Source organism: Myripristis murdjan, chromosome 14 (genome assembly GCF_902150065.1).
Source record: "Myripristis murdjan chromosome 14, fMyrMur1.1, whole genome shotgun sequence".
In the NCBI taxonomy this organism is placed as follows: domain Eukaryota; kingdom Metazoa; phylum Chordata; class Actinopteri; order Holocentriformes; family Holocentridae; genus Myripristis; species Myripristis murdjan.
This window is the reverse complement of record NC_043993.1, coordinates 21,056,059-21,171,238: the sequence shown is the minus strand read 5'-3', so window position 1 is coordinate 21,171,238 and position 115,180 is coordinate 21,056,059. Positions and strand designations below refer to the sequence as shown.

At 41.0% G+C, this 115,180-nt stretch overlaps 7 protein-coding genes across 15 annotated transcripts; 4 read left to right on the top strand and 3 right to left on the bottom strand.

Moving 5' to 3' along the window:
- Positions 1 to 3,630: 3,630 nt before the first annotated feature.
- Positions 3,631 to 39,120, bottom strand: phldb1a (pleckstrin homology-like domain, family B, member 1a). Of its 8 annotated transcripts, none has more exons than XM_030069440.1 (24): positions 38,967 to 39,120; positions 30,452 to 30,544; positions 29,069 to 29,192; positions 27,647 to 27,817; positions 25,997 to 26,122; positions 23,595 to 24,769; positions 18,796 to 19,047; positions 18,516 to 18,647; positions 17,287 to 17,424; positions 16,185 to 16,313; positions 15,483 to 15,638; positions 15,271 to 15,381; positions 15,034 to 15,123; positions 14,772 to 14,912; positions 13,853 to 14,011; positions 13,259 to 13,399; positions 12,012 to 12,131; positions 11,717 to 11,795; positions 11,244 to 11,388; positions 10,784 to 10,874; positions 9,402 to 9,548; positions 8,691 to 8,910; positions 5,276 to 5,361; positions 3,631 to 4,733 (listed from the first exon to the last, which is right to left on the bottom strand). In XM_030069440.1, exons 2-24 carry the CDS (start codon positions 30,509 to 30,511, stop codon positions 4,593 to 4,595), a joined length of 4,134 nt encoding a protein of 1,377 aa, XP_029925300.1. In that variant the 5' UTR covers positions 30,512 to 30,544; positions 38,967 to 39,120; the 3' UTR covers positions 3,631 to 4,592. The 8 variants fall into 8 exon arrangements, with proteins under 8 accessions (XP_029925300.1, XP_029925301.1, XP_029925297.1 ...); XM_030069441.1 differs by lacking the exon at positions 38,967 to 39,120 and adding an exon at positions 38,380 to 38,441; XM_030069437.1 differs by lacking the exon at positions 38,967 to 39,120 and adding an exon at positions 34,528 to 34,639.
- Positions 39,121 to 43,066: 3,946 nt separating this feature from the next.
- Positions 43,067 to 43,739, bottom strand: h2ax (H2A.X variant histone). Its single transcript, XM_030069478.1, has one exon. It carries the CDS (start codon positions 43,668 to 43,670, stop codon positions 43,242 to 43,244), a length of 429 nt encoding a protein of 142 aa, XP_029925338.1. The 5' UTR covers positions 43,671 to 43,739; the 3' UTR covers positions 43,067 to 43,241.
- A 2,194-nt stretch (positions 43,740 to 45,933) lies between these two features.
- On the bottom strand, positions 45,934 to 71,565 carry c2cd2l (c2cd2 like). 2 transcript variants are annotated; one of them, XM_030069390.1, is made up of 15 exons: positions 71,355 to 71,565; positions 69,673 to 70,112; positions 57,174 to 57,269; positions 56,100 to 56,219; positions 54,821 to 54,931; positions 53,810 to 53,923; positions 53,520 to 53,619; positions 53,308 to 53,440; positions 52,267 to 52,331; positions 51,882 to 52,003; positions 51,240 to 51,411; positions 51,023 to 51,121; positions 50,178 to 50,311; positions 49,235 to 49,448; positions 45,934 to 48,305 (listed from the first exon to the last, which is right to left on the bottom strand). In XM_030069390.1, the coding sequence occupies exons 2-15, from the start codon at positions 70,036 to 70,038 to the stop codon at positions 48,058 to 48,060; spliced, it is 2,094 nt and encodes a 697-aa protein (XP_029925250.1). In that variant the 5' UTR covers positions 70,039 to 70,112; positions 71,355 to 71,565; the 3' UTR covers positions 45,934 to 48,057. The 2 variants fall into 2 exon arrangements, with proteins under 2 accessions (XP_029925250.1, XP_029925249.1); XM_030069389.1 differs by lacking the exon at positions 71,355 to 71,565 and adding an exon at positions 70,410 to 70,691.
- Positions 71,566 to 71,920: 355 nt separating this feature from the next.
- On the top strand, positions 71,921 to 77,128 carry dpagt1 (dolichyl-phosphate (UDP-N-acetylglucosamine) N-acetylglucosaminephosphotransferase 1 (GlcNAc-1-P transferase)). The gene is made up of 10 exons (XM_030069510.1): positions 71,921 to 72,037; positions 72,124 to 72,389; positions 73,132 to 73,252; positions 73,340 to 73,553; positions 73,881 to 74,027; positions 74,397 to 74,481; positions 74,597 to 74,785; positions 74,903 to 74,990; positions 75,895 to 76,050; positions 76,143 to 77,128. The coding sequence occupies exons 2-10, from the start codon at positions 72,223 to 72,225 to the stop codon at positions 76,206 to 76,208; spliced, it is 1,233 nt and encodes a 410-aa protein (XP_029925370.1). The 5' UTR covers positions 71,921 to 72,037; positions 72,124 to 72,222; the 3' UTR covers positions 76,209 to 77,128.
- Positions 77,129 to 77,434: 306 nt separating this feature from the next.
- hinfp (histone H4 transcription factor) lies at positions 77,435 to 86,088 on the top strand. The gene is made up of 9 exons (XM_030069521.1): positions 77,435 to 77,964; positions 79,301 to 79,524; positions 80,127 to 80,238; positions 80,376 to 80,528; positions 80,647 to 80,724; positions 81,579 to 81,699; positions 82,074 to 82,212; positions 82,685 to 82,809; positions 82,903 to 86,088. Exons 1-9 carry the CDS (start codon positions 77,802 to 77,804, stop codon positions 83,258 to 83,260), a joined length of 1,473 nt encoding a protein of 490 aa, XP_029925381.1. The 5' UTR covers positions 77,435 to 77,801; the 3' UTR covers positions 83,261 to 86,088.
- Positions 86,089 to 86,370: 282 nt separating this feature from the next.
- Positions 86,371 to 89,068, top strand: LOC115371684 (sushi, von Willebrand factor type A, EGF and pentraxin domain-containing protein 1). The gene is made up of 5 exons (XM_030069159.1): positions 86,371 to 86,429; positions 86,514 to 86,713; positions 86,845 to 87,012; positions 87,861 to 88,061; positions 88,256 to 89,068. Exons 1-5 carry the CDS (start codon positions 86,371 to 86,373, stop codon positions 88,267 to 88,269), a joined length of 642 nt encoding a protein of 213 aa, XP_029925019.1. The 3' UTR covers positions 88,270 to 89,068.
- A 4,384-nt stretch (positions 89,069 to 93,452) lies between these two features.
- Positions 93,453 to 114,396, top strand: abcg4a (ATP-binding cassette, sub-family G (WHITE), member 4a). The gene is made up of 15 exons (XM_030068676.1): positions 93,453 to 94,081; positions 97,349 to 97,568; positions 103,739 to 103,856; positions 104,060 to 104,192; positions 105,686 to 105,736; positions 105,838 to 105,983; positions 106,122 to 106,245; positions 106,464 to 106,578; positions 106,687 to 106,826; positions 110,305 to 110,403; positions 110,513 to 110,681; positions 110,777 to 110,877; positions 111,573 to 111,731; positions 111,929 to 112,047; positions 112,870 to 114,396. The coding sequence occupies exons 2-15, from the start codon at positions 97,358 to 97,360 to the stop codon at positions 113,093 to 113,095; spliced, it is 1,911 nt and encodes a 636-aa protein (XP_029924536.1). The 5' UTR covers positions 93,453 to 94,081; positions 97,349 to 97,357; the 3' UTR covers positions 113,096 to 114,396.
- The last annotated feature ends 784 nt before the right edge of the window (positions 114,397 to 115,180 follow it).

Below are 115,180 nucleotides of genomic sequence, written 5' to 3'. Positions count from 1 at the left end.
AATTGCAGTCTAATGCATGTGTTGTTTTTTAAGGCTCAGGGTAACGTGTAATGGGTAATATGTGTCATTCAGACATTTTCATATATAAGAACTAAAGTATTGCTAGTGGTTGACTTTGTCTTGCAGGAAAATATTTGAGATAAATGAGCATGTTGATGATCAAAACCAAGGACATTTACTGTCTAGGTATTATAAATTTATTAATTTATTTTATATTTGCCATACATTTTAATAATTTAGCTGGTGATCATATTCAGATTGACTTAACAGTGAATGTTGCAGTAAATCAGCATTGAGTCCTCTGAAAATTTCACAAAAAAAACAAAAAAAAAAACAAAAACAAAAACTAAAAATGACAAGCGTAAAAGTCAAGCCCAGGTGCCTTAACAATACTCACGTGTCCCTGAATGTAAGTGTAAGTAAGAAGAAATAAAAATGGAGCTTATGACAAAGATAGAAGGCAGCTGTCTTAATGACGACTAAAATAATCAATACTTGATATGCTTTTTTACATTTTTAAAAAAGCTATATGCAAATTAGAATCTGGGTGGACAGAGAAAGGATTTAAAATATTCACTGTTACATTAAGTGATACAATATTGGTATTGGAAAGCTCATCTCTTTTGTGATTGTCAGCCAGTGAAATGCAAAACTATCAAAAATACAGTGCTGTTGTGCTGTGGTGTTCAGATGGATGAGGTTTTGTTGGCCTCATTAGGTCAGTGCTGGCTCTTTTAGTTCTGTCTTTTTCCCTCTGGATATTTTTCACACACATCATTGTTCTGCTTGCCATGAAAAAAAAAAAAAAAAAAAACGCAACATGTTTCTTGTATTGTGCTTTAATGATTTGTATATGTGTGCCCTCTTTTGGTTTAATGACTGTCATTTGACATTCCCCTAAAAGAGAGTGAAGATGAGTGGGTGAAGATTTGTTCAAAGCAATGAACATTTGGAGTAAAACTTTGGTTGGTTTATTGGATGCATTTGATGAAAGATACTTTCATCTGCAGTGTGTGTTTGTGTGTGTGTGTGTTTACATGCTCATGCATGAATGTGTATGTGTGTATGGGTGTGGGCGGCAGATTTTTCTCTTTTATCTCTTAAATTACTCTGAACTCAAATATGGGTATCAGAAGCTATTCATTAGTAAATGTCTAGTCTTACATTTACAGTACTAAAGGCAGTTTCACAGAAGACGTTTGAAGGATGTGGGAGTCAAAGTTTTTTGACATGTGACGCTGTACACTTGCTGCATGAGCGGGGATGTCTTAATTTCATCAGATTTTTTGAGGTTGTTTTCAGACACACTTAATGCCTCCCATTAATATTGACAAAATCATGTGAGATCCTTGCTAATTCGCAGCCAAGCTATCCCATTTAAATCGCTCAAGACCTGGGGAAGATGCCAGCCTGCGTGAGGGTAGATCACCCTTTGCTCGTTAATATTTCACTAACAATGAAGCTGGGTGTCACTCACACCCATCACCGTGGTAATGAGCTCACACTGCTCTCTTAAAGATCTGTTTATTATTCACACAGGCACTCCACAGACTCCAAGGTACTGAATAGAATGATATGTGAAAATCTCTTTCAAGGTCAGACAAATACAAATGGAGGTTATGTGCCAACTTTGTCAATGAAGCATCAAAGAGATAAAGTCCCCTCTGGTCTCTGTGTTGTAAAGCAGGGACACAGCACCGTTACCTGTAGTGACTTTGAAGGAAACAGATAGGAGATGTCCATCAAATTCACTGAGGATGTTTTCCACTTGAAGCCAGGGAATGAAAAATTAACCATTAAACGTAACTCTAAATGTAGTGGAACCTTACCTGTCATGAAGCCGGTATGTTTCCGTGATCGCCTGCATCTCTGTTTAATATTGCAGTGATTTCTGCAATGAATTAGTCAAACGCAGCCCAGCCACTTGACTCTGTCAGCTGTATGCTCCAGTTTTTCACTGATATGATTTGAACCTTGAGGAGAATGCAGTGACATTCAGAGTTTGCGTGTGCTTTTATGTTTTACAGTTTTTTTTTTGATTGCTTAGGCACTATCTTTCAAACTACTGGCTATTTTTTCAAAACTCTACATACTAACCACACAACCTTGCATCAAAATAGCAAAATATAGATCTCTTGTAAAAGCAAACAATTCTTGCAAAACTCTTCAAACTCTTTTAAAAATGGTGTTTTAGTGTCAACACATGACACACAAGCCATCATCTGAATAAGCGCAAGAGGCACAAACCACGCACTGATGGAAGAAATGAAAAACGTGGCTTTCTCTTTTTCTGTCCGCAGGGCAGCAGTTTGCAATAAAGTTTTATCATACATGTAGTAAACACACACACACACACACACACACACACACACACACACACACAGTATTCTGAACATAACACACTATCACTCTATCAGCACAAATAAGGAGTTTTTTTTTTTCAAAAGTAACACTCCTCAAAATCAACAAAATCACAGCAGAAAAAAAAAAACACTTGTGCTAGAAAAAAAGACCAAAAAAAAAGAGGCCAAAATCTCGCCTTCTTTTTTAGTCTGGCCATAAGACTTCATCCTACTTCTTCACCTGCTCATCCTCCTCTTCCTCCTCCTCGTCGTCAGCCCTCTTCCTCTCTGTCCAACACTGGCCTCCACTGGTGTCCAAATCAAATGTTTACTTGTGGCTCAAGCTCTGATTTGTAAGTGAATACATTATTTATGTAAAAACGTTTTCACGTCCAAATGTGGAAAAGCAAATGACAAAATAGTGTAGTGATGTAGAGAGCAGTGTTTACAGTTTTTCCAAAAGTGTGTTATTAAATTACAAACTGAGTGTAAAGCAGAGAATGTGATTTCAGTTCATATTCTCACCTGGTATAATGCATCGGCTTCAAGTGTTAGTAGTTTCACTGTTAGAATCACTAACAGTGAAACTGCAAGAATCACTGTTAGTGTTATAACATTCAGAAAAAAAAAAACTAACAGTGTTACTGAGAAGGAAAATCAGGTGTTCGCTTATTTTTTTGCTGGACCACACTGACAAAAGTGGGATCCAGATTTTTGTTCTTTACCAAGGAACCTTTGGCACCACAGATTTTCAAAATAAAATTTCACACATTTTCAAATTTCTCGACATTGAATCATGTTAATAAATTGCATGTAATTGCATTACATGATGTTTTGAGGCTAGATTTATTTCTGTTTGTTTGCGTAGCCTACCTAGTGTAGGGCAAAAAATAAAATTAATTACATTGTGTTGACACAACTGGAGGATGATGAATGCTGAATGCGGGGCATGATTTCAATAGTTTTGGAAACAGCTTCTGTAGATAATCAATGTTAATACGCCGATTAACTAATTAAACCACCTGACTGTTCTTAAGCAAATAGGCAAGTTGCAGTGTCTTCAAGGGAGCACCTATTATTTCCTCTCTCATAAGTGTGCATGCAAGTAGCTCATTAGGCCAATTGGGGTTATTCAAAGAAAGATGGTAATTAGCTTGTTTGTGAGGGTACTGAAATACTAATTAAGGACCCAAGAATTGGTCTGTAACTGAATGTATTCAGTTGTGCTAATTTCTCAGAAACAAGCCGCCAAGTTTATCAGGGACAAAACAAACAAACAGATGCATCATACATTTTTATTTAATAGATGTACATGGTAGTGTTACAATATTACTACAGAATTGTATCAGCTATTTGTGATGTTCGTCAAAGTACTAACAGAATGTTTTCTCCGACATGAGATTATTTGTGTAAAATACGGATGCATTAATGCTGTGTTATCTCCCTGTATGAAAAGCCCTTGGAACAATATAAAAACTGATATTAACATTTGCATGGTAATAGTCCAACTAAACATTACAATATTTGGCACCAAGTAATGTTTCAGCTGAATAAGTAAAATGACTCTTGATTAATAATTTCTGTGAGAGGATTTACTAAAATAAGTTCACTGGTAATCATAGTCATATAGCGTGTTAATTAACAGACTCGTTCATTTTGAGCTGACACAAAGTTGCAGAACTCAAGGGAAAAAGTACAAATGTATCAAAAAGAAAAATAAAAGCATAAATTAGCGTGATATACTACATGTTTAAATTGTTTAATTGCTTTAGAAGTGTAAACAGTTTGAACTTATGATAAGAAGTAAGAGAAATTTTAAAGGTGTTCTTCCTTAAACTCCTAAATAATAATAATAAAAATATTATTGATAATACATTTTGGCAACTGAAACAGAATGTGATTTATTCAGTCTATCTATACACAGCTCCCTTCATAGATCCGTTGGCAGGTAGTATAAACTCTCTTTTCTCATTCTGGCTGTAAGACAAATGCAACTCATAAATCCTTTAAAATGCGGCTCTTTCATTATCAAGTCCTCATTTGCCGGAAGGCATCAGGCTTTTTCTGAGAGCCCCAGATTATTCATCCCTTCAGATGTCCATCCATTACACACCGTTGAGCCGTATCTCATCGATTTGAGCTCCAGTTCCACTTAACAGGCGGCGGCTGGGAGCAGCTCAGTGCGGCTCGCAGGTGTCTGGGTGCTCGCTCGGTCCCTCCCGTCATCCAGATCTGTCACCCAGTGGTCCCTCAGCTCATGAACTGCGTGTAGCCCTCGGCACCTGTTACTATGACATCCATCCAGATCCTCATGGCCTCTGGAGATGGGGCCACCATGTAGTAAAGGCGGTCGTGAGTTTTCACACAGAAGGTCAAAGACGGGTTGGGGCTCTGGAGGATCACAGGACACACGGGGAGAAGGGAAGAAGATTTAGACCAAAGCCAACAAGCTGCACCTGTTGCACCTTGTCCTCAGAGACATTTGTTCTAACAATGGGATTTATAACATCACACACAGATCAACAGAAAGACACACACTTGGGCTGGATAGTCCTGTTGATTCAGAGAGACCTTATTTCGACTCTTACACCCTGCACTTTTAGCAATGAAGATGCCTAATTTAATTCATATTCATATTTTAAAAAATCATTGCATTGGAAAAACAAATTAATCCATCCTAACCTGGATCTCTTCCATGTCTCTAAAAGTATACCCCAATTGAAAACAATGCTATATTCATGAAATGTAGATGAATTTGGCAGCAAGACATTTTCAGTGTTAAATATTTTATTGCTGCTCACAAACCACCACTGTTCTGACAGTATTTAGACGGTTAAATATAAATGAGAAGTGATTGTACAAATATTATTCTAAGAAGTTCGTCCATAATAGATTTGAGAATTGTAAGAGGTGAAAGAAAGAGAGTTTGTTACCTTGGTGGCACTACGCAGGTGATCGTAATAAACCTCCTCAATAGCCTGAAAGTAAATGAGCCCTTTCAGCTTGGTCTCATGCTTGTCTGAGGGGAGAGAAAGAAGATATATTAAGATACAATATATTACGTCTTGTACTGATGCAATACCAAGACCTCTGTCAGCCCGAGCAGGGATCCTGTTACAGTAGAATCAGCCGGCACAATGCAGGATGCATTTTTTATTTGTTTTGACTGAAATAATATTCCAGTAACAAAAGTCTTCTTTTTTATATATCTATTTGTTATGGTTTTCTGACCCTGGGCAAGATGATCTAATCCAGACGGGCAACAGCAGAATAGCCTGAAATTCCTATGCCTGCACCGTTACAAGTAGCCGGCAGAGAGAAATCTAAAAATCAGAACGACAGCTCCGAGGCAAAAGAAGCAATAAATATTCTAGTGTCCCCTGAATATTTGTCTACAACATATAGGTGTGAGATACAGAAATGTGAACCAGGTACAAAACTGCTTTGTGTTTGTCTTGTCAGGTCAGATGTAAGTTGGTGAGAAAAGTACACGGTTGTGTGAGGGATTCAAGTTGTTGCTTGAAATGACTTTTCAGTTCATATGAAAAAAAGAAAAAAAAAATGGAGCAAAGTCAATCTACCACTGTGGTTTTCAGATCACAGTATGGTGTCCAGCCTGTAGGTCTGATCAGACAGTAGGATGGCACCAAAAAATGTAGAGTGTTCAGGAAGTTTTGCATAAGCTGGTGTTTTCCTCTCCCCCAAAATGAAGAACAACTTGTAAACAAACTAGAGATGTGATTAAGGTTACACAGTAGCACTTCCAATTTTACTGCGATTCAGCTAAAATGAATCCTAAACTAATAGCGAGCTGTTTTGAACAACATTAATTTTGAGAGCATCACTAACTTCAAAGCCATAATCAGTGATGCTAATTTGCAAGTTAACAGCGGGTAATTCTCTCTGTCTATTTCTGTCTCGATAAGCTGCAAAGACATGCGGCTCTCCATGGTTTTCAATTTCAAACTTAAGCAAAGCATTTTAGTTTTGACGAACCTTTCTCTGCTCTTCAAATATTAGTGAATTGGCTGGACATATTTTACTCAAGATGCCTAAACTGCCCAAGGATCGAAGAGATGTTGATCACTGTAGATATAAAATCATTTGAGTTGATCCAGCTCAACTGATTAGAGGTAAGTTGTATCTTTCTTTTAATATATTGTTCTTTTTTATGGAATAATTCCTAAAAAGCAATTTGCAGTAATGGGGTAGTTTCACTGCCAACTGCTATAAAACAAAGAGCAATAACTTTCATTTTGCTTCTGCGTTTCTCTAGACAGAGAAGCCAGACACAAAGACAAGTTGAAGGTGATAGATCTCAATTCGCAAATCACAAAAGATTTTTTTTTTTTTTCACTCGCAGCAAGACAGAATTCATGAATAGATATGAGCACCATTGTATCAGAATAAAAGTTAAGTAGAAGGGCAAGTCCATTACAAGCTAGGCCTAAATTATTTCACATTTTATTTATTTGACTTTAGTTGGTCATATAGTTTCTTGATTTTCTTACTTTTTTTTCCTGGGCAGTGTTTCACTACTTGAGAACTTTTGCAGTAGATCTTTAAAAGAAATCCTTCTTTTGTATATCAGATTTGATCTTCCAGTTCAAGAGCATAGACCTTTTCCTTCAAGTCAGTCCATGACTTGAAGGAAAGGAGCCATTCTTATGACCGTTCCTCTGGATTGCCGTTTCATGCTTACAAAATGTCTTTCAGCGTTCTGCCATTGTGCCGTAATGAAACACTTGGCAGTTGTATTTCAGAGAAGACCGAGGACGCTGGAAGGCTGGACCTCATCGCATATCATTACTTGAAGCTTCTCTTATTTGCGGCTGTACTGGAGGCCTTTCAGTGAGAAGAAGCTTTTTCCCTCGTCTGAGATCTCCTGCTCTATATTCTCTGCAAATGAAATCAGTAAAAAATGTTTTTTGAATCCCAATCTTGTTCAAATAAACAGTGGTCTTTTGTTTTCATCTTTTCCATGTACACTGAAGTGCCTGGCTAAAAAACAAACATCCAACAACAATTAAAGGCAATCTTTTGAAATGCGGCCGACATTTGCTCTTGCTCTCCCTTTTCCGTGAGTCAAATCTGCTTAGTAATGAGATAAATGTTTTTGAAATGTGAGTTTCGTTTTGTTAGTCACGAACAAGCCAGGAGCTAGCCTCCTCCCCAAGAAAAACACATCTAGAGAAAGTATTGCATCTTATTTCATCACCATCATCACCATCATCTTCATCAGGAGTGAGGGGGTGAAAAGGCTAGGCAAGTGAGTAGAGAGAGAGGAGCAAAGAGAACAGGGGCCCCAGTAATGAAAATGTACTTGGATTCCATTTTGAACTTGATAGTAATTTAATTTCTCAAAACAGGCTCACGCATGATTCAGAAAATCAACTGGCCCTATTTAGAGGCGCAGACTGAAGCAGGATCGACGTGTCTAAAGTCAATTATAAACTGTAATCTGAACACACTAGAGTGCTTAAACCTGCCTTAATCTGTGTCATTCCCAGATGAATAGATCTTTGCCGAGACAGTAGTGAAATCTATTGTTTCAATATACAACAAAACAGCGTAGTGTATATTCGTGTGCAGCTCATTCCTCTTGCAAGGCAGAGGTAGCCTCAGCACTGCTGCTGAGAAAAGTGAATAAATCAGGTCTGGGCCTGGATTAAGCTGGAAACATTTCTACATGAAATTCAGAGTTTATTAAGACTTTATATGATTTGATTTGATTTATGACTTACAATTTGCTCAAAATCCTGTTTGATCAAGTCTGTATGATCACTTTAATCAATCCATTTATAAATAAGACTCCGGGCTAAAGAAAACCGATCAAGTCTAGCAGAACATACTCTTTGTACAAGAGAAAATAGTGAAGTCAATAGCGCATTCATTAAAGTCATTAAAAGTGATACTATTAAAGCCACTACCACTCTGTTTAGTCCCGAGGATGCAGAGGCTGCTGTGTGGCAATTAGTTTGATTTAATGACTGTCACTTTTGGGCTCCAAAGAAATGAAGCAGTAGATGGGAAGGAGCTCTTGCTTAAACTTGTGCTATAAATGACTTTGATTGGGAAAAGAAAAAAAAAAAAAAAAAAAATTTGTTTGTTTTTTTTATGATGATGGTGGTATATTTTGTTAGTTTTTTACTTGAGCTACGCCTTTTTGTTTGGGTTTCTATAATATGATGTAATATTGTTGGGTCTGTTGTTCGTATCATATCATCATATCATATCATATCATATATCACTGCACACTGTATTTTATCTAACTAACCAACCATATAACCTTTTTTAAAAAAAAATCAAAAGGCATCTCTTTCAGTTCTGTTAACTGCAGGTTCTCACCAACATAGTAGGAGAAGTTCCTCTTGAGACGGTCGAAAACAAACCAGCGCTTCTTCCAGGATTTGATTTTGCCGCCCATCTTGACCAGATGTCCCTTGCACATCTTCTCGGAGACGATGACGTAGGGGCAGGTGTCCACATTGTGGCCGGACGACTCCACGTGGGCCCGCAGGTCAAACTCCTCCTTCCGGTTCGGCAGATAGCGCGTCATTGGACGGGCCTGCCAAGAAGACGTGTGATATTTCTCTTATGCCACTTACCAAACAATGTGAGGCGGTGAATTTCAACATCTTAATATGTATGCGGTGAGAATTAATTACTTGAGCCAGGTGTTGGTTTATTTGCTGGTTTGAGGATATTTGTTTGCTTCCATTATTCATACCACAGAAAACTGACAATTAAATACAATCAGCCAACATTAAAGCCGGGATGATGTGTATATCAGACTTTACAGTGAATTCCCCCCCCCTCATCCTTGCTCTTCTTTCACCCATATTTCTCTGTTCTTCCGCTCTCACTCTCCACCACTCCCCCCTGCTTCTTTTTTTCCTGCTCTTTCCCTTCCCTGACACTCTTTGATCTTCCTCATATACCCGACCTCGCTTTAGTGTCTCGTCTCTCATCCTCTCCCCCAAGTCTCTCTACCCCTCCTCCCCCCTCCCCCTTCACTCTCCTCTTCCCGCCGTCGTCTCCTCCTGCTGCTCCACTGACCTGGGAGAAGTGCTTCTCTCTCATCTTAACCTCCTCCTCCACAAGCCTCTGCCTGTGGGCCGTCTCATCCTGAAGCCTCCTCTCGGCCTCCTCTCGCCTCCTCCGCTCCTCCTCTAACATCTGCCGCCGAGCCTGCACCTCCCTCTCCTGGGAGCGTGGAGAGAGGAGACAGAGGAACAGATGGAGAGAAGGGAAGAAAAGGAGAGGAAAGGGAGACGGGGAGAATATGTTAATGGTAGGCAAATATTGCAATACAAAGTGAGTGAGTGTCAGAAGAGGCGCAGGAGAATTGAAGTCCCAATCCAGGGTTTTGTAAAATATATCCCTAAAGTCTATATACAGAAGACTAACCTTTGCTGATGTAAAATGATCTTTTGCAGCTTTCAGACACTTACATACAGGTCTACTTTGTTCTAATATTTGGAAAGGATACCAGCATAATCAAAGTTTTTATGGCCTTGACATACATTTGATCACACCTTCAGTTCTTCAGTCCTTTTTCAAGAGTGCAATCAATCTATGTGAGAATATTTTCTATCCTTTGAAGTAATGTAATACAGGAGATAAAATGGGCTCCAACAATAGGAAAAAATGTACAGCGACAAAAACAGTGTAGCAGCACAAACTGAATAGGTGCTAGGGCTGAAGAATTAATTAAAATATTATCAAATTGCAATATGGCTGAGTTAAAATATCCAGATTACAAGAGTTGCATTTTTTTTTTGTATATGTAAAACATAATACCATAATATCATAAATACCATTATAAACAAAATATTGTTGTGCCACAAAGATGCCTTGGCCTCCAGACACAGGAAAACAGCATAATATGTTTTTTCTAGTGAAAATGAAAATTATGATGCAAAAATTATCATAGCCACTAAAATCAAATCACACTGCAATATCTGTCGACATAATTGCAATATATCTGGCTGTCGATCTAATCTATCTATGTATCTATGTGTGTGTTTTTTTCCTTCTTTTTTTTTTTCTTTTTACCATACCGTTCAGCCCTAATGGGTGCCATCCTGTCTGTATTAAAAGTAATCTTTAATTATCTAGAGAATACTAAAAGCATGATGTTTTGGATAACAACATCTTTACTGGGTGGCCAATTCTGATCCTCCTTGGCTGAAAAACGTGACTTAAATATTCTCTGGAGAATATTAACCTGTAGTGGCAGAAGTGTGGCTTGTTTCTATTTAGTGCGGAGGTGATGCCGGTTTGAACTTTAAATGAGGTTAAAGGAGAGGGAGGAGAGGAGGGTTAAGGGCTAATGGAGAAGAGAGAACTGGACGTCAGGGTAAAAGGGAGTATCCATTTCAAATATATCTGTTGCTGCATCAGTGTTGATGTGGAACTTAGTTGGTGTAAGAACTCACTCGGTTCTCTATCAGCCTGGCTTTCTCCTGCTGCGCCTCCTTCAACATCTTTTCCATCTCTTCTATCCTTTGGGCTTCCAGCCCACTGGCGCTACAACACACAGAGGGAAGGAGCGTCTGATGACACAGGTACGACAAAACTTGGGATGAAAAGTAAAAATAGACATGCCTTGAAACCAAACACTGAGAGCAGTAAGAGCCAGATAATAATACAAAGGTTCCTTTATAAATACCAGTAAACTGAGCCTTTGAACTTTTAACTACTCCACTTCATGAAACACTAGAAAAAACTTCAAGAGGTTGGCATGGCAACAGACAGTGTACTAGTAGTCAGTGGAACAGACATATAACAAAACAAGTTGCCAGGGGAACAAAGCACAGTGACCCTTCTTCTGGGAGACGGGGCAGACTTGAGTGTTCCCATGGAAACAGAGGAGTTGCTCGTCTTCCAGTCTCTCACCTTTCTGGCGAACAGGCGGAGTTGCCGGTGGAGACGCTGGTCTCCATGCTGTCAGAGCTCTCCAGGCTCAGAGTGTCATACGCCTGGTTTCCGCTAGGTGGCGTTTGATGGTGTAGGATGGAGTGGTGGACTGTGGGAGAGGGACCTGTGCAGGCAAAGGGGGGTGTTGAGGTGGCTGTCAAAGACTCATGGTGCCCTCTACTGCTAGTGAGAAGTCATTGCCAAGTGTTTACAATGTGAGTCCACTATGGTCCTCTGAACATGTTGTCAGTCTGTGTAGATATAATAATGCACTGGTGATACACCGTTCCCACTAATTTGAAAAAGTCAAGGCTTTACCATTTCCTCCATGTTGTAGTATAAATGACAACAGCTCTGAATACTGCTTCTTCCAGTGGCTTTTGTTGTGAACAAGAATGATAAGGGTGTGTCCGCGTATTAAAAGGATTAGAGGGTGTGAGGCACCAGAGTACCTTTACTCTGCAGAGCCAACTGCTTCATAGAGTCCAGGTCTGCTGGAACTGACAAATCTCTCAACGCTAGCTGCAAACCCTGGGGAACATACATGGAAATGATCAGACAATTAAGTAATTACAGAGAATGGATTCCATCTATGTATTTATTTATGGATTATTTGACAGGGACCGATACAATGCGTATAAACAAACTGAACAGCTATCCAATGTAAGTATCATAGTGTTTGTAGCAGACGCTAATTTGCAACACCTGAACATGAATTTCTCACACGTGTTAAACTAATGTGCTCACCTTTGTGGGTGCAGTTTTCTCGTGTGCAAGTCCATTGGAGTGTAAAGTGGCTGCAGCACTACTGACATGTGCGAATGATGCTGCCTGTCCGACCTCACCATCTGATTTGGACTGAAACAACTGAGAACAGAATCAATTCAGTCAGCTTTGCCAGTCCTCTTTGCTTACAAGTCTAATGAGTTATTTTTGCACAAAAAACATTTATTTTCCTCTCTGATGTCTCTGATGTTTTTCTTGAGATCCAAAAGAAGCCTGGTGTCACAAGGTTAAAAACAGTTTCACTGCTCAGCATTGTTAATGTAATGTGCCTTAAAGATTTCATTAGATGCGTGTTTTCTCTGTATATGTTTTTTTTTTTTTTTTTTTGCCTCACTGCAGCCAAGTTTCCCATTTGGGACAAATATGGTCTTCAACTAAAACATTTAAAACTCACCTGGTCAGTTACACAAATAACTGGATTAGGATTGTCTTTTAAGTATTCGTCTAAAAAATAAAGACCCAATGTTACTGTATAAGCATGGTGTAAAGGTAGATGAGGGTGTGGGTAGTGTGTTCTGTTTCAAAATATTCTGTTTCTCCTCTTTCACACCTGCTGGGTGTTGAAGGAACAGGAGGGATCTTGTATGCCTTGTGGACGCTCTCTTCCCCCAAGTTGTACCCCTAGTACCGTTCTTGCTTTTTCCCTGCTCTCCTAAACCCCAAATCCAAAACCATAGTTTGGTTTCTGACTCCACTCTCATCTACCTTGGCTGTCATCATCATTTGTCCTGTCCTGCTCTTCTTCTGTACACCGATTTCCTCTCACTGTGATTCACTCTAGTTCTGTCCTTGATGGAGACATTAGTGGTATTGCTGGGGTGGGGCTCACACATTGTATCCACAACCTTGGATGGAGCATGTGGAACTTTTTGATGACAACAGAGAGTGGTGGAAATAAATCAGTACAAGTACATTGATTTTTTATTCTTTTGTCCACAAGAGGGCTACCTGGTCTTGAAAATATGGGAAGCCGAGTGGTGTAGTGAGTAGGCAGACCACCCTTCAACCCGGGGACCTGGATCAAAGCCAACGTTTTGGCAAGCATCTGTCCTGCTGAAGTAACTTTTAGCAAGACACTGGATCCCTACCAGCTAGCTGGTCTGTGGCTAACCCTGAATCAAACAAGAGAATTTCCTGATGGAGGTTTGCAAAGAAACAGCTAAAGAGGAGAGTACAAGCCAATGAGTGAGGAAGAGCAGAGAATTTACCTGCCCTTGCCTGCGCGTGGCAAAAGACTTGGCAGGCAGTGGTGGAGGACATGACTGGGTTTCTCCAGCAGCCATGATGTCTTGGTACCAGCGTTCTAGGTTAAGAGCAGGCATGGCATTCCTGCTGAGCTCAGGCTGGCTCTAAGGTGACAGAGAGCATCCAGCCAAAAGGAAAAAGGAGCAGTAAAGCAACAGCATCAGTATGAGATGCATCAAACAGGTAGGAAGTACTGGCACATCTTAGAACAATATCAAGCCAAGAGAGCACAGGCCTGCTATGTAAATGGTAATTGCCATTAATTACCATTATACTAACAGCCCTGGCATAGAATAGCATTACAGTACAAATTCAGTGGATGTGCCATGTTGGCAATATGGCTGGGCAGTAAATCATTATATATATATATATATATATATATATATATATATATATATATATATATATATATATGTTTGATGCTTGACTATATCACCCAGCCCTAGTTGGCACTCTTGTCATTAAATGGCGAAATTAACAGAGATTAACAAGCAGGGGAAAAAATTGTCTTGAAAAATGGGGTCAGCGGCCTCACAGGATAGGTAGGAATAACACACCTGCACAGAGAGGAAGGGAGAGGGGCCACATGCAGTGGAGTGACATGAGAAGACGGGGTCAGAGGGGGCACGCTGGAATGACTGGATAGACGAGGAAGGGGGGGGATCAACTTTCTGCCCCCCGAAGATCTGGCTCAGCTGATTGACCGTGATGTATTCCTTTGCACAGACAACCAGCCGACACAGACACACAGAAAAGGAGAAACATACACACATTTGAGACAAAGAGAAAGCAGTGATAGAGAAGAATGTCAAGAGGATTCATCTATAAGAAGGTCTTTTAAATATACTGTCAGTGTATTCAGAAGAAACAGAGAGAGTGTCACAGAACAGGTGAGGTTTCTACCTCGCAGGACAGAGCTGGAGCAGCAGTGAAGGATAGGCAGTGGAGAGCAGCAGGGGAAGAGGAGCGAGGTCGGACAGAGGAGTTCCCATACATCTTATAGACATCACACAGCCTGAGGTACTCCTGCACCGACAGCCGAAACACAGGGATACAGAGGGTAACCAAAGGCTGAACCTGGAGCAGGCATGTGGCGCGCAACACCCAACACCCAACGATATGCAAAGATTGACACAGCAGACACCCAAGGACCCCACCCTTGAAATGAATTTGCATTGCGCTTACTTAGTAGCTTAGCCACCCCAAGAACCAGCTCCAAAGTTCTTGCCAAGTCATTTAGCTTGCAAGGTTAAAATTTTTCTAAGAAATCATCTCCAATGGCTCATTTCCAGCATGAACACCATGCACACCAGGGCTCAAACAAACAATCACTTTGACCCACCAAGAGATGCACCTCAAGCCGGCTGTTATTCCTCAGTATTTTCTAACACACCATCATGCCCATTCACCAAACTTGAAGACAGGAGTTTAGGTTTTGTTAGGTTTTGTCACAAAGAGGATTTTGTGGAGATTTACCTCTTGTGGCCTAACAGGATAAGGTTCAGGACAGAGTTCAGGGGAGGGGATGTGAGAGGAGAAGGAGGCAGGTGAGGGACAGGGACTGCGAAGAGGACCTTCCTCATAAAAAAGGTCAGGTTCGCTGATGTGAAGCAACTCCTGTTTGAAAAGTTCAGTTAATTTAAAAAGCCCTTTGCTTGCAGTCTATTTCACTTGCAGTACTAAGAGAGTAGTCTTTAAGGTAGGCCAGCACAGTGATGTTTCACATGTTCCCACTCACCTCTTTTGTACCGCTGTTTGGTTTGGGGAAGCTCCTCCCTCCTGTCAAGGTTTGGTACCTCTTCTCCAGGGCACACAACTTGTCCTTCTCCTAGGATTAGATTAGATTTTATTAGATTAGATGGACAGCACTCTGGAGGGTGCTGTCACTGCCAGCCATGGCTATTGGCATCAGTGGTGTGCATCAATGCTCAGTTGAATACAGTTCAGCTTAGATGATTAATGATAAGGGACTGACCTTGTGCAACAGCTGCAGAGTCAGTGTCCTGTCTTTTGCCATCCTCTCACACTCCTGAGCTGCCTGCAATCCCAGCTGTTTGACCTGAGCTTCCAGAGCAGCCATCTTCTCCTGAGCAACAATTCAAATCTCTTGTCACCATGCTCGTGTCAATAATGACGGTTGTTTTGTTGGTAGTAGTGAATACGTGTACTGTTGTGTGTGAGACCCACCTTCCTCTTGGCCACGCTGCGGTGATACTCAGCTCTCTCTTGGAGAAGCTGCGAGCTCTGAGTCTCCTTCTTCTCTTCCAGACTGCTCTCCTCCTCCAGCTGACAGAACTCCAGGTCCTCAAACTGCTTGGTCCCAGACTCCAGAGCTTCAGCCTCCTGTCCACATTCAGACGTACACCCAGATTATTCACCCTATTTGACCTCACTTAAACAGAGTTATTCAAGACCATGATGACAAAGCCTCAGTGCACACAGAGAAACATTCCTTACTGACAAATTCCGTTGTCTAAATTCAGTGACGACAGGCAATCATCATTTACAATGAACATTTAAATGCAAAAACCATGCAAGCTATTGAAGGAAAGCTGTTAATAACATTATCAATTAATCACCAATTGCAATTTGCAAGCATATAGAATTAGAGAGCAGAGGAGATGAAGCAGAGAAGCAAAATGTGTACTGTATGGTCATACCTACAAATGGCATAGACATAATTAACCTTTAAATCTAACATGATCTTTTAGGAAATGAATGGCAACAGCAGGAAAGAGGAAAAGCATGATCAGCAGATTGTGAGTTGTTCCGAATGCTTCAAACAGAGTCAGTGTTATGTTTGCACCTATGTCTCTGTCCAGAACATACAGTACTGTGGTATTTTATAACTCACTGTTGCCAGCCAGTGGGCTGTGTGAGAACACTGACCCTGCAGAGCTGCTCCTGTAACTGTTCCCTTAGAGACAAGGGGCACTTATCAAACTGCCTCTTCAGCTCATTGTACTTATTCCTCTGCCTTTCCAGGGCCTTCCGCTCAGCCGACACATTAGCCCTCCCCTAAAAACACACAGAAACACACACATACATGTACGCAGCACCCACATACATTCACGCACAGACACACACACACACACACACACACGTGCGCGCGCAGACACACACACACACACACACACACACACACACACACACACACACACACACACACACACATTCACATTCGCACACACATGCACGCATGCACACACCACCCCAAAGGGAAACAAAAATCACAGGTAACTCAAATCCATGCAGCCAAGCTTTACAGCTAACAAGCCAAGGCAGTTACAAGCATGTTAAGAACGAAGCAGAAGTTAGGCTGTAAGGAGTGTTAGGGGTTGCAACATTTGGTGGCATCAAAACGAGAGAAAGAAATCGCTATCTGTAGTTATGCATCAATATTTGATGTCAGTTACATCCAGGCAAAAGCCTAGTACACATAAGCAAGATTTCTGCTGCTTATATTTATTTACTGTAACACAAGAGCAGCTGGACACTGCAGAGTGAAGACAGTTTGGGCTTTGTGTTTAAGAAGAGCCAACTTCTTTACTGAATAAGCAGTGCAAGTCATTGGAGATCTGAGAAGAGAGTCTATAGATATTACAGATATATTTAGACGGTGTGCACATTTTGAGTGGACTGGTTCCCCAAAGTCATGGTTCACACCTATGTTTCTGGGGGTGTCATTTGGTATATTTGTAACGCAGCAACAGAAAACCAATTTTAGCATATTCACTTTTTGCTGAGATATGTGTAAAAAAAAAAAGGTCCATGACAAAAGGTTCCTCCAAGTATGCTTTTAACATGTGCCATTCCAATCCAAAATGTGCATACTGATATGACAGGGTGTGAGTGTATTCAAACACAAATTCGCACCTCACATGCCTGACATTCACGTGCACACACTTGTCTGTGGATTTTTCACCACTGGTATTGAGTGCACTGACATATAATATGGATTGTATTGTATTGCATTGTGCTGGGTGCCCACCTTGTCCTTCTCTTTCTGGGTGGCCTTGTCCAGCTGACTGAGTTTGAGCTGCAGCTGAGAGATGATTTCGCTTTCAGCCTCCACCTGCTCCTGCTCTGCCTGCCGCTCCGCCTGCAGCAGAGCCTGCTCCATCTCCACCTGGGCACAAACAAACAGGCGATCACTGGCTGTCAGTCAAATCAAGACCAGCATGATAAATAAGAAAAAATTGAGAAATGCAATTAAGACATTTGATAAACATTCTGCTTTGCAATTTCACCTCTGTATGCCTTGTGTAATATGGATTATTGTGCTATGGTACTTTTGAGATAATAATTGGAATTAAAGAAACAGTTCCATAAATTTTGACCCAGGCTATATTTAAATGTCGAGTCCCATCATTTATAAACTGCTAGTTTTGGTAACCAAAAACTTGGCTTGCACTTTGCTGCAGCTACTTACAGGGCAATTCTTGGCCTCTAAAAGACATCATAAATGTCCTTTTTGAAAGCAGAGAACTCACAGTAAAGTTGTGTATGTCTTTTTTTTTATTTATTCAGAACAAATTTTGTCTGCAAGTACTTCTTACATTGACCACAGTACATCCCAAACGTTCATAAACTTCCACAGAGTTACCACAGAAAGCAGTTCAGGACATTAGTGCACTTAGCTAAGCTTGCTTTGGAAAGTGTGAGTCAAAAATGCTAAATAATACTTAGAAAGTAGTTTGCAACCATTTTTTCCATTTCATTTCAAGATGCATTCGGTTGTACTGTGAGTTTTATGTTTTCAAAAAGCACATTCCTGATAGTTTTCGAGGCTGAAAATGAATGTTTGACTGTGTGTAAGCCTAGCCTAGCTGCAGCAGAGAGGTAATGCTAAGTTTATCATCAGTAAAGCTAGCAGGGAGCTTGTGCCACTTTATGTGCATTTATGAATGGTGTGTATCAACATTTTAATATGGCCCGGCTTGTAAAAGTATCAAACCTATCTGTTAAGAAGCACTCTGACAAGCTAAAAACGTGCTGAACACAGACAGCTGCCAATCCTCTTGCCATATAACAATGGTAAGTTGATTTAAGAGCTTAAGGGCTAAAATGTCATGCATTCCTTTAACATCTGTCTGCTAATAGGTCTTTACAGTGCAAATAGGAAACATTTACTGAACTGTAGTGCTTAGTGTAAATGGCCATGATGTATGTGTGTGTGTGTGTGTGTGTGTGTGTGTGTGTGTGTGTGTGTGTGCTGACCTCCTGTCTGGTCTCCTGTAGCTGCTGCTCCAGTTCACTGACTCTGTGCTTCATGTCATCGACCCGGGCCAGGACCCTGTTCCTCTCCTCCTCCAGGTAGATCTGCTCCTGACCGGCTAACAGCTCCTCACACTGAGCTCAGAATGAGTGAAGAACAGAGACTTTGCTATAACTTCCTTTGATCGAGGAGAACACAAATAATATGCACTCTGGCAGTGTGTGCATGTGTGTCCATATGTAGGCCTACTAAATTGGTGTTTACTCTGGAAGATGGTCCCACCTCTTGATGAGTGCTCTCTGTGCTGCTAGACTCCTCTCTCTGGTTTTCCTCCTCATTCTCTCTTGCCCTGTGGGGTCTCTCTCCCCCATGAAAAGACATCCCGCCTCCTGTGTCTGTGCAGGGTCCTATAGCGCCCTCCTCGCCTGGCTGAGGGAACAGTCCTCTCCTCACGACGTCGCTCAGCTCCACGGCACCATCCTCCTGGTTGTATCCTGCGCACAGATTCAGGATTGTCTCCAGTCTCTGTCGCTCCTGCAGAACAGATCTGTCATGTTAACATAGGCATCAACAGTGTAGACCACATTGCAGAGCAGATTGATATGTCCTTGTGTGACATTGTCCCGTTTAGGCAGCTGTCCCTCAGCCGTTGGCAGGGGACATCTGTAACCCGATAGCAGGAGGGCCGATGCTGACATAGTTTGCCTCTCCAGAGGGGGATCATAATAACTTCTGTTAGGGCTGGTGCTGTTTGTGAAAGGAGAATCTTACAGTAGGACTGTAATACATGGCAGAGAGGGTGTTGGATTATGTCTGGAGCAGATTTCAAAGACAAGCACATCAGAGGAAATTGGTTTTATCATGGTTGATGGTTTTGGCTCTTTCTTTTGAATTACACTGTGATGACAAGAAAACAACCGTGTGACATGGGCCCATTCTGGTCCCTGACTTATAACTGACTGGAAAATCAAATAAATTCAGATTACTATTCTGACAGTGCTACAATATACCAAAGACCACAGCTGTGGTTTTGTTCTTAATTTGGGATTAGAGATGCTTTAAATGCTCATTTTAAAGCCCAGCTGCTTCTTCAATCCTGATTCTCTTCTCTGTCACTCCATTGTTTCCAGTCACTCTAGGCAATTGGGTGCTTATCCTTTTATCTAGTAAAATAGCAATGCAGTTATATAATCATTATTCACATTGTACCAAACGGCTATAATACCTCATTAGGAATCTGCCAAGACCTAGAAAAAAGGTCCCTGATGTGCTGATCAGTGCAGAACTGTTGTTCCACCAGTCACTGTTCCTCTGGGCTCTCTGGCATTTAAAACATCCATGTAGTTAAAATAACCTGCCATCTCGGTCCTAAACATAAGCTACAACTACACAATTTACAGCTTAGACAGTTGTTTATCCTCATGCTGTAGCTTTAATTAATGCCTTGAATGATAACTTTTGAAGGCCCCCAGAGAACACATATATAATACCTATAATTAAGGAAAAAAAAAAAAAAAAAAACAACTCCTATCCAGCATTTCCTCTGCTACAGTGACTACTGAAACTTTTTAGAATTCAAGACTTGCAACACAACTGGTTCAGGAAATACAGATATCATATTAATAGTAATAACGATAATCAGCAGTAGTAAAATTAACTAATCATATTGAATTCTCCAAACAATAAATTAAACACTTGCATTACTTTAGCCACTAAAAACAGTAGGACCCCTTTTATTTCAGTACCTTGGAAATGCAGGTGCTTTGGGTTAAAATGAAATAATTTTAAGAGAAAAATAACGACATGCTGAAGCAAGCTTATTCAAATTATATCTACATTCAAACACCATCTGAAATGATATGGACAGTTTAATATGTTCTTTGTTCCATGTATCCATACTTTATTCTCTAAATTGACCACATCAAACTGATTTTTTAAAATTTGCATTATGTCATATTTTATGCTTATTATACCCATCAGGGTGGACTGATGAACCGGGTCCCACTGAAACCGGGTCCTGCTGTGCCTCTGTTTGTTCAGATACACATACTTGGACGTGTAAAAGTGAATTTACTGTTAAATGCAGACAATGAATTCTACATAAATATATTCTCGATATTAGAGAGACATGAATGGTTACCAGTTCATTGTCTCTGAAATCCATAGGGATTGTCTTTTTGGAAATCAGTGACAATGGAATAAATGAGACAGGGCATTTGATGTTTAACTGATTCACATTCCTCTCTGCTTTGTCATATCAGGTTATTGTTCCTGGTTGGGTATGAGTCAGTAACTATGTACATCACAAGGACTATGACTATGTAGATGCAAATGAATCTTAAAATTGACAGACACGGCCTTGTACTGGCAGCTTCTGGCCTGATCCTGGTCCTGTTCCAGCAGGCTAATTCTTTTAATTAAATTTGCTCCATGTATCTCTATGAGGAATCAGCAGTGCGTACACTTCACTCTAAATAGCACTGAGGTACAGAATATATTTGGCTAATGCAAGCAAGGATGTGAGTTATCAAACTAGCCTCCTGCTCCTGCTACAGAGATGAACACTATAAAGGAGAGTCTGGGAGTGTGTAGTTTTTAAAATAGCTGATATTTTAACAGCATTTGGACCTCCATGTACACATGAAATAGGATATACGCTGTGCCAAATATTGTGTACTGGACTGTTTGGATGGAAAGTCGCCTGATTTAAAGCTAACCGTTCTCATTAGTGCTGGCAGACACTAGCACAATGAAAGCGTTAAGCCCATGCAACAAAGCCATTTGTGAGAGGGTAACACTGCAGCTATCAGTGAATTCTTGTCAAATGACTGTGTGTGGAGTCTGCCCTTTTCAGCAAAATTATGAACACCCAATAGACTTAATGTCCAGTCAAAAATAGGTGTAGGTGGACTATATGGCAAGCAGGCAGTTAACTTCTACCCATTGGAATTGGTGCTAAAATTAACTTTTCTGTTACACCTCTTCCTCCTCAGCTGTGCCCTTTACTTTTCAGGAGAGATAAAGCGCTGTGCAGCAAGCATTTTTGACAATCTCAGTGTGTATACTGTGGGTTTTGATTGGATCAACTGTGATAGAAAGCCCAGCATAACTGTGCCAACTGTGCCAAGAGAACAATGTGCCAAATATAGAGCATTTATCTCATACAGAGGAAATCCTCTCTTTCTCTCTTTGATCTATACAACATGTAATTCTCCTTCTACGCCTCTGTAATCTGTCATTATAAAGAATCATAAAGAACCTGTCTAACAAGTGTAATCCTTAACAAGGTAAAATGGATTTCTATGTCCCATTTTTTTTTTCTTTGGCACACAATTATCATGTGCAGTTGGTATTTGTGTCAAATGTGTCTTCTCATGTTTATAGAATAAATAATATTAAACAATTGTCAGACACCTGGAACAGACACATAATATAACAAGGAGGCTACAGCCTCCATGACAGTTTATGTTTGTGCGTCATTTGTCTACTAGATTTGATTCTCCACCAAAATTGCACCTTAATACGATGTTTAACAGCCAATTTAGAAATCTCAGATTCTGACGTTCAGACAAGCACATGAATGCAGTTATGGAAAAAAAGTGAAAGCTGTTCAATTTTCGGATATCCCAGATCCAGGTCACCACCAGACTGCAATCGACTGGGCCAATCTCCTCACCAAATTTCAGCCAAATACACTTCTTTTTTTTAGATATCTTCGCTAACAAGCAGAAAATAAACAATTAAAAACATAACCTCCCTTTTTGTTTACAAAGGTAATCACTTAGATGGTAGTAACCTCTTGAGTATCTGCACCTGAAGATAGTGGCATTTCAAAAGAGGGGACAGTAGCTTTGACGTAAACACACACATCTCTAGGCGTCAGACCCCTCCCTGGTCAGTTGCATGTTGTCACTACCTCTCTTATTTGCTACCAGAAACCTTTTGGTTCCTGAAATAGCCCGTGGAGATGGAAGGCTGGGAATTGCCCCCCTCTGTGGTCCCTTCAGCTGTCAGGTCCAGGCTGTGGTGGGGGTTGAGGAATGGTGGGGGGCTGGTGGGTGTGCATTGAGGATGGATAACAAGTATGCATGTTCTGGTAAGGACTCTATGAATAAGTGACAGTTTCCAGTCAAGAGAAGATAGTTGCGAAAGTGAATACCACTCCTCCTTTTTGATAAATGGACTGGTGAGTAATAACTAGTCACACCCTCTGGGCTGGACCCCAGACCTCCTAAGGAATGTACTCCAGCGTGCCACTTGGGCCACGTTGGCTTGCCCTGGCAGTAATGCTCTAGGGAGATGAACAAGTGGCTATATGCCAGGAGACGAGGTACATCAGTGCAGACATGATGTCTACCAGCAGTCCTTGTGCCGCTTATAGTCACAGAAACACTCACAGTACAGTGACCAACCATGACTAGGACATCGCCCACGACTGGTGCAATTTGCCCCGAGAGTCATCTTTATTTATTTATTTATTAATTTGTGTGATATACAGTGTCTGAGACATTGCTGCTTGAAGCATAGAGACTTTTGGAGCTGCTAGTGGTGCTGTGTTGGGCCAGTCATTTTCAATTTGTGGGTACTGGATATTAATGTAAAAGAGCATCATAAAAAAGGTCCATCAAATTTGACCTAGAAGTGTCTGAGAAATTGAGCATGAAGCTTATAGCCCTCTTGGCCTGGTGGTATTGGGACAATCAGATTTATATTCAAAATGCCAGACCCCAGTGTGTCAAAATCCATAATTCTCTCAAGTTTTGTCCAAAACAAGACATCAGAGGCTCAGAAGTTGTATGTCACAGACAGATACACAAAGGGACACATGGATGAATGAATGGAGCCTAATCCATAGTGCCCTTCCTGATCTTTGATCATGGGGTACAAAAACAAGAGGACAAGCACAACACAAACCAGAGCAGTGAATGTATCTTGAAGACTGCCAGAACAATCCAAAATAAAGTCCTACTATAAGTTCACATTAACATCTAGATATGAATCAGTTCATTTATATCAAGTGAAACTCTGTCAGATAAGTATATTCTCACACCTAACTCATATCTGAGGTTGTAATTCCTTACCAGTTTCTCCATCTCCTGCTCACGGAGCCTCTCCTCTCTCTGCCAGCGATGGTATTCCAGCAGCTCATCCTCATTGTCACTGATCTCAGAGATGCTGTTCTTGCGTTCCCGGGTACGAGGCTTCAGACTGGCATCCCTGTTGGAGGATCCTGTAGCTGTTGCGCAAGAAGCCTTCCTTTGGCTGTGAGGACTAGTTAGAGGAGATGAACCAGACAGAGAAACCAGGCCTGGGAGGGTATTGGTCCTCATCTGCCTATTACTGAGCCCAGAGATTTGCGATGGGCTCGGTGCATTCAGTGCCCTCCCGGCCTCCTCTTTTGAAGAGGTTGTGTGTTTGCGTTGGACCTGAGGGCTCTCAGAGGCTGGTTTAGCTGTGGAGGTGTGTGAGACGATGGAGGACGCAGAGCCCTGTGATCCAGGTGTCCCTCTGCGGGACATGTAAGGGCTACGTGATGGTGGTTCTCTCATGCTAGTGGACCCATCACCCATGGGACTGGGCGATCTTTTCTGGAGGGAAGAACCTCTTACTCGAGGGCTGGCTGGGGTTGCTGGGGACATTTTGGAACTTGGTCTTTGATTAGAAATAGGGGATGGACTGTGACTTGAACTACAGTTTTCTGTGTCCTGACCTGGCCCTCTGAAGGGGGGCGTTGGGCTTGATGTGGTCTCTGCTCGGATGTTCCTCAGAGGCTTTGGACTGCCCTGGGCCCTCTGACCACTGGTAGCACCACTTGAGGCCACTGGAGGAGAAGTCCGAGGGTGGGGTACAGGTGTTTGGCTGGCACGAGTGGATTTGATGGAACGGGCGGGTACTGGAGGGGTTTTGTTGCCGAGGCTCTGGCCAGAGTGAGTGGCAGTGTGTGTAACTGATGAGGGGGAGGAGACAAATGATGAAGTGTTTTCATAGATGGAGTCATGTGTCATGGCTGCTGCACTGGTTTGAGGAGAGTGCAGGGTGCCATCTCTCCCATTGAGCACGGCTGGAAGAGGGGGCTGAGGTTTAGGGTGCTGGGCCGGTTTCCGAGACCCTGATAATGACGATGCCTGGGAGTCTTTCAACACCAGAGTGTCTTGGAGGTCCTTTTCTATGTTGCTGGCCCTGGATCGTGAGCCTGGGTGACCACCGCCCTCACTGGAAACAGATTGGTGGTTTCCATTTAGAGCACTATGGGTGTCTGAAAGAAAGAAGAAGGAAACACTTGTGTTCCTAGTGAATAAATGAAGAGGACAGGCACACTTAGACAGACACACATACGCACACACCCACCCACACCCACACACACACGCACACACACACACACACACACACACACACACACACACACACACGTCTTGAGTACTATAGTCTAGATGGTGATTAATGTCTCAAAGCCCTTGTTCTCTGTATGGATTCTGACCAAACCCAGTGGTCAGGATGTTTTGCTTCTCAGTTGTGCTTCAATCCTATAGGGATCTGGAGCTGCTAAATATAAAAGCGTTATACTTCAATCAGGGCCGACACAGGGCCGACGCAATCAGGGACTGGCCAGGAAGAGTGGGTCATACACACTGGACTGGGTGTGGTGGCTCATACTGTAGGTCAGATATTATTGATGGCCGAACCAATAAGGTCAGAGGAGAATGGATTCGAAATAGCATTGGCAGTGTCAGTTAAGGCAACAGTCATCACCACATGCAGTCACCCAGATAACATATGTCACATATAACACTTAAAATCTCATTCAGAAAACAGAGGGAAAAAGAATTTCTGACTCCTCAACTCAGCACCTAAATATAACAATCCTCCTTCACAATAGGGTCACACCTTCAGCAAGGACCACTGATTTGAATGAACCAGGTTATTATTTAGGCCACAGATAATTAGTTCTGAACAAGCTATTTTTGCATTCTGTCAAGGACAGTTGCCATTTTTTTTTCAGGCAAGCCACAAGACATGATTCTGATTAGAGATGCATAAATCAAGAGTTAGTTAGTAAAATGTCTTTTCTTGGTAAACAAAGAGTATACAGTCAGCCCCAATCAACCCCTCATAATCTCAGTGAGGCCTAAAAGATGGATATTTTTCATCATACATTTACGCAGACAAAATGTCATCCTACTCAAAGACCAAACACTCGCAGCTTCCCTTGATTTGAAAATGTGATCCTTGGAACTCAAAAGGTTATAACAACCTGAGTGTATTTTGAAACCTACTGGCGAAGCATTTGTTCACAGCTGTTAATAAATAGCTCCCAAGAGTCGCTTGATTTCCCTCTGCCTGATTAGTGAAGCATTATCTATATTTACTCAGTATGAACACAAGATGTTAATGTATTTTGAATGTGGGGGGTGACAACAATTTTCAGCCCTCATCATGGAGTAAAGTTGTGCTTTACTGTATTATATAATGATGGGTTCTTTACCAGTATGTTGGGTTCTGCTGGTGCCAAGTCCGTGGCTTCCTCCAGGCAGCATGCTCTTCATCCTCAGGGCCTCTTCTGGATGGTTGAAGCGGAAAAAGGCAGACTGACCAAAACACAGCATGCACCCTGCCAGGGGGAGAAGACCATGTGGGTCGCAAGCTGTCAGTGGTGTGGCATGGCTATCACCTCTTCACATTAGTGCCATTTGGGAGGAGAGGCAGCATGTACGGCTTAAAAATCATAAATGCACGACTACCCAAAAGATTAAAACTAATGGATTTATTGATGCTACCTACAAACCTTGATTTTAGTGTTTCATTTTCAGTACCATCATTATTGAAGTTTTAACTTCGTCCAGGCATCTGATTCTGATTAAAATTCATCACTGAAACAATTTAACATCACAAAGGATTAACAAATAAAATATGTTCAGTATAGCTGCAATCAATTTGCTTTTTTCCACATACAACACAAAAATAGATATATGCAGAAAAATTTCTTAATGCTTGTCATATGGACTTTTAAACAATACCATCCATTTCAAAACAACAGAAGACGGATGTACTGAATTCTTCCCTTCTTTTATGGTGTGAGTTATTGAGAAATGACTTCAACCAGTGTTCAAGAGGGGGAACGTGTCATAGTCCAGCATGTGTGTGTAGAAATAGGAATCCTTCATTGATAGTGCAAACTGATAGAGGACAGGAGGACATTTGTGGCTCTACAGATTAAATAAGAGCTGCTTTATAGTATACTGTATGTCTGCTCTGGGAAAAGTCATTGGTATGTTGCTGCTTTAAGTAGGAAACCTGACCACTGTGACAACACCCTATACAACACAGTAACAAATGGCAGTGCATAAACAGTAGGAAGCTTTTGGACTGCCAAGCTGACACAAATTAATTGAGTAGTTTAACTTACGTGCACTTAACCAGTAAGTGAAATCAGCTGTTTCTGTTTCCCTGCATTTTCAGGGGCTTTCGAGAATGCCTGGCGCAGCTCCTGAGAGTCATACAGCAAAGTTTTGTCTCCAGTTGTGGGTATTCACCCGGTCCCCTCTCCAATAGAGTCAGAAGGCCATGTTGGTAATATTGATAAAGTAAACGCTCCTAACAGCTGAGAATAACCCTTACAGTCCAAAATAAGCAGCTCCTTCCATTCAAAGGTTTCTGATTCAACATTTGATAGTAGTCCTTTCAATGAAGCAAAGCTTGGAGTATTCTTGTTGAGCAGCTGCTGCCTCCGCACACACTCACCGGCTGGTCACACTGCTTCAAATGACATTATGGTGTAGCTGTTGGCAGGGACCTCTTGGAGAGGGAACTGAAGGGGGTGGGAGAGTTTTGCCTTTATGACAGCAAGTATGCATGCTATTGAAAGCACAAGGGACTGTTTTACCATTGTTAAATTGTGCTGTTCTCCACTGCCTCAACTTTAGTCACCTCAGAACTTATTAGGACACAGTTTATCTGCAAAAGAGCTTTGTATTGTCATTCTTCAGTCAATCAGTCAAGCTGCCCTAATGCTTATTTCAAAGATTAAACTCAGTGGTAATTCCCTTAAACTGGTTCGGCACCATTTTTGTCCATTATTATAACACTGATACAGTGAGAAAAACAGTGGTCACTTTATAGCATGTGATTGTGCTACCTTGGGTGAGGCGGACCGGCTTGGTGACGGGGAGGCCATCTACAGAGCACTGGTGTCCACATGGGTGCAGGGTGATGCTGCCTGCCTGGTTTTCAATATAGCAGTGATGGGGGGCGATGCCGGGACCCTGGAGAGGGATATCTGTCCCCTCACTGCCCAGTGTTGTTCTCCCTGCAACACGAGGAAACAAACATCTGAGCATCAGACACTGGAGATACTTATGGACCTGCAAATAGCTTTGTGAAGTATTCTTGGGCCTGGGGTTCAAAGCCATGGGCTGAGAGGTGCTGATCTCAAAGTTAAGCCACATCGAGGTCATGGCCACATGGGCGGAGTCACAAATGGAGCTGGACTCAGCAAGTGGCTGAATGTGGAACAACAGGTGTCGGCCCCAAGAGATGTGTTTAGCCTAGTAGATGACAGGCATATAGCCAGAGGGGATTCATAAGGTTAAAGACTATATTAGAGTTTCAAAATGTGATTATCAGTAGTAGTGTATGATATGTCTGTCTGAGAGAAATGATGCAGTGCAAGACATCTTGCAACATTACCAAAACATCAAAAATTTTCCTCACCAGAAACCACTGTGACCCACCCCACCACCACCACAACCACACACAAACACTCTCTCTCACAAAATAGCAGTGAGCCACAAAGGAAAGGAAGCACAGAGAAAATCCCACAAGGCTGCGCTTCAGGTTTCCATTCCTCCAGGCCTCCACTGTCTGTCACCCTCCTCCCTCTCTCCCTGTGGTGTCTAGACAGATGGTGCAACAACAATCACAGACATGGGTGCAGTTGCAACTGTGGTGCACTATGGCATCTATGACTGGAAGAACACCAGTGGTAAGAAGGCAGGGTGTGGGGCTTTGTGTTTGTGCCATCATGTGTGTCTGCTAATAAGCACTGAAAACTGCATTTCTATTCATTTTTTTAACTGTCAATGCATCACCAAAGGCAGGACCTAAATTGCTATTGCTGCTATTGCTGACTATTTGGTGTTATAAGTAACTCAGGTTCAACAGAACACCAGTACAAATGTCCATAATGCTCATAATGCTCATGAAACATGAAAAAAGTCTCAAGAAGGTTGTCTTATTGAAATAGCAGCTTTTGGAGTAGCATACAATTCCCTTTAACCAAAGCTAATAGGGCAGCTTATGGTTTTTTCAGCAGGATCCATCAAGTTGTTACTCAGGTGTGTGTAGGTGAAAGGCCAACAATCAAAAACATCAGTTCTTTTTGAATAATACATGAGGTCATCTAAACTGAGCGAGTGTTAGATGTTTAAAAAAAAATGGATCAGCAACTAGCACATTTCCATAGTAATTAACAATTAAACATTGTTTACATACACACACACACACACACACACAAACTCGCACACACACATGCACATGGACTAGCCCAGGCAGCTCTTACCTTCTGGTAGGGGTAACAAGGTGATGGCTGTGCTCAAGCGACCACTCCCCAAACTAACCAGGTGGGGGCGCTCTGCCTGGACTTTCAGGGACTTGCCTGTCTCAATCAGGTCCAGAGGTGTTCCCTGTTGATACAAAATCCAATGGAAATGTCAGTGCTGACCTTAAGACCTTTATCGTTTATTAACAACATATTATCACTTAGGGCATTTAGATTACATCATGTTTTAGGACACCTTGGGAGACAAAATTTGTTTGGAGGTTTTCCACATAAATTTTATACACAACCCTAACAGTCAATACTGGAGTACAGCATCTGCTCTAATAGCACTGTACCCGGTTCATGTCTACTTTTTAGAAAAAAAAAAAAATCTTCGTTTTAAATTAGAGGGTTGATACTGTATACTTGATTCAAATCATATTTGAGGGCAAAATACTCTTGTGTATCTTGAATCATATTTTCTGTGATTAGTTCATTTTCCATCTTGCATATGCACATCATTATGGCTGGTGTCTCGGTTAGTGTGGGCTACATTAGCCAGAATATCAGAGAGTTATTTCTGAGTATTTCCAGCATGTTAACTCTGGACTGAAATTGCATTCTAGACTATTTTCAGTCCCAGTGCACTGAATATTTTCACTGATCAGCAGATGAGGGGTGAAATTGTCAGACTGATTCTAAGCTGTCTTTTTAAGTCTCTCATCTGTACTATCATAAATGTATTCAGTGTTTAAATTCTCTAGGGTTGCTGGAGTCAAGCAGTCACTGTTAAAAAAATGTGATCGACTTAGACAAATGTGAAACAGGCTCTTAGTTTCTGTGAATGAGTGAGGTATTCAGCAAAGAAATTGTCCTCAGGTTCTATGAGTTTGAGATTAAGCACAGTTTACAACATGTTGAGCAACAGTGATGAGACTAGAAGAGTATCTATCCTATCACAGTAGCATGAAGTACCACATCTGACTACAGCAGACAGTTGCAGCTCCAACCTGCTGAACCACCTAGATTTCATGATCGGGACAGTTTGTCTGCAACTGGAAGCCGGGACAGTCGATGGTGCAAAGTGGGACTGCAGAATTGCTCAACACAAGTGACAAAGACTGGCTAAAAACAACAGGGAGAGAGAGCAATGTATTTCATAACACAAACAAAAAAAAAAGAAAAGAAAAAATACAACATCAGCACATAAAGCTGCATGTACGACAGCAGCTGAGGTATGAGAGCTTCATCCCCACTAACTGGCAAATTCATTAATACATTTTTACTGAGAATAATCTAATCTACTTTGAGTGACAAACTGACACACTGCAGACATTTATTTTTTTAAAAAGCATCCCAGTCAACAGTAAAAGGTCACTGGCCCAGAGGTAAGTGATGACTAACCTGTAGGACCTGGTGTGTCTGTCGCCCATGTTCCGCTTTATTCCTGTTCAGACGGTCCATGTCGGCTGCAGAGCTATCTGACACATGAAGATCCTGCAGCACACACACATACACACACACAGAGAGAGAGAACAGCACGAGGTTGAATGGGAGCACTGGGACTACTGCTACTACAGCTGTACTACAATGGGAACAGTGCTTTCCTTAGAAACCCCTCTGTCCCAATTATGTGGCCACGTGACGGGGCGCCGTGTCAGAACCACCATACTGGCACATTGTTCCTCCATAACAAGCAAGACAAAATGATACATCAAGAAACTGGCACTGATTTATGAAGGATTCCCAATTCCCAATTCTTAGGTCGTTGTGTCTTACAACTCTGTGTTGCATGATTTATGTGGGAGGTGTATTTTATCATTTTACTAACTCATAACTTCGATTGGTTTTAATCTGCTCCAGCACTCTAACTGTTTTCTAAATGCCCTTCACCACAATGAAGTGTGTTATATATATTGTATTATTTTGTTGGATGACTAACAACACGGAAATTCACCTTTTGGCAAATTTGGGTATATTTGCTTTATTCCTTTATTCCTTTCTTTCTTTCTTTCTTTCTTTCTTTCTTTCTTTCTTTCTTTCTTTCTTTTGAATGCTGATTAACGTACATTGTCCCTTCTCGCGTAAACAATAAAATAGATTTAGAGAATCACAAAAGACAAGGACAGTTTTCTCTGCTGCCACCTTCTGACGATATTTCAGCAGGTATTATGTGATTATTTGATTATTACCACAGGTCTGTGTGTGTGTGTGTGTGTGTGTGTGTGTGTTTGCTGCAGGTGCTATAGACATCAAGGGGTCACTGCGCCTCCTGACCATGATTCACCATGACTCACACACACAGCTGTCACAAACACACACACACACACACACACACACGCACACTTCATGTTCACAGACAGATGCTACAGATTAGATCCAGCTGCAGGCAGACGCTCACACCAGTTAAGAGGAAAACAACCCACGACCAGACATGATTTGCACACACACACACACACACACACACACACACACACACACACACAAGCAGCCCAAATGACTCACCTTGTTTGCCTGCTGAAAGCTGATATCCATGTCTTTCACTATCTCCCGTTTGAACTGCTCGTCCTGACAGCTGTTTAGTTCATAGCTGATGTATAAACTCCACATTCCAAACAAGACTGAAATAGACACAACTGTCTGGCATTGTGTCTACACAGACTGCAATCTCTGTTTTTGGAAGAAAACCCTCCATCTCGAAAATGTTGACTTTTCAACAGCGAAGACTACCAGCCTTGTTTCCAGCTGGACCGCTGTGCATTTCTCATCTAACTGACTTTGTCAACCCACACAGGAGCAGTAAACCTTCAGATGAACTTAAAACTTGAGAATTCACAAAATCAGAGTTGCAATGTCTTCACTCAAAAGTGCCAATACATTAAAGGTGGACTGTGCCAAAGCTGCCCATGATTGATTTAAGGGAGAACCTTGAGATGCAAATGATAAAAAAAAATATGGAATAAGGACATAATCTAAAATGTGATCAGTGAGTCAAGCCCATCATGAGAACCATGTGGAGTCAACCATCAAATAATGTGCTTGCTCCATGCTTTTTCTCAGTTGAGTCCAAATGGTGGTGGTGGTTTCCTGTGAGTTGTCTTTGCCTTTGCCGGTGTTTCTTAAATGTGTTTTACTGGGATTTATGAATTGTGTTTTTATAGTGTGAATGGGTTTAGTCCTATGTGACAAACTGTGCGCTTTTAATTCCAATGTGTTGAAACTCACTCTGGTCGTCACTCCCGTCAACCATCAGCAACTTTGAACCGTGCAACATTAAAAGTTTGCAAATGAAGATTAAAGGATCATATCAGTGATTTTGCATGTTTAGTGTAATGCCTACAAAATGTATACACATTTCTGCTGATCTTTTCCCAAAGCAAGCAGCTGTATTTTAGATCGCCGATATCATTTTGTCCCTACTTTTTATCATGCCATTGGTTTCCATTCATTCCACTAAAATATGAGAATGAACCTTCAGAGACTTCAATCTTTCTTCACTCCGGTATTCGTCCACATTAGTTTTCCTAAAAGCTGCAGCATTGTTGTGTTTTGATGACTTGAAATTGGGTGGAGTGACACGGTCTCTCTGTCAGAAACTAGTCCCCAGGGAAACATTTGCTTTACAAAGCTAATTATTAGTTCTATTGTTTATGAATGTGGTGAATTTGTTAGCCGTAGCAGCAGAACATTACAAGGTGGTTGCTGTGACTAAAAATTCAAATTTGAAAATCAAGGGATTTTAATTAGATGTTGTGAAACCTTTAGTTCCCCCGCATGATTTGCAAAATGTTTTGTTGCGGTTTAAAATGTGGGTAAATCAAAATCATTGATATGGTCCTTTAACTAATTCATCTCCACCCCCACAGGTTTCCATAAAAAACTATTCAGTTGGTAGATACAAAGGAATTTATGTATTCCAAAGATCTGTCTCTCCCCAAAATGTTGTGAAATGAGCACTAAGATAGGATTCTTCAACCCACTCACATGGCAAATCATGACTCTTACACCACAAAAAAACGCCCCTCACAAAAGTCATTTGAAGCGGTGACATCACTGGTCACTTAAAATTGTTGAAAATGCAGCGATAAATCATATTCAGCTGTTCTCCAAGTTTAGCCCTGGTTGTTCAAGACAACAGGGCGTTCTCTCCGTGTGTGATGTCACTTTGGTTGAGGCTGCTGGGTAAAAGTGTGAGGCCGAATGTGACAATCATGTCCAGTGTGTGAGCCTCAGAGGACCCAGTGACACAGAGAACAGACCCTCGTCCTGTTCAGCCTGACACTGGACCCCACGCCTCTACGCTCAGCCCACACTGGCTGTCAACACCAGCCTGCTCTCATCCACAGACACACACACTCAGACTAGAGTTTAACCGATACGTTTTTTAAGGCCGATACTCATTGCGATTTTTTTTCAATAAAAGCTGCTGATAGCTGATATTTTTGACAATATTCAAATCTTTATCTATTTCCTGTCAGTGTATATATATATATATATATATTAATTCTGTTTGTTGTCCTTTTTGTCTGTATTTTTTTGGGGGGGGCCAAGCAAAATTTGGAAAGCACTTCAGTAAGTTTTTAAATCTGACATAGAAATTAATCTGACTTGACTGGTGCAAAAGGTGCATTCTACAAAACTGTCAAGTGTCGACTGACATGAGGAGCCATGCATACCAAAGTAATTGGCAGAAAATTTGATGGTTGAGCCTGCACGGTTCTCATCTTCTCCTTGACTGATAAATTGCATGCTGATTCCATTTTTTTTTTTGTGAGTTGAGTCAAAATGGCCCTCACTTGAGCCCCAATGTACCTTTTAATTTGAAAATTGCAATGCAGAAAAAATAACTACTACTTCTTTTAAAATATATAAGCTAGAGAACACCTCTTTCACATCAGAGAGGAAAGACATGGAAAAAAAAAGATATTGGTTCAGTATATTGGTAAACCAATAAAGCATTCCAACCCTAACTCGGACCCAGCACAGGCTATGGGACAGTGTAATGTGTCACAGTATGTCCCTCTAACTCTCTCTCTCTTTCACACACACACACACACACATATAGACACGCACACACATATGCTTATGCAGCCACAAGCCTCACTGATTTCATGTACTGCACACACCCAGCTGGGGGAATAGTTTCATGCCTCCAAATGCAGGGCCTTCCTCTGTAACCTGTGATTATGGGGGCAGTTATGCCCTTTAGAGTTGCCATGGGCTTCTGAAAATAGACACCAGCAGCCACATAGTCTGGCTTGCTGCTTTTAAAGAGAAATGACTTTGATTGAATAAACAGAGGAAGATACACAAGGCTGTATATATAAAATGATGCATATATTAATGTAAAAGAGCATGTTATTTTATATAGGAGAATTACAGGAACAACAAAAAATGATAATATTGTCTGACATAATCTATTGTATTGACAGGTACAGCCAACACTTCACGGACTTCGCAGACAGACATGAAGCTCTTACCATTCTTCTAATCTCAGAGAGTCCAGGTAACAGCGAGGTCCATGGGTTTGTCTGCAGAATATTAATCCATAGAGCTGTGTCCACATTGTTGTTTATGTCCTGCTCCTGGCTTATTTCATTCACTCACTGAGCTCCTCTGCTATTTCCCTCCTCCCCACCCTGATCCTGGTGCAGGGTTACACCCCCGACACACACACAGCAGAGGGGGACACAACATCGGAGGTGCCCTCCAGAAGCGTGGCCTTAAAGGTCATCATTTTTATTTGCTTCCTCTGATTTTTCTTTGCAAATAATTCCCATGGGTAAATAATTTTGAATTGCAGTTTCAAAACATTTCAGAATAAACAGGCTTTAGGTCAACTTCAGCTCCTCCGCAGGGTTGTGTTTGCTCTCACAGGAATTCCACTGATAGAAAAATCAGATGGACCACCACCAGCATGCTGTGTGTCTCCTTAATGCTGCCAGAGTGGATTGCTAAAGCAGGTATTCACTCTGGGGCAGGTTACGGGACCCACAGTGGAAACACACGTGGCGTAGGAGTAGGAGGTGGAAAAGACCTCGTGTCTTCCCAGCTGACTTCCTGCTCTCTGAGCTTTGTGCTGCTGAAGAGAAAGGGGCTTTCCAATCTGGAAAACTGTTGAATAACAATTCAGAATAAAGTGACCTCGAGTGGAGTGGGTGCATTATCAATGGCTCTTGGACTCAGAATACCAAGAATACTATGTTCCACAGGAAGTGAGCAAACACATGCGGGCCATCTTTTCAGACGTCCCACAGGAACAATTTGGCTGAGAGAGAGAGAGAGAGTAAGAAAGAGAGAGAGAGAGAGTGTGGGAGGAGAGGAAGAAGACGGAAGACTCCACTATTGATCTCTCAGGGTTTTTTCCCATGGTCGAGGCCAGGGAAGAGATGGAGGAAGTGAAGCAGTTGAGATGATTCACTGAGGAAAATAAAAAAAACAAACAAACAGAGGCAGCTAAGTAACCAGATGGACCCTGACTGTGTCAAGCAGTGCCAACAGTGAAGGTGGATTTTCTGTGAGTCAGCTTCAGTGATGATGTGGAAGTTGAGGGCTTGGAGGGTGACTGATGGTGTCTCACATTGTGATTTTAAAGTGAGATCAGGCATTTGATTGATTGGTCTATGGCACCTATAGCAATTTCGCTGAATAAATGATATAATTAGAAGCATTTTGAGGTTTGGTACCTAACTCACAGCAACGGTTTTAGCTCATTAATTCAGTTTATCAGATATACATGTGTTCTGTATGTATGTATAATAATGAGTTCCCATGCCAGTAAACTATTCACAGGACCATCAAATTTAGCAAATAGTTTCTTGGCTCATTAACTGGATCGCATGCTTTGGTATGCATGGCTTTTAAGTCCCAGTCAGGACTTTGCTTTTTGTTAACAGCGCAGTGAAGATGCTTATTATTGTAAAGGATGAAAGATGAAAGATGCTGTTTTCAGATGTAACAAGACGTCAGAGGTCACATTGCACTACTTTTAGGCTGATACTCCTAGTTAGGAAAAGTGAACTAGATTTTAAATGAAAAAGCTCTGGTTGGAAGTCCCCAAACCCCTTGATTCTGTAACTCTTACTTCCTGTGGTTCTTAAAACGATAAAATGATATGATCTTTCCGAGACAATGTTTTGTTTGTTTGGCTGAAACATGTCTTGTATCTAACATGTTTCAACCAGTGAACTCAAGCAGCTCGGGAAGTGGAATTCACAGTGAGGTTTTAAAAGTGCTTTGCAGCTTAAAGGACATTAACTAACTGAAACTAACTCTCAGTGGTCAGTATTGTAAGTAGAAAATTACACATAAGTTCTATATATCATTCATGTATATTACTCATCAAACACAGTAAGGTTATAAATAATGTATATGAATGTGCATTAACTTTTGCCATCTGGCCTTAATTATTATCCAATTATTTTCCAATATAATTGTTCAACATTTTGTTTGCTCTTAACATGAAGTGCTGCTGGTTTCCATCATGGTGTTTAGTCTGAACTGCCTTCAGTGGTGCCCTCACCTTCGAACATGCACAGGTGTAAAATAGTAAATATGTACATTTCGTCAGCTCCATGGAGTCACTGTGTGTATTGACTGGTCACACTCACTTGAGGTTTTCTCCCAGATCTTGATTTATGTGCTGACCGCTTGTGGGCGGCACAGCTGGCACTCTACCACAGAGCCATAAATCATGTACCTGCACACCACAGTATGATGTCTGGAGATAATATGGCACCAGACAGATGGAAGAATGCAAAAACTGCATTCTTGGATGGAAGAGACCAAGGAGAGCAAAGGGTATAGTGGCTGAGGGAGAAGGTAAAAAGGCAGTATGACTAGAAGAAGTCAGCACATGATGATCTCTTGATATATAGATGAGTGGGAGTCTGGTGCACAATAGAGAACAAATTCACAATTGTGCTCTCTGAGCTCATGAGCACGAGAAAGTCCAGAGCGGTTCTCTCATGTCAGGTCTCAAGCAGATGTGATGAGTGAATCATAGATAGATGAGTGAAACCACCATGCTGCTGAAAGACCTATCTGTAAAACAATCAGCGGTGGAGAGAGGACTACAAAGTGTTACTCAGGTAGAGGTTCTGTTACTTTGCTGATATTTTACTTCAGTAGAAGTTTTGCTGTAAAAATCTACTGAAGTAAAAGTGACTAAGTTACTTTTTCAAAACAGCAACTGTGTCAAGTGTGATCTTTTCCATGCAGTTATAAAAGGATGAGAGAACAAGGTTCCACTGAGATTCTTTTAAAGGTGCATTGCACAACATTTTCAAGGTGCAGACCCTGTAGACTGCTGACAATTGTGGCATAATATGATGGTCGAGTCTACATGGTTCTCACTGTCAGGTAACTCACTGATATTATTCCACTTTCCCCCACACTTATCACACAGTTGAGTCCAAATGGTCCTCACTTCCACTGATCATATGCAATTTTTCATCATGCACCTTTTATTGGAAATTTGAAAATGACAAAAAGTAGACGCGACAAAGTAGAAGAAATAGTAGTAGGAAAAGTTCCTCTTCTCATCTCTGCTGACTGACCGTTCATTGTGAAAGGTTCCACAACCTGTCATTGATTTGTACTCTGTAATGGATTTGATTTAAAATGAGATATAACACTCAAGCAAAAATGTAAGTAAAAGTAAACTTACTGACTTAAAAAATACTTCTTTAAAGTACAAGTACAGAAAAAAGCTACTGACTTAGAGTAACATGAGTAAATGTAATTAGTTACTTCCATCTCTGCTTCTGATACAATATAGTCATATATAATACTATATACACAACACTGTGGCACTCAGTTAGCTGCATTGGAAAACATGGACATTTTATGCTGTCTTTTTTTTTTTTTTTCAAACAAATTCAAACTGACTCAATGATTATTTGGAAAATCACAATCCCTGCAGCACATCCACGACACACCAGTGCCATTGGCATCCTTTGGTTTCTTCTGCAGGATTTACCTAACACCCATGTTCACTTATTTTGTAACTGTAACATGAACAGACACAGAAAAATGGCTGCTAACATGATCAAACAAATACCACAGTGACAATCTATGGCTACAAACAAACAAGAAAGAATAAGAGATGAAACAATAATAATAATAATAAAAAAAATCCTGATATTATGTCATCTTTCTCGCCAATCTTCCATCCAGCAAGGACACATGTACAGATTCCTCAAACTACCTTCCACATATCAACACTTATCAATCACCCAACACTTCTTACAAGGAGATGTTTTCCCTTCTTGAACACCCAAATGTATCACAATAGAAACTTTATGGCATCTTACAGTTAAAAATATACTCACTCAGGCACATGTGCACTTCTCTCGTCTGTCGGGGAAATTATTCATCAGCCTGTGATTCTACCAAAAGCGCTTTTACGATACGTTCAAGCCCCAGAGGCAAGCCTGATCTCACTCACACACATAAAAGTGTCCATTCACAGCCTGCTGGGTTTGGCTCAGAATCTCTCTCTCTCTCTCTTTCTAGAATCGGCACATTGCGTCCACCTGCTCTGACCAACCCTCCACCCACATTTATGTTAAAACTTGGCTGGGCTCCTGTGTTATTAAGCGATTTAATGTGGGAAATGAGCACTCAACAAACTCTCTGATATGATATATGTGTTGGTTGACAGACAAATAATGGCATGAGGAGACACACACACACACACACACACACACGCACACACACACACAATGTGAGGAATAACTGGGCCACATGAGACTGGAAACCCTCAACATAAAAAACCACAATAGCCCCATTATCTCTCTCTCATTCACTCTTGTTCTCCCTCTATTACTCTCTCTCTCTCTCTCTCTCTCTCTCTGTCACACACACACACACACACACACACAAACACCATCAAGCAAACAGTTTTGTTTCTCATTACCAGTGCTGGTTAAGAGCATTTTGTCGTCTGTGGAATGATCCAATCCAAAGCTCCGCTGAGATGAGGCATTCTCCCAGCTCCTCGTGAGAAAAGGCTCCCAGCTCTTTTCTCTGGAATTTAAATTTCTTTTTTTTTGTTTTTTTTTTTTTTTGTTTTGTTTATGAGTTGTCTTTGCTGTCAGATGTTACACTGTTGTGCAGATAGTTTCCAAGAGAAACGTCTACATGCACACTTTTCCATCAGGCCCAACCCTCTTTCCGTCTCTCTCTCTCTCTCTCTCTCTTTCTCTCTCTGTCTGTCTCCACTTGTCATTCTTTTATTTTATCCATTTGCATCTACCCACTCTGTCTTTCCCTGACTGCACACTGTCACTGTCTCTCTCCCACTCTCTCTCTCTCTCTCTCTCTCTCTCCCTCTCTCTCTCTCTCTCACTCTCTCCAGAGTTAATACAAGGCATATTTGTTCACACGTCTTCTTCAGAATCTCAAACCATATCTAGCAAATATTTTCTCTCTACCCCTGTTAATTACTGTGTCTTATGTTTGCAATTGCATTCGCTTCATTAAACAAATGTATTTAATACTTTGCATTTGATTCACACACACTATAGTGAAGGCTGTGGGCAATGCTATTTTTTCACATTGCCTTTTTATAAAGCAATGATCACGGCAGTAGAGAACAAGTGTCTTCTGGACAACAGCACTTCTAATTCATCACTGATAGCATCTGTACAGTCTTGGTTTTTGGCTCACACTTGAGGAAAAGCACTGGTTTTCACAGGTTCACTTAATCCCCAGTATGTTTAAACACACATACATTACAACATGACGCTACTACATTTCCTCTCTGTGTCACTTCATGAAAGACTTCATGAATGAAAGAGGCATAAATATGATCAAATGTGACATTATTACTGTAGCTCCTACTGCAGCCATAACCACAGCAAAAGCAAACTCCTGAAGTGAGAAAGTAAAATCATTATGATAAACAACAGAATGGCTTTGTCACATAGAACTGAGAAAATGTGCTTTTTTTTTTTTTTTTTTTTTTTTTTTAAATTTAGAGGCTTTGACACAGCGCCATCCAGGAAATTATAGTTATAACAGCCAATGGACGTTCAAGTTTTTCCTCAGATGGAATTTTTAGTCTGGCTGTTGATGTTGGACACGTTGTCTGGGCCGGAGTAATTGGTTCAGTCTGTCCTGGGCTGGGTTCAAACTTGGTGCGTCATGCTGCTTTTTGCTGCAGCAGTCAAAGTAGACAGAAATATCTGCATGCTCCCACCCTGCTGAAAGGTTATGGGTTCTTTTTAGAAGCCCATGTCTGAAAAACAATGAGCAAATTGTTAGAAAATACAAATAATCCACGCCTCAGATGAAACGAAGTTCTAGAGTTGCTGTAATAAAAAAAAAAAAAAAAAAAATCACCCCTCTCCTCCTGTGTAGGCCAGACAGCAGATGTGTGGAGAAGAACACAAAGGTGATGACAGTATAAAATTATTATATTTAACTGTTCATGAGACTACCATAATAGCTCCAGCAGCTTTTCACATGGTCTGTTATTTTACATCATGTTTTCACCACTATCGATCACTCTGAACAGGAAACCTTTCATCTCCCTCTCCGGCTCATGGTAAAAGGGAAATAATTGAATGAAAAAGCACGTTAGAGATGAAAGAACATAAGGTCACAGAAATTTTCTACTACCTTCCAAAGACTGTAAATGGTTTGGATTGTGGTGAGGAAGCATGAGGAGAGGCATCGGTGTGTATTGTGGAGTTGTTGTTGCAGTGGGTCATTGATTTCAAAGAATCAGACAGGAGGCTGATAGAGTCTAGAAGGGAAACAAAACAAAACAAAACCCTCCTCTTTTTCAGTGTTATGTGATGTTGAAGTGCAGCGGCATCAGTGAGGAAAAGTGCCACAGAAAACCACATGACAACAGCTCCCAGCTCAGTGCCAGTTAAGGGCCACTGAACTGATTAAAGCACGTTTTGAAGAGATGCTGTTCGAGTATATGAAACTACTGACCCCTAGTGGCAAACTTCTGAATTGAATTCCAATTCATTAAAACTTTTTTTTTTTTTTGAAAAAACATTGCAGTTGTTTACATCCTGTGGTCACCATGATTGTTCTGGTATATGCTTAATGTCATTTTAATTGATTGATAATGTAACTTTGCTAATAATTTTGATGAAAAATCGACCATAATGTCTAGAATTAACTGAAAACATATCTTTATAAATTCCTTGCAGGATACATGAGAGGCCAGTCTGGTATTACTACTGCATTCTGTGCATTTATCCAATTGCAATTAAATGACATGATCTCATGTTGTCACCAGCTGACTCTTTTCAACCCAACTGATTTTTGGGCATCCCATAATCCATACTTTGAGACTGGATTACAGTTTGTTACATTTTACAAAGACCTCTGCACAGTGGTAATTCAGTTTACTACCACTACATCTTATCTTATCAAGGATATTAAGTGCTGTAAGCTACACTCATACATGAATGCACAAACTGTCTAATTTAGGTTTTAATTTCTGACACCGTTGCCATATGCAAAAGTCATGACTGACCCCATGACGTATGGTGGCACTTTCCAGGCCTTCACAGGCAGTGGTCTGGCTTCCATGCATAATTTATCTCTATTTATCTACTTCTAGCACACATCCTGCACATTAGCTGATAACGCGTTTACAAGAAGAGTGCCTTACTATGCAGGATTAAGTCGATTAACTTCCCCAACACTTGCATGCCAACTGCTGCAGTGCTATATCTTTACAGGATGTCATATATTTCATTCAGTCCTTTTAATATTATGTTTTAGCTTTTTGGCTTCACAAGAAAAGGATAAGGAATTAAATGTTATTCTAACCCCAGGATGCCTCAACCATCTTGTATTCACCTTATATACTGATTTGCACAGTGTTTGATCAGACTTGTCTTTGCACACATACTGACAAACTGTCTCCTAGTTGATATATGTACCAAGGAAACACCTGGTGTGTCAGCAGCAACAACCGTTACTGTGCAGTACAGCATATAACCACACATGTGCACGTGCACCCTGCACAGGACATGGTTTACCTGGAGACAATGAACAGTGGGAGCCATGCCTACATCACAGACATGGTGCACAAATCCTGCAGATCAGTAGCTACTACTCCCACATACTGAATGTGAAAAATGTGTGGTAGGTGCCTGCTGAGGTATAAAAATGCAATAAATTGGAATCAGCCTGTACCACAGTGCACAATATAAGAGTGCATTGTTGGTAAAGCCTCTACTTACTGGCTTGTGAGTGCACTGTCTAAATTTGGACAGAAAAGCCAGGCAGGGCCCTCCAATTATCTGCATTACATGTGGTTGCTAATGTTAGCTGACCCCATCTCACTATATTTTCTCACTATAATTTCTTGATACCTTTAAAAATCTAAACCTCTCTCAAACTCTGGAAATTGATCAACTGTAGCCCTGTGTTCCCTGCATGGTCATGTAGAAAGGGACGTGAGGGGCCCACATAGGTAAGGAACATGGCATTTGTGAACTCTTTGTGCCCCGTGATAGCGTCCTGCTAATGATGGAATGACTTTGGTTTCTACAAATAAGCCTGTTGCTGGCTACATCGAATCTGAAACCAAATTTCATCCCAGAATATAACTTTAAGAGCACAACTATTATCAGTTAACGTTATGTCTGTACTAGGGAGATTCCCCAAGAAGCAATTATTTAAAACCCTCAAACATCATCCAGCTGAGTGTGAACCAGGCTCCCAAAAACTGGACCACTTGCTGCAAACAGTCATGGCCTACAGAGATGAGCGCATGTTGCGGCCAGGCCTTTAGCCTAGCATGAGCATCCTCACATCTTAAATCACTGGTTAAAAGGTTTGAGACTACGTTCACAATTATAGTAGTGCAGATATTTTTAGCAACGAGGCTTCCACTGAGCCAGTAGCGAGGCTCATACAACAGCGTTTCGTGCCATAGGCCTATAAGTTGTAAAATAGGGATTTAAATCAGTTTATAGCTGGTGGTCCTCCTGCACTTACACCCAGTTAGCAGTGTTACAGCTAGTGAAATGAGGATAGCCATTTTACAAAACACAAACGTTTTATTCATCAAAATGCAGGCGCTGAAGTGAATTAACAGATAATGCAACCAAAACTCAGAGACGAAAATGTAAACAAGGAAAGCTACTCTTTTGAGAAGAAATGGGTGGCCCTTAAAAGGGCCGTTGGGGGTGGTGAGAGTTCATTAGCTAGCCCGCTAATACTCCTGAGACTGGGACGAGGCCTTCTTTCCCGCCTTGCCGGAGCTTGGTGCAGCCTGTCCGGTCTTCTTGGGGAGCAGGACGGCCTGGATGTTGGGCAGGACGCCTCCCTGGGCGATGGTCACTCCGCCGAGCAGTTTGTTCAGCTCCTCGTCGTTGCGGACGGCCAGCTGGAGGTGGCGGGGGATGATGCGGGTCTTCTTGTTGTCCCTGGCGGCGTTTCCGGCCAACTCGAGGATCTCAGCGGTGAGGTACTCCAGCACCGCGGCCAGGTAGACGGGGGCCCCGGCGCCCACCCGCTCCGCATAGTTACCCTTCCGCAGGAGACGATGCACACGGCCCACGGGGAACTGCAGACCGGCCCGGGAGCTGCGGGTCTTCGCCTTGGCACGGGCCTTCCCTCCGGTTTTGCCTCTTCCAGACATTATCGATAACAGCGAATCTTCCACGAAAGACACTGCAGGTACAGATCAGCAACAAATGTGGTGTAAACCAGCGAAAAAACCTGCATATAAACACCGCGCCTGGTCCCGCCTTACAATGTGATTGGCTTACGCAGTTGAAGTAGCTCGGCGATTGGCTTCGAGAGGTGAATGGGAGCGGGAAGTCTAGTGACTATTGGATTAGGACCCACCAATCATGAGAGATTTTCCAGAGGACGTTAAAGCGATTGGTTTGTGTTTTTCCTTCTTGTTGTGAGTGGATCGCATGTATGTCCATCAAATCTGGGCGGAACAGCAGGCCTATCAAGATTTTTCCCTCCAGTTTCAAGTTTTTACCGCCCTTGCAAATGCTGCATTGATAAAAAATAAAGCCCACAATTCCTAAAATTTACCCCTTTCCATTGTAACCCACGGAGACAACCATGCTTTCAGTTTAATCAGATCTGCGTTTGTTAAAAGAAATAATTGTCAGATCAATCAAGAGGAGCAATTATCTGATGCAGGTATCTGTTTGCTGCAGTTTATTTCAGCTTAGAGATTTAGGCCTTTAAATGTACCTGACCAAGGAGATCACTGTGTGTTGTGCAGATTCCAGTGCTACTCCATGTAAATTATACATGGGGGAAAGGAGGAATGTGCTATGTGAATTTTGCACTTAAAAGAATAATGAATAAGTTACAGAAAGTGTGTATGAAGGTAAAATTTACTACATTGTTTCATTGTTTTCATCCGTTTACACTGCCACTTCCTCAAACACTTAATCACTGCAGCTGCTTTCAGGCATGTCAGCATCACGGCTTAATCCTAATAGGATTATTGGGACTTAACTAAAAATTAAAAGTCAGTAGGAAATAATGGCAGAAGGATTTTCTATTGTGCCTTGAGCTCCAGCCTTTCAGGAGGACTCAGCCATGTGCCGCTGGATCAAACAGTCGACCATGATTTTCACTCCTTTTTGCTGCAGATGTCATAAAAATGTGCATATAACTTGCACATAATCGTGAATTAGCTTTCTGCACATTATGTTTACATCTGACAGCAGGCTGCCTGGCTGTGTGTTCACCTGTTGTCTGTGAATTTATTTCTGAGACATCTGTAATGTACAGTAAGTGTAATTTCAACGTGTTGCCGTGTGGTTTGTATGTTATACGAAAGAAAGACCCTATCTTTGTTACATAATAAGTAGCATTGCACCAATGGGGAATATTCCACAAAGGGTTCTCCAGGTATTCCCCAGGATTAACAAATTAGCCAGAAAAACTTTAAAATGCTGCAAAATCTGGTCTCTATCTCTGTCTCATCCAAAATAGGCCCCTTTCCACCAAAAGGTTCCTTGTAGTTTAGGGGGCAGGAGCTACTACAGGAATCTCGCTCGGCCCTCTCAACTGCCATGCCTCCACTGAGAGGGAGAAGTGGGAGTAAGGTTCCTGTAAAGTTACCGGGCGGTTGCGCGACCATGACCGGGGCATCAAAAAGTGTGTTGTTAGCGTTAGCTAACGTCCGCTAAAGCTAACGTTAGCGTCCCTAAAATGTCAGCTAAAAAGTGTATTGTTAGCGTTAGCTAACGTTAGCTAGCACGTTAGCGTTAGCTTGGTAGTGTTGGCCGTGTTGCTAGGGACGCCTAACGTTAGCTAAAGCTAACGCTAGCGTCCGGCTATTTTGTTGCTTTCTGTTGACACCACATCACGCCTTGAGTAAATCCAATCAGCAACAAGTAAACCCCAAGCCCCATCCAGGAGTTTTTCGGGCCGCTCAGAGTCCCTACCCCGAGGCAGGGCCGTTTTTTAGCCCCTGTAAAAGTTCAGGAACTCTCTCCTTCAGGGTGGTTCCGGCGGTGGAGACACGCGACAACGGCCCCGGCCCCGTAAAATTACCCCGAAGTTCCGGCAGTTTATTGGCACTCCTCAACATCGAAGACCGGATCATATTCCTCAAACTACATCATATCACTGTCACCAGGATATAGCATCATCCTCTCCATAGTCATCTGGCTAATTTTCTATTCTGGGATATTGAGGATATATCCCTGCTATGGTTAATCAGGATCAGAAATCATGTCACATCATCATGCTTCCTTTCACATCATGCTCATTTGACTTGCACCTATCAAATACAGATGTGTGCTCTTAAAGCATTCAGCAGTGTTTGCTTAAGGTACATTCCTGCCCGGTTATGCCATAACTCAGAATTATGCTATTTTAAACAAAAATAGGCAAAACATCCATAAGTAAGAGTCATGACTGAATGAGGCTTCAAAAATAATTTATTGCAATAAATTAAACATTTTAAATATCACAAGAATTGAAACCATATGTAAATAATCTCTTAAACCAGGTTTCACCAAGACCTTAATTCAGGTCTTTCACATCTAGGCCGAATTATATATGCCATTACACAAATGAGTAACTTTGTTCATTTCTTAAACAGTTTAATTTGGTTGCAGTTTTCTACAGTAAAGCACAAATCCATCTGAGTCCTGGGGAAGTCTCTACTTGCACCAGTGGGTGTGTTATAGCTACTGTAATCCCTTTAAAACAACTAGCCTATAGTTTAGTGATACAAAATAAATCTCAAAATGAAATCCCAACAGTTTAATTTGGTTGCTCTGAAAGATACTTAGAACACACAGTGAAAGATTTTTCATTTTTTCTTACAAAACATATATGCCAGAGTAAGTCTCTTGTACATTTTTACATATTGAATCAGTTTGTCTTTGAATGATGGAGCATGCCCCTTTATTAGAGTCTGAGTTTCAGTTTTGTATCAAAAGGACCACACTGAGTGTTTTCCCTAAATTTCTGGTTGCTAGTAGCCACTTTATAGCCCTGAGAACTTGAGCTCCACCCATCACCTTGTTGTAAACTTCAAAGTCAGTCCTGTAGCTCCCAGTGCCTCCCAAGAGCATCTAAAACACTTTCCAGAGACTTCATTTTTTTCCTGCCTACACTGCAACTAAACGTCATCCCTCTTAATTCACTTGATTGAGGTTTATTTCTGCAATAAAAAGGTTTACCATGTGAAAATGCTTCTAAATGTTGATATAAGTTTGTATCAGTTTGGCTTGTTTCAGCCTATGTGATGTGTGTCATTTGCTCAGCCTCCAGCCTTTGTGTGAGATATTTTTTTTCCCTAAACTGCAATATATGCGAACATGCTGTACAGTAATGAAAATGCAAGTTTCTGAAATGATGAAATATCCATGCATGCATTGGCTGAAGACTCTACGCTGTGTTTTAAATGCACTTTTGAACGAACTGGAGTCAACAGGAGCCACAAGGAAAGTAGGACCTGATAATGAAACTTAAAATCACACAAAGCTTTACTGATGCTTTATTCTCTGACAGTATAGTAACAAAAGTCTGAAAGGCTTTAAATCATTGCCCTGCTGGAAGAGTCAGCTGGAGATCCTGTACAGTATGCATTGATTTGTTTATTTACAAGTCTGCTGTATCTGAAGAGGAGGCTCTAATGAGAAGGCTGGTTTAGGTTTTAGCACAGGCAATTTCAGAATGAAGTGCATTTATGAGCTAAAATTCCAATAATATTCTGCTGAAAATCCCTTTTATGAAATGGCAAAAATTAATAAAGTAAAAACAGACATTATCTGTCTGTTCCTACTTCTTATTTAAGTTAACAACATTACAAAACCGGTGTATAAGTAAATCTGAAAGAGGATTATAGCTAAATTAAGACTGGCTGATTTTGTTCACTTGCTAAACTATTTGTTTAAAATTACTTTTGCATTGAAAAAACAAAAACACGCACACCAGTGTCTCTACTACATAATGCAATTATTATAAATCATATTCTGGTGGGTAAAATAGCATTTGTTTTGCGACTGAGCAATAAATAATGATAAATTACCTCTATGCAACACAAGAATAATTTTACATGTGCTGTAAAAAAGTCCAAAGTGCAACCAATAGTATCTTACTGGCATTATTTATATCTTTAAATAATTTAAGAGCAATTCCTCTGATAAGGGTCACAGTCACTCTGTCTATCTACTGACCTCGTGTGTTCAAACATTTGGTTGTTCCCGTTTGCCTCACCTCTCCATCCAGCAGCAGATCTCCCCTCCCCACTAAGCAGGCTGGATAAGCACATTTCCACTCCAGCAGTGTGAGTCAGCTTTACTCCGCTTCTCCTGAAACTGCAATTCTTTCTATCCAGAGGAAAGCCCTCCCAGAGGTATGCTTTAATTAAACACACATGACCACCCACCTGGGGTGTCTCATCTGTCCAAAAATGGATTCTTGCCAAGATAAAGATCATCTGATGATGATGATGTTAGAGGTAAGTGGGCCACACCGTGAAACAACCCTGCCAAACAGTTAAGATGACCCACGTCCCGCTCCTCTCATGGCAGTCACTTGTCCAGTGCACTCGCTCCTCCGTTGGTGGCAGCTTTGCCTTTCGATTTGCCCGATGAACGGAAGGAGAAGCGTTTGATGAGCCGCCGAGAGAAACTGCCAGATTTTTTGCGGCCAGCAGCTGCGGCGGCGACACAGTTATTGCCCAGGTTGGAGATGTCTTCATGGGACTGGCTGATGCAGGGGTCTTTGTCTCGATGCCTCCTGCGGAACAGCAGCTTTGTCCCGCTCTGCAGAAAGCCCACTGCAGGAAGTGGAGATGTTGCATCATTTAGTTAATCACCAGTGTGTTGTATAATATGTGATAAGGTTTGTTTACATTCATAATATGTCTAAAAATGATTATTTACATTGCTGAATGATTATCAGTGGGTTACCAAAACTAAAAAAAAGGTATTTTACATGTTAAAACCAGGGTTCGGTGATATCAACAAAATGAAATACCATCATATGTTTGAACAAATACCTCAAAATCAATACTGTGCCGATACTGTAGGATGATATGACTGTTGGTGCTTTCATAAGATAATTACAGGCAAGAGATTTTGATAAACAATAATAAGTAATGTGGATATAATTACCAAGCAGGTGAAGGCAAATACCAGAATGGCTTCAACAGTCTAATAAGTTCAGAAAAGTGCACCTCTTTACTATAATGGAGCTTTTAAAACCAGGAACAGGTAATAATTATATCACCTTAATACGATATCCAAAATTCCAGACGAAATCTGGTCTTATAGCAAGATTTTGACAACATACTCTTGTACCACACTGCCCAACTTCATTTATATATTTTAAAAAGTTAATAGACAAATTCTGTATTGGAAATGGATGTGGTGATATACCATCAAACAATTTGCAAGATTCACTGAATAATGTTATCAAAAACCCTTTACACTACCCGAGCATGCGTTTTTACTGTCCTAGGCCACAGTGCAAATCAAAGCTTCACTCCTGTCAGGTGCTGTGTTCGATGCATTGACTTACATAAGACCACATGACAAGCTGTTTGTGCCACTGTGTGTAAAATATTCATGTTATTTTCCAAATATATTCTGTGTAATCCAACATGCTGTGGCCTCTGGTGTGTGTTGGGATCCGTTTTGAAGCTGACATTAAAGCTCTAGTATTTGGGCCAGTGCTGAAGAGAGTTATGACAGACAGTCATGGTACCTTTATGGTCCTTGAGGCTGCGGGTTTCCAAGGCACCAGTGGAGCCAGTATCTGATTCCACGTCGTCCACAGAGGGACGCTCCGACACGTCAGAGGGCGTGGTCTCATCTGGGTCATGGTGATGCCCCGCCCCATAGTGGTTGCTGTGCATGGCTGCATCCATGGCTGCAGCGTAGCCCATCGACAACGCCGAGTCATCTTCTGCCAGTGGAACCTGATTGAGTGGAAAATCAAACATTATCAAATCATGTCTGAGTATGAATGATGAGCAGCGTTCACAGCTAACAGATTATTTTGCAGGAGGCATGCTGCTGGCAGAGAGCTACTGGGTCACAGGGCTTTTTGACCTAAAAAGGCTGCTTATAATAAACATTTCAAATAGTGACATTTCCATGCTCAGACAAAAAAAAAAAAAAAAAAAAGATGTTCTCTTATCGGCAATCTTCAAAAAAAAGCTTGTTTTTAAATGTAGTTTATTCTAAAAGTGGAGCAGTTATTGAAACTCTTACACATCAAAATCATTCCAGTGAATGTCTTTTTTTTTTTTTTCCTCAAGTGCAGCCTCTTGAACTCAATACCTTTCAATGGGCCTTTTGATACAGATTAAATAATAAGACCCTGTGGACCAGCTTCTGATGCTGACGGTTGACTGTTCATGTGCTCCTTTGGAGAAAAATATGGTAAATTAAGAAAATGCTATGCCAAGTTGATACATTGCTTTAATTTGCGGTGCAATAATTAGATAATTATAATTAGTGACACAACATTTTCAGAATAAAAAAACACTGAAATGATCATTCAATAAAAGCAGCATTTATATGAAATATATTTTTCTTAAAGAATCTTACTGAAAAACTGCTCATTACTTGTGTAATTTATGTTTTCCCAGAGATGGCGGTAATCCTGCAGGGCACTGAACTAAACATCTCATATAAGCTCTGACCTTTGACACCCCGGAGATGATGAGCGTGCTTCTTTTAGTCGGCGTCTTCCTCGCTACTTTGCAGGCGGACTCTGTTAGCTGCCGAATGGCAGTTTCTGCAACAGGATCCAGGCCATTCGAGACGGGGCTGTCCTCTGAACAACAAAAACATTACAAATATGTAAATAAGCACTGTACTAGTAAAATGCAACACATAGATATTCTGAAAAAAATTATGCAGCTTTGACCTAATTGTGTTGCAACACAAAGCATTTTAAATGCATTTAGTACTCAACTATATCATGCAGAAGACAATGTCCTTGAAAAAAAAGAAAAACATAAACAGTATAGTGAACTTTGTTTCAAGCATAGAACTGCTACATTTGTTCAACATTTCATGTCATATATTACTTAGGCTTGAGTGACGAGATTTTAACAATATGTTCCATTCACAATAGATTAAATAGTTCTAAATTAATAACAACAGCTTTAATTTAGTTTTTTTTTTTTGTTTTGTTTTTTTGGTTTTTTTTGCCAACAAAGCCGATACCAACTTCTGACAATAATTCTACACAGGATTTTAGGGTTAGTCACTAAATAGTGACATCATTTGGACAGTTCCTAAATTTTGCAAGAAAATTAAATTATCGCTCTCCCATAAATATATGTAAGAACACATTGCATTAATTGTAGCTTGTTTATGTAATCCTGTTATGGAAGTCAGTGAGGTCACTGGTCAGGAGAAGCTGCACCCTGCATTCCTCTCATCTCGTGTTACACAGCTGCTCGGTGCTTGTCCTATTTTGCATCTGTTATGCAAAACAGTGGGTCTGGCCTGGGAAATACATGTCTAGTCCAGAACTCACTGCTAGGATTGGGGCTGGTGCTGCCTCTTCCATCAGACAGGATGGTGGATTTCTTCTCTGTCACCTCCACTTTGGACGGGGAACGCAAGGGGGAATCACCTGAAAGTCACCATCGCTATCGGTTTCACTTTATGTCATCGTTACGGTTAAATCTCTTATCTCTCATTCATTGTATACTCTCCCTGTTGCAGTGTAACGGCTTCAGCCACAAGCTAACCTGGGATGCGGTCCAGTTTGGGTCGGGACTGGATGGTGGTGACAGTGGTGACGATGGTCCCGTCTGGCATTATAGTTCGGTCCACGTCTACCTTCTTAGTGGGGGTGAGTGAGGAGCGAAGTGGCACAGTGTTGTGGCTGCCGCGAACCTCCTCTGACTCCACATACAGAAGCTGGAAGAGTCAAACAAATCCAATTAAGTGGGTCTCTGCATGTTCATACAAAGCACTATGTCAGATGGTCCTGTCCTGTTGGTGCTTTCATTAGACATTTACACACGAGAGATTTTTGATAAAGTCAAAATGTGGACATGATGACCAAGCAGGTAGAGGCAAATAATAGAACAGCTACAACAGTTTAATAAGTTCAGAAAACTGCATCCCTTGACTCTAATGCAGCCTTTAAAACCAGGAAAAGGCAACACTTAATATAAGCTGAAAAGGCCAGAAGTGGAGATAACCTCTCTGCTTGGCTTCACAGTCTTTTGAGTTCTGTATGACAATAGATGATGGACTGAGTGTTGTCCAACCCTCTGTCCCTCTTTGTAGTGAATGTTTGACTGAAATGTAAGATAAAAGAGCTTGGTAACTTAACTTGTAAAAGTATTTCAATAGAGTTGTGCAACGTGTGAAGTGGAACTCACCTCTAAGGTGACAGTGGCGTTTGGCGCCAAGCCGTGGCCTGGGCTGACAGACAGGACGTGTTGTCCCGTGGGAATTTTACATGGGATGTCCAGGTTTATGGAGGCGTGGCCAGGCAAGAATTCTACCAGAGAAATAATGAAATAAATAAATAAATACATATATACATAAAAACATTCAGCCTTATTCCTGAAATAGCAGAGTAGCATTCGTATAGACAGCATGAAAAGATTTGTTCTCTCACATTTTTTTTTTTTTTTTACATTTCACATCCCATTCTAACAGTGTGCAGTATGGCCATGATTTTGCTTTGCCAGTCTTAACAATACTGCTGATCTGGTTTTTGAACAGCAGCCAGTAGTAAATTGTTATTGAGTGGTGCCTTACGTTCCCTTTTGCTGTTCCGCTCCAAAAGTCTTATCCTCAGCTCTTTGGTTTCTGGGCCCAGGTCCCTTCAACACACACAGCTGCGTTAGACTTAAAGTGAAACACCACCATAAACATTATCCAGACCCAGATTCATTCTTTACTGTCCTCTACAGAGAAAATTTGTTTTCACAGTCTAAGCACAAAATAACATTCAAATCATGGTATGAACAACAAGAACTACATCACATACAGTGCTAAATATTAGTTTATACTCAATGTGAAAATGATGTAACAGTTGGTGATCCATTAACACTGATGTACAATGAATCTTCCCTGCATGTAAAAACTCAATGCAGAAAAAGGAGGCAGACACATCCAACAGCAGCAGAGGTGCTGGACCATTATAGAAACAATGTAAGGAAAGTGTGCACACAGAGTGACTCCATGTTCTCTCAGTTTATACCCCGTGAGAAATAACAACAAAAGGGAGAGTTACTCTGGGTTACTGTGCTTCTTTTCTTACATTTCTGCAAGCAAAAGCTAAAGTTAAAATTGATTTAACTTCTGCTTTGACTCACTGTTATGTCAGACTCACTTAGGCAGTGGGCCGCATCCACTCAGATGAGACCTCATAACGCTGCAGTGGTCAGAGCAGCAACTAGCCTGGTGGTTTTTCCTTTAGTTCCAGCCGGTACTACTTACCAGCTTATGGATAGTTTGTATTTCTAGGTCTAATTAATTTATCATCAACATTAATTTATCATTTTATCATAGAAACCTCTCATTTTGCTTATAACACATAGTTAATAATTTGATGCAAATGAAATAAAAAGTTCAAATAATTAAAAAAACAAAACAATTAAAATTAAATTTAAAAAAAATATATTTTGATTTAAAAATATGCTTGTTTGTTTTTTTCACCTTTCCCTCCAAAACATCTTGGGTGCTCACAGGCCACATTTGGCCCACAAATCAATTTGCAGGGGAATTTGTCTTTAATGTTTGACTGAGTATAGATATTTGTGAGACACCAGTTTGACACCGTAGGTGCCGTCTTACAGAGTGACGTCTTCGCTCCATTCCAGCGAGGCGGCAGGGTTGCTGGGGACAGACAGGAAGCGGGTTCTCCTCTCTGTGGCGGGTTGGTCCAGGCTCAGGACGCAGCACAGCTCCCCTGGTCGGGACCACTGACCTGCAGACACACAGTGACATCTTGTTGATCGGTGGTAAACCGAGTGGAAGTGATGTAGAAGTGAGGGAAGATCGCTGACCTTTATGGGAGGTTGCCCTGAGCTGCCGGAGCAGTAGTCGCCGTACAGGAATGCTCTGGGACACAGAGTTCAGCCCCACTGACAGATGCTCCATGGGGACCTGGGAGCATTCAGTGGACAGGACACAAGGTTCAAAGGCCAAATCACCTCTGGACAAGATCTATCATCCAGCATCCAATCATAGCAAAGCAATCATTTTAGAAACCAGGTCGCAACTTCCCAATCGTATCGCTGCTAAGTGGCTGTGAAACTCTCACAGAGCAAAACATTTCCATTTCAATGTTTCTCACCGCAGGGCTGGACACACAGGTTTTGAGATTGAGGACCATGGCTGGCTGAGTGTTGAACAGAGTGTCCTCTACCAGTCCTTTAATCATGTCCAGGTCTGCCTCACCCTCACCGCCCTGAGAGAATGAGAAGAAAATGACGCTAGTGATAAAACAATGCAAGTCAAACTGAATGAAACTGAACTGTAAAGTTCCTGGGGGCCCATTTAAAAATGTCGTCTACTCACAAATCAGGGTGAGAAAAACTGGGATGTCTAAAAATAAAACTCAACACGAGAATCTGTGTTACAAACCAGTGAAATCAAATAAAATGTTCTAGTTAGCTATCAATTCTTGTCCCTATGTCCCAAATCAAATTACACATTACACATACATCTAAAAATAATAATGATAATGATAATAACAATAATAATATCCTAGAGGAGGATACATGCCCCGTAGATTTATTTGTGCCATTACTCTGAAAGCGAGTGAACCCAACCACACACTTAAAAAGTATAACAACCTTAAGAAACAAAATAGGACTTTTCAATTCTCATTTTCAGATTTTGGGGTTATGAGACAAAGAAGTGGCTGTGGAGGATGCCCGCATGTCCAGCCTTACATCTTCAACGCACCCTGTGAAATTTCCCACTCTGTGAAATTTCTTTTTTTAAATCTTGCACCCTGACTTTGTCACCGTCTCACTCAAAGAGCGTGGAATGACAAGCACATTTATATGCGCATCAGTATGTATGAAGAGCATTTTATCAACCATTTAAGGGTAACTGTGTGAGATAAAGCTCTTTGACATGCGCAAAATTACAAGTTGACTGGGGTTTAGAAAAGGGACACTAGCATGACAGAAAGCCTCAGCACAGTTTAATGAATCAGATTACTTTTAGCTATATTCACTTTATCTCTTAGTTCATATGTAACCTTTTCATGAGGAATCACAGTTTTATACACAAAGCCCCCGCTGACTGCATAACAGGGCTGAGCAATGATAGTAGTAACAGCATCGGGTCTTCTGACCTGTCTCTGCAGCCGGCATGGAGACACGCTCAGGATGAATGACGGCTGCTTGGACAGAGTCCAGGAAACCAGCAGTCCCTCCTCCTCCATCTCCTCCAGACACACCACCAGCTGATGGAGACAGACATGGGGTGAAGGGGTGACACACATTAGACACAGAGGTGGAAAGTGGGTTAAACTGCTGCTTATGTCCTTTAACCATTAAAGGACATGTGCAGCAGTTCTATTACATCTATTCTATTACAATAGATTAGCATGGACATATTAACATTAAAGGTGCCCTGTGCAGCATTTTCATTATCACCACCATTAAATTTGAGACAAGACCACCATAAGGAAGACTGCCAGCCTCTATTAGACTCAACACTACATTTTACACTTTGTGTCACCTGGTTAGTTATATCTGTTGGTTTACTTTACAGGAAAAAACAGAAAGAGGGCGCTGGTCTACCAGTGTAACAAGCTTTCAGAGTTGGGCTGGATGCTAGCAAGGATCTCAGGATGCAATGCGTATCATAACACATAAGTCAAGAACAATTTGTATCATGATACACTGCAATTCTCTACAGAATTGACTGAAAATGTAGAAATAACATTTGCAGTGCAACCTACTACATAACACTTGGGTAAACTAATAAAATATACAAAATACATGATACATTAAGTGATTAAGTGAAAACAGTGGTTTTAAAATTCCCATTCCAATTCATTGAACCAGAATTAGCACAACACTTACTTAAGACAGTGAACTAAAATGTAGAAGTCATAACATTACAAGAAAATGAAGTGAAGTGAAGCATAAATAGCGATTCAAGGAGCTAGAGAATTACTGGAAAGTATTGCAAAAAAACAATATGATTCTTAACATTACTAGGTAGGTAGTGCCATAATCTGTGTGATAAGAAGCAATGGGATTTATGTAATGTAATCTTAATTTTGTAAAACAAAAGCGCTAAAAATGTTACTAAGCGATAGAAGCTACCACTCATCCCTACCATGGCCTAATTTGTTTACAGTGACTATACTAAGGTGTCACATTTAATTTGGCAATGATATACAAATGTTTACAAATCTGAAAGGTAGCACTACCAGATTGATCTATGAATGTGGGACAGAGCATTAGTGTTCCTTCCTGTGATGTGGTGGCAGGACCATCACATGCAATTTACATGTAAATTTCCACATTTGAATAACAATGCAAATGAAGCCCTAGCATTCTGGCTGATTTGAGAGGTGTGCTCAGCGCAAACTGCAGGATCCAGATGGTTTGCAATTGTACCTTTGTCACCATGGGCTCTATAGTGACCTGGTAGGTGTCCATGGAAACTGCAGCGGGTGACTGCTGGGTGACTGTCACTGGAAATGTCACAGTGTCCACCCAACACTTACAGTGTAAAATCTGGAGAACGAGAAAAGGTTTTTAAAAGAATGAAGCTAGAATGGGTGAAATCCACTGATGTATGGAAACATTTTCCAATAAATTTACCCAGTACTAACTCAGTCAATTCTAATGTTAAAATCAAAGGAAATGCACCAGAGCAAACTAAAATAAATGTCCTTCTGTCTGAGGCAGCGGCAATACCCTTATATCACATCCAGGAATAAATAAAAAGTTAACAGTCATAATAATTGCCAGTATAATGCCAGTGTTTTGTCCAAGACCATTTGTATTTTTGCACATTTATCTCTTGGACTGAAAACTTGTCTTTGGCTGAGAAATTACTGAGACAGCAAGACAGACATGCTCAACATTGTTGAAATCATCATAGTTTGGACATGATCACTGTCAGGATTTGGAAACATTCATAAGCTCTAGAGAATCTGCACACTGTTGCAAAACTAGAACAGAAGTACATTTTGTTCATTTGATGGCACCTCCTCTTCAAAACATACGAGACTGTGCTGAATTAAATGCAGAAATGTCCTTTTACCAGAGAAAACATTCAGAAACGCTTTGCTCAACCCTTGGTAGAGCAAAGACTTTTACTGGAGCGGCTGGTTTTTGAAACCAGGTCATTAAATTTTAGGCTACAAACAGACAGACGTTAACACTAGAAGAGCCAGGCTGCAGTCTACCCAAAAGCTGTTTTAAACACATCGCATGACACATTTTTTTTCAAAGCAATGTTCAAAGCAGAGAAAAGGCCCAATTTAAATTTAGTGGGAAGCTACTAATATGAAATTGGACAGAGTTGACCAAAGGGAATCGTTATTGTAATGCCTTGAGATATTAATTATTATTTGATTGTTAATGTGCTTTTTATAGGTTTATGAAACGGAAATAAACAACAAGGAGTAATGCTTGAGAGATTACAGAGACAATTTATTTCTCTAAATTAAGGATTTAACTTACCATACAGTGTGCTGATTGGTCAGTGCAGGTCACACTATCTATTGCAGAAGAAGCTGTTAGCTGAAGACTACTGTCGAAAGTGATCTGGATGGAACTCTGAAAGAGACAGACGAGCACAAACGTCCTAAATTTTACAGAGAGAACACAAACTCAAAGCAGAGAAACACTCGGGAACGACATGAAAGATTTTGTACCTCAGATTTTAGCAGAACTAGTCATGCAGTTAGTCATATTCCTTAAGGATCTCAGGCCAATTAGCTGACGAAAGTTTGCCGCTCGCTCATTCTCTAAAATGCAAATCAGCTGTGGAGTTCTGTGAATTTTAAGCATGTCTTCAGGAGAATATCATGTTCAGAAGCCTAATAAGTCTCTATCCAGTTATCGGCTACATCATGTAACAATTAAGTAAAGAAAGGCAACGCTCATTTTTGCACAAAAACTGGCTTCCCTGCTACTGTTTCACCAACCATAATTAGACCTACCATGTAGCTGTGGCTAGCAGAAACAATAGTTACATCAGTGGGTATTTTCCTGCGCTAAAAGGTCACATTTATGAGCTAACATGGTTACAGAGTGACAGTGTAAGCACTGCTGCACAAAATGAACATCATAAATTGATAATAAAAAGAGGCCTATGGTGCTATTTGAGACTAAAATCTAGCAGTGTGTGTGGGGACGCTGGTGTGACTTCAGCACTGTGGCTGTGTGCACTCAAATGGCAACTGCCTGGAGACATTGGCTGAAACATGCAACATATGCTCGACCAAAGGGACATGCAAATTAGATTGGTCTTTTGTAATGCATGCAGAAGTTGTAGATTCACGCTGATTTCACTGCTTCCCCTCCGTATCTGTTGGGGCAAAATGCTTGTAGTGACACTAACAAGAGGGCAGCAGGCACCATGAGTGTGTCAGACTTGGGAGACGTTCTTTACAACGGAATCTCAGACGAGCCAGATTCACCTGAAGATCGGAGTGAGTGGAAACACCGGTGCACTATGTGGTTCACTATCACTCTCTACCTGCGCCTGAGGATTAGCGGATCTGTTTCACTGGATGCTTTAGCAGGCTCGGGAGATGCAAGTGGGAGAAAACACATCCCCCATTGCCAGAGCATATGTTCCTCTGGGTTTAAATCCAATCTCTATCAAACAGGAATGTGGGGGCGGGGCAGAGGTGGTACAGTGATAAAGTGTGTATATGTGGTGTGTGTGTAGAGCATGTAGAGAGTGTTCCCGCCAGAAGGGCAGGAAGCCAAGAACAATGCTGCAAGCTTACACAGGATCCCTGGACGAGCACTGCAGTCACATGACTACACCATACAACCTAGTGTGTTTACTTTGGTTTGGCCGAGCCTCTCAAACTGCTCAGTCACACCTAACCAGTCATCACTTCCACAGTGCGCAAGCAAATATGATGTGATGTGTTTGTGTGGGTTTAGAGGAACCTGTTATTCACGGGTCTGCAACTAAATAATTTTGTATTAGAAAAGAGCGCAGCTCCAAACACCGGCATGCCACTCAGACGTCTTTGCAAGGCCAATTAGAATCAGCATAATTCTGTGATCAGATCCTTCAATGTAATGCAAATTTCTTGGAGTACCAACACTCAACAAAACACACTTACTGAGAGCTAGATAAACATGACAGTTTGAGAAACTGAAAGCACATGAATGCCTCCAAGGAACAGGAATCAAAGCATTGCTCATGATAAGCCACTTTTGACAGTACAGGCGAAATGACCAGTTACAACTCAGATCAGTACACTGTGTGTTTTTTAATAGCTAGAATCCTACTCTACAATAAAAACAAGCTGACAGAACCTTATTTATATGTTACTTCAGGAAAGAAATCACATGCTTACGGGGCTGCACAGGGTTGCCAAGATACATCAATCAAAGTCTTACATAACTGAGAGAAGGTTAAGTCATCAGAACTTGTTGCTGTTTTTCACTAACAGGGCATTGCTAGAATAATTTTCTTTTAAGTGTCAGTTTTTTGGGCTGGGCCATAGGCACCATACACGGCCCTACAGTTAAATATACTGCCAGTTTAATACTTTGAAGTGTGAATGCCTGAATGTGTGGGTCCAGCCACTGGGACATTTTGTCTTGTTTCGCCTGTATCATGTCCCTTAAGTAACTTATGGTTGGAAAACATTATGCAATTTATACTTTTTTAGGGCTGGGGATTGGCAAGGACCTCACAATACAATATCTATCACAATACACTGCAATACTCTACAGAACTGACTTGAAATGTGTAAATAAGAATTTAAAGTAGAGCCTACTGGTCAACCCCTGGATAGTCTATTAAAAATATTAAACATATATGATAAACTGTGTGACAAACTGACCCAAAGCAATTTAAATCAAACTCTCCATTCCAATTTATTTAGAAAGAATGAGCACACTGCACTGAAATGTAATATATCATCATAACATCAAAAGAAAATTAAGAGCATACATGATATGCATCAATACAAAGGCCTAGAGAATTGATAAGGTAATTTTGAATGAATAGACTTTTATGGTTAATGCTGGGATCCATTCAATTCAGATCCTGCTCATCTGTCCTATTAAGAAAACTACAGAATATACAGCTTTATGGTTTACAATTCCTGAAAGTTTAACATCAACATTTCACATTTATTGACGTCTTGGCTGCAAACTAGTTCTGATGCATTAAGGGTTTTTGTGTCCATTTGGCAAAAGCTTTATAGCTCACTTTAGTATGTAGAGGGAAACAGTGGTACCCTAACCACTGATTTGTCCTTGTGAACTGCTGCTGTTCAAGTGAGTGTATATACAGGAGGTATTTCTGGAGAGAGACGCTTCCCGAGGACATCCATGGTGTCACTTCAGGTTTGTCAGCAACACGCCTTTGGGTCCGGCTGGCTAAAAGCCTCTGAAGGGCAGGTGGGTCAACCAGAAATACGCCTCCCCTCAAGCTTTTGTTGACCCTCATCCTCCTTCCCAACCCTTTACTTGCAGTGTGTCAGCTCCGAGGTTCATGCTAGGACAAACAAAAGCCTACAGAAGGCACCAATGTCTAAAGGAAGTTTCTGCAGTTTTGAGGACACAGAAACATCCACTGCGCATGTGTAGGAAAGGAAGCCAAGCTGCTCCAACTGTTGGAAGTGACTGTGTTCATTTCCTCTCCAAACTAAACTATACATTATTTTGGGTTTACTGTAAACTCTGCGAATGAGGAAAACTTGAGGATAACCTAAAGGACTCTAGAGTTTCACAAGGGGGGCATGCAGTGTCATTTTAAGGAGGCGTTGGGCACTTCAAATCTGTGGGTGTTTCATGGTACAAACCAAATGAGAACCACAGGTCTAGCACATATTCTCTTTAGCACCAAATTTGTCTGCTGAAAACTATGGGTCTGTAAAACCTTATCGGACTGGAGAGGGTGATTGGGGTCTCTGAATAAACTTTAACCTAACACTGGTTTGAAAAGACTCATTCTGTGAATTAAGCTTTAATAATCCAGCCTCCCTTCACAATTTGGATCCGTTTAGATACTGTAGAAATTTGAATTAGTGAATAAATAATGTCTACGGTTTTGACCCTGAGATAAAGAGTCAATCCACCAAATAACACCAAAATCCATCTCTTTTTGTTCCCCGTTTCTTTCAACAGATACTAACAGAAGGTAACCAGTGATCATCTGTAACATCTTTTCCAGTGTAAAAGGCATACTGGCTGGTGAATTTTAATAGATTAACTACTATGACAGAAGGAAGAAAGAGCTTCCTTCCTGCCCCATCACAGGGAATAAGCACTGACTGTTTATGTCCCCTGTGCGGTTAAAACAGGGGGTCTACTTGAGCGTAATCACAGGGAATTTATCATTTACCAACGGCTCACAGTTGGAAACGGAAGAAGTGAACTGTGGCCTCGAGCTAATCACCAGGCTCTTTGTAATTGCAGATCTTCAGTGGACAGGGAGGCTTATTCCCTCCAGATGCGCACTGATATGCTGCATAATGCCTCTCCCGCCACCCACTCAAGCCAGCGATGATGCTCTGGCATTATGTGCCCAGCGCAGATATATACAGGCTTCTTGTCTTCTTGACACAACAGGGATTTCCTAGTCTTGATAAGCCAAACAGTCTAGTGCTTCAAGCCCCCTTCACACACTAATCCAGCTTGAGTCATGTGAGCACTGTCAGGTTCATATCAAGTCCTTCTGCCAAAGCAAGATTATATCCAGGGGCTTCCTCAGTAATGCTTCTGTAGACAGACATTTCCGCTGGGTAAACAAATTAGTAATGAATCAAGATGCATCACGCGTCAGTCACAGAACACATTCAAGTGCTGTTCAAGTCCAGCACTGCAGGGCAGCGAGACCACAAAGACTTGCTGTAGGGCTTGGTTTGTTATAGCAATGGAATGTCCATCACTATCCTTGTCAGCTGATGTCAGCTTTAAAGGTGCAGTTTTCCAAATCGCCATGGGTCGATTTAAGTGACGACCGTTTAAACTCAACTGACAAAAACATGAAGGAAGCATGCATGTTAAAGACTGAGTCTACATGGGTCTCAGTGCAGGCCTGACTCACTGATAGATTTCATGCTTTCACGCTTTCGTGCTTAAAGGCTTTTTCACTTCAGTCGACCCTCTGCAATTTTGCATGGCGCTCCTTAAAAAGCAATATTGGTCCATTATTATTTTTTACTGCTGATATTTGGATGAATGGCACTTGTGTGGCCTTTATTTTTGCAGGAGTGTGTCACATAATACACCTACAAAATTAGCAAGAGTAAATACCTACCATGTTCTTTGGTTAAAAAAATAACACTTTTCGTAAGACAAGCCTGTTTTGCACATGTATTTCTATTGCAATTCCTACAAAATGCACATTGTACCGATGAAAAGATTACAGACATGGTATCAGTCTCAAAAATTCATATCAGTTCACAGTTGGTTAGTTACGTTGCTACAGAGCTCTTTGTGTCCCTAATTTCTTGGTTTAGCCTGCACATGTTGATGGCATGTGCTTCATGCACTTTCATCGGCTGCTCAATTAGATGATAAAAGCTGTGCCCTGTAGTGAGACATGCATAGGCTAATTATACCTAAAATAAGTGCCTGTTTGTGCATTGGAGGGAGTGGTGGCTTTGCAAGTAAAACAATGAAGGCCAGTGGTTTTGCACTGACATTAGCATCATGTAATCAAACATGCATTTGTGGTCACAAATATGCACATACGTCTGTGTATACGCATTAAGAAGACATCAATCTTTTGTCATTGCCACACAAAACCAGCTGTGATGAAACCTAATGATAAAATCCCTGGATTACAAAGACAGAAAGACTGGAGGAATATTTTTAGTGATCCAACGCTTGAGGCAGACTTGGCACATCCTCAAACCCTGCAGCGAAAAACACAGCTGCAACAAGTCCAGTGCTCAGCCAGTCAACCCTCCACCCTAAGGTGTTACTTCCTGTGACGTGGTTCTTCTACAACAGACACTCACCAAGAAACTCCAGGTGCCTCGCCACCTTCACCAGCCCACAGTCATGACACCTGAGCATAACTGCGCACATGGAGTTTATTTTACAGGAAACAGACAACCAAATGTCTTGGCCGCTTGTCCTCAGGGAAGAGCTGGGGCGGGGTGACTGTCTTTAACACCTTGTCACCTCGTGTCGGCACTCAAGTGTGTCAATGCACATCCAGCAGGCTGAATATTTATGCACACATACATTTCTACATTTGTTGCAGTGTCTGCTATGCTTGGGCATGCTTATGGTTCCGATCGCAATAGCAGATTTGCCCACTGTGAGCAGATCCTCCAAACTAACGCTGCAGCACATTAGGATGCACAGTCCTCTTCTGCTGCTGGTATTTTAATCCAACTGCCAAAGATTTGGCCACTTGAATCCTGCCTGCCTTTTTTTTTTTTTTTTTTGGTCTCAGTGACCACACCTTACAGTTTTAAATACTGCACTTCAGGGGTCTGGATCAGGTTTCTTCCAAGGAGGCAGCCTTCTGACTGGACTCTAGCAAGCCAGCACTGTTGTTGGCCTGTGTTTACACCGGCCCACATGGCTACAGTAGCACTCTCAGATTACGTCATACTCTTTGCTGCAGTGAGTAGTCAAGAAAGATATTATACTGAAGAGAAATTATCTCCAAAGTCAAGCCAGACTTCTGAATCATGCAATTTAAAACTACATGCATGCAGAATGAGTGGATAAACTCACTGAACTGTATCAGCTGAGCCATGTTCATTCACCTGGTGCATACAGACAACCAACAACACATTTATCTTAAATCTTAACATTAATTATTCAATAGAGTATACAGTAAGAGCAAACCAAACTATCAGTCCCCAAGCCCAGAGCTATGCCAGTTTTGTTTTAAAGCTCAGTGACTCACATATAAAAGGGCTCTCACACGCTGCTTGACTTGATCTTGATTTTTGATAAGTATTGATAAGAAAAGAATTGCACATGACATCCCTGTCACTATGAACAGATAAACACATAGTGTCACTGTTCTGCCTCCATTAGGTGCCATTAAATGTAACGTGGGCATGCATGCAGGAAGCATAATGCCTGAAAGGAATATAAAGTCTTCATGATGATCTTATGATCACCCCAATCATACAAAGCACAATGCGATAGGCCACAATTACAGGCTATGCAGACATTCATCAGGTAAAATATAAAGTCATATCTTTTTTCATTAGCTGACCCTGAACTGGTAGGCTTGCCAGATTCACATATATTGATTTATAACATTTATTGAGCCCCATATATTTTTGAACTTAAAATGCTCTAACAGACATTTGTTGCTGACTGATGATAAACATGTTTATGATTGTAAGGATAATACTGCTGGTTATGTGAAACTTTCTTGTACTTTGACCACAGCGGTGCAGTAATTCCAGCTCTTCTACATTTCCACAGAAGCCAGCACACACCACTACCTATTATGGTGCAAAGTTTCAAGTCTTTATCATGTTGAGCCTTACAGGAATTTACAGGAAAATTATGTAAGGCAAAGCTCTTATATCGGATTCACCTGGGTTAAGAAGACAGCAGGGATTCTTGAACCTGTTTAATGAGCCATCTTAAAACGTATCATTCATTCTTGTATTTATTTAGATAAATATCATAATTATTTAAACAGCTCCGTCAGCATCATCCTCATCGCCAGAGCAGTACTTAGGTTAATGCTATAAAGGATTCGCGTGTTAATCCCAACATGATGACACTGATGCCCTCTCGTCATGGTGCTGTGTTCCTCAGAGGGAGCTCGTGTTTTGCCTGATGCAGAAACATAATCATGATATGCAAGACAGAGCAGAATGTGAGTCTCTGGGACCATAGCTTGTGGTGTCACTTATGTTTCCATTTCTAAGCAGCCAAGGCAACATGCCTGGCAGGTGGCAGGTGCTCGAGTGAGAGGCAAAGAATGCGATGCGACTCGCCTCTGGCCACCTAATACGTGTCATACCTCCACAGCCCCTCCAGCAGGTTTTTCCAGTCTGGGAGGCGGGTGAAAAATAATAAACAAAAAGCAAATCACAACTACCACAAAACTGCATTAAACAATACAGGTGTGCAAACAGTGTTAATTGATTATTACCACAAATGCTGGACGGTGATAATTTTCGGAACATTTAGATTCACATATTAGGCTTTATGCTGATGTCAAATGGACTTTCTAAAGGAATCAGACATGTGGCTTTTGAGTTACAATGCAGTCTCTTCAATCCACTACACTGGAGCTTACCCTGTGTCCCAAAAGCATACTACATACTAAAACTAAATACCATATACTGTGCACTCGGGCTGCATGATATGGTTAAAAAAAAAATCATATTATGATTATTATTTTTTTTTTTTTTACAGATGTTGCAGTAGTGATCATTTTTGCAAGAATTTTAGTGGCAGTGATCATTTTTGCATCATAATTTTTGTTTTAATTGAAAAAAAAAAATGAGGATGTGACTTTTGCTAGGGTTTGAACCAAATCATCATGTTTTTATAAGTCTGGAGAATATGATTTATGGGTGTACTGTTTTTTTTTATCAAAAAAAAATCACAGCTGCTGCAATTTAGATATTGCACTTACCCATATTGTAATTTCAATATGATTTTGATAAATTGAGCAGCCCTGCTGTATACTCATCTCCATAGTATACTGTTTTGGCAGCTAGTATGATAGAAACTAAAAAATTTTCCTCAACACAAAAATGGTGCAGATGGTGGCATCATGTGACCGGCATCTGGAGATCATCTGCTACATTCCAACTTCAAATGTGAAAAACTGGTTGCACACAAATACAAAAAAAAGACATGTCTCTCAAAAGATGTTTTGGTGTATTTTTGGTTTGGGACACAGCTTGAGATTATGCACTGTAGGCGTTTCCAATGGATATGTCACAATTGTGAAATGTAAGGTCAGTGCAATGTTCTGGCTTTTAACAACAAATTAACAAGTTATTTGCATCTGCTCCAAATGCATTTGAAATGAAAGAAAGCCCTGCGTGTGGACACAATGACTAGCACATATTTTGTTGTGATGAGGCAGCTCACATAACCCTGGCTCTCACTCTCGGTTCACAAATTAAACACCACATGGATAAACAGCTCGTTTTGTCTCTTCCACCACGGACACATTTACCCAGGCACAGCTCTTTCTGTTTTGTATCATGTATGATCACTGCTGCATGGAAACCTTGTAACTCCAAAATAAGATTTCAAACTTTAAAAAACAGCCTTGTGTTTAGCTTGACCATCATGTATTTTTACATGTTGTGATGAGTTTACCCAGTGATGTTTTGAAAATGATCATAGACTAACCCATAGAGAACCATGCAATTGTTGATAAAAAAAATACTACATTGTCAAATATAAACAGCAATATACGGCTGTTATAGAAAATATTAACCTCTAGCCACTAAAAACAACAATCTCTTTTAAGTATCCTGTCTCATTCCCTAGCATCCCTAATGTCTTTAACACTTCCACAGGGCTATTTCGACCTCAATTACCAACTGTATACCCATAGGAGCTGCTCTGTTATTAGCAGTGCAATGGATCCAAACTTGGCAAACCTGAATGTAGGTTATGTAGTAAAGGTGTTTTGTTTGTTTTTTTAATTGAGAGGCCCAGTGATACTACTTCAAACACATGATACTGTTTATGAGATGCAGTTTTTGCCCTCTGGAAGAGAAACCCTGCATCTCTTCGCTTTTCCGGCAGCACCACGACTTCATTACACGTTCATCACTCATTCCAGTAACAGTGTCGCAGAGCTCCTTGATAATGAAGGTTACTATAGACTGACATATCATTAAAGTAAGTTCACTTGTAAGGATAACACACTTCCCTCTGCCATCATTTATTTAAGAGCCTTCCTTGAGCCGTTCCACACAATCAAACACAGCCGTTCCACTGAGGCCCTTTTTCACAAAAACAAAGCCAAGTCGACTGAATGCTTCAAGGAAATTGGCTATTATGAGAGCTCAACTGGTGTAATACAACATAATGAGAACATATCCTTGAAAACAAACAAAAAAAAAAATCGGCATCATATATCAGTACTTTCAAGACTTCAATGGCACTTTCTCTTGTTTGTCCACCTATTACCGCCAATGCCTTGCCATTATCTGTGTTTGGACATCCATTTATTGGTGTACTAGTACATGTCTGCCGTCTCCTCTTCATACATGATAAAGATGCAAATACACAGACCAGAATATTTTAATCTTTATTTAAGTGTTTTTAGAGTTAGGATTTTTTTTTTTTTTACCTTCACCAAAAAAAGTTTTGGTGAAGGGTTGTTATGTTGTCACACCTACATTTTTGCATATTTGTAACCAAGATATTTCAAAATGTCGCAAATAGCCCTTGGCCTAAGGATCATCTGATTAGACTATGGTGGCGATCTGGATCTGGAATTTCAGCCATTAGAGGAATTTTGTTTTTATGCGTATCTATTATGATGTGATCGTGTACAGACGGGAAAACCTGACAGCCACGGGCTTCCAAATTGGCTGCTAAACAGTGCTGCACTCACAGCTATTTTGTTAGAAAACCAAATCTGGAGAAAAAATGATAAACAAACACAAACTGTTACCGAGACAGCAGCTTTGCAAGTTTAAGAACTGCTCAGCACTGGGGGGAGATTTGCGCTGTATGACTTCTCTTTAGGCATGTTGGCATGTCATGGTTGTCAGATGATATTGACTTTAAAATTAAATATCAGCATCAACCCAAAATGACAAAAAAATTGCTGATATGACATGTCGATATGTGAAATAGGACAAGCTTGCCCTGGTTGTGGCTATTGTCAGGATTGTTTCAGGGAGAGCATCATCCAAACCTGTTTCAGTAGGATGAATCTCACAGTTTTGTTGAAAAGAAAATGTTATATAAAAGCAAATATGGCATGTTTTACATAACCTAAGTTAAAATAGTTTTCTTATTTTGCCCAGTGAAAGTGTATATTTTGAAAACCATTGTATTTTATGTCTGCATCTGCCAGTGGGCCATCCCAATAAGAGTAGGCATAACAATATATTAATTCCACTATAGGTAACACTTGATGTTCTCTGCAATGAGTTGGAAAAAATAAGCACATATATCGGCATCAGCACTAGACAAAAGAGATGGAAATATCGGCATATCAGATATCGGCAAAAAAACCATCATCATTCACCCACACTTCTAGTATTACAAGTATTCAGCTGTGTGTTTAGGTTGATATTTGGGCCTCAGTGCAGAGAGCAGGTTGTCTGAGAAAAATGCCACAATGCTTGCATTGCTTGATTGAACAGCAAGCACATTCATCTCAAAAGCTACTTGCAACTTCTGTGATGCACTATCAGCGGATAAAAGTCCCCAGTGCTTTAACTTGATCTGTTGAGATGAGGTTATGAATCAGCAGCAGAAAGCGAATCAGAACCAAGTGCTGCTTGTTACCTGCGTTCACCCCATGGATCGATCAGACTCTTTTAAACTCCCTGACAACCTAACTGTCACTCAATAAATACTCACAGTTATTGTCTTAGTGGGGGGGGGGGATCCATCCCCTCTTCGGGTGCTCATTGGAAACATCTGACTGTGCAGCTGACTTTGAAATGGACAGATCAAATGTACCACTTACAAAGAGCAAGACCTTTAGAAGCTTTGCCTCCAACTCATGGCAGACTACTAACTGTCTGGGATGGTGTCAGCATTGAGGAGAAGATACACACAGAATCCAAAGACGATTTATGTGTGCCACAGTCTTGCATGGGCTACACAAAATACACAATTTGTTGAGCTCTGCTGCAATACTGACGTCTGGCACAAGCCAACAATGTAAGCTGCAAGACACCTGAGGCAATCATTCTCCTGTCTTGAGCAATGACAGCCGTGTTGCCTTTCCTGATGCAGCTGAACCACATGCAGTTTTTCCCCATAGGCTTCAGCATCGGTCTATTTATATGTGATGTGGGTGTTCACACTGCGGCCGGGCTGATTGGTCTTGCTGCTCCGTTCTTATGTGCATTGATTCAGAGCTGTTACGCAAGGCCCTGCCCCATCCTCTTGCCTATTAGTGGCACTCCAACTCCTACACCTTCACTCAGCAGCCTACCTGCCTACACACACTTCCAGCGCACGTAGGCGCACACCAAACCAACTGTATCAGCCCGCGCTAAACTATTTATGTCTCTTCTGAGCAAGGTAACCTTAGGAGCAGGGCTGGGCAATATGGACAAAATCAAATATCCTGATATCTTTGACTGAATACCTCAATATTGACAACTGGTGCTTTCATAAGATATTTACACACATGATTTTTGAAAAAAAATTAAAAAAAAATTTTAAAAATTGGTGGATATGATGACCAAGGAGGAAGAGGCAAATAACAGAACAGCTTACCGTAATGCAGCCTTTAAAACCAGGAAAAGACAACACTTACGCCATATCATCATATTACAATATCAAAATCCCCAGATGATATCTAGTCTCATATCACGATATTGATATAATATCAATATATCACCGAGCCCTACTTAGGAGTGTTCACCTAAACAATGATGTTCAGCTATATCTTATAGGGTGATTCTCTTAACCCCCTCATTATATTCTCACATGGAGCTTCTTGTGTGTATGGCTTAAAGCCATGGTTTCAAAGTGGGGTTCTGAGTTCCCAAGTGGGTCCTTAAGGGACTTTCAGGGGGTCCTCAGAATAGTGGGGACCAGTTTAGTTTCACTAATTTAAATAACTAGAAACTGATACAATACAAAAAAAAGTATTTGCGATCATTATGTCTTAATTTCAAGTAATTTATCAGTGTTCAAGTATGACATCAAAATAATTTAATACTTAACACAAGCCAAAATATTTTCTCATATCAGTTTTCCTGTAGTGCAAAATTGCTTCAGATGGGTGGTCTGTGGCTTCATGAAAGTCAACTTGGGAGTCCAGAACATTAAAAAGTTAGAAAAGCCCTGGCTTAAAGAACTCAAATTAAAAACTCACCCCATGCCTGCAGGCTTGGTCATTCAGAGCTCGGACCCAAGCTTTCTGCCAGTGCTCCCTGAACGACTTGAAGGAGAAGAGAGAAGTCAGCAAGCCTTTGACCCCTGCCTCCGAGGCAGACCCTTCATCACGGTTGAGGCGCAGCTTTTGCAGGAAGCCCCAAACACCTCCAGCCTGGCTCTGGTGGGACTGTGTGAAGAGGACCTGCTGGGCCGCTTCTCCCCTGTCCTGCTCGGCTCTCTTCTTCTTGGCTCTCCAGAGGCGCAGCACGGTCAGCGAGTACTGGAGCAGCCATGCCAGCACAATGAGCAGGGAAGCCAGGAAGAGCACCACCAGACACAACCAGCCCATGTCCTGGAGCTCCATCACGGTCTCCTTGGGCCTCTCATATCATCAGGCAAAGATCAGGACTGTCAGTCAGAGTGGGTCAGTCCCTGTGTCTGTGAGTAGCAGCAGAAAACAGACAGTCAGTATCTTGATGCATGGTTTATGTACGGGCTACACTAAGGAATACACCAGAATACACAGAAAATGGAGAATATGCCTGCCTTACACATATATCTATTTTGGGTCACATTAAAACACCGCATGTGTGTTTGAAGCAGGATCCAGTGCACTGACAAACTGTGTTGCGCAGATGACTGAAAAATGAATGCATAATCGAAGGAGACGATGACGTGCAGGTTGACAGATAAAACATGACGCTGCATATCAATATTATAGATGGGCAAACCTACCGCTTTAACTTGAATGATCCGGACTGCAGGCAGCAGTGAAAGCATCGAAAGCGAGAAATCGGCAACATGAAGCTGGCTTCATGGCGATATGCGTTGTGTCAACAACCATCTAAATGTGTTTCTCCCATTTCCGAGTCCGCGGCATTTCACTTGATTCACCTGGACGCAAAACCGCTGACATTTATCGATCCAATAAAGAGCTGCGCTGCCTTAGTGCATTATCAGCCGCCGTAGACTGGAAATCTCCGCTGCTGCTCGTAAACCTGCTCCGCTCTCCACAGATCCGCTGCTTTGATAAAGAGCAGCAGCGGCCGACAGGTGGCGCTACAGCCAAACACTGTTTAGCCCTGTCGTCCATAGAAACCAAGGGGGACACACGACCGGAAAGAAGTGGGACAAGCGATAGACTTCAAAATAAAATAGGGAAAGCGAAAACAAACTAAAACATCGTTTCATTTGGGACATTATTTAGTTCTAACATAATGACATAATGATAAAATGATAATGCTAAAATTAACGCCATCTGTCTCGGTCTGCTGAAACTTTTCCTGTATTTCGACATTGAATACGATACCGTGTGTGCCCTCCATCACAAATGTCTTGTTATTCGTAGAAATCCCCACATTGGCTGAACCAGTAAACCACTAAAGTGCGACCTGGCTTGATATCGAAAATGAAAGCTCGGTTGCAATACTAGTCTAAACTTTCTCCCGTCCTTTTTTGATTTTGGCATATGGTAGTAGTGACAGGTGCACAGCAAAAGAGACAGGCATACCCTGACATAGTGTGGCATGGTACAAACATTTTAATCACCACTTTGTCATTTTGGCACAACTGTGTGGCATAACTCAAGGTCCGTTGGGTATTTGTTACTGTCCAACTGACAATAGAACTATAACCATATGCAATAATATAATACAACCAAATAAAAGTGAACTAACTTACTTATTGCTGGAGTCAGCTGGCTTCCACATCGGACCTCCATCAAGACAGGCTGACAAAACCAAAACAATAATTTACAGAGCGCAATTTAAGAGCCTCCGGAGGACACAGCGCATTTATCTCATTTGATCTGCCGAAACAAAGCTTCCTGCCAACAGATGGCACATCATTGCAAAAGTTTATGATAGTAGCTCAATGGTCTACCAAAGAAGAAGAAGATTAACTTCCGTGACGGCTCTGTTATTTGTCCGTGTAGTCAGCTGCAGGAACTGGCCTTAAATCCTGTCTACAGATGCGTCAAGTGGCGCACAGATATGTGGACTAACACCGAATTCAAGTTATACTGTCTTAAAAATAATAGCACAAAATTGCAGCGTATGTCGGAAAATATCGAATGCATTTCCATTTTCCAAATAAAAACACCTCCCATTGTAGTTAATTATTTTAATTATGATAATTGCGTGTCAGTTTGGTGTTTTGTGTGTCTGAAAACAGCTTGCTTGCGACATGTTTGTCAGCCCGGGTTTTATTTCGAAGAGCCATACCGGAAGTTTATGTTGCCCCTCAAACGGTAACTGACAGTAAATCCAGAAGAGAGACGTGGAGTTAACTTGAGCAAGCTATGTATCTAATAGAGAAATGACACGTTAATTGGAGTGGATATGGATTGTAGTCCGAAGTTATGGGTATATTCTTGTCTTACGACGGAGTGACGACAATATCATGGATGTATTTTCTTCTGAAACGATGATATGCTTTGTTTTTACCCCAGAGAGCACAACCAAAGCTGGTGTATCGATCGTTTGAAGAGGCGACGTCAGTTCCACAGATTAGAAACGTGATTTGATCCGTCAGAAACCGGTCCACCAAAATGCCTGGAAACATGTCACCGGTACCCGTCCTGCCGCTGGCTATCAACTGTCTCATGTCTGCACTGGGCTGTATAGCCACAATGAAACTCATCCCTACTTTCAAAGACCATTTCATCTCAGCCAGACTGTACGGGATGGACATGAACAAAACATCCAAAAAGGAAGTGTGAGTCTCCTCCTTGTCTCTGAGTTATCGTCATGCAGTTTGGATGAGGGAACACAAATGTCAAATTTGGAGGGAGATAATGAAAAGTCAATATGCAAGATGCTAAGCTGTCAGACTGGGACGATAGGTAAATCTCCCGACTCCATACTCTCACGATATTTGGGTGCCGATTTGATATGTATTGCGATTCTATATTACGATTTATAGTTATTAAAAAAAAAAAATCCTCTAGTTTGTGGATGCAAAGGTTCAAAAAGCTGTGATTATCCTAAATGTCACGGTAGGCTCTTACATTGATGTCAAGTTTAAAAAAAAAAAAAAAATGGGGACTAACATCATCACACATGAATAAAAATGGGCTCATTGAATCCACAGGAGTCTCAGCTTTCCAGTCCAAACCAATTTATGCAACTCCAAGACTGTTTAGGCCCCAGTGTGCAGAAATACACCATTTTAGAATAGGCCAAAATAAAATGTTTGTACTGCATGCAACAACCTGCATGGTTTGTGGCCCAAACTGCATGGGGTTAGCAGAAGGTGGGCATGTCTGCAAAGGGGAGACCATTGGGGGCCCATAAAACCCATTTTCATTCAGATATTTTGAGATCAGAGGTCAAAGGACCCCTTTGAAAAAAAAATTTCTCCCAGATTTTCCCTCACCAAAATTAAACCTAAGAACTGTGTACTTAAGTGAATCAATTTTTTCCCTACCCCTGCTAACCAAACAATTTCTTTCCTGTAGCCCAGAGTCGCAAGGTGTCATCAGCGGGACAGTGTTCCTCATCATCCTCTTCTGCTTCATCCCAGTGCCTTTCCTTAGCTGTTTTGTAGGAGATCAGTGCACAGGCTTCCCACACGATGAGGTGAGTTGTTTGCTGTATTGTACAGCCGTCTATCTGTCTTAAGTCTTTAAGGCCGGCTCTCATCTCTTTGTGTTGTTTTCGGGCTAGTTTGTCCAGCTGATCGGTGCACTGCTGGCCATCTGCTGCATGATCTTCCTGGGCTTCGCTGACGATGTGCTGAACCTGCGGTGGAGACACAAGCTGCTGCTTCCCACCATGGCTTCCCTGCCGCTACTCATGGTCTACTTCACCAACTTTGGCAACACGGTCATCGTGGTGCCCAAGCCCTTCAGAGCTTTATTGGGGCTGCACTTGGATCTGGGTGAGTTTCATGGTGATTCGCTACATCAGACATTACAAGGGTAGAAAAAAGAGGATCTCCATAGAAAATTAGACAATGCAGCTGCTTCTGTCTCCCTGCAGGGCGATTGTGCACTATGGTGCTGTAACTGAATAGGAAAAAACACACACTGACTGTTTTCTACCATACAGCAGCAGGGCTGTAGCTATGATTTTAAAGGTGTAGATTGGGTGGGTGGGGGTCGTTTGGGGTCCTATTGTTTGCTTGTAATGTTGTCTGTTGTTGCATTCATGTTCAGTCATTCTGGAAACGAGAACCAGCTCAAGTGTAAATGTTCTTCACTTACAGGTATCCTCTACTACGTCTACATGGGCATGCTTGCAGTATTCTGCACCAATGCCATCAACATCCTAGCAGGCATCAACGGCATCGAGTCAGGTCAAGCTCTGTTTATATCTGGCTCCATCATCATCTTCAACCTGCTGGAGCTAAGTGGTGTGTCATCGTTTCCTTGCTCATACACATGAACTGAGTACACCGATAAAATCATCCATTTTAAAATTGTTTGAAGTCATTGTAGCTAGTATTAAGTGTAAGAGTGTTACTTTAAAAAAAAAAAAAAAAAAAAAAAAACAAGTAACAAAGTTTAGGTTTGACAACATGTTTCCTCATACAAATCAGCAAGCAAACATCTCACTTATAGAATTTGTCACCTCTCTCTCTCTCTCTCTCTCTCTCTCTCTCTCTCTCTCTCTCTCTCTCTCTCTCTCTCTCCCTCTCTCTACATATATATATATATGTATATAATGTTCACAACGCATCTTTGTTTGACATTTGATGGGTTTCGGTTGTCTTATTTTGCAGGAGATTACCGCGATGACCATGTCTTCTCCCTGTATTTCATGATACCGTTCTTCTTCACCACATTAGCACTTTTTTACCACAACTGGTGAGACAAACTGATCATTCAAAGTCTTGAAAAATAGTCTCCACATTTAAAAATACACAGATTTTTTCGTTGTTTGCTCTTCCATTCAGTCGCCATCTAACGTGTTTTGACACAGGTATCCCTCATCTGTGTTTGTGGGAGACACTTTCTGCTACTTTGCCGGGATGACCTTTGCCGTAGTTGGCATCCTGGGACACTTCAGCAAAACGATGCTGCTCTTCTTCATTCCTCAGGTGGTCAACTTTGTCTACTCCCTGCCTCAGCTCTTCCACGTGATCCCCTGTCCGAGACACCGGCTCCCCAGGTACCATGATACTGGAATTCTATTCCAATATGTTGTTATTAATTAGTTCATACTGATTATGTACACTTATTGTCAGTCTAATTGCTGTCTGTCCCCCATTATTCCTTATAACTGAAGACTGAATCCAGACACGGGAAAACTGGGAATGAGCTACTCCAAATTCAAAAGAAAGGACCTTTCTAAATTAGGAGACCTCATTTTGAAGGTAAGGTTTTGTACAGTTTTGCTGCTTGACCTGGCATTTTTATTTTATTTTATTTTATTTTTGTGAATTTTCGCAAAAACAATATTAATTTTCCTCAAAAACCTAAGACCCGGCTCAATCCAAATAAACAGTTGGGACACCTCACATACATTTAAAAAAAAATGTACAAAATAGTGGCACAACTACTATTTTTTAGTTTACATCTAGATAGGTCTGATCATGTATGCCCTTTGAATATAGCTGCACACACAATCCACTGTAAACCTGCTATGACCATGCAAGCAGATTTAAACTGGTGGCAGCTGAGTTGGTGGTTGGTAAGCAAAAACAAAGCATAAAGTAAAAGCTTACTTTAAAGGAACAGTTAACTGAAAATACAAAAAAAAGATATTTTCCCACTTGTGTACTATGTCCATCCAGATCGTTCTTGTGTGATTTGGTGAGGCTTCCAGCCACAATCTCACCTGCCTACCATCACCCCAAAACAGAGGGGCTCGATGGGTATTTACTTATGGAACTCAAACCATCAAAAATTTTACATTTGAAAAACTCAACATCAACAGCTCTTTCTATGGCACAGATATGTGGTATGATCCATGGTCAAGCCAAGTGTTAGGAACTGTTTCCTGTTGAAGAACACTGGCAAACTGTATATGTCAAGCCCCAGATAGCACAAATTTGGAGACAGATACAAATAACATTTCTGGAAGAACTGTCCCTATTAATAGTAGCACAGTAGTTTGCAGCACCGACCTGGTTAAACTGTGACCTAAGGGCATGGGATTTGTCTAAAAGGGTACACACACAGTTGAAGCAGACCATAGGAAGGCATCCACGAACACTCTCATGTCTGAACATCCTGTGTTGATTGTTTGGTAACAGTAATGCCTTTTATTGTCCACAGGGAGCAGAGTTAATAAAGCTGCTTGAAGTGCGAAGGGGCCAGGAGGGAGATGATGATTTTATTGAGTGCAACAACATGACCTTAATTAATCTGGTGCTGAAATTACTAGGGCCCATCCATGAGCGGAATCTGACAGTCATCATGCTTATCATACAGGTATCACCGAAGCACTTACTCAAACACCCATCACTGGTCATGTGTAAATATATGACCATTTAAATGGATGTTCATCTCTGTATCTCTCTCAGGTGATGGGCAGCGCAGTGGCTTTCGGAATCCGCTACCACCTGGTGCGTCTCTTCTACGACGTCTAGATGGTCCTGCAACAGCCCAGAGAGGAGACGGACCGACAGAATATAAAGATGTTGTTATGGGATTATTTTTACTGGTTTACGGTTGATCTGCCTTTTCATAGATTCCATTACCTCACCATTGTTTTTCTGCCCCGGACTTTACCCACAGTAAGGACTCTGTGAGAGTTTTAAAGCAGTATTTCACTTTGGCAGAACATTTTCACTTTGAAGCATGCACCGCCCCCAGAGGATCTGCTGTCACCATCAGTTCACTTTTTGGTCTGTGTTTTCCTCTGTTTAACCCTGGATATCATGACTTAAATTAAATTATTATGGGAAAGTAGGACACCTGGCAGAAACAGAGTGTCTGAGGCTACATTACCTTGTGTGGCTCCATTGAAAGTGTATTTGTATATCAGGTGTTTATGATGAAAGTGAGTATGTGGGGTGACAACCACCATCTGCGACTGACCGTCTGAACAGAGGTGCTGCAGAAGTATGAAAATGTTCGCTCAGTGATTCATTGCTTTAACTCTGCTCTTTCAAAATAAATGACATGGGGAAAACATTTGTACTCACATTTCATTTACTGGATCATCAGTTCATGCAGCATTTTTAGTCATGAATATTTACATTGCCTTTTAAATGAAATATTGAGCACAGTGTGGTCATCATATCATGGACACAAAGGAAGGAAGCCATTCTCAATCTGAAGTGTAAACAGGTCAAGACAGGGAATATTAGAGGTGATAAACTGAGATTAGCATCTAGGGTTTTCTGGGTGGAAAAAAAATAAATTCCAGGGAAGGTGTAAGCTGAAAACAATAGGACAGTCTTTAGTGATAACTGTTTCCTACCTTTTTTTTGGTATTATATGTGTATTTTTATGAAAAAAATTTACTTAGACTGAAAAGGAATATGCCTTTTTCCTTAAAAAAAAATGAGTAAGCATCAATGTGAAGTCAACTTGTTTTGACACTGGATTATTATGCTTTTTCGTAGGAATGTAATAAAAGAGCGAGACCATGCGTTTACTGTCAAAATGAAAGGCTCGGGTTTGAAAAATAAAAGTGCGCCAAATGAAAACATAAAATTGTGCCTTTGACTTTTTTTGAAACATTGCAACAAAGAAAAAAGAGACTTGCCTTGATATTAAACGAAAAAATTAGACGAATTATAGGAGCCAAATATCAGGTGGATTTTCCGGCCGGAACTACTACAGCATTCCTTGTTCCCGGGTCGGCATTTCGATGATGCACAGCCCGCGCATACATTTGTGATACAAGGGTCGATTGGCAAGCCCAGGTCGGATGTTTACATAGCGACTCTGGTCCAGAGCAGCGGGTATTTCTATTTAAAATCTTTATTTTCCACTACAGTTTGATGATAGGTTCAGTTTTCTTGTATTAAAGCTCACCGGTTTGTCAGGAGTCATGTCGGCGGGGCTGTGTTAGGGCTGCGGGCTGCTGTTGTTCACACTGGCTGGCAAGTTGAAGCCACCGTCGGGTGGCCCCTGGCATGTGGCAGCTGGTGATGGTCAAACCTGGGAAACCACTCGGCTTGAGCTTCACCCCGGGTGTCTCTGAGTGCTTAACCCGACTCTGACTCCCGGAAATGCCACCCAACAAGCGGATACAGAAGAAGACGCCGCTGGAGTTGGAGTGTGAATGGGGCTCCTGCCAGGACTCGTTCAGTCGGATGGAGAACTTCTGCAAGCACGCCGAGGGTCACCTTAACGCCCTGAACATGGCGGAGGAGGACGAGGATGAAACAGTAGGTGAGGAGAAGTGAAGTGGTACAAGTCACAGCGGAGAAGACGAGACAACCCTGCATCATTTACTGTCGCGGTGTAAGGCGCGTAACTGTGGTCTGACACAGGAGGGGGCAGGTGTAAGGCTGGGTGGTATGGACAAACATATCAATACTGTGATCATGTTGTGGGGGTGACTGCTGCTGCTGCTGCTGCTAAGATGCTTACACACATGAGAATTTAGACAAACAGTCATTAGTAATGTGATCCAGCAGGTACAGGCAAGTGACAGAACAGCCACAACAGTCTAATAAGTTCATAAAATTGCATCCCTTTGTTGTAATGCAGCCTTTAAAACTAGGAAAAGACAAATATGTGACTAGGGATCAACCACTTTTTTTTTTTTTTTTTTTTTTTTTTTCAAATACCGAGTACCAATGTGGTACCAGAGCTCTTGCTCTAAAATTATTATTGTTGTTGTTGGCAATATGTGCATTAAATTCAATGTATACCAAAGTAATTTATGTGAGCTGCAGGTTAACTAGGCTTCACATACAAAGAGATGTGGGAGTGCAAATTGCCAATTCCATTGATGTTTTGAAAAACTTGGAACAAATCAAACATATGGCAAAGCATTATTGCTGATAAGTAGATTTCACTCATAGTAATGCTGGTGCTATAATGAACTGTGAATCTGCACTGATACCAATACCAGTGTTGGTATCAGTGCAGCCTTATATGAGACTAGACATCGTCTGGGATTTTAGATACACACCTATAGCCCAGGCCAAGTGCACCCTCCCTTAGACAGTTGTTAGACATTTAAAACTAATTTACTCAATTTCTCCATAACCCCACATGACTCAGGGTTGCTCAGTATGCTAGCTGAAATATGCTGTATACACACATGTGCTGAGGTGACCACATGGCAATATTTGCCTTGGTTACATTGTCATACTTACATTTTAACTTCGTTGCAGCTCGCGATGGTTGTTATTTATTTATATCAGAAAATGAAGAAAGTTACTAAGCTTATCTTCACTATTACTTTATTAAGTAGATTTTCAATCCACATCTGACTGAATTAATCAAGGCTGTGCTGAGTTGCTGACTTATTAAAGGTGCTAGCCCAAGATCTTAACAAATATGTGGGGTTTGTGCAGGTCGCTGAGGACTGAATGGAAAACCCCTGTCTTGTGGCGCTGTCACAGTAAAGCATATTCATATACGTGTTAAATTTTGCCAAAACAGATCTGCACACAAAATGTGGGGAAGACAAAATAGCAATTTTCAATGTGGAAATTACAGCCATGTCTGTCACAATAAACCTAGATACCTACTATTCTTTGCTTTTATGCCTCAGGGGAACACAACTGCCTGTGGAGAGACTGTGGCTTCTGCTCTGTGGAGGGCCCTGAGGAGATGCGGCGGCATCTCTTCTTCCACTGTTACCACACCAAGCTAAAGCAGTGGGGTCAGCAGGTGCTTAACCGCCAGCCCATGGGTACCTGCTCCATTGGCTACCAGAATCGCAACATCATCCCTGAAATCCCAGACAGCTTCACCTGCCTCTGGGAGGAATGTGAGGTAAGCCTGCATTGCCATTGTTGGAGGAGCAAGTCAAAACTGCTCTGGAAAATCTAGGGTATAGGTGTGGAAGATGTGGTGCTGACCATGCAAAGTCAGGTTTTATTTTCTAATCATTATAATGAAGAGAAAGGGGGGAAAAAGCCGAATTCACCAGAAGTTTATTTGGAGGCTGCACACATTATTTGGAGTGCAGGGCAGCTGATGAGAATGAAGAAGCATTCATAAGCAGTTATCAACCAGGGATTGTCACAGTTTGGTTTGTACCTCAGTTTTTCCAACACTGTTTGGTTTGTATCACAGTTTGGCTTCAAAAGCTGAAAGGGGCTTTTGCCAGTGTTCTGTGAAGGTTGTGCAACCCAGAAACAAAAAGCCTTTGTATGCAGCTCAACCAGTTATGAGGACTAAAATTGTTATTAATCAAAAGCACTGTTGTACATTTTACTTGAGTTATGTGTTTGAATTTTGAACTGACGATGCAGAATCCACAGTTTTCTTGTCTCAGTACAAAACACCCTATAGCAGACTGTAATCATTCATTGGTTTGCCTATACAAATAACATCAGTATATGATTCTTCCCTCTGTGCTTGTTTGTTTTCAGCAACCTCCATATGAAAACCCTGAGTGGTTCTACCGCCATGTGGAGATGCACAGTCTGTGTATAGAAGTACCAGCTGGAGATGGTGAATGCTTAATACACTGTGGATGGAAAGGTAAGTCATTTGTAAAGACTGTAGTTCAGAAATGTCCAGGATTAATTGAATGAGGGATGAGGGAACTTTAAAAAGCCGAGAACATTTCATGCTTTTTGAGTTCCTGAGAATGGTTCTCTGTGCCTGTCATTCTCCAGACTGCGAAGCCACCGTCAAAGGGCGTCCGAAGCTGCGGGAGCACTTGCGCAGCCACACCCAGGAGAAGGTGGTGGCCTGCCCAAGTTGTGGGGGGATGTACGCCAACAACACTAAATTTTTTGACCACATCAAACGACAGAGTGCAACGGAAGGTGAAGCTCCAGCCTACAGACTCTAGCAGGCACATATTATCACCGGTAGCACCTTATTTAGCTTCAGTTTTTTACATGTAATAATCGTCACTCTCTCTGCTCGTGTGTGTTGGTGTAGGTCAGCGGTTCCAGTGCTCTCACTGCTCCAAACGTTTTGCAACAGAGAGGCTACTGAGAGACCACATGAGGACCCACGGTCAGTCCTGCCAGCTGTTGTTATCACAGTGTTCCCTCTGGCCTCGGAAATCCTCAACAGTTTGTGGATTTGATGAGAATAAAATAAGGCCTCAAATGTGGCTGAACATGAATGGATAACTTTGGAATTATTCTTCTTATTAGAATATAACCACCACATTCATCAGTTCAACTCAGCTCTCTGGACTTTTTTCCACTGTAGGATCAATGTTTCATACCTTCAGGAAAACCCTGCAGTGGATATTTGTGCTGATATCAATGCAGAAATTATTAGTCAGTCAACAATAGATTATAATTTTTGATAATTAATCAATTGTTTTACTCATCTATCTAGTAAAAATGCCAAACATTTGTTGATGACAGCTTCAGTAAGATCACTGCAATGCTAAGCTTGCTTTTTTCTGTTTTATATCATGAAATTAAACCTTTTTTTCCCCCTGCTGGTCAACCTAAGGAAGCAATTTTATGACATCACTTTTGGTGCTGTTCACTTCTGATGAGTGTTTGTGACATTTTACATATTGTGGTCAATACAAAAAAAAAAAAAAAAAAAAAATCAATAGCTTAATTGACAATGAAATTAATAATTAGTTGAAGCCATAGTTAATACAGCCACAATTTTAAAATAATTTCACTGTGAGTTCTTGACTTGATATTGAGTAAAAATGATGGTTCTATTGATGTTTAATTTGCACCAATGTCACATCTTGCCCTAAAGACCTTGTAAGTCATTGAAAAGTCCTTGGATGTGAAGTTGGAGCAAGTGTGGCATCCCTGTTGTCAACAAGCAGTGCTACAGTGCTTAACTTGGCTCCTAAAGATAATGTCAGTGGTTTTCTGTTTCCTCTCTGGCAGTGAACCACTACAAATGTCCGTTATGTGACATGACCTGTCCATCACCCTCGTCACTGCGCAACCATATCAAGTTCCGCCACAGCAATGAGAAGCCGTACAGCTGTGAATACTGCGAGTACAGGTAGAACATCCTCAGTATCTTTACAAGATTAAAGTATCCATGAAATGACCTCACATGACTTTCACTTCCTATAAAACAGTCTTTTAAATAGTGACATCATCTTGCACTAGTGGGTGTCCCTTCAAAAAAATTCATGTTTTTCCCCCAAACTGATAAACGTTTGGATTAGGGTTAGGGTTTTATCTGTCCTATTGGTTTACACTTGTGAATGGTTCTTCCTTGCACCATGTCCCACCCAAACATCCTGTTTCAATGGGAAATTCATCAAATCAAGAAAATAAGACTCCATTTAATGGGGTGTTTAAGCTGATAAGGGAAGTGCAGGTTGGCATCAGTTCTCGCTTAAGACGTCGTCACTCTTTTTATTCCTGTAGCTGTAAGAATCTGATGGACCTGCGTAAACACCTGGACACCCACAGCAGCGAGCCAGCATATCGCTGCGACGTTCCCGGCTGCGACTTCAGCTCTCGCACTCTGCGCACCATGAAGATTCACCTCAAAAGAGAACATGAAGTAAGAGAGCGGAAGTCCTTCAAAGGAACAGTTCATACAAAATATAAAAAAAATTCCCAGTTATCACTTGTGACACCTAACCCTCCAGGTAGTTTCTGTATGATTTTGCAGGTTTTCTAGTCTGTGATGCTTCTATCTGTGGAAGTCAAACCATCAAAATTTGCCATGTAATAAACTCAGCCGCAGCAGCTCTTTCCAAAAGCAGTGACACAAATAGCTGGCATAATCCACAGACACCAGGGGCAAATGCTTTCATTGGTAGATCAGCAAACTGTGACTGTCCACCCTGAATACACACGCCTCAAATCACACAGAACTATTGGGATGAATAGACTTCACTAGGGATGAGTGGGAATATGTTTTTGTATTTTGAGTGACCTGCGCTTTTAAATCCTTTATCTCTCTCTCTCTCAGATGACAAGTTCGCGAGTATTTATGGATCCTAATGTGTTCTTTCTGATTGTCTGATCAGGGGGATTTTGTAGCCCGCTACAAGTGTCATGTGTGCGATCAGTGCTTCACCAGAGGCAACGCCCTTACAGTCCACCTGCAGAAAAAGCATCAGTTCAAATGGCCTTCTGGACACCCGAGGTTCAGGTGGGCAGATTATTGTTTCCAGTAGTGCTGAACGTGGAACATGAAAAGGTCTGGCAGTCTTGTCACCTCTGCGCCTGTGTTTCCCTTCATCAGGTACAAGGAGCACGAGGACGGCTTCATGCGGCTGCAGCTGATTCGATACGAGAGCGTGGAGCTGACGGAGCAGCTGATGAGGGAGAGGCAGGGGGAGGAGGACGAGGACAACAGCCACACCGAGGCCCTTGGGCTCGGGGAGGAGGCGGCAACAGCACCCTCAGAGATACAGGTGGAGCTGCACGGAGTGCTGCTGGAGGAGCAGAGGACTGAGGAGCCGACTGAGGGCGTTGTGGAGGGGCATCAGGAGGATGGCATGCTCTATGTTCTCAGCGGGGGCCTGGCACAAGCAGGGGAGGACGCCGTGATGCTGCAGCTTCAGGACACTGCAAACCAGCTGGGAATGCAGGTGGTCTGACAGCCACAGCAGCCCTGCACACACACACACACACACAAACACACACAGGACTTTGTGTCCTCCGTGATGCCATTACTGGACTAACACAGCATGAGGGCTCCTGGACCTAACTGAAACAAAAGCTGTAGTTCAGGATTCAAAAAGAAAGTGAGGCACGTAGAAAATCAACTGAAGCGTTTAAATAACAGAACTGATCAGCTGAGACAATGATGATCCATCTTGATTGTAAGCCTATATTAGGTGAGAAATATGCTTTTATTTATTTGTTTGCTAATGCAGAGCCTTTGGATTTACTGTTGACCAATAATTTTAAATCATTTTCTATTCACTCGTTTTATCTCTTGTTAAAACTTCCTAGATACTGGAGTGCTAATAACGCTTCACTGCAAATCAGATATTCATTCTCTTTTAGGTACAGAGGTTGACTAAAGCCTGTGCCAAATTTTCACCTTATTCAAATCCTTGCCCCCTCTTGGTGAGGGCTGAAAGGTTGAGGAAAGTGAGAGATATGTCATTCATATCCATATATTTTTTTTTCTTTTCTTGCTGTTTATTCAGTGGTAATTAAAAAGGTTTTTGTGACAAAATGTTTGTAAAACTATATTTGAAATTGATTTTGCTTAAATCTGTGTTCCTCAGATAGAACATGCACTGTACTACTTAAATTTCACAAATTGGTAAGTTGCAATAGCACATTCGTTTATATGACAGGCAGGTTCACGGGATCCATATGTTTCTGACACACAAAGTATAAACTGCTCGACAGAATAGGAAATGTTCCAGTGACTTCACAGCTCCTTTGTACTTGCCACCTTTGTACAGCTTGCCTTTCTTCATGTGCATGCTGGGAAAAAAAACTTGAAGGTGCCCTTGTGTTCTTACTTCATTCATGAACAACAAATTAACTCCTAGTGGGCTCGCAATACAAACTTCATTCCATTTGTCAAACTGATGTGCCGATCAATCAATTATTGTTGTTTTCCTTTGAGGAGCTGTACGGTGATCAAAGAGCCTTTGGCTTCCCTTTTGTAAGTTATGAACTCTACTCAAGTTCATAACTTCATAATACTCAATATTATATATGTGCTGATATAAATCAGTTAATCTTGCAGCAGAGTTTTCCGTTTTACTTTAAAAAATGCCTACTCCTGATTGACGGCACGACTTCAGTCACATTTTAAGACCCTGCTCAAAAGAATTTGAGTCCAGAGTCCAAGTTAAACTATTCCATACAATTTTCAGGTTATAGAAGCTTTACTAGTTCCTTCAACATTATTTGTTATAGTTTTTGTTGTATTGTATATTTTGGCAGAGTGTCTTTGAGTGAGCGAGTTCTGGTGTCTTATTTTAGGTGACTGCAAGGAATTAGCTTGATTTAAAGTTACACTTGCGTTATGGCGCCCCCTGCTGAGTAATTACTGTCCAATTGCTGATTTGTGTAGAAATTGAGTTTGGGTAGACTGCTTTCTCTCTCTCTCTCTCTATCTCTCTCTCTCTTTCTCTCTCTCTCTCTCTCTCTCTCTCAGTTTCCTCTCTCTCTCAGTTTCCTATGTTAGGAGAGTAACAACACCAGTGATGCTATAATGATTCAAGGAAAATACAAATAACGCATTGCAATAGAAATAGTCTATACTCTAAAGTTGGTTTGTAACAAATTGCAATTATTCAAGTGACTGCCCAATGCAGACTGCTTTCAAGTGAGCTCATAGTCCATCTTACTGCAGAACATATGGCTCCTATAAAGTGACTCAAAATTATGAATGAAAGTTGTGGAACTTAACACCACAACTGTGTGTGTGTGTGTGTGTGTGTGTGTGTGTGTGTGTGTGCATTTGTCAGAGTGTGAAACAGCGTGGGTACACTAGAGGCTAATCCACTTAGTGAGACTTTCATCCAGATGGATGAAAATTCCTTGCTTCCTCTGATGACCAGATGGAGACAATAAGACAGAGTTTTCAGGATCGTAGTGTTTTTATCGCTCTACACAGCTTAAAGGTCTATAATGTAAGGGCTTGGACAGCAAACAGACAACAAAAATCTGCTTAACAATACAGTGTAATCTTCTTCCCTCCTTTATCATTGTTCTACCTTGCTTTGCCACAGTGTGATATAGTGGCTTTGGCTGTGTTTAAAAGATTAGGCGGCACATGGAGCTTAGTGTAAGCGTTAGTCTCTGCTCTCTGCTTCTTCATTCTGCAGTCGGGGAACTCATGGACAGTAACCCAGCACCACAGGTATGCCTTCTAGTGGCTTCACAGGTCTCAATTTTGCAGGAATGATGCACAGAGTATCACTTGCCAACAAAATGATTGTGGCTTACAGTTGTCCGATATGAGCAAATATTCATCTGCAGTTTTCCATGGGAACAGTGATTGCTGCAGAAGACGGGCATCATGAGATTATTTACTCTGCTGCTACTGTTGGGGTCCTTGCACAGAGTGTTCACTCAGTCCCCTTCTCCTGAATCGACAGGAGAAGGGGAAGGCAGTGGTAAGATCTATTGTGTATTTAATGCAGTGTTTTTCCATATGTGTTCATTTTATGTGCCGTATTCTCTGTGTGTACTATGTTTTTAGCTTTTCATACGTGCCTCAGGTGACCATTCATTTTTTTAAATATTACCTGTTGCATAATGTCCTTTATAAAGCATTTTGTGACCTATGTCTGTGTAAAGTGCTATACAAATAAATTTTATTTACTCAACATCTAATACATCATATAGGGAAAGGTGATGTATTAATATTGATATTGTGATGAGAAACTACATATCATCTGGGATTTGGGATATCATAATATCATGATATGGCATTAAGTGTTTTCTTTTCCTGGTTTCAGAGGCTGCGATACAGTAAAGGGATGCAATTTTCTGAGCTTATTAGACTGTTGGTAGCTGTTTTGTTTCCCTCTACCTGCTTGGTCATCATATCCACATTACTAATGATTATTTATCAAACTCTATTGTGTGTAAATATCTTGAGACAGCACCTATCATCATCTCCACAATATCATCACAATATCAATATCGAGGTATTTGGTCAGAGATACCATGACACTTGATTTTGTCTATGTCACCCAGCTCTACATACATCCTTCACAGTTTCTTAAGTAATATGAGAGGACCCATTGAGTTTTGGGAACACCCCTTCTGGCTCTCCATTGAGCAAGAGAAGTAAACTGTATGCATCCCTTTGAAAACCTTAAGAAAACTTGTTATTTTATTTATTATTTGGATATTTGCTATATATCCAGTCAGGCATTTAGACAAGCTAACAAAGAACTGTGTCATAGGTGAGACAGAATGGACTCCCCAGCCAGACACCATTGGCGACACATACTGGTCTGGGACAGCACCTCTGTGTTTTGGAGGTTGCAAGGGGAGGCACCGGGAGCTGAAGAGAGATCCCTGCGGAGACTCCACCTGCTGCTGGTTTGGCTTCAAGTCTCTCTGCAGAGGTCAGACTACCACTAAATCAATTTTTGACCTATTAGTTACTGATACTCATTATGCTCATTAGATAATCTGCAGCACATCCCAGAATCATGGATTCACTTGTGATGTTTGCTTTCTCTGGGATGTTTTTCAGTGAACTGTGGGAAGCCAGATGTGGATTATAATGGAATCGTGTATGGTAATGACTGGTGGGTCGGCTCTGTGGTGAGGTACACCTGTCGCGCCGGCTTCATGCTGGTAGGAGAATCTACCAGGACCTGCCAGTCCAACGGCCTCTGGACCCCTAAACCTGCCTGTCTCCGTGAGTACACACTGTCCAGACTGACCAGGTTCATCATGATTCCCAATCAGGGTTAGAAAGAGTACTCAAGTTTAAGTACTTTTACCTTGTTAAAATTTTACTTACATACAAGTAACATTACTTGTGAAAAAAAAAACTGCTTAAGAAACATTATTAAAAGTAGCTCATTTATGTCAATGGTGGAAAAAGTACTCAAATCCTTAATTTAAGTAAAAGTAGCAATACCACAATGGAAAAATACTCAATCAAAACCTGATGTTCTGCAATCAAACTTTTACTCAAGTAAAAGCACTTCAACATGTAATTAAGTATCAAAATAAAAGTGTTCATTCTGAAAAATGGTTCCTTTTGCATTAAACTCTAAGAAGCATTTTAATGTCGTAAGTCTAAATGCTAGGTAGTTTAAACTCTAAAAATGCATCATATTTTATGGACTTATCAAATGTTTTCTTGGTAAAACCCTGTCCTGCAAAGTAACCAGTATCTACAGCCAACACATGAATGTAATAGAGTGAAAAGAAAAATATTTGCCTCTGAAATGTAGTGGTGTGAAAGCATAAACTCTCACAAACTGGAAATGCCATTACCTTAAAACTGTTCCTAAGTGTGAATAGCTCCATAATTTATCAGTTTATGTTAGTCCACTTTCTGTTCAGAAACGACAAAATGTATGTAAAGGATGTGATTTAACACGTAATTTATTGCTTCAGCGAACACGTGCTTGAATAAAAGTAAAATTACTGACTAACTCAACACTTACCTGACGAATGGTGTATTCTCAGTGTAGCTCTACTGCTCTTCTATGTATTCCCTTTTTTCAAATATTTCCCCATCTCCTGCTGCTTTAGGCATGTGTCAGCGTGGACGCATTGAGATCAGTGAGAGGGAACTGAGTGGGACCTGCGTCTCTGACTGCACAAACAAGAGCTACTTCGGCCCCCCTAAACAAGGCTGCAGCCGCCTAGACAACTGCAACAAGAAGGAGACTGGCTGGAAGCGCTTCTTTGCCCAGTGTGCCCCCTGCATCTGCGACTGCGCTATATCTTGTGGTGAGTGGCATCTCACCTCCAGCACAGCCACGGGTGTTTTGCAAAGTCGTGTCGATGCTTATGCACTTGAATGTGGCTCGTCATCGCAGTGGGGCTAAACTGCATTTGCACAGGTTTGCTTGGTGTTTTACTCTCAGGAATTTCATACAGAGGCTACACCGACAACTTTTTTGTTTGTTTGTCTCATTTTTCAGCATCTGCCAGCTAAAGAGAGTTGAAGAAACATTGCTTTGACTGCAAAGGGAGCAATCAAAAGAAACCGAGAGGCACAGACAGCCTGCGCACTACAGATCCTTACCATATTGTAATTCACTGCTGCTTCATTCATTGTTTGCACGCTGTGATTCTGATCAGTGGACCAGGACTTTTGTGGAATTAGCTTCATCTCTCATGAGAGGCTGCCTATGGGACTGTCCCGCCTAATGATTAAGACTTCAATGCCTCAGGCTCAAAACCCCCTGAGTAAATTATGAGCAATAGGTACTGCTGCAGAGTTTTTGACCATATCGGATCAAACTCTATGTGGTGTGAAAGATGTGTGAGGGAGAAAGAACACAGGAAGAAGGCTTGAATGTACATAATATTCTGGCCAACAAAGCATGGTGAATTTTACTGAAATAATGAAAGTGATAATGGACTGTACTGATGCATGCATGCATGGCTGCATTTCTGACAGAAAGAGAGAGAAGTGAAACTACTGAGATTAGTGGCTGCTCCTCTTCCCTCCTCTGTTCAGTCCATCTGTCCCACAGTGAGCTCAGACCTTAATCTAATTACCCACCTAAGGGGACAGGGTCAGCATTAAAGTACAAGAGTGTAGTAAGACTCACAGGCAAATCATGTGTTACAAAATGTACATTTTATTTAGCACATAAGAACTGATGCAATTATTTTATTTTTTTGTAGCATATGATGTGTAGATGATATAGATGATATTTTGTGTTTTTGAAAATAGGCCACCACCTCACCCCAAGTCGTGATGAAAATAAACATATTTTTTGTGAAACTTTTATATGTCACAGATAGTGTGCTTCATTAATTAGTTCTCATCATTAATTACAATATAGAGATTTATTGTTAATAACTGAATACTACTTGTACTACTACCACCACTGCTGCTACGACTACAACAACAACAACTACTACTACTACTACTACTACTACCACTAATAATAATAATAATAATAATTGCTATTTTTCTACTCTTGCATCATCTCACCTCCCAGTGTTATTCATTATTCATCTTTTCAGTTTTCATTTGCTGTTTTCATTCATGTTGGTCCATAGTTTTCTGTGTGTTTGTGTGTGTGTCTGTGGAAGGAACAAGGTAGGTGAGTCACTTGTTTCTTCTTTATTTTCCTTTTCAATATTTTGCAAGCCAAGGAGGAGGACAGTAAGAACAAACTCATTCAAGTAGGATATTTTATTTCTGTTTAATGGATGACTGGCCCCGGCAAGCCACTAGATGTTGCTGTTGTGTTTATTCTTACACACTGTAGATCGGAATTAAAAAAAAAAAAAAAAAAAGTGAAAAAAAAAATACAAAAGTGAAAAAAAAAAAAAAAAAAACTCAGTAAAGGAGAGTTTCAAACTCATTCTGATGAATGTAAAACCAAACAGGGCATCATCAGTATTTGGTCCATTTGCTGAACCTGAGGATGATGTGCTCATTTGCTTTGGGTTTGTAGCAGCCAATTCCTGTGAAAAAAAGAGACATGCATAGATTTTTTTTTTTTTTTAATCAAAGATAGTAATATTTCAGGGCATGCACACATACATAAAATCTGAGCTGCAAACAATATCCTACTGCGTTGTTCTGCTGATGTGATGTCAATATAACACTCGATATGACAACATTAATAGAAGTCTACAGTGTTAGGACATGATGTAAAATAAAATGATTGCAAGCCACAGGCTGTAATTAAAGACTTGCATTGCCAGCTCAACAGTAAGCACAGCAGCATTGTAAGAAATTACTGAATAAATATTGAGCGATACTTCCACAGCAATACAATGTCACACTGGAAATAATCACACTGAAGGACTTCCTGCTATAAAGGAATTAATTAGAAGGGCACTAATACTCCTTGCATGGGACTCATGGGAGGATACTCACCCACATCCAGCCGAGTGTGTTCCCCGGAGCTTTCTGACAGGATCTCCCAGTACGTCTGCTCACGCTCATTCCCAGCTACTCCATTCACACTCTCCAATAACAGGCCAAAGTCTGGGTCCTCCTTCACTGTGAACCTGGCAGCACATGGAGAAGGGGAGTATGGGTTAGCATGTGCTGAAATGTGCATACATGTAGGAGAAACCACTGAGCCTGCATTGAAAATAAAGAATGATATACACAGAGTAGGGCTGGTTGATATGGACAAAATCAGTATGCCTTAATACTGTGATGTTACTGTAAGGATGATGGCATTTTGATGAGATATTTACGCACAAGAGTTTTTGACAATCATATTCATATGATGACCAAGTAAATAGAGGAAGATAATAGAACAGCCTCAACAGCTTAATAAACGAAGTTTTATAACTAAGTTCGGGAGCTAAGACCACACCTAAAGACAAAAATATTTAGGCGCACCTTATCCGTTCCTCTCCTCTTGTCTCAGTTTTCACATCACTCCATCCCTCGACCAGCATCCCTTCATTCCTCAACCCTCACCCCCATCCCTCCATCTCATCATCCCTCACCCCTCCCTTTGGACCCTCAGTCCATCCCTCCTACATCATCACAGTTCTCCACCATGCATTAAACATGTATCCTACTGGCATAATGTTTTGTCAGTGAAGTTTAAAAAAAAAAATGCATTTGTTTGCTGTGGTGCAGCCTTTAAAGCCAGAAAAAGACAACACTTATATCAGGATATCACAATATCAAAAATGCCAGACAATATCTATATTCTTATCATATTGATCTAATGTCAGTGTATATTCCAGCCCTAAGACAGAGATAGTAAAGGCTATTTGATGAGCATGTAATCTTACTTGAAGTGCAGCTGAGTCTCCTGCAGTCTCCTCAGAGCGCCCAGCAGCACTCCTCCCTGTACCACAAAGCTGGAGTAGGACTCAGGAGTCATGTTGGACAAATCGTTCTCCACAGTCAATCGTATAGGGACAGCTGCTGGACCTGCGTGACACGTCATGACATTATAGTGACACTTTGCATGATATGATGTAGGCAAACCTGCAGACAGAGCTGGCAACACAATGTTCAGACAAAAGCAATCATTTAAGGTTAGATATATGACCAGTTCACCTCCATGTGTGAGAGTTCCTTGTGTCAAGAACAGCAGAAAGCTCACAGAAAGCAGATCTATCGTTCCTACCGCCATCCTGTATTTTCTTATTGTCCAGACGTTTGCCTTGTAACACAGGTGTCTTTACACACCTGCACACTACTTATATGTCTGCCTCCATCCCAGAACGCCTTATTCCTGCAGTCACATAATAGCTTTCCAAAGAGGTCTTTGTTGAGCATACTCACCAAGCCACAAACTGAGACTAGAAATAACTTAAGTGTTTGCTCTTGTGCTACAAAAGTGCAATCAATCACTGTTAATATGCACTGAAAAGTCACTTATCTGTGACATAAAGATCAGTGAGTTGATTAATAATTTGGCTTGCCACTCTTGTTTCTTTAAAGGGAAGAAAGATTTGGACAAAGCAGAGTGGCTGTTCTTATTTTCGGAAAAAGTGGTTACAGATATTCTACTGCTGAAAAGTTTGCCATCATTGAGAAATTGTCTATGTTTTTGAGTATGCTTTGAAATAACTTAATTTACACATGATTGCAAAGGAGCATTTTAAGCAGCCATGACTTGATAACTTGATGAATTTTTGATCAATTTATGCCAGCTTGTTGAATAAGTGATAAATAAATGTCTTTAAAAAAATCCCAAGTATTTCAACTTTGAATAATAGTGTAATTTACAGATCTATCTTATTCTCAGTTTAGGCTATTCGGAGAAAAGGAGGAGGCTCTCTTTATTTTTCCAGACAGTTTCATTATCCAATAATCCAAAGGACAAAAGGTTCCAACCAAGTGATGTGAGCATAAGCCCAGCCACATGGTGTCATCACAGCACCCTCTCTTCAATTAGCCTATCAATCAAGTTTGAAAACGGTGCAGCGACGTATTTACTGGGACCAGCAAAGCAGTCATGTTTATTCTGAGTGCTCGTCTAGCCTCCTGCAAACCAAAGCTGGGTGACAGACAGAACAAAGTCTGCCTGGCAACACACTACACAGTAGCACAAACCCGGTGTGAATTACATCGCCTATAGTCTTTAAAATTTATCAGCAGTTAATATGTATTCAGGTTTACCATGTGTCCATTTTCACAGCATACAGTGTCTGTCAGAGTAGGCTAAATGGAGAAGGCTGGTGTTATTAGGAAATAAGGAGGCAAAGCAAGACAGGGCCTGCTGCGCTTTAATTGCTCATCTGGCGACCCAACATCTACCTTTAAAGCAGTCTGATTAAGAGGCAGGTGCGAATGGCTAAAAATGTTTTTTTGATTTCCTCTCGGGGGTGATGTAAGCATGTAGGGCTCGTTTGAACGCGAGTAACCCCGGTTGTTTTACCGAAAATAACCCGGGCACTGCAGCATCAGCACCAGGCAGTTGCGCAGGTGCGGCCTTTAAAGAGACAGCGGTGCTTTCGATTTACTGAAAACCTCGCCAGTGTTTACACTGACTGGCAATATGTGTGTGTCTGTGTCTCCACAGTCCGCCACGGTGAAGCCAAATCGATCATCTATAATGGCGATGACAGACAGATAAAAAAAAAAAAAAGAAAGAAGAAGAAAACAGTCATTTTTTGCACAGCATAGCTTTATATTCTCATTCCACTGGGTTATTCTCATTTCTCTCATTTCCCTGGAGAAAGTTGGCTAGAGAAGGCCCAAAATAGAAGAATGGAAAGCTTAAAAGGTTTAAAGTGGCACCTGAGGAGCTAATTTAATAAAATGGGCTATGATGGCCTATGTGATCTGGGTATATTAAATTTATTGTGGAGTTATTTCAACTTTTCGGTCAGTACTTTAACCTTAAAAGCATCATAATATTCTTATGATGTCATTACAGGAGCTTATATTGTGTCTGCGGCGTTCAATAGGATGTGTATATGTACCACCACTGTATTTGCTGTGCGCACAGTGCTGTAGGCTATAATCTGCAATTAATAATCTTTTTTTTTTTTTTCGTTAGGACAGTCTGGAGATTTTTTTTATCCACCCTCAAAAGTGATGCCGGGATGGCCTGAGGATTAATGGAGAATAATCAAACTATGGAGTAAAAACCTATCCTTTTTCGTAGTAGCATCCTACCAGCAACGCCCTGTATCCCAGACCAGCGTGCCTGCCACACAGACGCACTGACCGGTACGGAGATAACAGCGGCTGCTATATTGAGCTGCTGCTGCTGCTGCTGCTGAAGCATCTGCAGCACCAGTTTTTTGTTCTTTGTTGTTTTTTTTTTATTATTATTCCACATGACAGGGATTGAAGATTGTCATCAGCAGTAGCTCCAGACAAAGATGTTTGTTAGCAGCTCGGTACGCTGTTCGGGACCGATGGGTGTAATCACAGGAATAATACCCCACTGAGCAAACATGACAGACGTCCTGTTCCCCTGACGACTCTCGGGGATGCAGCAGTCATAGTTTGAGGCCGGACATGATTTTCATCTCGAGTTGCTGTATTGGATGCGGGGTGATGTGCGCCGCACCCCGAGAGATATTGATGAGGAGAACACAGCCTGGTCTTTTGCCTCACTACGGATTTTTTCTAGACTGTGGCGCACAGTGACCATATTTTCCCCCTTTCTTTCCTTTTTCTATTTTTTTTTTTCTCCCCCTGTCTGGCCAGGGACTGTTTCGGGGGAGCTTCTGATGTGGATGAATTGTGCTGTTTTGTCTAAAGGGATCAACTGAGCACTGTTGCTCTTGCCCGGAGAGGAGAAACAGGCCAGGTGCCCCTCACCTGGTCATTTCATCACACACAAGACTAAGTATGTGCAGTGTGTGCGTGTGTGCGTGCGTGAGATACAGAGAGAGCAATGCTACATACTATTGGACTGTCTAAGCCCACAGTTATCCTCAGCACAGATTCATTTTTTGACACATTGAGGATCCTCTTTATTGCTCTGCCGCTTTCTAATCTGGTCAAAAGCTGCGAGGTTAATTAGTTTGCTGTTTTCATCCTCATTGGGATGCTGTAACAGGTACTTTTGAGGAGCTGGGAACATCCTAGTGAATTTGTGGACCTATAAAGTCCAAGCCTAAGGGTGGCACACAGCTATATCCATTAAGTATAGATACAGTGCAGTGCTTTGCAGATGCATTTAGTAGCCATATTTAATCACATATCAGACTTTACTATGGCTGTGTGTACTCACGTGTCCAGGCATCGAGCCAGCACAGGACAGAACATGGAGGCCTTCATCTGACTGAGAGGCCATTAAAGTCTGTCAGTGTTTTACAGGGCTTATATGCAGACTGGTAATGGAAATTCACTAATGGCAGGATGATCAATAAAGGCCATGGTCAATTTGTTTTCCCTCTTCATTCACGTGGGCATATTCCATTACACATAGGTCATGCTACAAAAGTAGTTGTGTCATCGTTGGACTGTGATTTGGTCACACACCAGCCGTGATTTGTTTGTAAACATTCATTGACTGTACACAGTCTCAACTGTGACAGTTACTCACGATAATTTGTAGGTGTCGAGTTTGATTTTGGGTGATAGGTTTGCTTTGCCCCCTGGCAGTGTTCGCTCCAGTCTCTCTCAGCTCTATACCACCAAGAGAGTGGTGAGTAGTCTTCAGTAGTGACCTTGTTTCTGACGAGTTAGACGTCATCAAAAGCAAGAATTCACATTTCAGCTGTAGCCATCAGCGTACCAAGAGACTAAATGTGTTGGTACTAATTGCAGCATTGTGAGAGATGCGTGGGAAGATCAACTGCAAACCGTCTCATTGTCAAAAACACAGAGGCTTAATTGAGGATTTTGATATTATAGTGTGCAGTCTATCAGGTCAGACTGCACACTGAGATTCAGCATGTGTAGTTTCCTCCACAAATTTGTTCACTCATGGGTTCAGACCAATTTTGAAGGTGCCCTTTGGGTGGTAATGATGTCTTAAAGCAATTTAAGCTGCAATTTGGGGACTGTTATGAACATTAAATATTCAGTAAGCTCCTTAACCATTTGGGCTGCAACACTTTGTTTAATGTTTTCACTCCATACTAATGTGGAATTTGCAAAGACTATAAGGTTACAAAACAGAAGTCAGCTTTAGTATTTTTAATCATACTGAATGAGAACTAGAGGCCTGAAAAGCTCTCACCCACCCATTTCATAGTGCCAGAGGTGTTTGGACAGATGGTTTTTAATAATGTAGGCTTACGATTGTTTGTCTGCATCTAAAAATACATAATGCAGTCTAGCTTGAAGTCTACAAAAAATGTCACCAACTTCAAATATGATATAGACTAAATATACTATATTAGGTTTAAAAATTACTCTGAGGCACTATGCAGTACACAGTGCTTAGCTAACTAAGCAGTCAGAGTCCCCAAGCAAGCAACCAATCAAGCTTGTGTTATTAACAGACATGAGGAATTTCACTGATTGTTTCTCCCTAAATAATTATTTTTTCCTGCAAGTGATATCAAATCTGTTTATCCATATCTTGCTTATTTGAAACCCAAAGGGCCTTTTTGTACACGTGGACTTGATCCTCTATTGGATCCCTTCTACATGTCTCATCAAAACATTCCCAAATACTGTATTATCTGGGTGCAGACAGACTTCTCTCTTGGTGTTTCTGAAATCTGGTGAATACATAAAGAGTCTCAGGACTAAGCATGTTAATCACTCCTTGTTACTGTAACTGAAAAGCTTTTCTCCTTACACTGATTTTTTTATTATGCAAAAACTACACATTTATTTCTACCACAGTAATTGTTATGTTCTTAATTTACCTTAAACTTAACAGTAACTTAACAGTGAAGAGAAAAATGGGTGTTATCATTTACAGTGAAGCCCCGTCAGCCGATAATTCATAGCATTTAAAAGCAATTAAAAGTGATTGTTCACAAACCTGGGACTGATGATTACATGTCAAATCATTTGAAAGGACAGCATTAAATCATTCATATGAAGCTATTCAGTGAGTGTTTTTTTTTTTTTTTTTTTTTTTTCTGAGATAATAGTTTTCTTTTCCAATAATATTGCTCTCAAATAACTGCATGGTACTACTTGAGCAAACTGTCATATATATTGTGTACTTGTAAGCATTATGTGGAAAAATATTGGCATGCTAGGCTGCATAAGAGTTTTAGCATATTATCCTCAAACATTACCAACACCTGAACAGTGACATGTCCAGCATCACACGGTTTTCCATTATCAGTCAATATGGCTTGTGGATAATTATTAAATCTGCTATTTTCCAATTTATTCCAGTTTAAATGATCAAGCCATTTTCAGTGTCAGTAGGGTAGGATGCCTCTGATTCAGGAGGTATGTAGGTGACTACATGGTATAGCAGACTATTCAGACAGGCTGTCTGTTCTGTTCAGGGGGAAATTTATGTGAATCAGCACAATAACTGTGCTGCATGGCTGAAACCAGATCCGTACTCCTCACACCCAGAATCTCATTGCCCTCATCCAGGCGGTCCATAGAATAAGCTGTAATTAGATCATGTAGTTTTAAGAGGATGGCTGCAGTCATACTAACATCATTCCCACTACATTCCTCTGTGTTCAAGCCTCTGCTGAGGTGTCATTCACCTCATGCATATGACAGTGTATGGACATACGAGCTTTTTTACTTTTTCTTAGTTACTCAGCTAACTAACCAATCAGACAGGCAATTAATAGTCAGTTTGGTTCAAAGGTTTTTAATTAGTTAATTTCATTTCCACTTTATCTCGTTTGTGGCAAAATCTATTATCCTGATGTTATTATGAGGCTAGTAATGAATTGCTAGTGGTTCTTCAGATGAGACAGACTGATAGATAGATAGATAGATAGATAGATAGATAGATAGATAGATAGATAGAGATACATATTAAACCAAAATGAATGCAAAATAGTGGAAGCTACTGTTCCTGCTACAAAGAAAAGTCTACATATTCAGGCTGGACTGAAAATATAGTATGTGGGAAATATGTGAAAGCGGATGCTTGTGCAACATCTTCTTCTGGCACAGGAGAGCAAAGTTAGCTTTGAAGGAGCACTACTAAAATGTCTTTTCTGCTCTCCAGCCTGTTGGCATGGCTGAGAAGACGCTAGATCAGGGGTCGGTCAGCATCCCCATGGAGGAGACCAAGCAGGAGGCGGCCCTGCTCACCCACCTGAAGAAGGTGGAGAACCACATCACCGAGGCCCAGCGCTTCTCCCATCTGCCCCGCCGCTCCGCCGTGGACCTGGAGTTCACCGAGCTCTCCTACACCATCCGGGAGGGTCCCTGCTGGCGGAGAAGAGGTACTACAAGCTTAGCTCACACAATTGAAATGAAAGGGTGGGTAAGCACCACCCATGATGATCAGTATGTGGAGCACAGACATCTCAAATAGGGATTTAAAAATCTTAAATAATATTATTTAATGTTGTTTATATTAAGTTATATTATTTATATAATATATTTAATATATTATAATATATACATAATTAACATCATGCTTCCTCCATGTTTTTTTCTGTTTAGCTTTGCTCTATCCTCCTGACACAAGTGCACCCATAGTGTGTGCATATACAGACACACACACACACACACACACACACACACACGTTCGTAGACTCACAGACGTCCTCCATGTTGTAGCAGGCAGCGTGCCTGTAGCTTTGCTGTGCTCAGCAGAGTTTAGACATAGTAAATAATTTACACTTCCAGGCTGGCACACTCCTTTCCTCCCTTTTCCCTGTGTTCTCCTTCGATAGGATGTGGCAGAGAGTCAAACCCATGATTGATCTGCTCATGAAATATGAATGGCATTTAAACTCACCACCCTTATTAATGACGAGCCTTTGAGTCTCCAACCTTCTGTAACAGGCTCGGTCGTATCAATTTGTCAACGACACTCTTAGCAAACCCACCCACAGTAAACTAATCTGTTTACCTACTATAGTGACCCTATATATATTTAAAGGGTGTTTTTTTATTTACTTTCTCCATAGGCTATACATGATGCATTGCATTTTTTCTTGTGTTATTATTGGTCTCCTTGCTGATATCGATGTGCATTGTGAAAGCCCAGCAGAGGAATGTTTGTTGTTCCATTGTGAAATGTGAGTGCGGAGAGGTGACAAATGAGCAGAGTGGGAGGAGGATCATGGCTAGACTACAGTCACAAACAAACCGAGAACAACCGGGGATCCCTGAGCACCGGTCAATAGATCAGCCTCTGTTTGTATACTGAAGCTCATGAAGCTCGCCATTTCCTCAGAAGTGTCATCTGAATCAACCTGTGGTTTCTGCCTTTGTGTGTGATGTGTCAGCAGGGTGCCCGCCTCAGCTTATCAGTCTGATGATGTCTGAACACAAAATCCTTCAGCCTTTAATGAGAAAGTAGTGACTATCTGGCAGGTCATTTAAATCCAGCTATTTCCAATCTGACACACAGTCTGGGTCACTTTCACATGCCCCGCTAAACCCCTCTCTGCATCTCCAGCTGCCTCTCTCTCCCTGACCAAAAAACAAAAAACAAAAAACATGCAATATTTTTAGCACCTTACTAACAGAGGCGTTGTAATAATTAAATCTATATTCTCTAGCTGTATCGACCTCATTTTAAATTTTCACCTATAAATCATTTCCCATTCACAATAAAGACACTCAGCTATGAGTATTACTGAAGAAAATTTTGTTATTAACAGACTGGTGACATTTGTCATCCCAGTCATTACACAGACAGAACAAAAGTAAACTTTTATTTGTTATATGTTGACTAAATTGCTCCCTTTTACCTTGTATCATTAGTGGGATGGACAGTTAGTAGTAGAGAACAAGCTCACTGGCTGTTTTCCTCGCTGCCAGATTTAAACTCCAGATGGCAAGATTGTTAAAAGATTTAGACAATCTGAATGAATGAGACATTCTGTAAAATACTGTTAGACGGCAACACCACTTAGACGATCAGTGTAACCTGCAATCATGTCAATACAATCAATACATATGAATATGAAGCTTTCTCTTAATATTACTGTCACCTTTGGCTTGTTTTCCTACTCACTTTAGTGAACGGGTTATTCGGGCATATGCTGCACATCTTCAGTGTCATTTGGGAATGTCAGTATGGCTGCTGACCCACTTCCGGTGGCTTCAACTGTCATGGGCAGTTTATTATTAGGCAATGTTAGCTACATCAGCCATTCAGAACATATCTCAGTGGTTGTAAAGGCACTTTAACCTGTGTCTTCGTGTTTTCAAGAAGTTCAGCCTATTATCCTCCTTATATTTGGTATGGTATGCAAGCACCTGTGCATATTTCAGACCATGCTAAAACGCTACATTAATGAACAAATGATGGAGTTAGTGATGACAGATTAATGTCATATGGAAGCGCGATGAGGCATGCTGTGTAAAAAAAAACAAAAACAAAAACAAAAAAAGCAATCATAAGGAACTTCATTGGCTGAAGTGCTTGAAGACACAATGGCAGTGGCAAAAGTACTGCTTCAACATGTATTTTTATGCCATGTTAAGATGTAATGAATGGCTGAATGGCTGTGTTGAGCATTTTATGAGTTTTTTTCCCCATCAGCCTTCCATACTTTCATGCCATAAGTGGATGTCTGAGTGGTGCAAAATCAAAGCTGTAGAATGGGTGTAATCACAGTAAAGTTATTCCACTTGTGTGCTTTTGGACCTAGTTACAGAAAACAACACAAAAACATGATAATTTATAGAACATTTGATGAATTGTGCACTAATGTACAGTTGGGAGATGGGAAAGATACAAAGGCTGATGTTCAATGCTGACAATGAGCCTTGAACCCATGATATGATGTCAGAAGATGCGTCTTAGTCTTTGAGTCACCAAGACACACCTCATGAGTCACTCCTAAAACTGTCTGCAGCCAGCAGGAACCGTTCACTATGACAGCATCACATATGAGTTTATTGTGTTCCATAAAATAACAGGGAGATGCTCTAAGTGCAGTGTGAATAGAGAGGGTCAGTGGAGTCGTTTCTTTTTCTGGCAGAGAAACGAAAGAAATAGTAATGATAGAGCTCAGCAAGGTGAGGGAGCTATGAGCTGCCCTCTGTCCCCATCTGTTTTTGTAGGCTGTTTCTGGGGAGGGCAGCCATTTATCCCTGTTATGATGAAGCCACTGTGACCTGCTTTCATGTTGAGGGTATTCTCCTCCTAAGGGAGATTACTTAGTGGTGTAACATTCGCTCAGGCATGAAAGGAGAGAGAGAGAGAGAGAGAGAGAGAGAGAGAGAGAGAGAGAGAGAGAGAGAGAGAGAGAAGAGAGAAAGAGGGAGAGAGAGAGGGAGAGGGAGAGAGAGAGAAAGTTGACATGCCTATGGTGTTATGTGTTCTGCATGCTGTTATTTACTGCTACTTGCTCTTCTCCATATTTGCTCCCTCTTCTTTCATGGCTGAGCTAGTTTTACACCACTGAGTAATCTCTCCTGGGATTTTTGTTTGTTAGGTAAAGGCATGCAGTCATTTGTGGGAGATAAACTGCCAGCTTAAACATGCTTTGTGCTTTTTAGTCTGTTCTCCTTTTGAAATGTATTACCGTGCACATTACTCAACGTGACGACAGTGATATGAGCTGCCTCCCCACTAATGTGTTATCATGAAAATGCTTTTGAAACTTTATGACTGAGGTGAGGTGAATGCAAATATTGCATGTGCAGCTCACATGTGCTGTTGTATAGGACTCTCCTGTATCAGATTTTTTTTTCTGTTGTCTAATATTTACGTTCAGATAAGAACATAAACAGATCTGTCATGTATCTAATGCAATAGATACTATATATCTAGACTCCACTGGAAAACAATAAATATATATTTTGAGGCCATGAGACTAGACCTCAACTACTACAATTTATCAAAATTTGCATGTTTTTTTTTTAGCTTATGTAATGAATCTCAATTTTTTCAAACCATTTACCATAATTTATTGAATTTGCTTCATTGAATTTATTTCTGTGTTTAGTTGAACAAGCTTGATATCTTGCCTAATTAAGATTTATTTAGTAAAATGAGGATTTTGTTAAGGTGCAGTAGGTAGCGATTCACTAAACAACCACATGCAATTAAGGGTCCAAGTTATCAATATATAGTGACAACAGCTGCAAAGCAATACATTATTAATAGTGAGAAATACATGATAATAATAACAAGAGCTAAAGGGCACTACAGCAGTAATCATCAATATACTCATTTGGAAGATGTTAAGGACTTGATAGGTGCACCGTTGCAAGAATTGTAATAAGCCAATATGGAAAGCAGGATTTTTTTTTTTTTTTTTAACTATCCAACATTTTAAAATAAGACAATTTACAATATGACAACACACATTGATTAAGTGGGAGGTGAGAAAAACAACTTTTGTTAAGGTAAGGCAAAGGATATGGGTCATATACTTAGACATTTGGTTTGTGGAAAACATTCATTTCATTCATTCTGCACTTTTATTTGCTGCAAGATAATATTACTGGTACTACCACTGATGCCATACAATTTCCTTTTATTTACTGTAAGATTTTCTCTGAATTACCATGAGAGATGAGGCTTGACCCATTGAGTAAGAGTATCTCCTACTTTAAACATCTTACTGTCAAATCTATAAATGTGTGTTGGCTTTTATGGTGCCGTGGGTGGACAATTTAGCTCAGCAGTACATGGAGGTGAGCTATCTATGTCACCACAGTGAGTGATCAGGATGCACCTGCAGCCAGGCTCAGATAAAACGATTAGTATGCGCGACCAACAACACCGGGTGAGATCATCTGTATGCGCCACATGCCAAGGCAGGGCTACTTCACTGACAGGGGGCTGCGCTGCTGTCTGACCAGGGGAGAAACTAGACTGACTTGCTGGGCCTGTGTACACAGTATTCCCGCCTCTGCTCTGTGGCTGATTGGCTAACCCCAACTCTAATCCAACTGTTAACCAACCTAACCAACGAAGGCAATGTTTACTAGGCAATCAGAGGCAGGGTAGGGTGGGTCAGCCAGTCAATTTGGTCTCTCCGGTATAACAAGAGCCTGTCTGATGTAATGTAAGACTGTGGACGAGGGGCGGGGGTGTCGTCATTAGACTGTGAGGGTTAGAAAGGGCTAGAAACACCACTGGGACCACTAATTACATAACCTGAGACAGGATGAGCTGCAGTGTTGGACTGGAGGAATGGGGGAGGGGGTTGAGGGAGGGAGATGGGCGCAACGGGCACAGCACTGGCCTTCACCCCAACCTCCAACTCTAGTTGACCCACTCTCTCTGTCTGGAGGTTACAGAGGTGTTTTAATGAGAATATTTATGCATGCGTGGCCAACCAGATGACCCATGAGTGTAAAAGTACCACTGGGTAAAGGCAAACTAGATGTCAAACCATTTTGCATCAGCTGGAACTATCACATGTTATTTTTAGCTGTGCACGTTATTGCAGTCTTAATTTTGCTGTATCATACTCACTGTTATGTTCTGTGTATATTTTTTCCCAATCCGTTGTCATGTTTTATTTAAACTTCCTGATCAAAACACTGCGTCTCTATATATGGAGGAATGCAGCATAAACAAGTCACTAAATCTGAATGTACAGCTGCCATCTCCACTGACTAAAATATTGCAGAATCCTAATTGTTATTGACTTGCTTCATTATACATCTGCCACTACCAATTTTTGTCTGTTGTCTCATCAGAAACTTTGTATTGAAATTTGACTGAAAAATTGATTTTTGTTTCCCCAAATCCCCCGGCATGAACTCAAAAGACCCTGAAGAGGTTTTTGTTGTCAACTCTCTATCCATGAATTTTCTGTGAGGTTAACCATCAGTGGAGAAATGTGAATGTACCTGATCTTGGCTTGAGCGCTTTCTTGGAAATTGTCTCCATAATTAGAAATAGGACACAAGCAAAAATGTCCCATTAGTACCATCTTTTAAATCACTTCTTAAAACTCACTTTTATAGACTTGCTTTTATGTAATTATCCTCTCTTATTAATTAGCCTTGATATGCCTTTTTATCTCATGCTTTTATGTTCTTGCTTTGTTTACATTGTTTTTAATTGGTACTGTGGATTTCCTTTTTTTACCTATATTTAACCTTGATAAAACACTGTATATCTGTGTTTTGAAAAGAGCTATAAAAATAGATATTCTTACAGTATGTCTTTATTCTGGATGTTCAAGATCACTTATGTGGGCCATTGGAGCCCAATATCAGAATTAGGGAAAACACTCCTTTGTGTCAGTATGATTTTGTGCTGTTTGCTCCTGTTCTTTTCTCTTTTATCCTAAGGAGAGAAAGAATCTGACAATCATTTTTTTGGTGTTTTCCCAATAGAGGGAGCTCCCAAAAGGAAAATAAATGCCAAAACCTTGGCTTAAAATGTCTTAGAAAGATTGAAGAGAATAGCTTCAGAGCAATTACCTAAAGCTTTGTGAGTAATTGAGTTTCATGTCTGTCTCAGGTTACAAAGCCCTGCTCAAGTGTCTGTCTGGAAGATTCAACAGCAGAGAGCTGATTGGCATTATGGGGCCCTCTGGAGCTGGGAAGTCCACTCTGATGAATATTCTGGCTGGCTACAGGTGAGATGTGGATGGGTTTGGGACTCATTAGGATTGAATCAGCTGGAGCATCGCCTCCTCAACAGCATTAATGCTCCCATCTGGTAGCATTAACACATTTATTCAACTTAACGTAGTGATACAGTATATACATATGTACATGGACAGATCTATGCCATGCGCACAGTGTGATCACAAGGTCATTTGTGTGTGTTTGGAAACAGAGAGACAGGGATGAAGGGCCAGATCCTGGTGAACGGTCGACCGAGGGACCTGAGGACCTTCAGGAAGATGTCCTGCTACATCATGCAGGACGACATGCTGCTGCCACACCTCACTGCACGGGAGGCCATGATGGTGAGGTCACTGAAAAACTCCCCTAACACCTACCTCATTGAATCATAAGTTGATTCAATGAGGTACCAGGCATAATTCAGGGGCTGCTCCCTTTGAAAGAAGTGGCCTGTGGGGGTGTGCTAGGGGTTGTAATGGGCCCAAAATCAAAAGCCTACTCAACCAGAAATTGCACTCGTCCAGCCTGACACTGCCCCAGGCTCAACGCTTAATAGTATTTTTTAATCCTGTTGAGATGACTGCCTGTCTGTTACTCAGGATAGGTCTGTGCTGCAGTGCAGAACCCAACACTATCAAACAAGTTGGAATAATTAAATTATCAGAGCTTGAACCAATCCGCGTAGGATTTGTGTTGTGAATTATTAATTAATTATTATTATTAATTAATTATTATTACAAATGAGGATACAATTTCATCTTTTAATTTTGCAGGTAGCCTTCACTTTCCCTGTCAACTCTTGCTGACACTCAGTACATTTACATGCACACTAATTTTCCACTATTTTTCTGAGTATGACAATTTCTGAATTTGATACGGGTCATGTAAATATCATATTTCATTTTGAATATTCTGAATTAGGCCTTATTCAGAATGTAGCATTTTATGGTTAAGACAAGTGGGACATGCTGATATTATTCGGCTTTTGGGAGCTGTAATTTAGGAGGATGTACTATACATCTCAATTTAGGTTTATACCGTGATTTGTGACACACAGCTACCTGCTTACAGTCAGCTCTGGGTGTTGTGAACAAGCCAACTAGCCAACAGTTTGCAAAGCTGAGTTAGAGATGCATTCACAAAAGAACAGCCCATATTTTTTGGATGGAGGGAGAAACACACTTTTAAACATTATGAAAGACTTGTATATCAATAGTTTTTTGGATATGCGCAAATATCACAGCACTGACCTGTTCATTAAGTTGGTTGAATGAATGAAAGAGGGAGGCTGTATTCACACATTCGAACAAGTCCCCCACCAGTGGAGAACACTGAAAAAGTTTTTAAAAACTGCAAAAATGGCTCAAGCTTCTCTAGCCATTCCACTTTTCCGTATTTTGACGCAGTAAACACCATGTTAGGGCAGCAACCCCATCACATTAATCAGAGTATGCCCAACTGCAACAGGATTATTAGTGAAATATTCATTTTTATTAGCCATGTAAGCAGTTTCATAGGAATATTGTCTTTTTTGGAATAAGGGCAAAAACATTAACATTTTGTGCATGTAAACATAGTCACTGTAGCTTTCCAAAATGACAACTGTGCAAAATGGATGGCAAAGGATACACTGGTTGTGTCCTCCACATTCTGCTGAAGGAAAGCTGCATATCTAGTCACATTTGGAGGACACTCTGGATTGGGACAGCCTTGTTGAGCGACTATGACTTATGCGGTCTTGAAATGTGACCTTTGAAGGACGTGGTCCCTGAATTGGGACACAGTCCTGATGTTCAGTAATCATAATACCTTGTGCTAAACCACATCTTTCTCTCAGGTCTCTGCCAATCTGAAACTGAACGAGAGCATACAGGTGAAAAAAGAACTGGTAAGTTGTCATTTTTTGATTGCCCCATTTAATCCAATTAATGTTAGTTGTATTATAGATATTTCCATACTTCCCTTCATGCCTCTTGGTCTGTATTGCAGGTGGATGAGATCCTGACTGCTCTTGGTCTTTTGGATTGTGCCCAGACCCGCACCATCTCTCTGTCTGGTGGTCAGTGTAAGAGACTGGCCATCGCCCTCGAGCTGGTCAACAATCCTCCTGTCATGTTCTTTGATGAGCCCACCAGGTGAGAGATATACCTCACCTGCTTCAAGTTGATCTCAACATGACATGGATCTAAAGTAATACCACATCCTGCTCTCTACTTGCCTGTCCGTCCCTTTGTATTTTTGCCACTGAACTTGTCCTCTGTGTCCCATCCCAGTGGTCTGGACAGTGCGTCCTGCTTCCAGGTGGTATCCCTCATGAAGTCTCTGGCTCTGGGAGGACGGACAATCATCTGCACCATCCATCAGCCCAGTGCCAAGCTCTTTGAGATGTTTGATAAAGTAACTTGAGTCCTTACAATAATAGACACATCTAGTTTTCCATTAGCTGCTTCTGAGATTGTAGCCCTGCAGGTTAGCATGATATATCAGAGCTAGCGGACAAACCAAACTGTGGTCGATATCCAGGCCTGTTGTTGTTCATGTATTATTCACAGCGTCAGTGCCAGTGTGTTGGGAGCTTTGTTGATTACTGTGTATGTGTGTGATTCCCCCACCAGCTGTACATCCTCAGTCAGGGCCAGTGCATATACAAGGGCACTGTCCCTTACCTCATACCCTATCTGAAGAACTTGGGCCTCCACTGCCCCACTTACCACAATCCTGCCGATTTCAGTAAGTGCAGGAATGCATTGAGGATACGTATGCATGTATGTGTGTGATTGTGTGTGTCAGATGTTGAGCGGTGCAATGTTCTCACTGCCTTGTCCTCTGTGCGTCCAGTCATTGAGGTGGCCTCGGGGGAGTATGGCGACCTGAACCCAGTGCTGTTCGAGGCAGTCCAGGGAGGATTGTGTTCAGACGAGAGCAAAAAGAACTCCAGCGACAAAAGTGACTCCTCCTGCCACTCTCAGTGTCACAATGTGAGTGACGCATCACCCACCTCAACTCTTAACATCACACAGTCAGAACAAAATATGCAGTAAATCACCAAGAATGACCGTTGTTAATTCCTCCCATCTATTTTTTTGATTCAAAAGTCTCAAAAATGCTAAAAAATGAGGGACAAATCAACATGACTTCTCAGGCCTATTATCCACTGACAGGAAATTACATTAGCTTTGCTCAGTTTGCTTCAATTATTTCTGGGTGATTACCTGCATGCTGATTGATTGGTTCATTTCCATAGATGAGATCCAGGGAGATTCTCTTTATTAGGCTTGTTGGAGTTAACTTGGACCAGAAGTACAGCCGCAGATTTACAGTTCACTGCCAGTTCTACGGTTCAGCCTCTATCACTTACATCAGTTCTCTATTAATTCTCAGCTTAATTAGTTTGAGCTGCACAAAATGAATGTTAAAATTTGGCAATGATGTTCAAAGGCTGATAATTAGTTAATGACAGAGCATTTAGGTGAGAGAGATATGAGACAGAGAGAGGGGGCTGAGCGAGGCGTCCCCTCCCCAGCAGTGGGGTTTTCTGTGAAAAGCTAAATCCTCTTCAACACCAAAACATCTGAGGGACCAAAAACCCAGAATCATTCACTGCCAACACTCTGCTACGCTGAAATGTAATACATTTTACCCTTTCTAGTCTGCCATATGACTTATTTTCCCCCAAGCATCCCAGCCAGTTTGTCTTCTTCTCCTCTCTGTCGATCGATCTCTGTCTCCTCCACCTCTCTCAGCTTCCTCTAACTCTCTTTCTCCGTCTCTGTGATTCATAAGTCACTCTTGATAAAAGCATCAGTTAAATGCCTAAAGTGTAAATGTAAATCTCCAGAGCTCTGCCAATTACACCATGGCATTACTCATGTTCTGTCCATGGTGTTTTACCTTGTAGACTCTTTTGCCTAAAAGCCTCCATGACCTCCACAGGTTTAAACCTTTTAGTTTCTTTATTCTTTTCCCTCAGCTTTTCTATATTGTTTTGTTTTTTTTTTTCCTTTCTGTTTACCGTAAACCTACAGGAGATCAGACTGGGCTTCTATTGTTGTGTATTTTGTCAATTGGCTCACTAGATTTTCCACTTCTTTAATTATGTGTCATCAGTTTTAAAAATTAACCACCAATATTGATGTGTGGGAACAAGTGTTGCAAAATTCCCGGGAATTTTCAAAGTTGGAAAATTTCCATGGGAATTTTCAGAAATTAATGGGAATTAACGGGAATAAACGGGAATTTTGGGGGAATTTTCAGGAATTTATATTCACTGCATTCACCTGGTCATATACATATATACATAATAAACATTTTGGTTTGTTATAAGCAGATATGCATGCAAACATGTTACATTATAATGAATTTCCAGGGAGTTTTCGGGAATTTTCCCTAGCTGAGTCAAACTGTCGTGAATATTGGCATAACCAGTGTGCGACATAAGGGGGAGCAAAGGGGAGCACAGGTGGTCCGTGGATTAATTTTTATCATGTGGATTTAAGTTTGCGTAGCCCATATAAATGCTCGGGAAATCTGTTGTTCAAATGAAATTAACCTGATCCAGGGCGTTTTATGTAAATATCCTACATTAAGATATTAATGGTATCACCCGTGTGCAACAAATTTTCTCTTTATAATAATCCTATGTTTGTTCTGTTGTAGGATATTAATACAACGACCAGCAGTTATACAGCGTTAATAAGAGGTTTAGACTATTAATTCAGGCATAGGACTGTGTGCAGTACTATTGTTAAGGTGCGCATATGAAGTGGTTCAAACTACCCATTAAAATGCATAGAAATGCAGGAAATTTAATCGTGATGCTGATGTGATGATCGTCTGTCTCAGTGGAAGTGCTGTAGCCTAGTGGAGTATAGGCTACTGATTGATGATGACCAAATGTGCTCGAAATTATTTGCATGTGTGAATCATGGTGGACAGTTGAATTTGCATTGAATCATGCAACATATTTGTTTCCACCAAAATGCAAAGTTGACTGTTTATATTTAAGTTTTATATTTAAGTTTTATTTCACACACTTGGGTATGGCGATGATGATTTTACAGTATGCTGGCATTGTGGCCTTTGGGTTAGAGGTGAGTCCTGAGTTCAGGAGATTTATTGATTGTTTATTTTTGCCCCATTCATCTTAAGTTAACAACAACAAAAACGAAATTTCTTAATTTCTTAATTTCTTAAAAGCTTAAATTTCCATGGAAACTTTTTAAAAACCTCAGTCAAATTGATGACAAGAAAAAAAAACGAAAATTCCCAAAATTCCCAAGCCGAATTTTCCCAGGAATTTTCGGAAAAATTGAAAAAAAAAGTGACAGCAAAAATCTTCTGAAAATTTCCAATATTCCAGAGCGAAAATTCCCTCAGGAATTTTCGGAAACTTTCTGGGAAATTTACCAGAAACTTTCCACCCCTTTGCAACACTACTGGGAACTAACACGCACATGTTCACAAGTATCAGCCCTTATTGATAAGTGTACTTTCTTGCTATGAGCAATGTTATGAGAAATTTTTTATTTCGGCAATTTGTAGCCTCTTCCGAAATAGATCTAAAGCCAGCCAAAGGCAATGTCAAAATGAAAAGTGAACCATGAAAACAGGTGTTTTAATACAGATTAGGAGGTCAACTACCTGTTTGGTTGCAATGAAGATAAACCTGTCTATCTCATGTGGAGCTTAAGTGGCCATAATGAAAGAATATAACCTTAGGAGACATCTTGAGGCAGTTATTGTTATATGTTGCTATGTTATTGCTCTTGCCATTGTTTTTTTTGTTTTGTTTTGTTTTGTTTTTAAATCACAAGTCAACCTGCCTATGTTTCATGTTCAGCTTTTGAAACACTTTGGCATGTTTTGACCAAATGACTTATGTGATTTAACATGAAAATATTAGTTTTTTTTCCAGTTGGATTTGCATGCCACTGATGTGCATGTATGAGTAAAAATCTGTATGACGATAGATTGTTATCTTGTTATTTTTCCATATTCCATACAATGAAAATAATGGTCATTTAAAAGAATTCAGGGTAGGCTTGCAAATGCATGTCAGAAAAAAAGGACTGTTGTAGTCGACTGTTTTCATGTCATTTTCCGCTCTAATTAGTGTGATTTTAGATATCCTTGTTTTGTTTTATAGCCATACATTTTTGGGGAGGACTGTTTCATGTAAAGTTCATACTTTGTGTGTGAATCATTGTTTTTACACAGGACAGATTTTGATCCAAAGATTGACCACTTTGGGTCAAAAGCATAAAGGCCCTGTTTGGCCCTCGATTGGTTGTGATTTTTTAATATGGCCCCTTTAGTGACTGAGTTTGACACCCCTGCTCTAGATTAATGAAAGACTTTATTGCAATATGGCAAAGGGGATAAAATCTTTTAATTAGTTAGTTCTGCTGTATCTGTGTGTAATACATATCTAAATGTGTGCCCTTGCTCTCTTAATAGGACACAGGAACCCTTGAGAAACACAGCTTTGCCACCAGTACATTCACACAGTTCTGCATCCTGTTCAAAAGAACCTTCATCACGATATGCAGGGACATGGTAAATTACTAATCTGAACAGTGACTATTCAAATTTATAAGGGAAAGCAAGTTTAACCAAATGTTGGTATCAGGTGAGGAGTTTTACCTTGTCTTTGTTCATTTTAAAGGTATTGACCCACCTCAGGGTGATGTCCCATCTTTGTATTGGAGTGCTGATCGGCCTGCTCTATCTCAACATCGGCAACGATGCCAGCAAGGTCTTCAACAACACTGGCTTCCTCTTCTTTTCCATGCTGTTCCTCATGTTTGCCGCGCTGATGCCAACTGTCCTAACCTGTAAGATACTACGTCCGGGGAGGGTTTGTTACAGGGGCATTTTGTTGTTCTAGTTTGCCTGGGAAATCTTAATGCCTTATAATGTTGCTTCACAGTTCCTCTGGAGATGTCTGTGTTTATAAGGGAACATCTCAACTACTGGTACAGCCTGAAGGCCTACTACCTGGCCAAGACCATGGCTGATATACCGTTCCAGGTAACGTTGACAGTGATATAACATACAATCAGAGGTGGGAGGTTACAAGGTAGACTTACTTAAGTGCTGTATTTAAGGATTTTTGACCTTTTCGACAGCAGCTCTGACACAAATATCAGGGTAAACACAAGTGTTACTGATGACATTAATGAAGTTTCTGTTCTATTCGGGTCTAATAGAGCCTGTGTTGTGCATGCAGGCTCACTGGAAAGGCTCTTGTGCACTTAAAAGGAACAGAACCTTAATTAATGTCATTGGTGGCACCTGTGTTTTTTCTTGCTATTTCAGCTGCTCTGAAAAAGGCCTATTTTGAGCTACTTGCACTTTACATGAGTATTTCCATTTGGTGAGACTTTGTAGTTTTACATGTCAGAGGGACATATTGCCCTTTTTACTTCCCTACATATATCGGATCGCTGTAATTACTAGTCACTAGGCAGAAGAAGCTCTTAAGATGCAAAACATATAATGCGGTGTAAGAACTGAATCTTTCCAGCTGCATATGGAATAGTTACAATCTTAAAATAATTCATGTAGGTTGCTGCATCAGTAATTTAACACTCTGAAAGGGACACTTGAGTAATATTTTGATATCAGGACTTTTACAAAGGTGTTTTTCCACTCCGAGATTGCTGCTTTTTCTTAAGTAAAGGATTTGAATTGGTAGCACTAAAGACTCTCCTTCTCTTCCAAAGGTGATTTGTCCAATCATGTACTGCAGTATAGTGTACTGGATGACTGAACAGCCTCCGGAGGCGGGTCGCTATCTTCTCTTCATGGCTTTGTCCACATCCACAGCGCTGGTAGCCCAGTCTCTGGGACTTCTCATAGGAGCTGCATCCACTTCTCTTCAGGTGCTCAAAGTATCAACTCTTAATAACTGACAGATAAGATACCAAACAGGTTTCATCTACAGCACTTTTTTTTTTTTTTTTTGAAAATTCAGCTAATTACCAAGTTGTTAATATAGTCAGTAAATCAGCACCTTTCTCATTTACCGCCTACAGAGCAATAATTAGCATTTTTATCAATGCATTCTTTCATTCTCCAGGTGGCAACTTTTGTGGGTCCAGTCACAGCCATACCAGTCCTCCTCTTCTCTGGCTTCTTTGTGAATTTTGACACCATTCCCAAGTACCTACAGTGGAGCTCATATGTGTCCTATGTCAGGTACTGTCACATGCTTTATGCATTTGTGCATACAGTATAATATAAGAAACAAGACTAAGCAGCCTAGTTGAATCCGGACCGACACTACAGCTTCAATCTCTGAAATGGAATAATTTCTGCTCTTCTGTTTCATGCTCCTAGTGTTCATGTGTACACACATAACATTCCACAAGATCAAGCATGGGGCAGAGGCTACATTGCCTACCATCTGGCAGTCAGATCATTTTAACACACTAAACAACCTTTCAGCAACTTGGTCACCTCCCTGCAGAAAAGTAAAGCCCATCATCTTGTATGCCTCCACTCTAACTAATTTGTTAATTAAGGGGGTATTTTATCATCCACTTTGTCCGCAGTCTGGTACAGCTTGATCACGTCAACAACATTTGTCCTGCCGTATAATGATGCTGATTGATATGGTTGGTTGTTCAACCAAGAAATCACATCTTAATTGAGCAACACCAGATCTGCAGAATCGCTTGATACTTTTTATAGTGAATGTGTGATTCCTTGGTCTGGAACCAGGCTAACATTTACCTCAAGCTCTGCCTGGATTTTTGTGCATGCTCATTTCAACAATGGGGTGCCAGTGAAGGACAGGATGGACTCAGGGACTTCCAGTAATCTCAGCCTCATTCTGACAGTCCAGTTAAAATGGTCTTCCTCCAGTTAGGGTTTCTGAGAATGCTCTCTTCAAATAGGAACATTACAGGGAATTTGTTTTTATTTTGCCATAGATTATTGGCCTTTGTACTCAGAGTTTTAAAAGGTCATGTTATATAATAGATATAAATCAAGGCTTTTCCTTGAATTCTTAACCAGGTATGGCTTCGAGGGAGTGATCCTGTCGATCTACGGGATGAACCGGTCGGAGCTGGAGTGTCCTGGCCTGGTGTGTAAGTTCCAAAAGCCGGAGGAGGTCCTGCAGCTGCTGGACGTGGAGGACGCGAAGCTGTATGTGGACTTCATGGTGCTGGGGGTTTTCTTCCTGATCCTCAGGCTAGCCACCTACCTGGTCCTACGCTACAAAGTCAAGTCAGAGCGTTAAGGCGTCCACAGTCAACCGCGCATGGCTTTGGACGTTCACACATATCCCTGCAGTATGAGATAGTAAGCCAACGTATAGTCGTCTCTCTTTCTCTATCTTGCTTTTTACCACACATGTACCAACATATACACACAGACACACACACATACACACACTCTCATTGGAACAAATACAGCATACAGCCATCCTAAAGCTGTGCCCCATCACCACCCCAAACTGTACAGTACAATATTATCTTTGAAACGGTTTGTTATTCAAGAAAAGGGAAAGTTAGCTCAGACTACGGAGTGTTGTTTTCCCTCCTTGCCCATAATTAGTTGTCCTCCAGTTAACAGTATTTTCGTTAAGAGTATTTAAAGTTCACCGTTACTGTTCAAGAACATTGTATAAGTGCACCATACAGTACATGAACAGAATACCTGACATAATAACAAGCATGTTTCCTTCTAGTGAGAAACTGGGATGTGTAGTTATTAGATGAGGAGTTTTCAAGCAGATGCCACACAGCGCTGCAATAATGTGAACTAATGCCATGTCCTATGGGATTAGGAGGAGACACAGTAACCGTCCTTGTGCAGGATTGTCCCAGACCTTATCTAACCTCTCCCCTCCGATGCCTGTAAAGGTCATCTGTCATGACCTTTCCTCAACAGTCCACAACACAAGCTCATTAATTGATAATTAATTGGACAACAACGCTCCCGGTACCCCAGGAACACGGTGTCACAATGGACATATTTTCAGCACCATCAGGACAAAATATTTAGAGGCAGAAAACTCTTGTGAAGCTGCTGCCCCTCCTTCCGGGTCAGCTTATCAGATATCCTTGCCATGAGATAGGATACACTGGCTTCTCTCTGAGGAATACAACCTCAACAAGGACTGCCAGAGGATGATTTACCTTAGGTTTCTATCTCTAGTTCAGATCATGTTGGCCGGCCTTCTGCTCTCCTAGTAATGGAGGTCGAACACTGAGGCATGGATGAAGTATATCCTTGAAAACGGTAAGTTCAGCACTCTGCAGTGTATCTCAGATGGAGAGCAGCTTTGGATCCATGCTCCTACGAGCCCTACGACTCTAAATTGCTCGTTTTTATGCTCTGGACATTTCACATCTGTTTATCTGCCATAACTGAGTAACCACTGAGCGAATGAGGAGAACGCCCTAGGAGCATAATGTGAAACCAAGCATGATGGATTTTCCAGTTCCAGACTGATGCGGAGCGCTGGCTTCTGTTGGATATAAGGAGAGAGAGAGATGTTTTAGGTGAAGTGCAATAGCCAATTCTGTGATGAAAAAAGTAACGTTTGTGTAAATGGTGTCGTTTCCTTCGACACAAATCTCTGAACTGCTTGTTTCCGCTTGTCGTACGACTCTTTAGCAGGCTTCTCCTGGAGTTACATGAAAGGAAAGATCCCCTTTTTTCTCCCACTGCTTTGCTGATGTCCGACAGATGTGTGTTGTCCAAAACAATGCTAGATACTTGAAATGCTGGCTGGGCGGTTTTTGTGCCTCTGAATTAGAATGGTATGAGTTTCTTTTGCTTCAGTGCTCATTGTTTGCACATACACCTTATGTCAACACACATGCTGACACACACACACACACACACAAACACACACATAAATGCACACACTTACACATAAATGCACACACATATTCACACACAAATTCACCCTTGGCAGTGTTTAGAAAAGCCTCTCCTTGTCACAAGACAATGCAATTATTATTTTCCAATAGACTTGCTATGAAATATTTCTTACTCAAACTATGCTACTTAGTAACCCTTATTATAATGCATAAATAACGTGAGTATATAATCAATGATTGTACAGTGGATATGTAATGCTGTAAAGAAATGTACATTTGCACTTTTCAATGTTTGTTTATTATTTTTTATTTATTTGTATTTAATTTTATTTTTCTATATCAATGTGATGAATGCTGCTTGAAAGTATAAGGGGAAAACAGCAACTGAATGTTGCATGATCACTTTAGGAATGAAATTTATGAAATATTAAATTTCAGAATATAGCGCAATGATTTCTTTCCTCATCCAAATGTATTTATTCTGGCATTTCTGA

Coding starts and splice junctions, on each gene's coding strand:
- phldb1a (XM_030069437.1), bottom strand. Junction 12,132..13,258: donor CCACGCGCAGGCAAGGGCAG/GTAAATTCTCTG, acceptor TTCTGTTCTCAG/TTGTTTCAGTCCAAATCAGA. Junction 4,734..5,275: donor ACCTGCGTAGTGCCACCAAG/GTAACAAACTCT, acceptor GTGATCCTCCAG/AGCCCCAACCCGTCTTTGAC.
- h2ax (XM_030069478.1), bottom strand. CDS start 43,670: ATGTCTGGAAGAGGCAAAACCGGAGGGAAGGCCCGTGCCAAGGCGAAG.
- c2cd2l (XM_030069390.1), bottom strand. CDS start 70,038: ATGGAGCTCCAGGACATGGGCTGGTTGTGTCTGGTGGTGCTCTTCCTG. Junction 51,412..51,881: donor ACGCCACTGTCACCTTAGAG/GTGAGTTCCACT, acceptor TGACTCTTCCAG/CTTCTGTATGTGGAGTCAGA. Junction 51,122..51,239: donor CAAACTGGACCGCATCCCAG/GTTAGCTTGTGG, acceptor GGTGACTTTCAG/GTGATTCCCCCTTGCGTTCC.
- dpagt1 (XM_030069510.1), top strand. CDS start 72,223: ATGCCTGGAAACATGTCACCGGTACCCGTCCTGCCGCTGGCTATCAAC. Junction 72,390..73,131: donor AAAACATCCAAAAAGGAAGT/GTGAGTCTCCTC, acceptor TCTTTCCTGTAG/CCCAGAGTCGCAAGGTGTCA. Junction 74,028..74,396: donor CAACCTGCTGGAGCTAAGTG/GTGTGTCATCGT, acceptor CTTATTTTGCAG/GAGATTACCGCGATGACCAT.
- hinfp (XM_030069521.1), top strand. CDS start 77,802: ATGCCACCCAACAAGCGGATACAGAAGAAGACGCCGCTGGAGTTGGAG. Junction 81,700..82,073: donor TGTGAATACTGCGAGTACAG/GTAGAACATCCT, acceptor TTATTCCTGTAG/CTGTAAGAATCTGATGGACC. Junction 82,810..82,902: donor TCTGGACACCCGAGGTTCAG/GTGGGCAGATTA, acceptor TCCCTTCATCAG/GTACAAGGAGCACGAGGACG.
- LOC115371684 (XM_030069159.1), top strand. CDS start 86,371: ATGAGAGGACCCATTGAGTTTTGGGAACACCCCTTCTGGCTCTCCATT. Junction 86,430..86,513: donor CTCTCCATTGAGCAAGAGAA/GTAAACTGTATG, acceptor ATATCCAGTCAG/GCATTTAGACAAGCTAACAA. Junction 87,013..87,860: donor CCCTAAACCTGCCTGTCTCC/GTGAGTACACAC, acceptor CTGCTGCTTTAG/GCATGTGTCAGCGTGGACGC.
- abcg4a (XM_030068676.1), top strand. CDS start 97,358: ATGGCTGAGAAGACGCTAGATCAGGGGTCGGTCAGCATCCCCATGGAG. Junction 106,246..106,463: donor TCTTTGAGATGTTTGATAAA/GTAACTTGAGTC, acceptor TTCCCCCACCAG/CTGTACATCCTCAGTCAGGG. Junction 106,827..110,304: donor GCCACTCTCAGTGTCACAAT/GTGAGTGACGCA, acceptor CTCTCTTAATAG/GACACAGGAACCCTTGAGAA.